The following is a 144179-nucleotide window of genomic DNA, read 5'->3' on the forward strand; positions in this document are numbered from 1 at the left end:
TTGCCCACAATATTTCGACTAATAACTGAGATCGTATTGACGTGCGATTACATGTTTTTAAGCTCCCAATTACTATTTTAGGCTAAAAATCATATTAGTATTACAGTTACCATTTCCTTGATGTGATAAAAAAAAATACCATTTGAAGATATTGAGAGAGCATTTTTTCTCATTTTATCATAGACTGGAGAAATGATATGTAATAGTTTAATAAGGTCATATTCCTTTTGGCAACAGGCTTGTTATTTTATTAACATGCACATTTGTATTAATATTAGAATTGATATTTTGGAATTCTTATAGAAAGTTTTTTTCTTCTTTTACAATACGTAAAACAACATAAACAATAGTTTCATACTGATATGGTTTATTTTATTGATAGAATAGTATGACTTTGAATCCAAATGGAAATTACAACATTTTGGTTATGAAAACGTAAAATTTGGAGAGTTAATATATCGTATTAGTATAATACGTTACTAGTCCGAAAAATAGGTGTTTACCGGACGAGTATGGTAATCTCATTTTGGACTACGGACGTACGATATTTTTGGCCGTACTACTCTAAACTAACCTAACAATACAAATACCTCCACCGCAGCAAACCTGCAGACTAAGCGAATTTACATTTGCCAGATTGGATTTACACTAAAATGTCTCCTTAAAAATATCACATTTATTCCCTATTTAAATAGAATTAGTTTAAGGAGTACTTAGGTTTGCTGCAACAGCAAGGGTAAAAAAGTGTTTTTATGTTAATAGTTAGAAAGTTAAATAAAGTTAGTTTAAGTAAGAAATAAATTCACTTTCCAAATTTGATCAAAATATCTTCATAAACAAGCAAAATACAACAGTTTACTTATTCTCCATAAGAATAACATGGGACTTTTAAATTTACAGTATTTTTGAATTTTTTTCATAACCATTAAGCGCATAGTAGCTACTAAATATTTATATATAATAAATTATTTGTTTTTTTAAGCTATACAATATTGTTTGGAAAGAATTTGCTAAATTTATTATTTTTAGGGTAAAAAATGGGAAAACCCTATTTTTACCATGTAAAACCCCCCATAAACACCAGTTCCCATAGTCCAATCATGCTGGTTCGCGAACTCGAAGGAATAAATGAAGGTTTACACGTTTGTACCAAAATTCATCAAAATCGGATCATTTTTGCTCGAGTTATCGCGCTAACGGAGACATATAAATATATATGAATTTTGAACGAATGGTGTTTTTGGCCTATAGGGACCTCAAAACGAAAAAGTAAATCCGTCCCGGGTCCATGACTTACCATGAGTACTACGGTAATAGCTTATCCCATGTATGGGATATTCGCTAAAACTGTAAAAAACCGTTATATATTCACACTGATTAAAGGACTTAACAATTTCTTCTCATATCTTCCAAGAGAGGTTAGCTTTAGTTTTTAACCATTCATCGGCAATTTATAATCTGGTGTCTAGTAAAAATGTATTACAGTACAGTACATAACGAAATCCCATTTGATTAAGCAGGTTGCAAACAGCTGTTTTCCTGACTAAATCCTCGCTTGAAAGTTCCATTAAAACAGTGTAGTGTGGTGAAAACAGTTTCCACTTTTGAGATATAGGCCACAGGGTTGGACAAAAGTATGGACACCAACTATTAACTTTTTAACTGGTAACACAAGGAAAGCCAAACTCTGCACGCCTCTATACGAACTGCTTCTATGCCTTGATTATGTGTTAAAAGCTGCATTTATCAAGACTGATCAAGATTGATAAGCCCCTCTTATAAGGATGATCTATAAATTTCTTAACAATAAATTCACAAAATTCCTTGTGCTTGCTTGTTTGATTTATACAATTGCTACTCCCGAATTTAAAATTTAAAATGAATTCATTCATGTAAAACCTTTGCTCTAATTATCCCAATCAAGACTAGAATTTCTTAAGAACTAAGGATTAATTACTACTTAATATTTTTAAGTAAAATACTGTCCCTCGTATGTAGGGGTCAACCAATTCTGTTTATTTACTTCATCGTGACTTCACGCATAGTTTTATAAGTGAAACTACTGGCCGAGTTTAAACAGCTAATTAACACATAAATTTTCTTGTCTTTCCAATCGTGTTCAATTGGTAATAGTGTGTAGGGTCAAGTGGAAATATAGTTTCCACGACCCTAAATAGATGAACCTGGAACAAATTGAAGCTACTGATCAGACAAAATCTGAACTAGCACCTACTTGCAAACTATTGAATCTTATAACATCATCTAATTTTCTATGATGTTGCAAGAACCTTTGGTTGTTTCGTTACTCAAGGCAAAGAGAACCAACCTCGAGCAGATCACAAATTAAACATAAAGAGATCATAATTATAGTATCCGTCGTGGTATGACGTAAGAAGAGTTTGTTACTGACTCTTCCTAAATAAAATTTTCAATGATAATTGGTCACTTAGCCTTAAATATCTTACATTCGTTTTATAGACAACATATTTTGTTGAGGTTGGCTTCCTCTTTTTACCCGGACTTGTAAGAATAATATTATAAAATACTTTATGTATGTGTGATTATATTCTAAATTAGATGTGCTATTTTCAACTGGGTAGCATTTAATTTTAGTTTACTCAGATCATTATCTTTTGTGACAACTTGTAAAGTAGACTGATGATCTGATGATTTCGTGCCAACCATCTTGATGGATTAGCGAATTTCATATATAGTGAATAAGCTATTACAGTAGGTCTTAAAGTAAGACCTGGGCCCGGGACTAATTTACTTTTTTTCTTTTTAATACCCCCAAAAGGAGAAAACACCATCCGTTCAAATTCATATACAGGGTGAATTTTAAATGAGTCCCCCCCTACTTTTTTCTACATTTCTTAAGATATCATCTCCGGACCACATCAGATCATTGTTGAGTAGTAAGTACTTCATTTTGACTGGGTATACATTTTTGGCCGCCATCTTGGATCGGCCATATTGGATACAAAGTTTTTTTTTTCAAATGTAAAGGCATGAACTCAATGCCGAAATCCGTTTTTCATTTGCATCTTTGGTTTTTGAAATATTGAAATTTTAAATAAGACTATTTTAATATTTCATCAAGACAGCTTGATAACCAAAAACGGATTGCAGCATTGAGTCCAGTATAAAAAAGTAGTTCAAAATGATGGGTCACAACACCACCTTCATATTTAAATTAATTGATCACATTTCAAAATGGCGGATCCAAGATGGCGGCTGAAAAAACTACATCCGTCATAACCAAGTGAAAATATGTCGGCAATGAATGGTGGTGTATACTTATCTTTATCTAGCACTATTTTGAGATTATGGTCTTAGTTTGTAAATGCACAATGTTAAAATGCGCTAAAAATACAGTTATAAAAAGTCCTCATGACTTTAGAACGGATCAAGATTTTTAAAAACTAATTGCGGCATTGTAATCAGCGTAAAATTCTAGTTTGAAATAATGGGTCACAACCCTACCTTTACATTTGAAAAAAAACTTTGTATCCAATATGGTGGATCCAAGATGGCGGCCAAAAATGTATACCCAGTCAAAATGAAGTACTTACTACTCAACAATGATCTGACGTGGTCCGGAGATTATATCTTAAGAAATGCAGAAAAAAGTAGGGGGGGAACTCATTTAAAATTCACCCTGTATGTGTGTCCGATAAAACGATAACTCGAGCAAAAATCACCCGATTTTGATGAAATTTGGTACAAACGTGTAAATCTGCGTTTATCCGAACGAATTAGCATGGTTGAACTTGCTTCATCTATGGTTAAACCATGGAAACAGGGCTTAATGGGGTTTTCTCATTTTTTGAACCTTAAAACAAAAATGTACCAATTCCTCTCCAAACTATTTTGAACAGCTTAAAAACATTATTTATTTATTTCGTATGTTGAAGTACTTATGTTTGATTATTGGTTATGAAGAAAATTTAAAAATTGTAAATTTAAAATTCCCATATTATTCTTATGGATGATAAATAAACTGATGTAGTCTGCTTGTTAATGGATATATGTTGATCAAACTTGACAAATTCATTTATTTTATACTAAACTATTATTATATTACAAAAAAAACATCGTATTGCCCTCTCTGTAGCAGCAAGCCTAGGTAATCGTTAAACCATGTTTTTTATAATAGATTTAAGGGAAAATTAAATCGGGAAAATAGAAATTCACTTAGTTTGCAGGTCTGCTGTGGCGAGGGTATTTTACTTCATTCATTCCAACGGAAACTATTTAAAACGCAAACAATTAAAAAATGACTAAACTAATTGATTATTAGTTATGATTTACCAAGGGTATTGGCACACATATAATTTAACTATTAATGCTAGTATTCCTACTACTTCGTTAAAATAGTTGTCTACAGTATGACGTTTAGCGTTTTAGTCAATATTCGTTACGAGCCTACAAAAACTGTTTAATATGAAAAAAGTGTACAAAACGTAGTTTTTTATTGACAGAGTACTTTGTTTAGTAAAATGGAATCATTCCCACGTACAGTATTTATAACGGCATTGTTGTCGGTCTTATCTTACCTGTCTGGGAGATAAACGGTTCTTTCTTGGCATAAAACCAATTATTTACTTTATCGTATACGTCAAACTCTGAGTTTGAGAAAACACGAAGTTGACTCGTATTTACAATTTATTCCCAACAATACTAAACCTCTTAAATGACCTTGCAACAATGCAAATCAGCTGGTCGGCAATAAGGTGATGAAAACAGTGATACCAACGTAATCTTGTTTTCACGTTAAATAGTGTCTCGTTTTCCTATATTTCACTCCAGTTTCATAGCTGCAACTGAAACGTTTAACCAAAACTTCAAACACGATTTGATAAAATACAACAATCTCGATAGGAATTTTAAATCCGACGTATTTATAGTTTAATATATACCCTTGTAGCCAGACTTTGTTAACGTTGTTTTCCTCAAATTTCTCACGGTCGGGACCAATTTCACGTGTCGGGTTGACTAAACATCGTTTATGGCCGAGTTCCGATGGGACAACAAGGAGAAAAAACACGCACTCAGCATTCAGAGGACATCTTGGCCCTTTACATCCCCTGTGATATATGAGGGATAAAGTCCCCGGAATTACGGAGGTTTACCACCGCCATAACTCTCGTACAAAGCCGGTAACGAGTCAAAATGGCCGCCTCGGGTGTATTTACATCCCCAGAACAAATGGGACTTCCAGCCATATATAATCTTGATTGAAATTCCCTCAAGGGGATGACAGTTTATCAGTTTTGTACCAAATAAATTGAATTTTGCAATCAATAGAATGGAAGCAGAAATTTTTCATCGTCTGTAATGATTCAGATTGTGGTTCAAAGAAATCCTGTATTTTTAAAAAGGTCTTGTTTATTACTTTATTAATTTCAGCTAGCGTGGGAAATCTCGCTTCAAAAACCGTTATCTACTAAATATTTCATCATTATTTTATTTTACAGTTTATCTTGTTTCTATGTAACTTATACAAACAATTTATTCGATTGATTTTCCTCTTTACCGAAGTTGTTCGAATTTAATTTACAAAGCATATAACAAGTGTTTTTCACCGTTTAATACCATTTAATATGAAATTAAAAGCAAACCTAAAATCAGGATGTTTCTCAAAGTGATTATATGTGGACAGTAAATTATCACCCCTATTTTATTTGTCAGAACACAACTTTATTTATATGTATATAAACAAGTAAAAACAGTTTCTTTCATTATCCTGCTAAACGAACCTTTATGAATTATGATGACGTTGTATTTTGTTAGAGGCGTTACGCCAATTGAGGGGGAATTATCCATGACAACTTATTGTAGTCGTTAACTCTGCAGAAAATGTACGATGTACGGCCAAGATAGGTTAACTTGAATATTAGAGGTGGTTATGAACTACGAAATGCATTGCCCAAGTATTCACAAGGTTATTCCATCCAGTATATTAGTAAGCCAATCATCGATCAACCAAAATAAAGTAAAAATACCCCCCCTGCAGCAAACCTGCAGACTACGTAAATTTACATTTGCCTGGTTTATCATCACTAATATCTCCTTAAAATTGTGTGATTAATTTCCCATTTAAGTAACATCAAGTTTAAGTTAGTAAAGAAGGCAAGAAAGGCACAAGAAAGGCAACAAAGGGTTATTTTATTGAAATGTTAAAAGCTTAGCTTAAAATAAACATATTTGCTAGACTTGATCAAAATATAGCCATAAACACTCAAACTACAGGAGTGTATTTATTCCCCATTAAAAACTCGTCGGAATTTAAGTTTTACGGTTTTATTATCTCTGTATAACCATTAGGACGTGCGAAAATGCTTCAATATAATAAATGATTTGTTACTAACTCAAGAAAAATGGTTTAGAAATTAGCGCAAAAATAGTCCGTACTTAACAATCATGTGAATAGATTTTATTTTTTGGCATAATCTATGTAGGGCATACAATTTAAATACTCCCGCTGCACCTTGTTGCAGCAATCCTAGGTGCAGTAGAACCTCTTTAATCCCCTGTAATCCGAACGTCCACTAATCCGAACGCCTCCTTGGTGTACTCTATACACAGTACAGTAGTTCTTTATTATACAGTATACAGTATTTATTGATATACGCACCGTAATTATTTCAATTGTAATGTACGGTACTGTTTGTTCCCTATAATTACTACTGTATTAAATAAACACTGTATATTACTTTATAAAGCATTTTTTTACTTTCCCCTAGCTATTGTTATATAAAAACAACAATATGTTCTGTAATTCAAACTATTTAATAGTCCGAACTACCCCCGGTCGCAATTAGTTTGAATTAAAGAGGTTTTACTGTACTGGTAAACCTTATGTTATTGTGGGCCATAACAAACCTGTAGACTAATTGCTAAAATGATACTTTTACTAATGTAAGATTTGTGAGGCCAATCACACAGCCGTCTGAAGCATGTATGCTACGGATTGAATTATTTGGAAGAAAATTGGCAGGACAGGTTGTAGTTATCAAATCAATTACTTGTAGCCTACTTGTAATTAAATCATTAACAATGCTTGTGAAGCACTTCACTTCACTCATATGTGCGTCTAAATTGTATTGGAAAACTATTGTTACCTAAATAGATACATTTTACCTACAGTACATATAATAAATGAAACTACACGTATACTGACCCGTCACACACTACTGTGTACTAGCACGGCGCTTATCTGCCCCTGGTCACGGCAACAGTTACAGTACGACTAACTTACTATACAACATTATAAGCCGACAACAACTTACATTGCGATTATAAGCCAATCGTCGTACCTAGGTTAAGGCAACAACTTTCGGCTTTTCAAACAATAATATTTTCCTTTTTATTACAATGGGAGGACTGCCGCAGAATGGTTACTCTAAGTCAAGTCAACCCAGGTGATGTAGAAGCTACACTAGAAACACTGCGAGACTCTAGCATGAACAGAGCGTATTTAGGAACTTGTCCAGACTTAAATCACAAACATATCAATTTAAATTTCTAACTTAGAGGTTTTAGCTTAAGTTAGTCACTATACTAAAGGTAGTTTAACCTTAAATACTTAAATAATACATAATTAAACTACCTTGTTAAGTCGACTAAGAAAAGTCGAGGCTAGCGAGTCCTACCGGAATATGAGTGAACTGTTGAAAGCCTAGCGGTGACTGGCTGAACTAGCTCAGCTAGACGCTATACTCAGACTGTTTTATGGCATCAAAGAAGTAGGATTACAATCGTGATAAACGGATAAACCTATTTTAAAAGGGTGTCACCTCGTAGTAATAATGAATAATTTTCAATTACTATAATAAACAAATAAATTAAATTATAACTAAAAAAATATCTATTTGGTTAAATTATGTTATTACATTCACTGTTTACTGGACATAATGTAAGCAAACTACAATGTTCCCAAAATCCGTAGTTGTTCAGCAATATTGACATTATTTATTGGAATACCGTGTAGTTGAGCTACTTCATAAGAAATTACTGCAATATGGGTTACTGTATAATATTGCGTTTGAGTTATGGCTGGACTTTGGACTGCAACAAGAATTTTGATTTATGTACTATGTCTATACTCCTTTTATCTATGATAATTGCTGACTAAGCGAATTTCCATGTGCCTGACTGGATTTTTACTACCTACATAAAATATTCCCTGAAAACTGTCAGATTTATTTCCTATTTAGATAACATTTATTTTAATGAGTACCTAGGATTGCAGCTACAGGGAAAGAATTGAGATTGTTTTTATTGAAATTTTGATAGGTTAGTTAGTTATTTCACCCATTTACTATTTACTTCTATTAAATACAAAGTCACAACAATGAGTTACAATGCATTGGTATAGTAAACACTGAGTATTAAAAAATATAGATTAAAAACGGGTAAATATAATTAATTTCTATTTTCGCCAAAATGTTTGTCTATCAAATACCTTTAAAATGATGTATAACATGATATATGTTTACATTTGAAAATTCCGAGATCTGAACTAGTGACCCTCAGTTTTTGGCACACCCTGTATTGGGAAAAAGTTAAAAAAAATTTACGTTATTCCTTTGGTGTCGACTTAGCGGGAAATAATTTTATTTCATCCTCGTACGTTAAGCCATTTTTCCATAATCAATTTGGGACACCTCTCGAGAGACACCCTGTATAAAACAATTTGAACATATAGTGTGTTTGGCCTCTGGATACATCAAAACGAAAATGTAAATCTGTCCCAGACTTTGGGACAGATAATAATTATCTACTATAATTTCTACTATAATTTCGTTTGTCTACATGCGATTGAAGATAAGAACTGAGCGCATTTGAATGGATATATCAATAACCACTTCGTTAATCATCCCATCGTCGTTCACATTTAATTAGGATTAATTAAATAAATTTCCTTCTGTGTCAACATAATAAGCCTGTCAACTTGATGTGTTTTCCGCAGTACGGGCAAGTTCAGCAGGTGGTGTAAGGTAATTTGAAGGCACAACGTATGAAATCAGCCACCCCTCATGACAGGTTGCAGAAGCTTGGTAGCTGCGCACTCGTTGTATTGGGTCAATGAATTGATGTTTAACAGTGATTGCTATAAAATTAAATATATAAATCTACTAAAACTATTTAAATAGTTATACATTTGTAAAAAACATTCAAAATATTGTAATTTTAAGTGATTTTAAACGCATTCTCCTAAAACACAAATTAAGTCACGACGTTATCCACTACAGACTACGATGTCTATCAGTCTTTGAGCTAAAAATAATTTAAATGTGATCCTATTTTGTGAGTGTGTGCGATTCAATTAGTTTTTGTGTTATGGTATCAGTGCACGTAATTTCCTCACTAAATATATTTACATTGACAGAATACACTATTTCTTCTAGTCCAATGTACAGAGCAATTACCAACGGCGTGCAAATTAAAGGGTTAGTGGATTGAATTTTTTAGGTAATGTGTGCCTGGTATTGAACATATTTCATATTTTGGTTAATATATGGTGGACTGTTCACTGTGTTCCCAGTTGATGCGCACGGCATTTTTCTGCGCCGTTTTCCGATAGCCGGTCCCATTATTCCGTCACAGTGTCTCTGATGTCTTCCACCTTCATTACTTCATTGACTCTGTGTTTATATTGAAGCAAAGACTGAGTTTCCGGTTTCTGTCCTTTCTATCCGTTTTCGTTGGTTTTTTTTTGTCAACATAAAAACATTAATGAAAGTGTTACTTATTTTTGATTCGAGATTTTTAGAAGCCCTCTTAACCCGATTAAAGAATCTTCAAATAAAATAAGTTCCATAAGTCACTTCGCTGACACCTAATTGCTAGTGGATATATATGAATAAAGTGTATGATAACTTAGATAATTGTTTTTGTAAATAATGTTAACATCTTTAGTGATCTAGAAGTTTCTTTGTTAACCATAAAGCTCATAAAGCTTATGACGGACCTTTAGAGGATAGAATTAGAGAATTTCAAAGGACAATCATGTCCTAATCTTCAACACCACAAAATACAAATCTTACAAATCTTCTCTGGATCCCCTCCAGTCTTAAAATGTGATGAAAGGCTTATAGTAAGGCTTTTCTAATAACCCAAAGACTGGTTTTAAGAAAAGTATCATTTTTTATCTTTTGTTTCAAAATTGCAGCCATTTATGAGTAAACTTAAAGAACATAAAGCTAAACATCGGTAAACAAAACTAGGTCAGCAATGTTTTATTTAGATAAGGTAATTATTACAATTCTAACGTTACTAAATAGAAAAGAATTGTTCATGTTAGATAAACCCCCCATTTTTAGATACTATACATCAAACAATATTGGGTAATTAGGTAACATCACTGCTAGCTAGCTAAAACAATCAGCTGTTTTAATTGTTAGATACCAATGAGCTCTAATAATGGGTAAAGTATCTTTAAAATAAGTTGTCTCCTTTATTTATGAACCAATTTTCTTAAATTTAATATCGTTAGGCTTACAATAAAATGTCCTTAATAGAAACACAACAACAGTAATAATTGTATTTAGCTCTATAGTTTTAATTTTATTTAAGTTTATAAAGTTTTAATAGCTCAATTTTGACGGCAATATAAATTTGAATATTTAATTTTTAATTTGTATCTTTTGCTTACTCATGAACGCATTTTTTAATTATAAATTATTTTTTGCTTTGCACATAATTCTAAAGTATTTATTTGTATAATGTATCAAGTCGTCTTGATTCTTATCTATTTAAAACCAGTATATTGGCCTTCTCAAATTTCTTATTTTTATTAACAACAGACAATGAGTGTTATACCCTGTAAGGTAATTTAGTTTCCTACGAAAATAATAATAAATCCATTAATACGCCGCAGCAAACCTGCAGACTTTTAGACTAAGCGAATTTCTATTTTCCTTATTAAATTGCCACTAAAATGTCTCCTTAAGAATATCACATTTAAGAAGTAAATAAACTTTTAATAATTATCATTGGATTGCTATAACTCATCTCCCGTGATTAATCATTTTATGTATATTGTACGTTTATAAGCCAATCATCGACCTCTTACTTACACAGAGCAGAGGCACGACTCTCGGCTTTTCAAATAATGTTTGTTATTATTTTTACCTGTGAATATGAGAGAATGGAGAAGTAACGATCCTTATATCCGCGAGCTACACAAAGATCACTGCGAGTGTTAACACTTAAAACGGTTTATTTATGGCACTACTGCAGTATTATACCAGAATAGAGTGAATTGGTGTAAAATAAATAACTTTTATATTTGTTTGGTTAAGTTCAAATTTGTTTTTTGTAATTAATACAATTTAAATTACCGATTATATTACACGACATTAAAAGCTATGTTTTGGCGCTACCTAGCGGTGATTAGACGAACTGTGGCGAACGGCGATGTTGGCGCTGTCTAGTGGTGACTGGATGAACTGTTCCTAGGGATGTAAGCGCTAAGTATTTGTGGATATTTATAGGCAATGTGTTTGCTGCGATACTCCCTGGTGTGGATTAACGTCCGTACTAGTTAGTACCATAGATGAAGTAATATAATTATCTATGTTAGTACTACGACTATCCACAGTACTATCCTGATCCCATTATCCCACCCTGTGTCACTGATGTCGTCCATCTCATTACTTCATCGACTCTGAGTTTATATTGAAGCACAGACTGAGTTTCCTGTTTCATGATCATTTTTATCAGGTTTCATTGGGTTTTTGGCGCTGTTAATGATCATTTGAATTTTGTTAATACAGTTTTACAGATCAAATTTTATTTTTATTCATCTATCAATCAAAGTTTTAGTACAATTCGTGGTTTCTCCTGATTGGCCTGATTTTGCTGCATTATTTGTTGGAATTTAGGCCTTCGCGTTCTGTCTATAAACAACAAGAAATGTGTTTTATAGCATAAAATGCAAATGTAAGAATTAAGAAATAGTGTGAGCCTTAGGGAATAAAGAGTGCATGTAGCTTGTAGAACAGAAAATTGATGTACACAGAGACTAATTTTATTTAATTTGATTTTTATTATCTTCGATCAATGTAATACTTTTGCATTGTAAAATTAAATGTAATAATTTGATTAAACACGCACGTTTAATAAAATTGAAATAGATAGACCACTTACTGTACCATAATTTTATCAACTTTCTATAAATGTAATAACATGTACAATGCTGATCAAGAAGTACTGTACATTTGACGATGTATAACTTTCATAAATTGGATGAACCGTTGCTCTAAGTTAGTCGAACTGATAGATGAAGTAATATAATGAGATAGGCAGCCATCCCATATGGAGTTTAGCATAGGCGTTATTAGCCTAGTAGTGTGCTGCTCCTAGCGGCAATATCGCAGCCCTAAAAATCTGCATTACCAACGGAAGCGCAAACAATGGCATTGTTTCCCATTGTACATGCCCAACCACAGACAATAAACATTTTTTTTTTGTCTATGGCCCAACGCAACTTCGAGAGCCCGCTTGCCGGATCATGGATCATGGATCAACTTTTAAAAGTTACATTTAACTTTACAATTAAAAATATTACATTAATCGAAGATTATAAAATTGAAATTAAATATTATAAAATCACGGGTATAACTATTTTATGTATACCGGGTGATTCAAAAAGAATAGCCTGGTTTTAATGCTTTATAACTTTTATACTATTAAACTTGCTGCTATAAAACACACATCAAATGAAAAAGCAACTCAAAGAGTTTATGGATTCCAAAGAAACATTATTACAAAAAAATCGATCAAGTAGAACTGTAGATTTAATTGTTCGAAGTTAAAAAGTAATCTCCAACTTTTTTACCACTACAAATTTTAAGTTGCTTGACGTTTTTGTAAGTGGAAGGAAATATTCCGAAAGAGAATAAAGTTTCTTACAATTTTCTATTATGCATTTCTTTAAAATACTCAGTAAAGGCAGCCAAAAATTGCCAGAATGAACATGCCACTATAGACAGTAGATAGTGATTCATTTTGCGTTTCTGATTAACTTAACAGTCTTCAATGTAATACATTAAAATGTAATGATTTATTTTTTTGTATTACAGACAATTTTAGTTATATTTTCTTGTAGCATTTCAGTAAACTACTTACATTTGCGAGTGGCTTAGAGCAATCCTTCAATCGATGGAATAGTTTTCTGAGACGGATTTACTGTAGACATTTTGGAAGCATTTTTGATATTTTTATTTCATTGTGTTTCACCCACTATTTCAATTGTGCAAAAACAGTCTGGAGGTGACGTAAATTAATGAGTCGGTTCATTATAACCTAGGCGTTTTTTAGCTGTTTTTCTTGTTGAACCTAAATCATGTGTTGAACCCTCATGGTTATTTGGATTTGAAACGTTTTAAGGCGCCATTTTGTTATTAGTCGACCGATTTTGGTTTTCCTAATGTCAATTTTGATGTTTCGTCAAGACCTGTAAAATGATACCAAACTCGACTATACTTGTCATTTGAAAATTTTGAGCTACCCCCTACCACCACTACCCCTAAGGGCAAAATTTTCAAAATTGACCATAATTATTGTAGCCCCTCATATCTAAGAAGGTTGCCTTAAACAGATTTCAAATATCTCAAATGGTTGAAAAGTTAAGGGGGGGGGGGGTGCAAGTTACTTTTCAGCCACCCTGTAGATATCCTTATCAGGCTGCATAACTGACCACAGACATAGCAACTAGCAAGGGAAACCCAAAGTCACTGAACGTTTACTGTACTACTGCTGGATAGAATTATCCAGCTGGAAGGACCAATGTTTGGACCAATGCACAAAAAATAAACTTGACATGACATGAGTGGACTGTATTGGGAATTCAATGACTTGAGGGTTTGACATAAAAATCAATATGTGGTCAATACCTACATTACATTTATTTTACTCTACATTTTAACATTTTGGTACATTTATATAATTATTCTTGCCTTAATAAGCTATTTTTAATTATGGTACATAATATCTGGCCAGATTGGTATAATGATTTTACCAATTAATTTTATGTTTGAGTCTTTGGGAAAGGAAAGAGATGGGAATGGCCACTGCTTAAGTAACATCAAGTTTAAGTTAGTAGGTTTACTGCAACAAGAAAGGCAACAAAGGGTTATTTTATTGAAATGTTAAAAACTTAGCTTAAAATAAACATATTTGCTAAATTTGGTCAAAATATACCCATAAACACGCAAACTACAGAAGTGTATTTATTCCCCAGAAACAAAATCGTGGGAATTTTAGTTTTACGGTTTTTATTCTCTGTATAACCATTAAGACGTGCAGCAATGCTTCAATATAATAAATGATTTGTTACTAACTCAAGAAAAATGGTTTGAAAAGACATTGGAATTTTTTCTGTTTTGGGGCTTGAAAATGGGAAAACCCCTTTTCCATCCCATAAAATAACCCGTATAAACCCATTCTGATAATCTGATCATGCTGATTCGCTGAACATTAGAAACATAGTTTTACAGGGTTGTATCATTTTTTTAAACGGGTGATTTTATACATAATATTGATGATTGACAATATTGTGCACCTTTGAAAATATTGTATCTGGACCTATATTATATAGAAATGTGCTTAATTGTAAGAGGATTTGCTTATATTTTTGGTTTGTTGTTTTTAATAGATTGCAGTATGTTAATTCGATTCTTTAATTTTAAGGTTTAGCCTGTCCAGTCCCGTTTCATCCCAAATGAATTTGTTCGTTTAACCCGTGTGTTATATTTGACTTATCAAGTTTAAATAGTTGTATAAACATTGCATTATATATTTTTATATAGTATTTTGGTGGTTAGGTTTTCTCTAAAATTAAGTATTAAGAGACCTCTTTACCTGCAGTTCAGTAAGTAAATTTCACAGTAAGGTAAAAGTAACCAGTAAAAAAAGTAAAACAACCAACAACAAACTACAAGATTAAGTTTTAACTCGTTGCAAATAAACATACAAACAGCTGGTATTAAAAAAAAAGTTAATTGGCACAACTTAGTTTTAAAAAGTGACCTCTTACTTACTACCTACCTTACCCCTTGGGGCTACTACCTCACAATGTGCCTCCAATAATGTTACTCTCTTTTGCTTTTTCTAAAAAGCAAAATATGACCTCTAGTTTCATCTATGCAGCTGCGTAGCACAACACAGCCACTAAATGGATCCCAATGTAGCATATAAATAATAATGACAAGCGCATGTTAGTTACAGTAAGAGCAAATATTTTGCCAAAATAAAAGCACGCATGAAACACAGGTCGTAAAAGGCACCATATTTAACAATAGGGTGCAAATTATACTTGTGCTTGCAGCATCTAAAAACAAAAGATAAATTTCAAAGCACGTGACGTTCACAAGCATCTTTGTTTGCAACAGTAGTTCGACAAGTCGCCGCTAGGTACACTCACGTTCGCAACAGTTCGCCTATTCACCGCTAGATGTCTAGTTCTTAAAATCTACCGTTGTTTAGATATTATCAGTAATTAAAATTGTATTAAAGCTTAACAACAAACTTGAATCGAAGTAAAAACAAAAAAACAGACTATTTATTTAAAATATTGCACTCTTTTTAGATTTTAAGTTGTGTTAGTTAACTTAGAATCCCTCTGTATCCGTTGACTCTCGCTGTGATTTTTTGGTTGCTCCTAGACTAGGGTACCTGGCTCAACCTAGTACCTACAACCATTTAAATTAACTTGAGAAACTGAAAACTTTACTATTTGGAAAGCCGAGAGTCGCTTCTCTTACTTGAGTTCGATGATTGGCTTATAAATCGAAAAATATGTGTATTGGATTGGATAGATAATAAAATAAATAATTTGTGGACTAAAAAGGAGGAAAACTAACTATAAATTGGACACATGAAGTATTTAGAAACGGAGATGAAGCAAACAAATTTATTGAATTGTATAAAACTTGACTAAAATAAACAATCTTATCAAATTAGATTTCCACTCTGACGTTCTTACTGTATACAATATCTCGTCAAACTCAACTGCTTTTTACTATGCATGTTGGATGAAAATGTAAATTAATGAGTTAGTTGTATTGCATTTTTGCGTCTAAAGATATTCCCATTGAATAGGAAAGAAATTTAGCTCGTTTAAAACACATTTCTGTAAAGTTCAATTAAGATTAATATGTCGCAATCTTAATTTACATTACTTAATGCTACTAATGATCAATTGTATCAAGTTGAGATCTACAATTCGCGCTCGGATACGCACACGAGTGGCCGACAAGACCCTAGTTTATTGGTGGGTTCAAACCTATAAGCTAATTTTCGCTCTCACGAAGAGAGACGATTCACGGCTTTTCAAATAATCAGATAGTTAAAATTCATTGTGTAGCCCTGAGCTGTTAATTAGACTATTATATAATGTACATACCTTTACCCACAGTTCAATATAGAGTGGTCAAACCCACAACATGTTTCGCCTATGCATAGGCATTTAAGTGGTCCTTCAAGAACGTTTCGTCTATTGTAGACTCGTACAACAATAGACAGGAACAGTTTGACCTTTGCAGTACAACTGATAACGGAGAAGGAGTCGGGTTTACATAATTCTAGCCAGTCTGCCTCCGTGCCTCCTACTAAATGTTTTATCGTACAATGTGTCGTCTTTTATGTGTATTTGTTTGAATGTTTTTGACGAGTCTACAAAGGAACAGTGGAAGGATACTGTATTGTGTAAGAAGTCAATTGAATCAAAAATTGATCTGATGTCTTACGTAAAATGTATAGGTCACAAGGCGATTAAAAATACATGCTTCTTTTCCTTTGAATCTTGCATTTTCCTTAATAATTACAACTTATGTCAATCAATCCAGTAATATTTATGGAGGACGCACGTTTTGACCTTTAGGTCATCTTCTGCTCCACTGTTGAACTAGGTTATTCCATAATTAGTTGCATTGTTGGTGTAGCAACCGCGTCAAATAATTTACATTGAAAAGCATAGTCTGACCACGTAAACATAGAAAAACACAAAAACACAAAAAGACGAAAACATTTAAATAAAACTATTACCGTGCGCACGGCTGTGTTTTTATGTTTACGTGGTTTGACTATGTTTCTCAATGTAAATTATTTGACGCGGTTGCTACACCAACAATGCAACTAAGTATGCAATAACCTAGTGCTACAGCGGAGCAGAAGATGACCTAAAGGTCGAAACGTGCGTCCTCCTTAAATATTACTGGATTGATTGACGTAAGTTGCAATTATTAATTTAAACATCAATCCGTTTGCTACAAATCAATCATGATTGCATTTTCCTGTCCACATAGACAAATTGCCTGTGCGTGAAACGTATCCAGCAAACAAATGGGGTGAGTCGGTACAGTAGAAAATTGAACTGCACTGATAAAATGTTTGCAGAAGTAATCCGGACCTGAACCCACGACATCGCTGCCTTGGGCCCGAAGTCCGCGACGTTTGCCCGTTAGATTTATAAAATGGCAAGAGGTCAAATCAATCAAAGTATTGGTGAAGACATTATTGCCACTTCCCACTCATAAAATCGATTCGTTCTTCTGTTTTTGAATATAGATTGATACAATTATCGCAACGCTTTCGCATTCTGGAAAGTCAGTTCTAAAGTACAACTCTGGCAATTTAAAGTGACATATTCACATGACAGTACTAAATGTTTCTAGAGGGGCTTTCCAATTATGTGTTCTTTGAAATCAATAATTATCAATGAGAAGGAATCTTAACTGGCATGAGAAATAAAACAAGACGAAGTACCAAAGAACAAAAAATAAATAACGAGTGGTATTTTGTTTTAGGTGTAAACTAGCAAGGTTCTGCGGATGGGGATCGTGTACCTAGTCGTTGAAAATGTATTTTATTCAGAACACCTGTAGGTTTATATTGCAATTTATTTTTCTATTGAAGACCTCAGACGAAAACATTACGCAACTTGTATTTTAGTAATACAAAATGAATGGTTTAGTGCAAAGCAAATGCTTTCTAAACAAATGTCACTAACGTTCGTTATCTCATCATTACAGATACGTTGGTCATGTTTAAACAGACATTTTCGCCGATTTAGTGAATGGTAGAATACGAGTTCAATCATGATCAGAGACCCTGGACTGGAGCACGCCGCGTAAATTGACTACTTCAGCGTCCCAGGCACAATGCTGGCAAACAGACAAAAATCAGATAACACTCTTTAGACGAACGGACTATTTAGACTAACGACTTTAAAGGCTAACCCAGACACTAAAATTGTAATCTCAACATATAGTTTATTATGGATTATATCATTCTGGAGTAAATTTGGTCCGATTTTGATGGAATGTGGCATTAACGTGTAGGGTTTAACCTTGGATGAGTTCCCGAACCAGGAAGATCGGGTCATTGGAACAGGGTGTTTAGGGGTTTTGAAGTTTTCATAAGTTGGGGTTTTCATATTTTTACCTTTAAAACATTACAATTCCTAATTCACATTATAACCATCGTGTAGTGCTAAAAATATTTTGTATAGCCTTGAAGCATTGTTGTACAATTGAAGGTTACAGCGGAAATTCCAAAAATTGTAGGCATACGTATAAAATCCCCATGTCAATATTGTTTATTCTTAAGGGGAAATACTATTGTAATTAGATTAAAAAATATATTTTCCTCAAATTTTATTTAATTTTTTCATCTTATACAACGACCATTTAGTAAAAAATCATTTTTCCTTCGCCATAGCAGCAAACATAAGGTACTCATAAATCTAATGTATTTAAATAGGGAGTAAATCTGACATGTTTAAAGAAATATTTTAGTATGGCAACATAATTTAGGCAAATGGAAATATGCTTAGCCTGCAGGTTTGCTGCGACGGTGGTATTGTAATAATATAACTTTTCAATCAATGGTTATTTACTGTACCTGTAACATTTCCATTGTATATACGTTACATTATCCGTGTGCATATAATATGTTTGATATCCTATGCTTTATTGTTTTGTGCCTCTATGTTGAAATTTAACATTTGTAAATAGTTTTTATCGTTATCCTGTCATATTTTGATTATTGTTTCAATGTTTATTTTATAGCCAATTAAAATTTTGTGCCTATTTTCCCAAGCAATTTTTGTTTGATATTTTATTAGAATACTTCGGGTAGAATCACCCACATGCATGAGTTACTGTAGCAGGTGTGACTCAATGTCTTAAAATTTAATCAAAACAAACAAAATATAAGGTATCTTTCAAATGTATTATCAGTAAAGGATAGTAAATAAAAAGTTTTACAAACATATTATTTTTTCGTGACGATTGATTGATTTTGGTGGTAAAATATTGTTAGAGTCCTTACTTATAACATGTCTTCTATTTCGCTAGAACTATCTGACATTTTTAAAATATCAGTTAACATTCCTGCAACTGTTGGTTAGCAAGTCGTTCAGTTACATCTTTAGTCAAGACATCAAGGAAGGAATGTGTGAGTTTCAAGCGGACGTCGGCAGATCAACAATTTTATTGGTCGTTACCAATTAACTGACATGTTTGCGTACGAAGCATTAATTAGAAATTACAGTTATAATTCATACGCTTTTATTTTAATCATACTTGTATTTGGAGGTCCAACCAAAGATGAGTCTTATTAATCGTCCTGGTCCATGTTTAAGTTTTATTGGACGTAAACACCCTTATAATCCTACCTAATCGCCTTGACCTTCTGACCATGAATTAATCATGATCATGGCCCATGATCATGCAGTACAAATCATGATCATGATCATGCAGGCTAGATTTGTGTCGTAGATTTCCAACACACACACACAGCCGAGTTCGCCGGATTGTTCGATGTAGTACTATGTGCACGTTAATGACCCTCGGTCATACTCTTATTGTTTACTATATTTATATTATTAAATTTAGCCTTAAGAATTATGCACGTCACTACTACTCGAAGTAGCCATCAATTCTACAAGACACATATTACAAGACAATCACATTATTATTAAAATCAGTCTCGAACCAGGCAGTTGAAAACATAAGACCATCTTGTGTTAGAAGCCCAAAGAAATCCCTACTGTGTAGTTTTTGTAGTATTTGTGTAGTTTCAGAATTTTTACTCTACCCAAAAAGTTTTTGTTGTAACTTTTGTAAATTAACTTTTCCTCAAAAACGGCAAACGCTAGAAACAAATTTAAAAGCTTGTTTTGGAGGTGATTGGTTTTGTATTAGAAATATTGATACTGCCCAACCAAATTGGTACGCATATTATTTTAATAAGTTAACATTTAATTTGGATAGTGCAGAGGCCGAATACGGCACTTCCAGACCGCCACCGGCTCTGACTGGGCGCATACTCCGTACAGTGTTGCCAAATTGAACACCTGGACACTGAGCAGCGATGGGCTGCGAACTGTTGGGTCAAAACTGAACAGCAGTTATTAATTATTAACCATTTCCCACCACCTTTTCTAATGAGGGCTTTGGACCTCCATCGTCACTCCCACACTTCTAAAAAAAAAACATATAGCACTGACAATCATTGCATATTCCGAATCTTACAATTTAGATTTAGCACCTATATTTGGGGTGGTAATACTTTCGACCCTTTGGAAGAATGTAAAACATGATATTTCATGTGAGTCACTCAGTGACACACACTGCGTGAATCACCTTACGCTCGGTCAAGGTCCATCGTGGCAACACTGCACTGGATTCCTGAGCGGGCGATGGCGTCTGTACCCCTTGCAGGCGCGAGATCATCCAGTTTTTTGTTAATTTATATAAATAAGATGCGTAACAGTTTGGTTGAGCAGTATCGATATTTCAAATACAAGACCAATCACCTCCAAAACAAGCTTTTAATTTTTTTCTAGCGTTTGCCGTTTTTGAGAAAAAGTTGATTTACAAAAGTTACAACAAAAACTTTTTGGGTAGAGTAAAAATTCTGAAACTACACAAACTTATTCATTATATATGTGTCCATATTGTATTAAAGTTTGATAAAGTTCTGCCGTTTAGTTTACATTGTGCGAATTTTCAAAGTCATAAGATGGTTTTTGGTACTCTAAAAACAGGCAGTTTTTACCTTCCGACTGTCATAACAAATTTCCTAAAAGAGCTAAAAAATTTTTGTTTCCACAGAAATACGTAGAATAAAACAACGAAAATTTATATATACTACGTGTTTTTCTAAGTTAGTTGGTTACTTTTCTGTAGAGCTCCAAACTCGAGTGTCTAAACGTTTTTCCCCGACAGTAACTCGCCACAGTCTTGAATTAGGAATTCCTGTAAGTACAGTTCACAAAGTTTTACATAAAAGACTCCATCTTCGTGCCTACGAAATTTAACTTCTTTAAAAGATCAACCCACCAGATTTGATTTAAAAGTGTAGGATTCGCTACATTTTTGTTAAACCACATTGGGGGAATCGAATCGTTTTTGAACGATGTTATTTTTTCAGACGAAGCCACTTTTCACACCAATGGTTGTGTTAATAGGCACAACGTTAGAATATGGGGATCGCAGTATCCTCATGAACTATTTGAAAAGGAAAGAAATTCGCCAAAAATGAACGTTTGATGTGGCCTGTCCAAAGAAGGAGGATAATTTTTTAGCAGAAAAAAACATCAATTTAAATGTTTATCTGGACATGCTGGAGAACTATTGTTTTCCTCAACTTGATGGAATGGAAAATGCTAAGAGCCTTCATTTTCAGCAGGATGGAGCCCATCCATATTTTAAAACCATTGTTCGAGATGCCCTTAATCTTTAAAGTTCCCAAACAGGTGGATTGGCAGATTTGGCCCTAGAGCATTGCCTCCAAAGAAGACCGGGCATGACTCCCTTGTGATTTCTTTCTTTGGGAATATGTAAAAAACATTGTCTATTCTGAAAAGATTCGAAATTTTGCCCAACTAAGAGAAAGAATCAGAGATGCAGCCTCTACTGTAACAAGACAAATGCTTGTTGCACAACGAATGGGCTGAAATCGAACATTGTCTTTCCGTCTGTAGGACAAGACATAGTAGCCATGTTGAAATTTATATACTGTATAAAATCCTTTTTATGTCAGGAATTCAGCAAAATATATCGTTTTTTGTATCTTTTCTCGTTTTCCATTTATTTTATGACTAAACCCCACCATTTTATTTAAACCCCGTATTTATATGAAGGTATATATTATAAGAAATAAAAAATAGCAATTGTATTGTAGGTATACTAGTTGGCGACTCTTCAAGGAAACGTCTTCGAGCCCCGAGGGGAGATAAGGACCGACCCGGGTAGCTGATAGGCCTGTGTGTCAACTTTACTGTATACAAACTGTGTAGTATACAGGGCTAGACCTTCCGCAGACGGCCAGCGGTGACAATTCAAGTCCTGTCGTAAACTGCTGCGTTCACTAAATGAGGTATTCGGAATGTGATCAAGGAAGAATGGAAAACTCGTGAACTACCCTAAACACAAATTTAAAATGTAATCAAAAATATTTTGGGGATCCTTGTTAAAAAAAATAAAAGAATTTTGATTAATCGTTGATTGTTTAGTTTCAAGATGTTTGCCCTAGTTTAGTGATATGCTCCTCACGTCACAGACCATTATATAAAAATCTCAAACAGTATTTCTGAGACAGCTATGATGCATACCAGCCTATGAGTCACAGTCATGGCATTATTCAATGAGTTGCAGTCATTGAAAAGGGGTAGTACAAGTGATTTGATCAAGTGACGATCAACGTATGTAACAGAACAGAGTGGGGGTTTCCTAGCAATTTTAATTACATCTGAAACCTGAAAACCGGGGTTTTAGATATATTTAATCAAATAGTGACACAGCTTAAACGTTTTAAGAAGGGATGCTCGCAAGCCCGACCACTATTGTTCGACAAAGTACAGTTTAGAATAACCATTGTTAAGCCTCCTAAATAAAATCATATACAACACAAACCCACCCCAGATGTGGGCCCTGGGCCTTCAGTTGAAACCTAAATTTGAGTATGATATTTTTGTTTGGTGTGCACATTCATGATTCATTCAAACTCTGTGTTTAGCACCAGAGTTGGCTTTATCATTATAACCTTTAATAAATTACAGGTATGGCGTTAATGCCCGCTCCTCATCTTTAGTTTAGTTGTATATATGTATTACTCTAAAAGATTTTTTACACACATCTATATTCTTTGGTAGCTAAAATAAATGCAAAATACCAACTAGGAAAGCAAAAAACAAAATACATTCTAAAATGTATTATTAATACTTACTTGATACTTACTTCATACTTGATACTTGTGTCCTTAATCCTTCACCGACAATGTCGGATAGACTGCGTCAGAGGCATATTACCATACTATTTACAAATTATTTAAAAACTAATATTTACAAACTTCTTGCAGAAATACACTTAAAAAAATAATTTTTGTTATTTGGCTGTGGCAATTTTATTCCTAACCTACTGGAGTGCTGTTTTCAGCTAACTTTTAGTGGCACCTCCTTTAATTCCTCTAATGAGTAGAGGGGTCTATTAACCAGATGGCCGTGCAGTACTGTCCTGAACTTTGCACTGTCCAACTCTCTCACTTTTTTTGGCAGCGTATTAAAGATCTTGATAGCTGAGCGAGGGTAACTTTTGATGGGGTGGCTAAGCCTACACCGTGGCTGATCGAGGTCTTGGGCCTTACGAGTGTTATGGCTATGCTGGATGGTTTTCCCTCATTTCAAAACGGTGAAGGTATAATCTTTCAGGAGTAGTGCTTAGGACATATTGGCTGTGCACTGTTAGTATCCCTAACTCCGTGAAGAGAGGCCGGCAGTGTTCGTCAATGTCTGAGGATGTTATAATTCTTACTGCCTTCTTCTGTAAGAGGAGAATGTCCTGAGTTAGTGGTGCGTGTCCCCACATCGCTATGCCATAGGTGACATGGCTATGGAAAAGTGCATAGTACACAATTAGTAGATAGGTCGTTGAAATGACGTAACGAAGGTTTCTTAAAAGACATAGTACTCTCGAAAGTTTAGTACATACCTTATCTATGTGTGTATTCCAACTTAGCCTGGGGTCCAGCCAAAACACAAGAAGTTTCACGGCCTCGTCTTTATGCAGATCAAGCTTCAGGGTGCATAGCAGCGCAGCGATTGAGTTTTGTCTTCATTCAGTTTGAATCGGTTCATGTTGAACCAGTCTTTGGCCCGTTCCATTAGGTGGTCAGCCTCCGTCCGAACCTGTCCAATATCATCCTTCCCTTGTGATATGAGGGTGGTGTCATCTACAAATAACATGGTGGATCCATCAAGCCACAGGTTGTTTATCATCAAGGTAAAGAGGAAAGGTAATAGGGCGTCTACATTTTATATAGTACGTTTCATCCTTACTTTCTGATGTTCTAGTGGGTTTGGAATTCATAAACGCCTTTGCATCTTGAAAAAAGGAGAACAAGAACTGTCAATTTGAAGTATGCAGCAGCTAGCAGACAGAAGTAAGAAGTAACTATGCAGCCATCTTCTGATTATGAGGCAGTTTCTAGCATTGATTGATTTGAGTTAAAGTTAACGTTAATCAAGCTTAAATGATTTTTTACTATTGTGTTTCGGTGTGCGATGAATGTTAGTTACGATATTTTTTTCGACAACACCTAGTGTGCTTTTAATTCAAAGTTAAGTTGAATAAACGATGAGTGCTTTGAAATTAAGTTGAACGTCCCATGGCCTAATTTGTGACTATGTGAATATTAATGTACAAATGACTAATGAGATGTTTAAAGTTTTAAAATGCTCGCCTATAAACTATATAAGAAATTATGCTAGGGTCCTAATTTTTTAGGACCTAGAGAAATTGCCAGGTAAGTCTATAAGATTAAGTTACTTTACTACTCGAGGGCAGAAGTGTGGTTATTGAGTGTATGATACAGATTATGGTTACAATGTTCACTCCCTTTTATTATTACCAATGATAGTAACTAGTTTATAACGAGCGTCCCTTATTACCAAATTAAGTTTTTACTAGCCTAAATAGTTGAAGTTTGTACGCTCTCATTGACTGGAGAAGTATTCAATCAGGTAAAGTAACTAAGTTAAATAGGCCTAGGTTAGGAACACCAAACCTAATAGGCCTGGAAGCTATATTGATGTTTAAACTTAGTGTAAGCTTAAACATATTTATGCGTCATGAATGAATCATAGTTTTGTCCAATAAAAGCCTACCGTACTTTTTATCTGATAATCCAATGTTTACCTTTATTGGCTAGCCTTTTGGCCAGGCTATATTTTTGCTTTGACTATTTAAAGGCTTCAACTAGACATTAAAACCCCATGTTAATGTCTTTGCCAGTTTTTAAATCAAATTCATAAAGTTACCTATTCTTGATGCAAGCCACCCCTAGGTACGTGATGTTAACTTAGGTAAATTAGACTAACTTAAGTAGGCCTAACTTACTAACTTGTCCTAATTCCTGTCCAATTCAAAAACTTTTAGCTACCAAGTCAAAGTGATAAGTTAGAATGACTTATTGTAAGCTACCTACTTATTGTAAGGTATAGGGCCTACTATAGGCCTAATATAATACTTTTAACTGAAATGACGACCATTTGTACAAAGGTCGGCATTTTAAGCCAGGTAACTTGTGAACAGAAACTGTTATGACCCATCAACTATGTTATTGGTAAGTTAGCAACAAACAAGGTAGAAAATATAATTAGCCTTGGTCACATACGTCATAAGAGTCTTAACCATGTTGGTTCATAAGTTATAAGTTAACTTCTTGCGTTATAAGTTAAGCCTGTAAAGTTATAGCCTAATGGTTATTTAATACTATTTGTTTAGCAACTTCTTTAATTGACAGTTTGGACAATAAATGCAAAGCCGCCTGGGCTCTTATTAAACAAATTCTCAATCCAACTGTAAAACAAACAATGACCCTACTGACCTAGATATCCTCAATAGTTATTTTATTAATTCTAATTTCTCACATGTTAGTTGTGTTGAAGTTGCTTAAATTATATCCAAAATGAAGAACACCAAAACCCAAGACTATTAAGTTATGGGTTTTCTAACTGACTGGGGTTGTGATTAGGCTACCTACCATCTAATTAATCAGGTCGGGCAGTGCACTAATATAGTTTTTGACATTGGATGGTTAATTTCATGTGTCACATGAATGCACAGTCATCTTTCCTCTGAAGTGAGCAAAATGGGTAAGTTAACCTTGTCAGCTGTAATCTAACTTATCAAACAAAATTGTCGCAAATGTGATTGTAATGGTTAGATCTCACATCCGTTCTTTGTTTTTTTTTTTCAACTTCATGTAGGCCTATCCATGTTTTATATTTTTCCTAACATATCCACCCCACTTGAAAAAAAGCTATGTCGACACTTGGTTTTAAAAATCCCACAAAGTATAGATACCAAAATAGTGTAGGCTACTACCTATTATCTTTGAATACCAGGCAATATGAACTATTTTTGGTCCACTTTTTACTGATCCGAAAGTACAGATACCAAAGAAGTGTAGGCCAAACTTACAGTGATCAATACTCCACTCAATACTAAAGTTTGGATAATAGGTAAAAAAATCTTTTGTTATTTACCTATTACCTTTGAACACCAGGCAATATGAACTATTTTTGGTCCACTTTTTACTGATCCGGAGGTTAAATAGCCTTAATCATAAAACTTAGGGCCTACTTAACTTAAATTTAATTCATAACAACTGTTTCATTTTTTGACGGGAGCCATGATAAACTTTTAAAATTCATGTTTGTATCGCCTGAGCTGTTTGACATAGTGTAAGGCTAAATTACTTACCGTACTTACCGTACGTAATCCCGTCACAGTTCAACAAATTTTTTCACAATAGGATCAGTTTAAAAACACCATCGTCAGCTTCAGGTGTAGATTTGATCATTTGTAAACATCGTCAAAAGCTACATACAGTATGGTACAAAAAAAATTACAAAAAAGTAATTAAGGTAAAAAATATCGAAATTTGGTTTTTATCGATTGTTATACCTCATTTAACATAGAACAGGGCAGTATCAGTAAAAATATTGAATCAAAAATGTAAAAGGTTGAAATAAATTATTTTGTTAGCCTCTGCACGGTCTAAAAAAAGGTACCTCTTGTCGCTTAATGTTATTTCACCATAACGACAAGAGGTCCCATTTCTAATATTCACTTTATAAACAGTCTTTAGTCCAAATAATGAATTATCCTGCATTCTAGTTGAAATTTAGAGAACTAGGCCTATAACAAAGTTTAGTTTACGGAGAACAAAATATCTCACAAATTTTGCGGACTCGAAAAAAGGTACTTTTTTTATGTTATGGAGAAATAACATCGGGCCGACAAGCCTTTTCTGAAATGTGAATTTCACAACATATTCAAGGTAAACAATTATTTAAATGAAAACTACCGTGAGTTAAGAAAAAAAATTTGTATTGCCTACAAAGAACACAGTATAAGCTTTCTTTTGATACTAAAATCGTTTCATAAATAAAAAAAATAAAAAAACAGTTTTTATGCGCATTTGAAATTTTTAAATAGTTTTTTTCTCAAAATAACCCTTTTCCATAGCACAATTTCAAAGTACTATATATAGCCTTAACAAAAAAATCGTAGATTCATGGGACTTGCACCAAGTGATTTGCAATTTAATAAGGAATTCTAATATATATACTGTAGTATATAGGTATCTCAAAATCAAAAATTCCTGACAAGAGGTCCCTTTTCGCTTTCCACATCACAAATTATTGCCTACAAAAGTGTGTGAAAAACATGTGTCATTAAACCTAACTAGTTCTTTAAATAAATTTAATCTTTTTTTAGAGGTGTATCAAATTTAATTGTTATGCAGGTAGTGATGTGGGCCGGGTTTTGGGAAAATACCCAGTAGGTTGAGTGGGTGTTTACCCGGGTATCATAACCCTAGGCCAAAAGTATAAACACTAGCAATGTTTTGCGTGGTTCATTGGATTTTCCATTTCAAAATGAGAAAAAAATGGTCATTATTTGGTTAGAGGTTAGGATAATTTGTGACATTAAAAATTAAATACAAAACACCACAAAAAACTGCCATAGCAAAACTGCAGACTAAGCGAATTTCAATTTGTCTGATTGTTTTTTTTTTACTCAGATATTTCCATAAACAAGACATATTTATTCCCATTTGAAAATAACATTAGATTTAACGAGTACTTCCGTTTGCTGCTGTGGGGAGGTTTAAAACTGTTATTTTGACCAAATAGTAGCAGTAGGTTAGTAGCATGATGAAATAAATAAATTAATGCCAAATTTGATAGTCCATAAAAAAACAAACTTTAACATTCCCCCCCCCCCCATAAGAATAACATGGGAATTTTAAATACAGTTTTTTTCTCCATAACCTTTAATTGTACAACTACACTTTGATATATTCGCTAAAAACATGTAAAGATGACCCATAAAAAAGGGTCCTTAGGTTTTAAATGTGGGTAGCATATTTATGATTTTTAATACTTAACCATTGGTTTTATAGATTTTATGGGGGGCTATAATAAAAAAAAATTGTAAAAACTATAAAAATTATGCTTAAATTGTTTTAAATGATCGCAAAAGAGTAGACCTACATATAGGCCTCTCTGTACCAACCTTAATACAAAATATGAATTCAAATATTTTACAAACCTTAGGCCTTCTATATGTGATAGGTTTTTGTATTTTAAGCCAATTTAGGCCTACTTAGACTTTATTATGAAGATAAATAGTCAAGTCCAAGAAAAAATCTTTTTCAGCACTTAGTATGTTTAATTCAAAAATATTTCTTTTATATCTAGATCTTGTTCCGAACCAAATTACAATAGAAAATGTCACTAAAATGTTTTTGTACCCAATATTCAAATTATTACATAGAGTGTGACCATTACTTTCAATTAGGCCTAAACATTTGCATCAACCCAATAATCAAACTTGTGCTAGACTCTCAGGAAAATGTTTAAAGATTGTGTTTAACAATGGAGAAACTTTCCATTCAATGTACGTAAACTGAACATTAAAAATCCAGGAATCACCCTTCCTTATAACCTGAAATAGTTTTAAAGCTCAAACTATTCTAGTTAAATTTCTAAATAATTTCTTTGGTAAATTATTTATCAAATAACTTGTCAACTTCGTTTGGCTTTTACTGTTAGAAACTTACTTATTCAGCAATTTAGGTAGTTTCTTCAACATCCTAGTTTTTAAAAAATGTTTCTTCCATTGGCATTGAACTGTTTTTCTCATTTTATGACAGTACAACTAAATTAATTATTTCCATACCATGCTTACATTAGGTATGCCTTTGGTTTGCACTAAAGCTTCAATAAAAATAAGTTTTCTTTTATCAAATTAATTTCACATTAAATGTCATTACTTTACAATCATCCGCCTAACTTTCTGTTATTCCTTTACTAAAAATTTAATGTGTATTCCTTGCATACAAATTTCCTGAGAGCAAGGTGTGCATTATCGTAAACAGTAGAATTTACTAGTTTTTGCTTTCATTAATTGTCAATATAAAACATCACATTTTTTTAATGTCTTCTACAAACTGTTTCTTACTGTATTGAAGAAAAAACATCCTTACCTTACGTCCTCAATATTTTTTGTACAAAATTTTAATGTCAAAACTAATAACTTTCATTAAAAATGTTTCAATCCTAGCATTTACAAGTTTAGCCTAATTAGAGCGCAATACAAGTTTTAACTAATCTCATGAGCTTTGTGAAAATCATTACTTAACTAATAGAAAGTTCTGAAAGTCTCATAAAGTCTCATGGGATAAACCTTTAGCGATGATGCACTTACCCTGGTGTAAGATAGACAATACAAAAGATTAAGGTCAACAAATCAATTTTAACCAATTGGTTTAATCAGCTGTTTAGTCACTCTTTAATAAAAATCGCCAAAACTATTTTTTGGGTCCAGGGGGGCCTCAAACGTTAATTTCCACCCAAAACTCGAACTCAAACATTTTGACAAAAATAATACCTTCTCCATATATTAAGTATAGGGGGAGAAAGTAAAAATGAAGATTTGTAGAGTATTCATTCATGTAGTTAGAACCTCTCCTACAAAACTTATTACAGAAAGATCAGGAAAAATGTTTTAAAGATAAAGTAGTGAATGGGAGCGAAGCAGTATAGTGTGGTAAGCAATGCGGTTCAAATTGTCCGAGGAAAAATGTCCTAAGAAGAAAGTGTATTTGGTCAGAAAGAATAGGGTGAGTAGGGGTAGGGTTGGGGCTGGTGATGAAGTGAGGAGAGGGTTGCTTGTTGGCAAACTGCCGTTGACCACCACAGGCTGAGTATTCTACTCATTCTTATAATGCTACTGACAAAATATTTTAGTTCAGAGAATTACTTTTGTAGTAGCAATTTTGTTTTGTTTTGTATCATTATTTTTTTTTCGTTATTTTAAAGTTTTTGAAAATAAATAACAGTTTTATTTAATCTTTTGCAGTTTTAACATTTAAATAAAACTCAACTGGAGTAACAAAGTACTTGACTTGATTTTAAAACATTAACACTCAGTTGTAACTGAGCAATTTTTGGCAATGAATGTTTTGATTACTTCTGCAATAACAGGAGAATAACTTAGAATAATTTTAGTTTACCTATCCCAGGTTCAAGTAGGTCCTACTTTAATTATATTACTTTTAAAAACCTCGCAATAATTACTTGGACTATTCTGGAATTAGAACTGAAACTTATGGATTGTTTGTCTCAGTCTTCCTCTCTCTCTCTCCATTACTTTTATAGTCAGTCACCAGCTGTAGTTTGTTGATTATGTGTTCTAAGTTTCTCCTTACCTAATACATTTTATGACATTTTTATTCATATAACATTTTATAAGACCAATGCTACAGCAAAGCAGAGTTTCTAGTTGACTTTTTATTGCTTTTTTCCTACTTTCAAGCATGAAAAATGAGCAAGCAGGTAATTCTTCGATTTTGTCAATGAGAAACACTAAAAGGAGTTTTTATCTGAATTTTCTATTAATTATTTATAGTTATTACCTCCATATTTTGATATTCTTTAGACACAGTCCATAATGAAACACGTTAGGGGCAAAGATTTTGTGATGGACTCTCTCCATGGTTGTAACATTTTTACCTTGTATTTTACAAAATAAAAAAAAAAATGGTTGTAATAATGTCTCTTTAAAACTGTTCAAGCACATTTTTGGTTTGGTTCTTATTTTTTCACCCAAGTATCTATTATTTGTACCTATATAATCAATTATCTGACAGAACTCTGGTCCTGTATCTGCCAGATTGCTGGGAATCTAGTGCCACAAGTTTAAAAAGTACCCTAAACAAATTAACTAAAACCATAAAGTTATATATGAAGTGAACGAGTAAAAAAACCTCATGGTTCATAAAATTCTCTTCAAATGTCAGATGTCTGATTTTCAAAGTCATTATTGTTGATGAAAGTTACTTGACTACGTAGCAGTTTTTAACAAGACAATCATTTTACTTTGATTATCACGAATACTGATGATTCATTTGTACAAACAGTGTTTTGGGTCACTGACCTTGGCATGATAAAATCCACTTAGGCCTTACTAATATTATCAGTGTTGATAATATATTTTCGGTTGTTGACTTTTTATGCCTCGATTGACCCAATTCCGGCCCAGTAATATTGGTTTACATCTCTGATAACATGAATGAGAAGGGTAGTTTAATGAGTATTTTCAAGAATTAGAGACGTTCAAGAAGATAAAATAAAGATTTCCTCTGGTATAATTTGTGATGAATGTATGAGTGAGTCTTTGAAGCCAAGGGCTCTTCTGCAGAGTATCTATTGATCTCGTGGTGGCAGCGTTTTTCACTACAAATAATGACAACCTATGCTCTGCTCATTATTTTTTTTTATGTGTTGGTCCTGAATTTGTCTTGGATTTTTTTAGTTCAAAAGGTATAGTTATACAAATTTTGGCTGTGTTTTACCACTAAATGAATAAAAACCCTTTGTATAAAAACTACAAGTAATAATAAAACGGATGGAGTTGGGTAAAAGAATGTGTATTTATGTATTTTACATGGATTTTATAATAAGAAATTAAATTAAATTCGTTTTGTAATAATACCAAACAGTTAGGCACACAGGGATTTTCAATAAATAACAAACGTGTAGGTAGAAATTGTAATTTTATATTGAATCTTTTTTTTCAAAATAAATCATGTGTCATCTCCAACCTAGATGTAATCTTAAACCGTCTAAACTGTTACCCAGCCAGTATCTGATAGGCTAATTGTTATATTTATTTGTCTCTTGACTTTATATAAAATAATTAATACGTTTGTAGTATTCTACTCATTTATTGTACTACTGATTTATTGTTCACTGTATCATTTACTGTTCACTCAAATTTCTAAATTTGGTTAAAAACACAAACCAATGGTAAAATATTTTAAATTCAAATGTTTTAAAATGTTTAAACTTAGAAGACCAAAATATGGTTAAAATAAGGACAGTAGTGGGTCACAGTCAAGGGCAGAAGGGGGGGGGGGGGTAAGGTGCTCAAAGAAGGACAAAAGATTTGAGAACTTCACAGCCCCTTTAAGTCTTCAACTGCTCATGTTAGTGCCACCTCATGGACTATAACTGTAAACCTCATGATTTACCTTCTAATCTGGTGAATAAGAATGTTGGAAGGTTTGGCTCTTTATTATCAATAGCAGTTGAATTGTTAATCAATTGTAATGAATTCTTGTCTGGTGTTTTACTTCATTTAGATAGATTTTAGTTAATCTGAAATTTTTTCAATTCCATGCATACAAAGGTTTTTGTGCCTGTTGAATTGGAATCACATAAAAACAAAATCCTTTTTTAACGTTGTTTATCTTTGATAAAGTCTTGTAAACAAATAATGTGAACCTATATTAAAATAAACGAGTTGGGTTATAACTCAATCATAGGAATGCCTTCAACAACAAAAACATCTGGATGAATGCAATCCAATAAACTTATCCATCCTAAATCCTAAAAATATATCCTTTAAAATATTTTGGTGTTTAATAATAAGGAAAATAAATAATTTAGCATTTAAATTTTATATTACAAGCCAAATTAAAAACATTCATAAATAAGGGTCAATGAATTATAGTTGGTTAGGATTGGGACTGGATTCTGAGAGATGAGGACTTCCGGTGCCCAGTCTCATCTCAAGGAACGACAATTTCCTGTTTATTAGCAAGGTGTTGCCGTCCCAATCTAACATTGCAACATTACAGCCGACTACTATCAATGTTACAAGTTTGGCCTATCCATAATATAAATTTCAATAAACCTGGTAGGTCTTACGATTCCTCAATCCAGTGGAATCAGTTCCCATACTCAAAGACATAATTATAAATTTTGCTTTACTAGAATGTCAGTACATACAGAAACAGCAACTGCAAAGTTAAAGATATTTTGATAATTTTGCTTCAAAAAATTGTTTCTTATACAAATATTTGTTTAGCTTTGGTAATTTACAATATTAGCTTCTTGTTCTGTTGTTAATTACAATGCACTCTGCTGAAAAGAAGATTAAAACAGCATTTTAAACATCAGCAAATACAGAAGTCCAATTTATGTAAATGTTATTATTAACTATTGATTACTTTATAGCCCTCTTTAAAGTGAACCAATTTATAACATACCATTAATTTATATAGTGTAGTCATTTTATACTTAGCGTATTGTTTTAATAATCACAATTTTTTTTCATTATACTGTTTTTGTTACCAACAACAATTTTTAAAACCAATGTTGACTTTTTTCTCTTTAACATACAATAGGTCTACATGTATATTTTTTACAAGAGATTTGTTTCTTAGGTCTTGCTACAAAAATTGCAGCTTTTTTAGCTTACAACATCGGTAGCAACAATAACTGAACAATTTGTTTTTCATCTGTTTATATCTGTTTTTGCCAAGTTTATGTTGGTTTGGAATGTTCAGTACTTTTTCATACATGATGTTGTAATCTTACCAATATTTTAAAATTTCTGCATGTTTAATGAATACTTTAAAAAAATACAAATTTAATTTCTTAAATATGTCTAATAAATGGATTACATAGTACCAACAGCTATAAACTAAGACTCTTCAATATCCCATTTATCGGTTCTTTAGTTTTTGACTTCAGGCCACCTCCTTTCACATCATATAATATAGACTAAAATGAACTCATTTTTTAAATTGCATAGTCAAAAATCATTTTCACTACAAATTTTTGTTGTGATACAAATTAAATAAAATCTCTAGTGTTATTTACAGCTTCGATTTATCCGATAATCCATTTCTAGTTTATCTCGTCATAATCCACTCAACACCCTCTCAAATATTAGTAACTTTACATTATTTTTAGTTTTTAGTCACCAATAAGTTGATAAAAATGGATTACATTTTATAATTGAAAATTATTTTCTCTGTTTTAGCAACTATAACACTATAACCTTTTCTCTACTTTTCTTTTGAATTATTAAACATTAGCAGTCTTTTACACCAAGTGGGCAAAACAAGGTTTCTCAGTATGCAAAAACCACAAGTAATTTGAGTTGAGTGCTGTGGACTCCATCCACTGTATAATTAGCCTTTTGAACCTTAACTAAACACTACCACGATGATCCTTTCATTATTTATTACTAAAGTAGGTCCATTCTCCTGTCTCCCTCAACTAAAGAGAACTGGTCTTCATTAATGAATTGAACTCTGGAATGTTAGTAGCAAACGTACAAACTTTCAATGTTGTTTACCGAATGCTTGAATATGGGTATTTCATATTTTCCATGTATTGAGGAAGTAATTTACCAATTTAATCGTATTTTTTTAACCTGTGGTTAAATTTACATCTTTACTGCTCAGCAAAGTTTCGACCTCATTGATTTACATCTTTTCAAAACAATTTTCAACTACTAACATTTCAAACTAATAACCTTAGAAAATTTTTTGTAGCCCCTGGTCTATTTTTATGACTAAATAAGCTTCTTTCATTCTGCCATCGATGTGTAATGGAATTCTGCATGTAGTCAGAATTTGTATAGACAAAATGGTGCTGTCTTTCTTTTCGGGTGGTAGGCTTCCACTGTTAAAGTAGATTGTCAAATTGTCTTAGGTAGATTACTATGATATTGAGTTAGCTGTACTGTAGTTGAATGGAAGATTATACCAGAGAGGGATTGCTATAATGCATTCAAAATGTTGTCCACTATCTTGGTCAATTCAACAACACAAAGGCCCAAAAAAAAAAAAAAAAAGAACAAAAACGTAGGGAAATAATGAACAAAAACGTGATCTTAAGTGTTGAATATCAATCATAGCATCTGTTCTGTGTTTTTCACACCAGTAGAGAATTATGGGTCTGATTTTTTAATAGAACTCTGGAAATATGTTTATATAAACATTTCATCATATAGGTTTGTTATAACTTTAGGATCAGTAATGACAGGCATTATGTGTAAAAAAATCATGAATTTTGTATTTAATGTACATCCCTAATTCTACACTAAAAAAATTAAATAGTATGAGTATTAAATTGTTCTGTTGCCTCAGTGTCTATAAAAAAAAGGTATTCACCTCCAATACTGGAATAATTGATTGATGAATTGCTAGGCAGAAACCAGTAGTTTATTGAAATTAATCTGTGTGAACATTTATTTTCTGGGGATGTTGTTTGAATAAAAGTGGGAAATAAATAACAAAGTTTTACCTTACTCAAAGAGAGAAGGGGGAGAATTTTATGATTCATTGGGAGGGGAGTAAATCGGAAGAAACTGAATACAGTACTTTTGTGTTGAAGCAAAGAAAAGTGTTATGAATACAAATTTAATATTAAACAATGTAAAAACCTTGCCCGTAATGAAGCTGATGTTATTCACTTTTGTGTTTAAAGAAAGAAAAGTGTAAAGAATACAAATATTGAACAATGTAGGAATGAAGCTGCTGTTAAGTATCGGGTTATGGTGCATGAAATGAAACAAATCATTTATAAAAAGGATGGTTTAAGCTGTTATGGGTGCTGTTTGGTTCATTTATTTCCTCTTACTCTTACATTGCCAAAGAACATACTAAAGCCTGCCAAAATGTTTGACCAAGTTTTCAACTGGTAGAACAAGAATGTTGCCATGATACTTTACTGCATAACTTATTGTTAATCACTTGGTTTTTTATTTATAACTTTTCAATACATACGGTTTTCTTAATGAAACAATGCATGATCCTAATGAACAATTGTTTTAAATAAAACAATAACATAAATAATAAAATTGTAATAGTTATAATAATAATGACAACAAAAATATTAATTTAAAAATACTATCAAAAAGAAAACGTTAACTTTCCAAAAATACTTCCAAAGAATAAAAAGCCTTCTCCAATAGCCGCAACGTTTTAAAAGAAGTTTAGACTTTGGTTCAAGATCCAATTTGTTTTATGTTTTGGGGGTGTTAATTTTAAATGTTAGGTCCCATGTATTGTGGTGACAAATTAAACAAGTTTAGCAGTTTCAAACAAGCTTCCTTCAAAGTAGTTTTGTAAGTTTCAGACTATTTTTAAATTGTGTATCATAATTAATTGTGGTCAGGTTGGTTTTCCTTAATCATGAAGGCAATTTGATAAACATAAAGCTGTAGAAGAATTTTGAATTGCATGAATAATGGTTTACAGTTAGTTAGTCCTTCTAGGAACTTCAGGTATAAACCTAATAGCTCTATTTGGAGGGACAAAGTTTTTCAGCACATAGATTATGTACAATTTTTTGATGATTGAGGAAAATTTATAACATTGAATAATTGAAGTTCAAACCATATTAAACTCAAAAAATAATGTAATATGAAAATCAATATTGCCACTCTAGGCTTTGATAAGCATTATGATGCGGAATTCAAGCAATTTTGAATGAACATACATAATAAAAAAGAGTAACTAGTAAAATTTAATTTCTTACCAAACACATAAACAAAAGAATAGGTAAAGCAAAAGCTAAAAACTCAAAGTAAAATGTATTTTTATTTTTTATGTTCTTTGTATTCCCATTTTATATTTTTGTATAACGATTCAGTGTAAAAATCACCACAACATGGCTTAATAATTTGCCTGCCTGAATAAAAAACATTAAAATAATTTCCTAATTAATCATTTTAGTGAAAATCATACTTGGAAGAAAAATATGAATGCTGTCTCTTTACTTTAGTCTTTGTTCGATCAATCTGATGTCAGACAAACTTATTTACTTCATACTTATTTTGATATCGGAACATAGTTGTAAAGAAAAGAACAGGAGCGTCAAAAAAGATTTGTCAATAATGTTTGTCAGCAGTTGGCCTTTTCTTTCTTTTGGGCTAAACTGTATCGTGTTTGCTGCCACAATGGTTTTGACACTATGCCAAACTAAGGGTCTTTTACTGTAGCTACTTGCCTGATAGCAAACTCCCCTTTTTTTATCGGAGATTCACTTACTTATCAAACAAATTCCATACGATTTTGACAAATAGTTTATATATTTAGTAAATTTATGATTTGTTTGATCTCTACTTTATAAATGGCCAAGACACTTTCTTACTAACACTAACAAACAATGCATTTATTTATTTATAAGCTACATTGTGGATAAGCAATTTTTTTTTTTCAAAATACTAAGTATGAAAGGATGGCGAAGATGCTTTAAATGTATACAGTGTGATTGAAAAGTCCCGGAACGGTTAAATATTTTAAAAAATAATGCAGATAGAGCTGAAATACTTAGTACAAAGTTACAGGGCATAAAACTATATTTTAACACATATTCAGTGATCCAATAATTCTTCAGGGGGACGGCCCACAAGGAGTCGGAAGAAAATCTTAAATGGAAGCATAGGTCAATATGCGCATCAAATTAAAGGTCTTTTTTAGTAGAATACAATGCCGCAAACCGCACTTCAAAAGGTTGATCCTGCACAAAATGGCAGATGTTCAAAGATTTCTTGAATCCGCCATTTTTAATCTTTGAACGACTGCCATTTTTTACTCAGGCATTATTTTGAGCTTGAATTTACGGCATCGTAATCTAAAAGTGAAGACCTTTAATTTGATGTGCATATCGACCTATTCTTACGTTAACAATTTTCTTCCGATTCCTAGGGCTTTGCCCCCCGAGGAGAAAGCGTATAAAGCAATGTAAATTAAATGAATCTTTGAACAACTGTCATTTTGCGCAGGATCAACCTTTTGAAGTGTGGTTTGTGGTATTGTATTCTACAAAAAAAGACCTTTAATTTGATGTGCATATTGACCTATGCTTCCATTTAAGATTTTCTTCTGACTCCTTGTGGGACGTCCCCCTGAAGATTTATTGAGTCACTGAATATGTGTTAAAATAGAGTTTTATGCCCTGTAACTTTGTACCAAGTATTTTAGCTCTATCTGCATTATTTTTTAAAAATATTAAACCGTTCCGGGACTTTTCAATCACACTGTATGAGAGATTGGTGAAGAAACTTTGAATGTATATGATGGGATGGTGGGATAGGTTCAATGTATATGGTAGGGTGTTGAAGGTGCTTTTAATGTATATGATCAGTTGGCGAAGGGGCTTTGAGTTGTTGAACTCATGACCAAACTCACTACAGTAGCTTTGGTAGAAGGCTTATATTTTGAATCAGAACTGATGAGTTTTATAGCTAAGAGAACCTACATAAGTCATAGGGCTTCGTTTCTTAAATGAGAATACTGCTGAAATAGAAAAAAATCCTCTGTATCGAAACCAAATCAAACAGAGTAATCGCAACAAAATGTCATAAAGTTCTCTCAAGTTCTCATTAGCTCTTAATTACTCTCAAGCTTAGCCATTAGTAAATAAACTCTACTCACAAAACTAAATGTAAATACAGTTTTGAATGACAACGCGTACAAACGCTTAGATGTTATTACAAATCAAGCTATTATTAAGGAAACAAACTCATTCCTACTCAATCATGAAATATTATATGGATGAAGCCATAAAAAATTTAAGTAAAATATTGCGGTTTTAAAGTGAAATTATTTTGAATGGGATGATTTTATAATTTTTATTAAAATGTAAATAACAAAAATAAATATTTCAGCAGTTTTGATGCAGCAAAGAATTTGTTTACCCTTACAGTCCTCTGATAGTGCAGAAATGTATCTTCTTTTAACTCATACTACACAAATCTTGTGACCTTTTCAGTCTCTATTGGAGTGTGGCCAACTTCTTCACTTTTGATTTCTTTTTAAGTTCAGAAACTGTTATTTTGCAGTCTTGTAGAATTATTTGCTTACATGAGCATAAATTCATACCATTATTTAAAACTCATCAGTTTTTGTATTGATAGATAATTTTATAAAAAAAAAAAACAAAAAAAAAAAACTGTGAGTCTAAAATTAAAGAAACTTTGGTATAATATGTTCTTTTATATAGTATTAAATACAAGTACTTAACATGTTTTATTGGTCTTGATCAATGAATGATCGATGAATTGAGTCTTGTCATATTCAATATATGTTTAAAAATCTGTTAGGTATATTAATAACCCTGTGTCATATTTTACTACCTCTGTAACCAATCAATGATGGGCGATGAAATATAATACAATTTCATTCATAAGCCGAATAAAAAATAAAAATATAATAAAACTACTTTTGAATTGATTCATCTATATTACAGACTTTTATAATATAAACCTCTTTATTCAGAGGGATCTGATTTCTTCAAAACGAATTCCTCTTACTGTATTTACTAATTTCCTCTATTTACAAGCTGTTTTGTTCAGGTGTCAGAGAGATTGAAATTGAGGTTTCTTTGATATTCTTTTGAAAAGAATTAAGCATTTACCAAGCTCAGGTTTTAATAACAAAAAAATTCTGCATTTTATATTTTATAATGTTCACTATTTAGGGCTGCTAAAGTAATGTTAATTTATGAGAAATTATTTGCTTATTTCTTTGATATTGATTTATATCAAACGAATAATGGTGCAATGTGAAATTTGACTTAACTTTTATAGGCCTAATTTAAATTTATTTACTTATTTTACTTTTAATTTTTTAGTTTTTCATGGCATTAAGACATTTTATATTCAAAGCATTTACAAGCATATTTTCTTTAAATACAAAATCTTTTTACATCCTAAACATAATTCACATTCAACATCTATTTCCATTTTCACATTTAAAATTTAAAATTTTCCCTTACTATTACACATTTTTAATCGTATTATATTAAAAATATTTTTTTACCGGTTGGGTTTTAGTAAGTAGTTTAGAAAATATATTGAACAATTTCCCAAATACAAATCTGTCAAAGGATGTTTGTTGCTGTCTCACTACTGTGATAGAATTTCATTGGAATGTCAGACTTAGCAGTCTGTACATCTGTGTTCCAAGATCTTGGCAAATGTCCATGGTCAAAGAGTGGAGTTTTGAGGTGGAACATGTCAAGTTTCAACTAGAGATGTTGTGTACAGAAACAAAACTAGCCAGCAACTAACTCCAATATAATTCTTAAATTTATTTTCCTTTAAAGATTTTTCCATTTAATGTAATTTAGCAGCATTAAATCACCATAATTTTGTTATTTTATGAAAATATGTTAATTTAAAATTTTAGGATGTCTGGAGTGATTTAGTATATTCCTTGGCAAGTGGTGAGAGGACATGTAATCAGTAGAGTTGTAATTAGTTGCTTTAAAGAAGGTTGATTATATTACATAGTAATTAATAAAGCGCCTCTTTGAGTCTCCTCTATATTACGATAAAACATCTTACAAACACTTGATTATTTTTAAATCAATTAATGTTTTCTATAGCATAGAAGTTTTTAGTTCTGAAATTGTATATTCATTAATATGTGTTAAGGACTATGCAATTTAATTTAGTATACATTTTTCCATAGTTACTGTTCCTAGGTTATAAAAAACAATCCCTGGTACAATTATTATTCCCAAATGAAAATGAATCTTTATTTTTGTCAATTTTATCACAAATTTAAAATGATGTTTAATTAAATAATTTTATAACTTGAATTAATTTAATACCATTAAATTAAATAATTAAAAAGTTAACTATAAAAAAATTTACAATATTAAATTTAGAATATAAGAAAATAATACAGAGCACAAGAACTAGTCTTGAAGCTGAATTTAATAATGCCCCAATAATTTGACTGAAATATTAATTTGTGTTAAAAATCTTGTTTTAAAATATCCTACTTTCACCTTGAAGGCCAAATAATGAAAACTTAATATCGTTTGGTTTTTTTTTTTGTCAATGGATAATATTTTTGTCGTCTTGGATATTACTAATAAAGAAATTTATGTATCTGATGTATACTGAACCGTATGATTTTTGCAAGTAAGTACGTTAATGTTTGAGTTTGTAAGGCACTCTTCAACCACAATCTGTCTTAATTAAGAAACCTGACAGACAAAGATATCTCCTTCTCTCTTAGCCTGAGATTTATTCAGTTACTTTTAATTACATTCCTCAATACCGTTTTAATTGATTCTCCTCTTTACTGAGGTCTTAATATTTCTTTAAGGTTATAACATTTGACAAGGAAAGTAAATTGGTTGTGAATTGTATATTATAGCTTTAAAACTCTAGGGTATAAAGTCAACAATATGATTTTACGTTTTCGCGAATTTCCCATTTAGAAAAATAAGCTATTGCCGTAGGTCTCATAGTAAGACCTAGAGATGGGACCGATTTACTTTTTCGTTTTGAGGTTCACAGAGGCCATAAACTCCATCTGTTCAAATTCATATAAATGTGTGTCTGTTAGCACGAATACTAGAGAAAAAGTATCAGATTTTGATCAAATTTAGTTCTAAAATGTAAACCCTAGCGTGTAACCTTAGCACAAGTTCGCGAACCAGCATGATCGGGTAAAAATTGGGTTTTCTCATTTTTAACCTCAAAACATAACATGTCAAAATTTTCCTCTAAAACATTTTGAAGAGCTTAAAAGAAATAATTTAGTATATTAAATTGTCAAATAATTGTAAATTTAAAATACCCATGTTATTCTCGTGGAGAATAAGTAAACTGTTGTACCTAGTTTGCTTTTTTTATGAATATATTTTGATCAAACTTGAAAAATCTCTTTGTGTTTATTTGTATTTATTTAAATTATATACATATACTCATGTATATATAAAATATATATTTTGTTGATAATACTTTCTTCTAACACTAATCATCACGAGTTATCAAATTCAAACACCCACTGTACATAAAGTTACTTGCCATGCCATTATCTTGCTATTTAAAAGCGTAATTCATAAAGTTTTACAATTCAATAAGCACTTATTTCATTTTATTGTTTTCTTAAGTAATCTAAGTTGGTAATATAATTAGAACAAAACTTGGATTACTTGAATGAAAATTGTACTTAGGAAAGCTGAACTAAAATGATCCCTGAAACTTAATTTGGCTTTTGTTTCAATTATCTCCTTTCATATAAAATTCAAAAATGCATTCAAATATTGCTACTGTATTTTATTTTAAGAAAGTTTCAACAATGAAGTAGTCACTATAATCGTTATGATTTTAAGATTTATGTTCGGGACTACTGTATTTTTTGTAGTCCCCAAAGACCGATATCCAAAGGCATCATTTCAAACCTTTCCAATTTTTATGAAATTTTGAGAAAAAACAAATTTTTTTTAAAAAATGTATAAATTACAATTAACAAACTGTGTCCAAAATGTCTTTTTGTGCTTGGTTTTATTGATTATAAACATCAATTACATATCACAAGTAAAATTTGGTTTAATTTATTAATCTAAAATCGAAAATACTTTTCATAATAATGATAAACATGTATATATTTTTTGCATATGGTGAAATAACGACAACTGTTTTCAAAATAGTAATTTGTTACCCATCTTAAGACATTTTTGCCTTAATGTATAAACAAAAATACAATTTGGAGTGTTGCTATTGGAGTCAACCAAGTACCTCCTTCTGATATTATTTTAAAATATGATAAAATTGACTATTATTAGGAAACACAATCAATTTCAGAAAGTGTTGTGTCTGTACTGAATTGAAAGGTTGTAGATCCACAGGGTCAAATCCCTTGTGTGATATTATTAACTTGAAATCATTTGTTAAACCAAGAAAGCGATGTTGTGGTGTCCCAATGCTACTACTTAAAAATTTATCTATACATTTTATTTTTGAATGGGCAAATAACCTCTTTTTAAAACAGAACAAAATTTTGTATCTCCTTTGAACCAAAACAAAGTTACACAATGTGAAGTAATAACTCTAAGTAATAACACATTTTGCTGTTATACTATTTACCATAAGGTATACCTAAGTTGGCATTGAAGAAGCGTAAAGTTAAGGACCAGTGTAGTTAGTAGAATGTTTAGAGCAAGCACATAAGTAACGATTTGGCTCTGCCAACAGCATCCAACGTTACATTTATCACAGTAAAATTACTCAAATGCTGGTGTCACTTGGAAATTCAGAATTCATTGTACCTAAAATAGATTTTACTTTGTGTGTGTTGGCTTACAGTGTATTTGTTTAAATATTGATTGTAAACTTTATCACCATAAATCTGTTTTTAACCCTTAAACTAACTGCCTAACGTTATAATAATTGAATACAACAACTTGATTCAATTCACATATCGGGTAAAGCATAAATGAGATGTACAACTATATTAAGTTAAAAAATATTTACATTTGTAATGCTGTCAAAACCTGGCCACCCCTACACTGTGAGGATGGTATATTAGGTCTATGTTTTTTTTTTTTTTTTTTTTTTTCGCAGGATAACTTCCACGGAAACCAAACTCCTTACTGATATTAGTTGACTGTTTAAGGATTTTTCTTCAACTTCAATTTGCTGATTAAAGGCTTAAAACATAGTTCCTTAATATTCAATTGATCTTTGTGATTTTCTCGAATTAAAACAGCAATGAGGCATAATTTAAGATTACATTTAGAAAAATATCTAATAGATGAATTTGAAACAGTTGAATGAAATGAAGTTTATGTATAATTATTATTTTTCAAATTTTTTATGTTATGATATTATTTATATTATGTACAACCTATATAACATAACCTCATAATATTTTCTTGCATTAACCAATATATAAAGAGTGTAAATTTGATTGCATGTTCAGGGGTAATGCGGTACACTAATGTTTGCATTATAAATCAAAGAGGAAATCTAGTTGTTGAAGTTTGAATTTTCCACGACCAAAAATAAATGCATTAGATTGTGACCCAGTTGTGTCAAAGAGAATTAATGGATGCAAGGCAGAATTGTTTCCTCCGACAGTTCGACCACCCTTATTGTGTACAGACAGTCGTAAGATTTGTTCCCTTAAGAATCTAATGGTTGTACTCGTAATTAAAACTGTGCTACTTCTACTCTTGACTGTCTTTCTTTTTACATTAAATTTTAATTTATTGTTTGGATACAATAACATTTTTATATATAATTTGTTTACTATTCAAGTCAGTATGCACAATAAATTGCCACCATAACTTCATTTTATACTTTGTTCTAAGAAATATATTCCCATTTAGTATTTGACCTGCAACCTCAATAAACCAAACCTAAAATTATTTCGGAGATACTGGAACTGTTTGATTTTCAGGTTCGATCTAGGACGGGGTAAATGTATCTTTTTTTAGTTAAACATGTTTATAGAGGAAGCAATATTTAGCAGTATACATAGAGTAAGCTATTTTATTAATATGAACTGTATGATTATGAGGGATTCTATTGACTGGAGTAAATAGATATTGTTTAATGTAAATTGTGATACTAGTCGTCATCTTCAGTGACTTTAACCCTTAGATTCCTAAAGGCCAATATATCGACCATTAAGAATAAATAACACAACCAAACCTCCAATAACATTTATGAGTATGACCATTGAGTATACCTGTATAAGAGGGGATAGATAATTCTATCTCTTGAGTCACGGTAGTCGGTCAGTAGTGCAGTGCACCTTTGAGCAACTTAAAATAATTTAGTATTAAAAATGCATTATATAACAACGAAACTACGACCAAACAAACAAATTTCATCGACAAAAACGTCATTTTACAACCATCACCAAACGCAGTATTAAAAACAACTAAACTGCATTACTGACATGCCCGAGGTAGTGTAGATCGGGCCACTGACGCTACTTCAACAGTGCTGTTCAGATAACGCTAGCCCCCATTGAGTGTCTACTCTGATACATGTATACTCTATGGTATGACTCAAGAAAAACAGGAAAAGCTACATCTAACTTTTGCTGCAACCTGGGAAGCAAAAGTAGAACTACTCAGTGGCGGATCTAAAACAGTCACAAGGGGGGGGGCAAACCGGAGGGTCTGGGGGATTCGGGGGTACCCCCCCTAAAAATTAGTGTAAACTAAGTCTCCAAAATGGCAGTTTTATACAATTTCTTTGTCCAAAGTTAGTGTGACAAATTATTTTACGCAATATGTATGCACTACTGTATTACATGCAGAAAAAAAATATATATACATATGCCCGAGGGGGGGGGGGGGCGGTCGCCCCATTCGCTACCCCTCTGGATCCGCGACTGGAACTACTACACTTGGGCTTTTGGGTGATCAATGTCGCTAATCTGGTAGACTTTAAGGTTTGGTCAAGGGTCGAGCAGTTCAAGGCGTTGTTTACGCAGAAAGTTTTGAATCCCATCTGAGTTAACATAGATGGCTCAGGTAGATTGACAGGATTGGCAATTTTTTTATGTGATGCGTCTCCAATCAGGAATTTTCCAAATTTTTTACTCGTTGTGTTTGTAAGATTAGGGCAACATATGATAAAAATATACATAGTTAAATTTATTAGTTATCCCTAGGGCTCAAAGGGTATTAAATGTTAAATTGAGTTTACCTAAGCAAAGCTACTATAATTAGATAAAATAAATAGAAGTATTTGTAATATTGGACATTTTCCGTTAATTCACTACCACTATATAATTTGTCAAAAACAACACACAATGTACAAAGTTATGGTTATGTTTTGGTTCCAACCTAACCTAAGCTAACCAAACCCAACCTTAAATTACAGGATTTGTAGATAGTTAAATTTCAACCTGCAGAAACATAGAGGTAGTGAATTAACGGATAATATCCTAAATATTCTATGAAAATTGTAAGGCTGAATAAAAACAGAGGAAAAGTTAGAAAGGCTAGTGACAACTATATCCTGACATATGACATTGCTGGATACTATGATACTGTCTGACAGACAATCAGTTTAGGCTTCTCTCCAGTGTAGTGATCAGTCTGCTGACAGATTACAGCCACAACGTCTCCTTAATAATATTGCGGCTCCACTGCTTTCACACCACACGCTACGTTTAACGTTGTACCACACACTGACTACTATAATCAATGTAAGCTTAAACTGACTCCCTACATTGATTTTTATTAAAATATAAATAACAAAAATAAATATTTCAGCAGTTTTCATCCAGCAAAGTATTTGTTTACCTATACAGTCCTCTGAAAGTGCAGAAATGTATTTCTGGAGGGTTTTCCGTAGAATTAGTTATTTACTCACCGAAAATACTTCCCGTGTAGCCAATAGCTAAAATTATAATATAATGTGATCTAAAATGTCCCAAATGAGAATATATGGTCAGCTTAATCATCAGATATTTTTTCCTAGAATTATTACAGTAAATGTGCAAAACAATTATTTGCATTAACCACAATTTTTTCATTATACAAAACAACATATCACTTTCTCTCAGGACCCTCAAATGCCTATTTTCCCTGTTTAATTTAACAAGACATTCACTTCTGTTATGTACCTTGTCGGACAAACATTTATTATAGATCTTCTGTAAAGCACAGAAACACTTTTCAACTAATCTAAATGCAACCATGTTTGTCATCAATGGTATTATAAGAAACAAATAGCATGTAACCAGTCGGGTGCACGGCGTTCATTTAGAACCCTTTGGTATGTTGGTACTGCAAGTATCCCTTCGGGCCATTTAATAAAGGACTCGAATACTCAATCAGACTCATGTTGTCGCAAACACGTGAAATTCACTTCTGACAGATAATCAGTCGTAGTTGCTCATGTGTAATCTGGTAGATGATCACCATAGGACTTAGCAACACTGACGTTTATGATCTTTGCAATCCCAGCCCAAAGGGCTGCTGTCTTCATCTTGATACATGAAAACTGATAACACTTCTGACTTCTAACAAATGTTCATCTTTCAGAAAATTGTACGATGATAGAGTACAGTTTACTTTAATTCACCACATCCCATAATTTGTGGGAATGCTTTTACATGGTTGTTTACTACAGTATATTGTAGCCCAAATGAGAATCTTACACTGGACTTGATTTAATGTTTGGCTTTGCAGCCAAAATTATCTGTATGGTAGGCCTATGTTCATTTTCGAAAGCACACCCACATTTTTATTTATATATATATATATATTAGCGAATTTCCCTATAGGGAAGTAGCTATTACCGTAGGTCTCATGGTAAGACTTAGGCCCGGGACCGATTTACATTTTCATTTTGATGTCCCCAGAGGCCAAAAACACCACTCGTTCAAATTTTTATATATGTATATATATATATATATATATATATATATATATATATATATATGTGTCCGTGAACACAATAACTTGAGTAATTTTTATCCGATTTTGATGAAATTTGGTTTGAAGGTGTAAGGCGGGATAAACTTGAATGAGTTCGCGATTCAGAATGATCGGACCATGGGAACAGGGTTTTATGGGGGGTTTTATGGGGTTAAAATTGGTTTTTCTCACTCTTGACCCTCAAAACACAAAATTTCCCAATTTTTCTCTAAACCTTCTTAAAGAGTTTAAAAAAACAAACAATTCAGTATATCAAAGTGTTTTTGTACGGTTATTGGTTACGGAGAAAACTAAAAAAATGGTAAATTCAAAATTCCCATGTTATTCTTATGGAGAATATTGTAAAATGTTGTAGTTTGCTTGTTTATGGATATCTTTTGATCAAACTTGGCAAATATATTCATTTTATACTAAGCAATAATTATTTTACTTAAAACACACACTTTATTAGTTTCCTTGTAGCAGCAAACCTAGGTACTCGTTAAACCTAATGTTATTTAAATAGATCAATTGAAAATCAATTCAGCCAAATGGAAATTTGCTTAGGCGTCAGGTTTGCTGCGGCGGGGGTATTTTACATATATATTGAGAATATGATCCTCAACCCAGCATAATATGATATAGCTTATTAGGTACTGAAATTTAACTTGGAATTCTTCTGATACACACAATAGTTTTTTTGTCGTGACACAATTTTAAATTTTTATATAAACATAACCAGATAATTTATAAACCTACAGTAGTTTATAGTAGCATTACACAAATTGTTAATACCCAAGCTTTAATTTATTAAACCTGAATTTAAGCTGCATATACATATTACAGTACTACAATGTGACATTTTCCCCTTAAACACCCCTTTCTTTAATGCCTGTTAAATATGAAAAAATGTTTATAGTCTCTTAAATCAACCTTTTATGTCGAATTTATCAACTAAAACATTTATTCATTTTAAGTTGAGTTTATTAAGGAAAGTGTGAAGACGTAATTTTATACAAAGTCTCTTTAGAAATTCCACTCAGATTCAGGAATTTCAACAATAATGTTGGTTGTTAAGATGGAAGCAAAAGGCGCGGAGATGTCTGGTGAAAAACTTGTCGCCAAGTTCATGACGATGTCAACGAAAGCCTCATTAAGAAGTTGTGGTGGGAAATCAACTTAACTCTTTAGTAATGATTCAATCAAAGCACCAGTGATTTTTGTATGTAATCAACAATTAGCCAGGTCTAAGTTAAATGCTTTGTTATATAAATTAATTTGATTTAACTTTAGATTATGGTTTAAACTTCTAATGAATGTGTTAACTTTGAAATAGATGCATTTAGAGGATTTATATATTTGATTTTGAATGTACTGAGTTTAGTTTTTGGGCATGATTAACCTACAGTTTTAAGAACTGATGAACAATTAATGTGGGTAATTTTTAAGTTTGAATATCATAGTGTGCGAAGGTGTAATTTATTTTTTTGACATAAAAAAGATTGTATATTCATATGAGTTTCAAAAACAGTAGTAACTTTTTGAACCTTGTTTGGGGAAAATCTGCCAAGAATTGGTATTTTAATATTGTGCTTTTAATTGGGTTTGATTCAATAACCATGTGTTAACAATTCTTAGTTACAAACTTTCATTAGAGCAATTAACTATTTAATATAATCTAGGTAATAAGAACTGGAAGTACATAAAAATACCTTTTCATTCAATTTTGTCTCATGTCCTGACTAAGTCTAAATCTTTATACTTTCTATATTGTAATATTCCATTTACTATATTTCTTATGTTATTTTGGTTTATGAGGAAATATAACAACCATAAATAACATTTGTGTATAAATCTCAGTCTTTTTACTCAGGTGATAAATTCATTAAGATATCAAATTAAGCTTTTACATAATTTTTATTGCGCTTGACTCAATTTCTTTTCAGATAATGTGTTAAAATTTAAATCAATATACTATTAGCTCCATCTTGTAACCATTCCTCAGATGACTAAATAAATGTCATAAGCAATAATAATTTTTGTGTTAAAAAAACCATATTTAGTCATCTAATGAATGGATAAAGGTGGAGCTTATATTATGTTGATTTAAAATTGTAACAAATTTTTTGAAAATGAATAAAGTTCAGCTGGCTTACCCGAGAAAATCAGAGTACAGAAGCTAATAGATGCACAACCTCATTGGTCCCTTACCCGTGTTGTTACAAGTAAAACTAAGCTGTTATGAAAGTAAACAATGCTGTTATGAGAAACTTTTCAATTTTAAGAACTGAACTGAAACGGCTTCTTTAAAAAATGGTTGTAGGTAAAATATATAACAGTGGTTCAACATCCTCAATGCAGTTTGATTTTTAGACATTGTTTTGACTATACAATAATTATACTTTAAACTGTCTGTATTATTTTTAAAGCTATATGTACTGATTGTATATTTCTCAATTTACATGAGTTCCATATTTTCCATAACATGGGAACGATTAATGCTACATTCAGCAAATAAATAATCTTCTTTTGTCAAACACAAACCTAGGTATGCTACACAGCATAAACTTACCAAGCTTCCACTAATCCTCCTGGCTGTTAAGCCTTATACAAATGCTCTTCCCTCAACTGGTAATCTCTCAGACTGGATCTTAAACTTGTCTTGCCATGTTTGAATGGGGTTTATAAATATTGTGGATCATGGATTGTATTATTTTACTCACACCTGAGAAAGTATATCACTATGGATATATAGCTTATTACTAATTCAGTAGCAAGAACAATATTAAACTCCAAGTTATATTTGAAATGTGTCCAAAATTGAAAAAATTAAAAACTCCGCCTTTTACATTTACTTCCTAAAGTTTTAACGACTACCGTTGAATTAGAGGAAATGGAATGATTTAGTATAAATCTTGTTTATACACATATTTTGATTTGTTTTAGTTTTTATATCATCTGTAGACCAGTTTCTTACTAAGAAAAATATTCTAGTATCATTAATATTTTATCTCAAGTATAGGCTTCAATCAGTGATAGAAACTAAATCTACAAGTCATGACTCATCATCTGCTGGATTCGCTATCAGTAAATCATTATTTTTGTTCATAATTGTATCTAATTGTTTTCCTGTACTGTTTCTCTAAAAAGTGCCAAATCAATGTAGACTCTTCACTTAGCAGTGATAAATAGGAATTTTCACTAGCTTGGTGTTCTGCTTGAAAATAAACTTAACTTATAAAAATAAATAAAGTTTCGACACTAGTGATATACTGTCGTGAAAAAAAAAACAAAAAACAGGATCATTTGACAGTGCTACAGGCAATTTTAACACTATCTTTTTTTAAACCTGATTCAGAGGCTACAAATATTTGAATTCATTAGTCCATAGCAATAATTTATTTTCACAATGTTTACGGACCGAACAAAGATGAGAAACAGGACTTGCAATGTGTGTTTCAGTTGGGTGTGATGGACTTGCAATGTATGTTTCAGTTGTATTTGATGGACTTGCAATGTGTGTTTAAGTTGGGTGTGATGGACTTGCAATGTGTGTTTCAGTTGGGTGTGATGGACTTGTTGAGTCTAGAGCAAGAGGTGGGTGCTTGGGACTCAGTACTGCTAGACCCCCTCACTGAGGACTCCTTCATAGCCAATCTGCACCAGAGGTTCAAGAGAGACCATATCTATGTGAGTACTGTAGCTACAATGGTCTACAATGGTAGCTGTTCTGGTAGCACCTACAGTAGAATATCTCATAGTCAATGTACGATGCTTTATATGCGCTTGTATTTTTTCACTACATTGGTATTTTCTTTATAAGAGATCGGTCCAAACCCTTGTCTTCTTACTATCAAACATCGACCTTTTCTTAGGCAGCGTCATTAATCAATAGCCCAATAAATGCTGGGAATCGAACCAGCGACTTTCAGTTTTAAAGTCGAGCACTATATAATCATCCGCACCCCAGAAAATTCCAGGAAGCTTCCCGAAATAAAAAATTATAATGCGTTTATGACTTATATAACAGCAGACAAAAAAAAATCACTTCAATTATCATGGTCCATCTGTTTCAAGTGTAGAATAGGCTTGTGGATATCATAAACTGTTCAAACTGGAATCGACAATTTAATTAGCAATTTAAAGTAATTTTCCTCGTAATAAAACTGATTATTTAATGTTAAACATGTTTTTATTGTGGTTCCTATTTGAGGGAAACAACATGAGAGCGGGTAAGGCCCCTGGGACCAGATAAGCTGGCTGTAAATTATTATAAAGCTATCCTCATTCACACCCACTGCAAGTAAACTCATCAGATCTTGTGGGTTTGTGCTAAAATAATAATGATATATAAATTGATAAATTTCAACAAAATCAAATTATTCTAATTGGATCCACATGATCTTAAACAGATACGTTCTAAGTAAAATTATGTAATTTAAATAGGTCCTTCAAAATTGTGGTTAACTTTCCCACACTGACTATATCTTTTATATAAAATATAGGTTTTGAAATACATAATGTTTATGATCAACTGTTAATAGGTTATAGTGAGGTCAGGATGGGACGTGTTGCTAGCTCCTCCATGATTGTTTGAGTGTTGATTTTTGTGCAAAGATGCATTTTATTTTATCCCAGTCTAGTTGTTGATATGTTAATATCAAACTAGTATCCAGGCTAACATTAATTTTTACGCAAAAATTGTGTTGTTGGATAAATTAGATTGTATCACTCACACATACTGTTGAATAATGGCATGTTATCATTCAACCATAGTGTTGGATAAATTTGATTGTACCTCTTATATTGTCGGATCAATCGGATCAATTTACTCACAGTTTTTATGATGGTGCTGAGCAAGATAAAAAGTTGCATTAACTGTTAACATTAGCTCAATGCAAATTTGATCTCATCACACCTCAAATTTGACTTCATTGAATGGCCTTGAGTCTGTTTGAACAGTCTAAGTAAGAAAAGTTTTAATATGTTCATAAGTTGGTAAATAGTTCCTAAATAGCTAAAAATTACCAGCTTACTAAAGCAGACATGTTATATGTTTTGAAAACACTGCTGTTCATTGATTACTGACACAATTCCTGTACTCCAAGTTTCAATCAGACCAACAAGTCATCAACAAAGTTAAAGTTGGGGAGAACCAGAAACCGTGGAACTTGTCTCCTCTGCTTGCTGTAATGTTTAATGAGATTTCCTCTCTCATTCCTTGTGCACATTTATGGATTGTTATGAATGCAAATCACCAATCAGTTCTTATTTAAATCAAAACTTTTAATTTTTATTTTAAATTAAAATAAACTATAAGTAGGCCTAATATAAAGATGTTCCTATATTTGAAAATCACTGTTCAATACAAACTGAGGTACAAATTTGTTGTGGAGGTCTTATGAGAAATTTTGATAAATAATTGTAAGAATAGTTTGATTATGTTTGTTAGGTCTATAGCTATAATTTCTCTTGCAATACTATGAATTTCTCTTAACAGTTTGTACCACAGCCTCCATATATAGCTCAGTAGCAACACATTTATTTGTTAAACTTAAGACCTTAATTAAAAAAATTAGGGAGAAAAATATATTTTGGTAATATTGTATAAACATAAAGCTAGTAGCTGAGTGCTGACCTAGTAATCAAAAGGTCGCCGGTTTGATCCTGATAAAAGTTAGTAGCTCTTTGATTATTTGAAACTGGACCCAGCTGTTCTTGATCATTAGGCTTTTAATAAATTGTCCTGGCTAATGAATCAGCTGGTGGTGTAAGTAACAATGCTACACAAGACATCTAACAATATAATATAAATACAAATAAATAAAAAATACAAATAATATAGACAATATACTAATACAACTATTTTCCAAATTGTGTGCAACATATCAATCAATCAACCAAAATATCCTTTATTCATGTAAGTACAAGGTACAGGAATAGAGTCATATCTTACAAAATAAAATGTTTTACATTGAACTAAAAATAAGACAGAATATTTATTTTATTTGTTCTACCAAAACTCTTCAAGAGAATAAGGGGCAATTTTAATCAAATACTGTTTCATATATTCATATATTCATGTATTCATATATACATATATTCATTTATGAACAGTACCTATAAAAGAAACTGGACAAGAATGTATAAAGTACATTATTAAAAATTTAAATGTGACCAAAATCTTAAATTGTGTTGATGACTAGTAAGATAAACTTTATTAGTAAATTGTTATTTGGGAACACAAATCTTGGATCTCATGAGACTCATACCTTGACACAAACTAAAGATCTCACTTGCTCTTAGTACACCTCGGAGCCCTCATGCCGATCTAATTATTATAACAAGGTAAAATCTAAGAGAACGTTGGGAAACCTGTGGATGTTAGTGAAATTTTTAATAAAGCAGGAAGAAGCATCGTTGTGGTGTGAGATGGAAATATTCAGCCCTGTATGAATTAGAGATGAAGCCCCCAACAAAGGGTATTTCCATTTATATGAGTCCAAAACATAATTGAACGGCTGAGCTTAACCGTGTGAACAGGTAGGATCTTTTTAAACACATCACCTCATCTGAAACACAATAATGGCCTACATCAAAAATTGTTTTTGCTGAATTATTTAACTCTTGTTTTAAAAACCTGCCCCAAAACACTGTACGATGTGAGAAAATGATTTTAGAACTGTATGCTACTCAATATGTAAAACACACTCTTAAATAAAAAAAAACCTGATATAACTTTTTGATTTTTAACTTTTTTAACTTCTGGAAAATCATTATTTTTCAAGCTCTAATGCTTAGAATGGAATAAATTTGCTTAAACCTTGTGACAACTATGATTATTGTATTTTGTGTTGCTTCAACAATGGATTGTATTGTAAAAAAAATGTTCCAACTCATATCATTTTATTTAATTATCATACAATCATGACGCCATCGTAATTTCTTGACGAAACTACAAATAAAGATTTTTATTTGATCAAACATTTTACAGACACCCCCAAAGAGCCAAATATTAAAAATGAGATGTATCTTTGGTATGTTAAAGACATTTAAACATTGATATAACCAGGATTTATTGATGAGGACTGGCAATGTTTCATGAACATTTATCACCAAAACAGTTTCTGGTAAAACTAAACTAAATATGTTTTAACTCAGGTATGAACATTTTCCTTTCATTTTTTAGGTTTTACATTATTTTAAATTGTAAAATAGTTTTTTTTATAATAACAGAATATGATTTTTAAATAGGATCAGACTTCCCTACTTTTAGTTTTACTTATTAACCATGTTGCAATTACAATTGCTTATAATTTTTAAACTTGAAGAGGTTTCGCTGGCTAACATTAATCAATGTGATGAAAGCATTTACGACGAGAAGACAAAGCAGCTGATCTAAGGATGGTGGCAGGATTACACACTCTTAGTGGCCTCTAGGGCTACTTACGGCTATTGTTCCGTAAGCCTTCTGATGCCCTATATCAGCTGCTTATGCTTGCCAGTTTCTACTTAAACACCTGCCCGCAATAGCAAACTGTCTGTTTAATTTCAAAGATATTAAAGGTTCGATAAAAATAAGATTTAATTATTGTGGTTTAGTTATTGTTTTTTAGTTATAATTGTATTGAATTCTTTCTAAAAATGCAGATTGTATTTGACACAATATGTCTATATACTGTAACCAGGTGAAGGAGTGCTGTTTTGTATTGTACTTTACCCTCCTGAAGAAGCTCCTTGCAGAGGCGAAATATCAAGTTTATTGTGTTAGTTTTCTATCCATATCAAATCAAATCAAATCAAATGATCCTTTATTCATTTAGTATACAATATACATAAATAGCGTCAATACAATAATCGTGATAAAACAAATATCTTAAAACTAATGTACAAGAGTCAGTGGAAAAAATCTTTTACCTTATAACAGCATTTACTACATAAAAACTTAAACAACTGTTTCTTAAACGACTTAAGGGAAGCTGCAGATTTAATCGAATCAGGCAGGTTATTGTAAAACTTAACACCAGAGTAGTGGGGAGAAGATTCTAAAGTTGAGGATTTATGTTTAGGGTATAAAAGGCAGCTTTTGTGTCGGGTATTATAATTATGATTGTCCGAATTAACAGAAAATTTAGAAATATTTTGTTTCATAAAAATTAATAAATTGTAGATATACAGACTGGGAAAAGTAAGGATATTATTGTTTTTAAATGTATTTTTACAAGAACCCCTAGCTTTAATAGAATGAATTGTTCTAATTATTCTTTTTTGCAATTTAAAAACTTTTTTATTTTTGTCGGAATTTCCCCAAAAAATAATTCCGTAATTGAGAATAGGATAAACATAGCCATAGTATACCATCATAAGAGTAGAAATATCAACTGATCTAGAAAGAATGAGAGTTACAAAATATGCTTTATTTAACTTTTTGATGACGTCTGTTATGTGAGTTTTCCAGGTTAATTTATGATCTACTGTTATTCCTAAAAATTTGGTGGAGTTGGCAAGGTTGCAAGATAGAGTGGTGTTTTCGTGAGAAAAATTGTTATTAAAATAATTTTTTTTAAAGTTCATTAAAAGAGACTTGGATTGATTTAGTAAAAGTCCATTAGCTTGAAACCAACTTTCCAGCTTTTGGAATTCTTGTTTGATAAGCTGTGGAAACATTAATTTATCTGGATGGGTGAAGATAGCAGAAGTATCGTCAGCAAACATAACCAATTTAGAATTTAAGGTCATGGGCAAGTCATTGACATAAACCAGGAAGAGTAAGGGTCCAAGAATGGACCCTTGAGGTACACCATCTGTGATTAATCTATAATCAGATTTAATTCCCAGTGACTGCAAATTTATACACTGTTTTCTGTTGGATAGAAATGAAACCAACCATTTACTGGTCCTGCCCGATATACCATAAAACTGCAACTTCCGAATCAGTATATTATGGTTTACACAGTCGAACGCTCTTGACAGGTCACAGAAGAGACCAGATACATTCTGCGACTTGTCAAGAGCATCCGCAACCTCAGATACAAAACTAAATATGGCATCTACAGTGCTTTTACCCCTTCTAAACCCATACTGATTCATGTTGAAGAGTTGACATTTATCAAGGTAATCATACAACCTATTAAAAACTATCTTTTCAAAAATTTTTGAGAATGTCGGCAGTAATGAAATGGGCCTATAATTAGTTAGTTCTTTTGGATTGCCTTTTTTTATAACTGGTATCACGTTTGAGAGCTTTAATACATCCGGAAACACACCTGTATAGAGTGAAGTGTTGATTAAATGAGCAAGTGGGATTGAAATAAAAGATGAACATTGTTTTATGATGAAGGGTGATATTTCATCCCAGCCACACGATTTGGAAGGTTTTAATTCGTTAATTATTTGCTGAATTTCTTGAGGATCTGTAGTTTTGAAAGATATTAACATGGAATTAGGTCGGACCCCTTGTTGTAAAAAATTTATTGAGCTTTCATGATCAGAATTAACATTTAGAAGTTTGCAAGTTTCTGTAAAGAATTTGTTAACATAATTTAACTGATTTTTGATGTTAACGGATTCGGATAAAAATGGAAATTTGTCTATTTTACTCGCGGAAGTATTTGTTTCTGTTTTTACAATTTGCCAAGCAGTTTTAGTCTTGTTGAACGATTTTTATTATGTAATATTTTAGCAGTTCTTATACATTTACTGAGCACTTTGCTGTACTTTTTAACATAGTTTTTAAAATGCAGATTTGTGGATTGTTTGCTGAGCTCAAAAAGTTCCCGTTTATGTTTACTAGATCTTTTTATCCCACTTGTAAGCCAACCTTTATCTTTATTCCGGTTAAGACTATTTTTAGCCTTAACTAATGGAAAAGACGCATTAAAATGTAGTTTAAAAATATGTAAAAAACACTTATAAATAGTATTTGCATCAGATGTTACATTTAATTTCTGAAAGAAGTAAGACCAATCCTCCGATTTTAAAGAATTTACAAAATTGGAGATATTAACCTTAGAAAAATGTCTTACGTATATTGTTTTTTTATTAACCACAGTTTCTGTATGTTTCTTAGTAAAATATTCACAATTCACTTGAAGATATTGAGTTAAGTGATCAGATAAACCATTTTGTACCACAGAAGGCAAACATAAATTAGGTTTAAAATTTGTTATAATATTATCAATACATGTACTAGAAACATTTGAAACCCGAGTGGGTACCTTTATAGTTGTAAAAAGATTGAATGAATTTAATATTGAAAGAAACTCTTCAGATTGAGAACTATTTTTCAAAATATCAATGTTAAAATCTCCTGTAAGTATAAAAAAGGATTTAGGATTCTTAAGAATAGAATATTGTAAAAGTGAACGCAAGCTAGAAAAAAAAAAATCATATGCAATTTTGGTGTACACGGTAGGTCTGTAGACACAAAGCACAATTAAATCAAGAGGGTGCGTGATCTGAGCACCACAACACTCAAAATAAGAGTCAACCGTAAAGTTTCCAAGATCCGCTCTTAATTTAATACTGTAATTATTATTCACCAATACACAAACCCCACCTTCCTTTCCCATTCCTTCTTCCTTAATGTAATTCTAAGGCGACTGTTTTTTTCCTAAAAAAACTTTCCTCCAAATCTGAAGAGCATAGTATTATTTTTTATGAATATAGGGAATGCCATTCAATGTGTATTTACGTATATTATTCGAATAACGTTCATCTTTTACCTTAACATAAATAATTCTTACTTTTCAAGGATAGCAGTTATGGTAGTGGATAACGCAAAACCCACACAATACTAGGTTTGTTTGTGTGGCGCTTGACTGCTCGTTGTTGGTTGTTGTTGTTAGGGCTAACACTCGCCTGGCTCATCTCTGACCTGTAAAATAACATCACCTGTTAAACACTGAAATGAATTTCATTCCATTACATAATGTAAATACTTTATTTCTACCAAAAATATCTTTTAATGACTGTTTTATTAACAGTGTTTGAGAAAAAGGTGTTTGTTTCATCCACTTTCAAATAAAATTTATTTCAAACTGTATTATAGCTTTTGTTATAGCTTAATGTTTACCTTACTTTGCTTCTCTATGAGATAAACCTCTAAAAACTGCAAATATTATGTTTACCACGATTAAAATATTAATCCATTCCACAAATATTGTGATTTCGTCATTTCATGATTTTTGTTTCAGACATACATAGGTAACGTGCTGGTTTCCATCAATCCGTACAAGAAGTTAGCCATCTACTCCAACAGTTTGGCTCAAGAGTACAGAACTAGGGGTCCATTTCAACTACCACCCCACATGTAAGTAAAGTACATTTTGTTATGTATTGTAGTTTCTACTATATATATTCTATAAATAAAAAATATTGTTTTCAACAAGTAATGAAATGATTATCAGAAATGAATTTGTACTATATTTCCTTCCTCTCAGCCATAAACCTCTTAAAGGCTGAGGACTAGGTTTCCATGATCTCAAGCGTCAAACAGTGCACATCTCCGCTTATGCGTCGGCCTACACTAAGACATCCCGAATCCAACTTTTTAGGCTTAGAGGGTATCAAAACAAAAATGTGGACTAAAAAAACTCTACCTTTAACATAAAAAAAAGTTATACTTTCCCATGTATATTTGGGTAAAATGAAGAAAAAACTGAATAAGGTCGATAAAGTAATTTTGATTCTTTTAAGGTCAATAATCCCTATTACTTATTCGAGTGGTTTGTGGTAAAATCATCAATATATACATTACATATTCTAATGTGGGCTCTCCTTCAGATTTTTTTACTGGAATATAGTTTGTAGTAAGTTTTTTTTAGCTAGGACTGTGAAGGTCGTCCAATAATTAAAAATGTAGCACTAACATATTTAAAAATTTATCTTTTATAGTAAGGCCTAACTCTTAAGAAAAAATGTTTTTTTATATTTCATCATAATTATAAATTAGTTTCCATTACTAGATTCATGAAATAGATAGTGATTTCAGGGTATTGAGATAACATATTTTGAACAGGCATTTGTTCCTAATTTCACTTAGGCTTTAATACTTATAGTTGTATATATTTTACTATCAAACTAATATAATACTTAAGTTAGTTTCTTTGTATTTTTATATTTAATAATAATACATATCTCAATATTCAAAATAAATAATCGCATTCATTTTTATTAAAACTGTTTAAACTATCTTTTTTTAAATGCATGATTTGATCAAAACTCCAATACCTATACACACAAACACATTTTGCACCTTTTACATTTTCAAAACTGATTTATTTAAAGTATTTAATAATTGCAGCTCTAAAAATACTGATATCAGGTAATATCATGGCATAACAGAGGTAAAAACATACTATTAAGTGATACAATTGGAAGTAACCCCAACAAATCATCTGTTATTGGACAAGATATTCCCAGAGATTATGAGCTCTTCTCAGCCAAGCTGAGACCTAATCCCCCCCATGGAGATTATAGTGCTTATCTCCACTCACTCCCTTCTAATATTGATAATGACACTATTTTATCTCTTGAGTATCATCAATTGCTTCAGGTTAATGTTATCAAATGTTTTAACATATTTTGTGTCATATTTAACATTGTGTCAATTTTATCCTTGAACAGTGTTTATTTTCTTTTATAATTTGTATGTTTAATCTGATTAAAAGAGCTTTAATAAATAAATCGGATGAACCTCCATACCTTCCCCTAATACTGAACTATATAAATTTATCTTTTGTGTTTCATGAATTTATTCAGATTGATGTAATAAAACGTGATAGGACATTATGTTTCAGATTTTTGTAAATTTGTTAACTCTTCTAAATAAACTTGTGGACCCAATTACACAATTATACCATTTAAAGTCCTCAAATGCAAACAGAATACACTGATAAAACCTAATGATAAAAGATGTTTGAATACCTTTTTAACTACATGCTCTAAAATTGTAATGTTTTTAAAACTACGGAGTAAATAAATTATTAATGAAAAAATTAGAATCAAGTTTTCACCATGAAACTATTTGATTAAACATTAAATTATTGTTAGGAATTAATATTATGTTTTCTCAAATCAATGTTATAGGATTCTATTTTATATTCATTATTTAAGGCTTTCATGTACTGGGCTGTTTAATGATTACTAAAAAATAAAAATTTCAACTGAATGAATAAGACCAACCATAACTACAATACATCCCAAAAATTCATTTTAGAAATAAAAATTAACAGACCATAAAAAAATTGTCTCTGCCGGACAAAAGTTCTTGAGATTCTCCCTTCAAAACTGAACATGGAAGGAAATTTATGATATTTTTAATGCATGAGTGAAGAAATACTCAGTAGATTTGTCCTTATACTCCTTAGATGAATTAAAAATTGTTATATCTTAACTCAAGCTTTATTTTTACTTACTTATATACTTAATAATAAATAATAATAATTCTTGACTATAACTATGACTATAGTAACCTAAAATTAACCAAACAAGCTCGCTGTATGGAAAAGTCACCCCTCGAGACTGCTAGATATTAATAATCCGACTGAATCAGTCGTGACTCATGATTGGTTTGGTATTACGACTGCGGTTAGTTGGCTCTTCACGCTTCACCTACGGTCATACATTGGTTATTACTTTTCACCTCCCAATATTACATTTTTCAGTAAATTTACAAAGTGAAAAATCTAATTTCTGAATTTTTGTTATATCAAAATTATATGATAACACAAACTTATTGTTACTGATCAAAAATGTAGGAATAACCAATACATTTTTAACATAATACAAACAGCTCTGTGCAAAGATTGAAAATATAAAGAAAATATGCAAAGATTGGAAAGTTCTTCTGATAGGCCTATCAAGTGAACTGATTCAAATGATATGCAATAATATACTGCAGTGATCTTTGTGCATTGCAAACAATTATATTAAACTTGGACGTTTATAAAATACACTAGCACATTGGTGTCCAAGATAATCCACATAGAGTAGTTACAACTAAAATTAAGTACAATAGCACTTTTTTCTTCAGATTCAAGCAAATGTTCTTTGACAACACTAATCACATTTAAAGAAGTTCTTAACTATTCTTAACTTGGACGTTTATAAAATACACTAGCACATTGGTGTCCAAGATAATCCACATAGAGTAGTTACAACTAAAATTAAGTACAATAGCACTTTTTTCTTCAGATTCAAGCAAATGTTCTTTGACAACACTAATCACATTTAAAGAAGTTCTTAACTATTGTCTTGCTTTTTTTCTAATGCCCACAAAACCTTATTTTTTAATTATTTATGACTTTCTGGAACATAAAATTACTTGATAGGGATATAAATAAATAATACATCAAAACTAAATAGTAATTAAAATGTATAAAGAGCTTTTCATGTAGGTAAATCTAACCTCTGACATATTTCAGGTGAAACTCGTCTCTTTAAAAATTAAAGCCGCAAAACGAAGTGAGCCATTTAACACAAGCAGTAATAATAAATGAGAGGCAGAAAAGCTTGGTAGCGACATACAGTCTCACAACATGAATAGTCAATGATTGATTCCCACAATTCATCTCCCATCCCATCACAACTGACCATGTGGCTTTTAACTTGCTTTTTATTGGTTTGTACATTTAACTGAAGTGTGGTCTATTCTTCAAAGCATTAATGTTCAATGTTAGATTGAAATACTGTATTTTCATTTCTTTGGAAGATAAGAATTTAAAATAAAAATTAGTCCCAAAGATGAGATATTTGATTTTTGATAATATTTTAGTGACTTTTTATATTAAATAAGCTGTTTTCCAACATCATAAAGTCCAGTAGAGAGGACTTTTTGACAACAGTTACTCCAAAAGATTATTGAATTGGAAAATTAAAATAAAGAGGGATATTTTTAGGTTTATTGAAAGAGATCCGAGTCTTCTGAACCCTGTTGTATCAAGGGAAATAAATAGAACCAACATTCTATTTTTTTTTCACATTTAAAAATCCTTAACATGATTTAGACAATTTTCCCCCAATGGAAACCCCCATGAGACATAAATCTTTAACATTTCATATGTTGTTAGATATCTCTCCAGTTATAGTTGGTATATGAATGGAAATTGTGTCAAAATAATTCTCTTCATGATCCTTTTAAGCCTAAACAAACAAATGAGGTTATAGTTTTGTGACCAACATGGCTAACAATATTTTGCCAAGTGTTCACAGTCAAGAAGGTTTTGCCTAATTTGTAAGTAGAAAATCTTTTACTACTAATGCGTGAATTCATTTTAATATAAAGTTATGAATGACCCTTCAGGGGGTGATAAAATGAAGTTATATGAACGCCCATGAGCATAAGTCTTACTAAGCCCTTGGTCCTGTTAATGTAATAAATAGTTCTCGTTTTCATGAATTATACCTGTAAATTAGAATCTTTTTACAATTCTACGAAATTGTGTTCTAAAGATTTTATATTTGGTATATTCAAGGAACATGAGTGAATTATTTTTATGTAACAAATTTATTTACCCAACAAATTTTCAAATATATCACGCACATGGTTAGATTGATGGCAATGATCCAGCCACCCCCATGTATTTACCAGTTTTTACAGCTCTATTGTGCATGAATGCATGCACAGGTTAGTTTAATATTTAAACCTCAAACTTATCAAATTTTTTTAATTTCTAAAAGCTTGTTTAAAGTAATTATTTTAAGATATAACATTTGTTGACATTACATATTTTTTATGTTTTACCTAAATTAGTATAAACTAAAATCACATTGATAGGGTCTGCAAGTAGCAAGCACTCAAATGTTTAACCTTAAACAAGCTTACTGGTAACTAATTGTACTCAATAATATTAGATAATATTAATTGTCCTGAGTCGAATGTTTGGTAAGTTACTAACTAATATAATGGCCATTGTGTCATAATATAAAGTTATGTTTACACTTCAAATAGTGTTCATATCTGATTTATATTTTGAAATAAAATTATTATTATATACTTTTCAAGATAAATATACTTATTTTGATTGATAGTGATCTTTTTTTTGAACTTCTTTTAATGAACACACATTCTTACATTCTTTCTTAAATGTAGTTAAAACACTTTCTTTAAATTACTTATAAGTAAGACTCATATTAAGTTTGATAAGAATAAATGTAATTTAGAAAGCCTTGCATAAACATATTCAAGAGTGACTGCATTAAAAAATAGCACAATTCTTGCAACTAGTCACTACTCCAACCCCTACCCATACTCATAGATCGCATCCCGTGAGTAACTAAACTAGCATATTCACCCACCCTATGGTTTCAACTTGGCTGTAGTTCAACAAGTACATTTTTACATCTAACCTCAAGATTAGTATTTATCAAATTACTATCTTTTCTTAAATGCTCTAGGATAAATGTTTAATTTTCTGCTTTCTGCTTACAATTTAATATTCAAAAATTCCATTCCTGAATGGTTTTTTTTAATGTCAGACATTGTCATACTTATAATATTTTATTTTATTGCAGTGCTCTTATGTTCAACTACCTAATTGAGTGTTGAAATTGTTGAGATTTTTTTTAGAGGTTGGCTTTTACTTGCAATGCCAAATGGGCTACAGAGTCATGCGCGTCAAAGTATACAGCAAAGCAAGGGGTGAGCTGGTACAGTACCAGATCAAAAGTAGTGGCAGGTACCAGGATTTGAACCCACAGCATCGGTGCCTTGTGCCTGAAGCACAATCGTCCACAATCACTAGCATAATCGTCCTGTAGAGTGATAAAAAAATGTCCTGTTCTTATGAAGAATTATTACAGCAGCTTCCTTCTGTAGTAATAATGGTTACTTTCATTTTGATTAACTATTATTATGGTTACTGGTTAGATTCTGTTTGGTTCGGACATCAGATTGTTCTAACTGCCACATTAACAATCGAGTCACACAACCTTTTTATCCAACAGTATTCATTAATTACTGTTCAATATTCTCGTATTCCTTTATTTTTATCTAGTCTATAATTATGTAGTTTATTACTTTGCACACCTAATGTGCCAATTCGAAAAGTATACATTCGTTTAACTTTTTCCCATCCTTTATAGTTCAGAAAATGGTTTGGTTTTTTGGGTGTCCGAATGAAAGGGAGTCTACTATTTAGTATTTTTAAAGCCTGTTCGTTTGTGCCTGCAATTAGTATCAGTGCATGGTCATTTCAGTATACCATGCTTGTAATGTTACAGATTTGCTGTAGCAGGATCAGCCTACCGTTGGCTGAGAGATTGTAAACATGATCAGTATGTGGTCATTTCAGTATACCATGCTTGTAATGTTACAGATTTGCTGTAGCAGGATCAGCCTACCGTTGGCTGAGAGATTGTAAACATGATCAGTATGTGGTCATTTCAGTATACCATGCTTGTAATGTTACAGATTTGCTGTAGCAGGATCAGCCTACCGTTGGCTGAGAGATTGTAAACATGATCAGTATGTGGTCATTTCAGTATACCATGCTTGTAATGTTACAGATTTGCTGTAGCAGGATCAGCCTACCGTTGGCTGAGAGATTGTAAACATGATCAGTATGTGGTCATTTCAGTATACCATGCTTGTAATGTTACAGATTTGCTGTAGCAGGATCAGCCTACCGTTGGCTGAGAGATTGTAAACATGATCAGTATGTGGTCATGTCAGTATACCATGCTTGTAATGTTACAGATTTGCTGTAGCAGGATCAGCCTACCGTTGGCTGAGAGATTGTAATCAGGATCAGTGTGTGGTTGTGTCAGTATACCATGCTTGTAATGTTACAGATTTGCTGTAGCAGGATCAGCCTACCGTTGGCTGAGAGATTGTAATCAGGATCAGTGTGTGGTTGTGTCAGGGGAGAGTGGATCAGGAAAAACAGAAGCTGCCAAAATGGTGCTACATTTCATCGCGGTCACGTCATCTGCAGACGATGTAGTTCGAGAAAGACTTATACAGTCTGCCCCATTACTGGAAGGTAAGCATGTTTACACAAGTACCATAATAATAAGTGATCAAGATCCTGTGAATTTTTATCCATGTTTGCAATGAAAGTTTGATAGATTTTGAGTGTCAAGTATTTTTGGTATATCGACCAATTTACGGAATCGGTTTTAACATGTTTGAGTTGTATAATACTGTCATGGCATTTAGGGTGAAATGATCAAACCTTGTAATTGTTAATCAGTGGTTTTTGTCCTATTTGGCTAGAAATTGGTAGGATGAAGATGTTAAGAGTTCTTCAGTCCCAAGACAACACAAAGGAGTGTTTATATCCGGTTGTAAAAAGTTTCAACGCCAAGATGTGAGGACTACCTTTAACAAAATATATGTTATTCTCTAGATAGTCGTTGTATTATCACAGTTTTAATAGAAAGCTGAGTAAGAAGGTGTACTTTTTTATATATGATGCACAAAATGTCATGATATAAAAAAAAACTTAGTTATTTCAATTCCAAATTAATCTCATTGTTCTTGAATTATTGTGGACGGACTCATCAATTTTGATGTTTATTTGTTTTCACGTCCAGTGCCTTTGGATGACTGAAATTAATGTTTAAAATCGTTAGTTATCTTAATTATTCCCTATAAAATGACTGTTTAAATTCGAGCATTCTTTTTCAGAGACTCTGTCTTTAAAATTGTGGTATATTGTTTGGAAGTTGTATGTGAATATTCTCTGTCCAGTTTACTAATAGTTTCAATTGTTTCAGCCTTTGGGAATGCAAAAACTTATAGAAATGACAACTCCTCCAGATTTGTAAGTTAATTCTAATATGATTTAGTATATAAATAATCCAAACATTGTTATTTTATTTTAAGTGTTTCATCTATAGATTAACCTCTAATGACAATTTGTAATATTTCGTTGAAACTAAAAATCCAACAAAATAATTCTGTTCCACCCATCCTAAGGTATTTATCCATTCTTTTATTAGCTTTTAAAAAAAAATGTTTTATAATAGGTTGTCATTTTTTTATGATGTGAGTTTATAATTCAACAAGTGTCACCATAACCCTTACATTTGACAATAAAACATTTGTTCATATAGTAATAAGGATGCATCATATGTATTTATGTCCTTGTCATTTATAAAGTTTATTTTGTACAGGGGAAATACATTGATATCGAGTTTGATTACAAAGGAGACCCTTTAGGTGGAACTATTACAAACTGTAAGTATAATTAACAATAAGATTTTTATTAATAATTATTTTTCACATAGAGACATTGTCATGTCCCTTAATGTACAGAACAGATATGCATCAGCTAATATCTGCAGAAGTATTCATGACTGAGAGGTGCGTGGAAAAGTCAAGACCTCTGCCACATTATACTGTTATGGTATCTGGACATAGTTGTGATAAAACTGTTATTTAAGGGTGATTTGTACTCAGTGTGACAAATTTTTTTTTATGTAAGTACAAAGTAAATGAAGTGTGATGATGCATATCAAATGTTCCAAGTCTCAAATTTAGCGTCCCAAAAAAATATTTTATGTTTTTGAAAAATAACCATGCTTATGCTTTTAAACTTAATACAGCGATTTCTCAATTACCTGTATATGGATTTGAGTAGATAATGTCATTTTCGTGTTCTACATTAAATTTTGAACAAGAATAATGGAAAATGACGGAGGATCAGTTGTAAAAACTCCATTGTAAATAGATTCAAAGATAAAAATTAAGATATTTGATAAAAATTTAAAAACAATGGTCTATTGCATTTTTCACACCCTGTATACAAGAAAGTGTCGGAATATGTTAAAAACTGCGCCATTTTATAAGCTTTCCAACCATATGCTAATGGAGTTTTTACAACTGATCCTCCGTCATTTTCTATTATTCTTGTTCAAAATTTAATGTAGAACACGAAAATGACATTATCTACTCAAATCCATATACAGGTAATTGAGAAATCGCTGTATTTGGTTTAAAAGCATGGTTATTTTTTAAAAACATAAAATAATTTTTTGGGAAGCTAATTTTTAGACTTGGAACATTTAATATGCATCATCACACTTCATTTACTTTGTACTTACACCAAAAAAATTTTGTCACACTGAGTACAAATCACCCTGTAGAAATAACGTTTTGTGAATGAATAAAAAATAAGAATCTCAAGATACCAGTTAAAATACCAACACTCTTTGTAAAAAATACATTGAGGAATATATCAATGTTATAGTAACTAACTATTGGGGTTACTAATGAGCTAATACAGCTTCTCTATGTCATAGGAGTTTTTTTTTCAAGAGAACGGTGTAAACCCTGGTCTTGTTAAAATCTTAAGTCAACCTTTTGTGAAATAACATCATTAATTAGTAGCCCAATGACAAATGACATCTGGTTACTTAAATTTATATTGATTGGAATCCAACCAGCGAGATTTAAATTTGATGGTAAGCACTATTATAAGCAATTGGCTACCAAGACATTACGCTTTTCCTCAATGTCAGTTGTGTACGCAAAGTGTGATTCCCCCCATCTCATTGTCTGCAGAGTCTGGACGCAAAATGGTTTCCCTCGGAATATGTGGCCCAGTTTGTTTTAGTACTCAATAATTTGTTGAAGTATAATAAAACAAATAAATTACGTTCAGTACTATACAAAAAATTCTGCTTCGTTCTGGGTCTGTTTTTTTACAAAAAACCTCTGTGGAACCTCTATAACAAGACTCTTGTTAACAAGTGCTATTCTCAAATCCCTTTGAATTCATTTTACTCCAAATCATATGTTACTTCAAACTTAGATAAGAAGTCAAACTTGATAACAAGTCTTATTTTATAATCCCCATGAGAGTCTTTTTATCAACGTTAATTGTACATAGAAATTGTGTTAGTTTAAACCTTAAAATATGGTAACATTAAATATTCATCTTTCAATTTTGATCAAGGTTGAATCCAATGATCAACATGGTACAATTTTTCTTAAAAGATCCTATTCATAACCATAGCATGTCAATTTTTTAATTTGGTATTGGAGAATATATGTTTTATACACACAAAAAATTGATAGTAAGCCTCTTAAATAGCCTCTCCATAGCTCTCTCTCAAATCTTTTATAGAGTCCAATCCAATAAAAATGCTAGAAACCTAGAAAAATTAATTTTGCAATATACGACTACAAAAAAAGTTTAAGAAATTACATGCATTAGCCTATATTATTTCCCTCACACTTGTAAAATATACTATTGCATTTTTTTACTGTCAAACGTCAGGGTATGCATTTGTGTATTTTTAGCTGTTTTATTGTTTTATGTTTCCAAAACTCTTTAAACAAATATTGTTCTATTTTTTACTGCCTCAGATTTATTGGAAAAAGTAAGTAAAAACGCCACTTATTAGCTAGTTAAGTAACTCTTAATATTCATATAATTTAACGTAAAAAAGTGTGAGTGGACACCATAGCTTTGTGTGCTTTGTCTATTTAAAAATAACACATTATAATCACAAGGTTATGCAACTTCTTAACAACAAATTAAAATTGATACTTCACCACAACAGTTAAATAGTAACAACTTATCTTTATCTAAAACTTATCTAATACAAGAATTAAAGTTAAAATCTTTGTCATGGATTTTACTTATCTTTGTCTGTGTCTGTGATGTGTTTTTGGCCATTTTTATATTAAATAGCGATGTGTCAAATCCGAATCTCGAATCCGTTGAATCCTAAGAAAAGATTGGGATCCGAAGTTCGATTAACAAATTTAGAGAATAAAAAAAAAATTAGAATAGAATTATAAGGTATATACTGAGACATTGCATCCATAAAGGTTATTGATGTTGTAATATACACTATACAGTGACATTGCATTGAGGTTATCGACGTCATAATATGACATTTACTAACAATAGAGGTTATTGACGTCGACATTGTAATATACAGTATTGTGACATTGCCATTTTATGAACAGAGTATACTGTCGATCAACGAATTTAAAATTAACAAGTGTACCTACAACAACCATAAATAACCAATGATGAATATTTGCCGTTCAAATAAAGTATTCTGACCGACCATTCGATTTAGGTAAATAGGTTAAAAGATGTAACCGATTATTCGTCTATTATTTTTGCTGGGTGTCAGAAGTAATTACGTAACTTTTCATTGCAAAGAGTAGTCATTTATGGTTAGTGTGATATTTTTTTAAATGGTTCTTATTCCATTCTTGCTTTTACAATCACCCAATAATCGCCAATAATTTTTAATCGCCCATTTGTAATTATTTTTGGGACTCGAGACTCGATTATTTTAGGATTCGGATTTGAGATTCAAAATTCCTGGATTCGACCATCACTAATATTTAATGTTGTTTTTTTTGTTATGGCCTGCACAACCCATAGCAGAAAACTTACTCAACCTAAATTTCTTTCTACAATTAAGGAAATAAAACAAAACCATCTGAAATGTGTTTGCTGTTCTTTTGTGATGAGGAATTATTTCCGTGTTTTAGTCTTAATAATTAATAGATGGTATGGTATAACTATTGTTTTGTTTTGTGCAGGACAGCTTTTGATAATATTGTAACTATCTTAATTTGTAGGCTGAAGTGTCCGGTGTCATCACTACATTTCCGGGCTCCCGGTGAAAGCCGCGTCAAATCAGTATTTACACTTCCAAAACCACCAGACGTTTCGCCTGTTCTAAAATGTGGCATCCTCAGTGGCAAAGCTGAGATGTGTGGTTTTGTAAATAGTGCAAATACCGATTTGACACGGCTCTCACCGGAAGACCGAGAATGTAATATTGTTACTACTATCTATTAATTTTCCTACCAATTTTCTTGATTATCAACACAAGATGTATGTTGTCATATTCAATAAATATATGTTTTCACATTTTCAGTCTCGTGTAACATGCCAAGCTCAAGGAGAAAGAAACTTTCATATTTTTTACCAGTTGCTCACTGGAGCTGATATTCAGCTTCTTAGTAAGTAAAACTTGCAATATGTTACATTTAGTTTTAGGATAGTTTTATATATTATACATATCCAACAAAAAAATATGAATGAATACTTTTATATATTTTACATATCTTACATAAAAACATAAATTAACGTTATGTTTATGCAACGTAATAAATTAATTTTATGCACAATTAAATTATAGGACATTATAGTGACATTATAGGATCAATGTATAGTATTTAGATTCCTGTTGCCACCACTGAAAATTGTTTGTTACTTACCAGGCCCAAGGTGTGTTCCTTTTGGAGGGGAAAAGCTTACATCTTTTTTTCGGAGGAAATGAGATTAGATCTTTCTCTTTAAAATTGTATACATTAAGGAAAGTGAAGTGAATTCATACAAATCTTAATGGTACTATTATATATAAAACTGTTGCCATTATCATAACAATTATTATAAGATGATCATGAAATATAATCATTTTTTGAAGTGTGGTGTAATTTTCACACAATCAGTAATTAACCTACGATAACATTAACCCATTATTTATTCTTGTAATCCTAATTTTGAATATTGAATTTTGTGATTCTCATTATTTATTAGGACAGCTTATCAGATCTAGTATTTATGGGTGGCTTTTACTGTTCTGTTAGTCCAAAAAATGTTTCATTTTCATTGTGTATCAATTACTTACCAAACCATTATCCAAAATGTTGGTTTTAGAAAAAAATGCATTAAAAACTATGAATTGTAAATACTATTAGTAAAAGACTAAGTACAATAATAAACATTTTTCTTAGAACACACTCACTTAAGATGTGTTTGAACACACATTAAAAGTTGTACCACTGTATATTCTAATTTTTCAGAATGCCTCAAGTTGCAGAGAAACCTTGAAAACTATGTGCTACTGAGGAGCAGTAGATCTCTTCAACTGGAGACGGTTGATGACAAGAGAGACTTCTTAACAACACGGGTAGGCCTATATACACTCCTTATATGATAACCACACTTTTAAAATTATTTTGCACCACGGAAAGTAAACAAAAATATGTATAATAACACTTGAAACATAATAACACTTATAGGTACTGTTTTAACCAGACAGTAAATATTATATGAAAGATGTTAGGGGTGATCAATTTCAATTGGACACTCCAATCATCATAAGAGACAATAGGCAAATGCCATTCATTGATTTTTTAGCATCAGTCTAGATTTTTCTTTTTAATTCTGGATAAGCAAACTGGACAAGATCGGGGTTGTGGAGCATTTTGCAGAGATTGGGTAGGTTCAGGGGAGTTTTCGATCAATTGGTCGAGTTTGTAAAATGGTCAGATACCTGTTAATAGCCCTCTTTAGAGAGTTAATTTGACCCTCTACTTTATTGTTTTCGTTGCCATTCAGAAAAGTGGCTTTTATATGCACACTCAGTAATCTTACACTGCCATCATTTCCCATTCCCAAATATGCCAGATTGTAGAATGTCTATTGTATATTTAGTATTTAGTTCTTTCACAGAGAAGTATGGTACAGAGGAAACAAGCTTAAGGGACGACCGTGTGCTTTCAGATCTAGTATGTTGTGCCGGAAATATCCTTGTGGCGAGCAAGGTAGAGCCCGATCGACGACCACTGTCCGAAAATTTCTATCGGACAGTGCCTTCATCCACTGTGAGTGTTGTAGTAGATGAGGGCAAGGGGGCGGTATTGAAATTTTCCCTAGACACCAGCACTAGTGCTAGACACTAATTAAATGTAGCCACCCATTAAATTTTTCCTCTGTACCTTACTTCTCTGTGGGTCTTTACTGGGGTTGATTAAGAGGGTTGGTAAGTATATGCTTTCAGGTAATTTAAATCTATGCGTAGTATAAACGTTATGTGTAAAATGTTTCCAGAAATCATTTGAGACCCTCGGTCTTTCTCTTGAGGAGACGGTCAGTGTCCTGAAGGTGGTTGCCAGTGTTCTCAAGTTGGGTAACCTCACATTCTTGCCCACCAGCAACATCGATGGCACCGAGGGATGTACAATCAGCAACGACTACGGTAAATTTCTCTATCATTTTGGGGTTTTACATAGAGTAAACTCGCTGTATTAAATTGGTATGATAATACATATTTTGGTTACAGGTAAAAACAGCTAATTCAAAGATAAATAATAACATGAACATGGGAAATTTAACAGTGCTACTATTTATGTTATTTATTATACTTTATCCCTTTGAGATAATTTTGCCAAAACTTTACAGACATTGATAAAACATTTATTTGAAACTTTTTCTTTTTTCTGTAGTCTATAATAGCAAATGTATGGCAAAATTGTGGGCAGCAAGATTGACTGATCTCTGATCTACAATGTTTTTATCCGTAATTGATAACCAAGCCATTTTATGGTTTTAACCTACAAGCTCACTAGATTTAGGTCAATTTTTCATTGATGATATGTAATGTTTGGAGTTATGTTTGATCTAATATAGATTTACAATGCCTGTCAGGATTTTGAATCATAAAAATGAAGGTTTTACATGTATTGGTAGGATGAAATTGTCAAACACACCAGTCCATGATACTTGTACTTAAACTGCTTGAGGAGCCTCGATGATTAAAATGCACAACACCTACTCAGCACACAACATAAACGTCATAGAAATAGATACTTACGATGCGATAGGCCTGCTGACCCAGATATGTTCCCTTGTTGTGTTTTAAATAAGTAAACTTGAGTCAGCAATTTATGACAAAGGTTTTAGAATCTTGATTTTTATTTATTATTAAATTTCAAACTCCTCTAAGACATTCATTTTACGCCCTTAAAACTGTAATTTTGTACTTATAAAAACATCCACTTCCATTGATACATTTAATGAATTAATGAATGAATGAAAATCCTTTATTTCAACAGGCAAAGTTAGGGCCACATGGCCCTTTCTTACACTTAACCTGTACTTTTATATCGTTATACTTAAAACAAATGTTTTATGATATTACCTTATGTTACTGTAAACATCTGTAACAAACCCTCAGGGAAGCGAGCTGGTCTAATTATAGAGTGCGGGGCTTCAATCTCTAAGGTCCCAAGTTCAAATCCTGCCAGTCACTAATGGCTTTAGTGATAATGCTGCGATCCTCTAGGACTAGCCTGAAGTAAAGTGTAAAATCACTTTGGGCCAGAGCCTAGCATCCTAGGACATTAAGGAGGAATATAAAAAACATGTGCAACATTGTGTTGGATGCACAGTTTATTTTTAACATATGATACAGAGTTGTATGACATCTGCCATCTGTTGGAGACGGAGATGGTCTCCCTACGCAGAGGTCTGACTCAGCGCTCTGTCACTATACTGCCTGCTCACTGCCCCTCCCCCAGCCGGCGATCCCCTTCTCTGGGCCGAGGTATTCCACACCCTCTCCCCCACCCTTGTATAGTGCAATCTCGATGAAACAAATCCTTAACAAACCGATCATTTGTTTGATAAAGTATTTCGTTAGATTGGGGTTAGATGTCCTAAAAATTTGTTACATCAAGGTTCACAGATCATCTTAGTTACGTTTGGAACTTATTATATATTGTGAAATCGTATATTTTATCTATAATAATTTAATTCTCTACACAAAGTAAAGAAAATTAAAAGAAGAAATCCCTACAGCTGTGAATAAACAGTAAAATATTAGTGCACAGAAAGTAAAATAAATACAGTATTATACAAACTGAAATACAAAAGGGGAAATTAAATGTGTCAAACGCACTAATCTGCATTAGGGATGGGCGAGATTGGATTTTTAGTTTGAGACAAGACGAGATGGGATTTATTATTTCTCATAAAATTTCGAGACAAGATCGAGATGGGATTTCCCTTCTCATACATAACGGGAAATGCACGTTCCATATCTTAACCTGATTTTTAAACATTTTTAAATACTTACTGTTTTATCATAGAAATAATAATAATGGACAAAAATATTTAAAATATTTTATTAAAAAACATTAATAAAAACACTATAAAAAAAATAGTAATAAGGTCTAACTTATTAAAATTAACTCTTCGGTATATTGTATATAGTTCAACTTTAAAAAATATCAAATTTATAAGTCTAAAACAACAGTATTTACTAGTAAAGTATCAAGTAAAAATGTTTAAGTCTTGTGTCATTTTTAGTCATTTTAGCCATTTAGTCAATTTTCATTTCATCAATTTTATCAATTTCATCAATTTTAGTCATTTTAGTCTTGTGTCATTTTGGAGTGACTTATTTTGGCTATGTTTACAGTAGTAAAACATGTCTCACACTGCTTACACTAACTCATTTTTTGCTATGTAAAAAAAAAATAAAACAATTGAAGCAATATTTCCATGTAAAGAATTAATAATTAAATTAAAACTCCTTCGCAAAGGAAACACAACATCAACACGCTCCTGTATTGCGGGTATTGCATTGACTTTCTGCAGGCGTTTTATTTTTAATTTTAAATTTTAAAATTAAATAATTTTTTTTTTATCTCGTCTGCAAAAGTCTTGACCACAATAGCATCTCGTCTCGTAGATTGAGATTTAAAATTTCCCGAAAATTGCCCGTAATTTCGAGACATCCCTAATCTGCATCTTTTATTTCGGTGATCTCATTAGTATGGAATGACCGTCCTGTTTGTTAGAGAAAAAGCTGATGGTATCAGTTTGCTTTATCATCAATAGTTTGATGATATCATAGCTCACCGATTCCTTTAGTTTTTGACGTCCATTGCAACTAAAAAATAACATATGCTCACACACCGAGCAATATAGGCTTTCTGCAGAAACTGATGAAATGCTCTACCAACAATGATAGAGTGCAACCAACTAAAAGTTAAAGTCGAGACACAATGTTTTTGTTTGTTACATTCATTAGTGAAGTACATAGTCATAGGAGTTTTGTTATATATAGAGGTTCAAACTACCAGTAATTTGCTAAAATGAAAATAAATTATTTATTTGCCGAGATTATAACAAATATGTTATATTGCGGTTGTGTGTACAGTTTATTTGCTATGAATAATTGAAATTAAATGTAATTCTTATGTAGAGCTCTAGGGGATTTAAAAAACATACTATATCAAGGAATTAGTTGTACCAAGGATTTTTATATTGAGGTTGCACTAAATACTAGAATACTCTTTTACCTCCTGTTTGTTAAAATTCCCTCCATGAACCCCCCCCCCCCCTGTGTAGCTCTGGATAGGTATTATTTGACTCCAGTGTGTTTTAGGTCTCGTCCCCTTGTTTCTTTTTACTCAGTGGTACTGTTGATAGTAATTATAACTTTAGTTGGGTGGAGGATTATTTTCTCTTTGTCCCCCTCTCGCGGTCGAGTCATTCCACAGTTATACCCCAAGACAGCGCCTTGTATACTAGGACAGCATTTTCCCCTCATGATTGTCTAAACACCTCATTCACTCCCCTGTTTGTCTTTGGATAGATTTTGAACTCCAGTGTATTTAGGCAGTTTTTTTCCCTGATCTTAGTCTTTTTACCTGCATTGTGTTTTTAGTACATCTTCTCACATTAGTTTCTTCACTTAACACTGTGTAAGACATTTTCTCTATCCACAATACATCTTCATTCTTATAACTCACTTGTTGTGACAGTAGCAAATTACAAAGTTGAAAGTGTGGTTTAGTAATAATTTTTTTCTATGTAATACAGAGAGGTGCAAAAGGATATACAGTAACCAAATAGTTGATTAAAATACACTTTTTACTTAACAAACAATAAGACTTTAGAGTGGCAAATAGCAACAACAAAAACAGCTGATGGTAGTAAAAGCAAGTTTTACACAGTCATATACAAATTAACGTGCAAAGGTAATTTTTACCTACCAATTACAACTATATATTTACTTGCACATCTCCTATTTTTTTATTAAATACTTTCAAAATATTACCAATTCATTGATTGGGGTTTCTTTATTTTTCACATAAACTCCTTGCCTATTTACTGTTGAACTTAATTCTGTGTTTTATGCTACATGATACTGGTTGTGTTTTATTACTCCAAAAAGTAATTTTTGCCCATAGTTAAATAAATAAACCTCATAGGTAAGTGGACATACTTTAATTGTAATGGATACTGTCTAGATATATTAAATGTAGGCCTGTGCCATATGTCAAGTAATGGACCTCCGGTTCCGCCTCCTCATGTATGATACTACAGAAGGCCCGCGGACGATGAGTGTCACTTCTGGTGCTGCCCAAGGTTCCATACTCGGCCCGGACCTCTGGAACGTTGCCTACGACAGCCTCCTTAGGTCTGAAATGCCTGAAGAAACCGTTTTAGTTGGGTACGCAGATGACATTGCAGCTTTAATAGCTGCTCGTAGTGTTGAGCTGGCCCAGCTAAAATTAAACCGAGTCATGCGAACTATAAACGCATGGATGGCAGATCACGGTCTCTCACTCGCGCTGAACAAAACTGAGATCGTGATTCTGACCAAAAAGCGGATTGACACCATTGTGCCGTTGAGGGTGGGGGACGTCGAAGTCCAGTCCGTTCGTGCCGCCAAGTATCTTGGTGTCATGGTGGACTCTAAGCTTAGCTGGCGGGACCAGATATTCCGAACGGCGGACAAGGCCGCTAAGGTGATCTCTTCTCTTAGCCGGTTAATGGCCAATGTCGGAGGTCCTCGTTCCAGTCGCAGAAGGCTGTTGATGTCTACAGTTCAGTCTGTGCTCCTGTATGGTGCGGAGGTGTGGGCAGACGCGCTCAATAAGGAGGTGTATAGGATGCGGCTTGCCAGAGTGCAGCGTCAGGCAGCACTCAGGGTAGCATCCGCCTACCGAACAGTGTCTGAACCTGTCATCTTGGTGGTCGCTGGAGTAATCCCCGTCAAACTTTTGGCGGCGGAGAGGAAAGCGATTTATCAGCGGCGTGGAGAGGACCATGCAAAAATGGAGGAGCGCAACCGCACCTACCAGCTCTGGCAGGAGAGCTGGGAACAGGAGTCGCGGGGACGCTGGACCAGGAGACTGATTCAGCAAGTCCAACCATGGGTTGACCGACGGTATGGTGAGGTGGACTATTACCTTACCCAGTTTCTGACAGGTCACGGGTTTTTTCGGTCGTACCTGTTCAGGATGGGCAAAGCCGTGTCACCCGATTGCATCTACTGCCCAGGCACTCCCGACGACGCGGAGCACACCTTCTTCCGCTGCCAGCGTTGGGAAGGTTCCCGCCTGGAGGCTGAACAACATGTAGGGCAGTTGTTGGTGGACACGGTCATTCCGATGATGACGGAAGGTGAGGACAATTGGACCTGTATGTTACATTTCGTCCAGGATATTCTCCGCACAAAGAAGCTAGAGCTTGACTGAGATGCGGTCTAGGTCATAAAGAAATTGAATGCCAGAAACGGCGCGAGCCCTGAGGGCTTAGGTCACACGTTGACCTGACCTGAAGTAATGTGACAAACAATCCCAGGTCTGTGTCCAACAGAGTAGAGGGGGTTTTTTAGTGAGTAGTCTGACAAGCTCAGGAGTCTCACACTACAGGCTGGCTACCTGTGTGCGTAAAAGCATTTTTACCTCCTCTCCCTTATAAAAAAAAAAAAAAAATATGTCAAGTAATCAGTTTTACTAATGGTTATTTAATAGTAAAATAATTCAATTAGACACAATTTTCTACAATTATATTTCTTGTCAGAGGAGTTAGTGAGCTTTAACAAGATTTTTATAAATGGTTTACAGGTAAAATCAACAACCTGTATTGTAAAGAGGTTTTGCCAAATGAACAAAATTTCAAAGGCGGAAATAGTGAGATAAATCACATGAGATAACTAGTTTAATTTTTTTGTATATACACAAATTGATATTCAAAAATTCACAATACATCTCAAATGTACAATCACAACAACCAATAAATTACAAACCACAGTTATGTACATTATACATGACACACTAATAATAAAACAGGTGTTTCAATAAACAACGATGCCTTTAAACCCGATTTATTTCTTAGATTTCTTTCCATTACCCGAAAACAATGTGTAATAGTTGTGTGGATAATTGAATCGAGTTATAAATAATTATGTTTAAAAAATGAAATAAAGTCAATATTAAAATAAATATTAAAATTCTCATACCATGTTCATATCCTACATGTTCAACAGCTATCATTCCAATATTGAATGTTGAATGTGCTACTCGTTCTACAATATTGATAATAAATGGCATTATTGGACGGAAAACTTTTCTATACAGTAGCAAACAAACAACTTTCAAATATTTGTAAAACAATAGATTAACAAGTGAGGAAATATTTGTCAAAGTCAAATACAAAACGTCCACTAAGAGATCAGGGTGCCAGAAAAAAAAGAATATTATTGCTAAGTTGATAACATTGTATACTAAAGACACAAATGGAGATATTGCAATAGTCATGAATATAAAGAATGTGGGGCATTTCGTCCTTGCCACATGGACACTTGATTCTAGAATGGCATGTCCTAGGCTTGATTGTTTGTTGATTACATTGATCATTACTGCTTCTAGCACTACTGGTACCTGAAACAAATTAACGTCCAATCAATATAAACATTATAACTCAGGGTTTCTACAGCTACTCGATATCCCAGATCTGAAAAGTCCCCAATATTTCAGTTACGTTCCAGATGTCGCTGTAAAACACACAACCTTTTATTCAGTAATTTATTCCACACAGGAACAGCAAGGCTGGGATACAACTAAAATAGGCAATACAAATTTAAATACACTATATTGTATACTCAATTGATCCATCTAACTTATAGTAAATGTTTTCATTTTTTTTCAAGGACATTTAACAAACTACTAGACCCGAGATATTATTATTTTTTATGCTAGGTTAAGTCTTTTTTTGGGTTTTAAGCAACATAAGTGAGGCTGGATGTGGTTGGAGGTTATGCTTTTACTGTGATTTGTAATGTGTAGAGTCAACGAACCAATGTTTTTGGTCAGCTATGAATTGTTTGTTTGGTTGTAATATTTGTATATTATTTTAAAATTTACTTTGCCATTGGTTAACATCTTACAATTTTCTTTAACATAAGTGTTTCATGATTTACTTATATTTTGCGCATAACAATTTCTGAAAATTGCTTGGTAAGGGCCCCCTCCCAATATTTAGTTTGGCAGCTGCTGTAGACACTTTACAAAGTTATAAACATGGGTTCTCTCTATTCCTATAACACTCCTACATCATTCTATGGTTGTTGCAGAGTTGTACGAGGTTTGTGACCTGCTAGAGACGGAACCGTCTTGTCTACAGACTGCTGTGACGTCACGTAACCTGCAGGTCACAGAGACGTGTGACCCTCCTCTAGTCACAGAACTGTCAGCTACTGAAGCCACACATGCCAGAGATTCCTTGTGTAAGGCCCTCTACAGTAGACTCTTCACTTGGCTTGTCAACCGAATAAACGAAGCTCTTAAGGTGAGTTAAATAAAAGTCATTGTCATTATAACTCATATAATGTATTGTTATGTTAGTGTTGTGATAATTTATCTTTAGTGTTTGTATTGTGTGGGAGTGATGGTCGAAATTAGGAATTTTAAATCTCTAAATTGAAACCAAAACTAAAAGTAATCAAATTTTTAATCTTAAATCTCGAAACCTAAATGTGAAAATACGTAACTTGCCTGGTTGAAGTTAAAATAACCCTGCCACAGCAAACCTGCAGACTAAGGGAATTTCCATTTGCCTCATTGGATTTTCACTCAAATATTTTCTTAAACACATCAGATAAGTATTTCCTGTATACGACATTAGGTTTGACGAGTACTTAGGTTTGCTGCTACACAGAAGGGAAAAAGTTTTTTTTTATCATGTTAATAGTACCTATGGTAGGAAATAAATAGATTTGTCAAATTTGATCCAAATATGATTGATTTATAAACAAGCTCTGCAATTTGAAATATATTCTGATTTCAGAGATTTAAAATATAAAACTTTTCAATTCAGGATAAAAACCCAACATTTAGTTACAACGCCAATGTTTATAATGAAAGAATAAAAAATAAAATATAAATACTCTTACTTAGATTTGCTGTTAATCAGTCTTACCTTAAAATGAAACCACAGCCTATAATCCTGCTACTGATTTCAATAAAATTAAATTTGTGCTTTCCTAGTTAGTAATGCTCTTAAAGCTAGGAGTTTAATTTTTTAAAATCCCCCCTCAAAGATATTAATACAATTCTTGTTGTTATTTATACATATATGTTTTACAAGTGTTTAATAGGTCTGTAGTATAAGTAGTTGAACACTCCTCACTCAAGATCACACACACACTGTACATTGGACACTGAATGAATCTGAAACTGTGCCAGTCAGCTGATCAAATTCTGCTTGCTTGTTTGTTTACAAACATCAAACATACATATTGTGATTTGATTTGACTAGTCCCTATTTCTGGCTTTCTTATTTGCTTATTTCATTTGTACCCTGAAATAACAACTCGAGTTTGGCTTATACAAAATTTCAATTTTATGAATGTGTATCGGTTTTTTTTTTTTTTTTTTTTTTAACACCAGTGTTATTTTGGAAGTTTTTTGTTGTTTTAGGTTCATTTACCTAAGTAAGTACTATAGCAAAGATGTGTGATTTGATTTTTAGGACAGAAATTACAAAACAAAATTACATAGTGATCTGAGTAGCCGAGTGGTAATAGTGCTGGGCTTAAAATCTTAAGGACGCTGGTTCTATTCCAAGCAAGATTGTGGACTCAAATGCCATTTGTATTGATCTATCAATCAATTATGCTAACAAAAATTCAGTGTTAGTTTCCTTAAAGAATATATAAACAATGTCGCTGGTGTGGATAAACATAAAATAACGAAATGAAAACAGGTTTGCTTTTGGGTTTTAGGTGAGAAGGTATGGCAAGAGGAGAGTACTAGGCATTCTAGATGTATACGGGTTTGAAATGCTAGAGAAGAATGGGTTTGAACAGTTTGTTATCAACTTCTGCAACGAGAAGCTTCATCAGGTCATCATTGAAGCCACTCTGAAACAGGAGCAGGAAGAGTACCTTAGGGAGGATATTACCTGGACACCGGTAGATTTCTTCAACAACTCCAATGTCTGTCACATCATAGAAAAGGTAACTCTTTTATATAAAAACAGCAAAGCTTTTCGCCACACAACACTGTTTTAATGGACTTTCCGCACATTAAATTAGTCTGGGAAACAGCTGTTTGCCGCCTGCTTAATGGGATATGATTGTGTATTACTGTACGGTGATGAATTTTACCAGGTACTAGCTGATTATAATTAGCATATTTTTGGTCAATGAACATTTCAGGTATTTCATAAACATAACCAGGGTGATTATCGGCATGGAAAAATGTACTAGTTAAAACAAATTAACTTTATTTTTGCAAATAAACGTCTGTATAATTGTGTTAAGATTCTTAACCCAAAAAAGCAAAGTTTATTCTGTAAATAAAAGGGTGCACTTTTTTACATTAACGTTATTGATCAAATAATATCCAAACCATTCTCCATAATCATTAAAATCTATCCTACTAAACTTAATTATAAAGATAAAATCACAAAAGTTTGATAATAAGTAGTCTAACATTGACAAGTGAGTGGTTAGAAATGAAAGAATAACATCTTAGAGAAGTTATGAATAGGCCTTCCGGTAGTGATTGTTAAGTCCTTATATCAAGTCTGTTGGAGCATTACAGATTTTGACAATTTATTTATTGTTAGATATGTTTAAGGAAAGGAAGTAAAGGTGAAAAATATTGTATGACACTTGTCTAAAATATGTTTACCGTACTCTTATGGTAAACGCCTATTTCCGGACTAGAAACGTAATACAGTAGACTCCCTCTTATCCGGACCCCTTTTAACCGGACATTGGTTTGACCGGACTACACGCGGTAGAAGTGACATCTCTTTATCCAGATAATTTTTATCAGCACAATCGGTTTAACCGGACTAGATTGGTAGGAAGTGGGCGGTACTGAAACAACATTTTTTCCAATTTAATTTAATTTATTGTTATGGTCAGTTAACCCAGGATTCGGTTTAACAGGTGGAGTTAAAAGGGGTTTACTATAATTATTACTTTCTGCTATTAATCTAATACATAATTTGGAGGATCTTTTTTAGTTACTTATATTTTTTCCTACGTTTGTCTACAACATTGACCCTCTTTTAATCCATGGAGTAGTTCAAATTTTCAATGTTTCCTCTTCCTGTGACTTGAGTTTTCAGTCAAATGCAGGTTTACAACTGGGATGAACTGAATGCATATCAAAAAGAACCCTTAGACCTTGAAAGTCCTCGCAAAGGGTAAATTTTTAGGGAGATGTATACTAGCTTTTTTAGAACAATAAACATATTCTTAAGTTTTTTAACACAAGTTTTGAGGTTACTATCTGGTTTGGGATCTTTCCAAGACGTAGCTTAGTAGTTGATACAATGTATACCCTTGTTTTTATTTATTATGTTCTACTGTTTAATAAAGAATGACGATGCATTCCTCAAAGTTAATCTTATGTTTTAAAACTGAGCTCCTCATTGAGAGTGATGTGAGTTATATCCACTACTGCCATATATGCAACTGATAATGTTGGGGACAAAGTGAGAAAAATATACATTATTATTTGGTAAAAAGGGAGAGTTATGTAAAAACATTGTAGGCCTACCAGGCCATGAGTATTATTCATAAATGTTACCAAAATAGCCTAGACGGTTTTTAATGAAATCACTTGTTTTGAAGGTATTTAAGATATAAAATTTATTTTATAATTATGGCCATCAAGTACTGGCCATTAGTACAAATTACAAACTTGCTAAAGTATCGACTAAGTAACTAAAGAATCGCTAAAGTAGTTCAAATTTCAAATGTTATGGATTAATTTATGAACATCTTAAACAAACAAACAGGTAGGAAACCAGTTAGGCTATTTTGGTTTGTTCTGATTGCGGTAATGTTATATGGTGTTTTTTATTGCCTCAACCTAAGGAAAGGAACAAATACACAAAATCGTTCCAGGGAATTTGTATACATCTTCATCTTGTACAGAAAACAATTTAACAGTAAAAAATCCTATTTCATTTTAAAAACCAAGTAACTTGATTACTAACTAAAAATTAAAATAACTCACCACAACATAAGTCCAACTTGAGCGTAATTTTTTACTGGTAATCCAGATGAAATTATTGTAAACTCACATGTCAATAGACTTCCCTCCCTATGCATCTTCTTGTCTTGGTTATTTGACTCCAAAGATAAAAACCTTGTTGTGATTCACTAACAGTTTTGTTAAGTAACACTCCACCCCCATTATAATTTGGTTTTGTTAATGCAATAATGCAAAATTGTTTTAGCAGTAAAAGTGTTTAAGATCCATTGGAAAACAAAGTGAAAACTCTTTGAGCTATTTCAACCTGTCATATAGATCACAGTAAGATGGTTGCTACATCAAAACATCTCTTGTCTAATCTACTGATTCTACTTATCTGCTGATAAGTAGGTTAGAGTTTTTATTTAATGGACATTTAGTCACCATGTTTGGTTTTAATGTTGACACAATTTTCAAATGTAATGAGTAGATTCAGCGTTTTAATAGACAACTTGTGTAATTTAACAAATAGTCACATTTAGCAGCTTGTATTTTTTTACAATTTACCAACTTCAGATTGTTTGTTCCGAAAGACAATGTGATGTTGGGCAGTTATTGAACCAAAGTAGTAAGCTAGAAACTAAAAAATATAAAGATTTCTTTAAACTCAAAACATTCATTGATCATTTTACATAAATTCAAGATTATATCAATAATTAAATAAAAATCGACCTTCCATACTAATTAAAATTTCTACTTGTTAGTCTTAGTATCATGAGGTCTACTATACAAGTGTGCAATCTTGTTTTTTGATGTTGAATATTATTTACTCAGCTGTCAACTACCTAGATTTGTTTGCAGTTTGCAGTCAACTTAAATTTTCAGTTTGAAATATGAAATATGGTTAGTTAAGTGGTTGCTTCAAACTATTAAATCAACCAAAAGTATACAGATCATATGTTTTAATTTTAAATCCAAGAAAGTAACATGGAATTAACTTAGGCTACTTAAAGGTTCCTGAGACAGATAAATATTTTTATTTCTACAAACCATTCTAAAAACTAAAAACAATTAAATAAATTATTGGACTCACAATATTTCATTTAAAATAGCTGCAACTTTACCAGCACAGCTCAATACTCCCAGCAATACAAAATCTTTTCTTTTTTATTGCCTTTCAGATTACTTAAGCCGCCATTTTCCAACATGGTGGCCATCTTTGAAATTTCTTATGGAACACCCTAAGAATATTTCTTCATGTTTTCAAATAGAATATGCAATTTAAAAACTTTTTTATTCCTGAAATTTTTTCTATAAGCCCATTTGTTTAGGAGTTACAGCCTATGAAAAATTACTTTCTGTGTACATTTTACATCATGTAGCTCCCAAACGAGTAGGTTTATAGCGAAAATGTGATGAGTAATTAAGTCTTAAAATTGCATCCACATAAAATACGTAAGAAATGTTAATTCTATTATTTCAAAAATGGCGGACATTTTCCAAAAACTCTTTGCATTTTTGCTCTAAACTTACTCGTTTAGGAGCTACATGATGTAAAATGTACACCGGAAGTAATTTTTTCATAGGCTGTAACTCCTAAACGAGTGGATTTATAGAAAAAATGTCAAGAATAAAAAGTTTTTATAAAATGTTCCAAATATAGGGTGTTCCATAAGAAATTTTAAAGTTGGTCACCATATTGGAAAATGGCTGCTGAATTTCAAAAAACTAAACTAACAATTTTGACTGCCACAAAAAATAATGGGATGTCCCCCATTTAAAGTTTTCTCTAATTCTTACCGTTTCCAATATCCCAATAATGGCCTCCTTGAGTTGATCACCCTGTATATGGTACAATATTTGGCCAGCCGCACTCTGAGCAAACCGGGTATAATCATCCATGGCATAGTGGCAGCTTAGAAGTAGCAGATTTTTCAGGTTTAAAACAAAAACTGGTGAACTATTCATTAGTAGTTATTGATATTAATTCCTGGCCTTATTGAATCTTGTTTGTTGACACCCAGAACAACCATGGAATCCTGTCAATCTTGGATGAAGAGAGTAGTAAAGCAAATGTGTCGGATGAAGTGTTCTTATCACGGGTTCAAGCACTTTGTGGTCACAGCCACACGACGCCAGAGAGAAGAAACCGCCACACGTCAACATCGGATAACAGCCTACCTCCCAATTGTTTCAGGTAGGTCTATGACTTAAATTAAAGAAAAAATGTAATTTCTTGAGTTTAGTATCCAGATTGCATTTGAATTCTAAATAATTGGTATACATACCTGTATTTACACGTTCCATAATCATGCCTCAGCCTCTTGTTTACTGTTTATCATTGAAGATGACAAGTTTATGATGTTTAATGAACTATTGCAGACATTTTTAATGGAGGCTGAATAAAATATAAGTATTACGACATTTCAGGAATGATCCTGACCTCAATTTTCAGATAGGAAGGTACCTTGAATATGCAAAAATTAGTACAAAAATCAAGCAGAGCTGGGAAACAAAAGCTAAAAACATTTTTGGAGTAGGTATTTCAATCTGAATAATATTTGTAGCTCAAGACCAAGGAATGTGACGTTATAAAACTCAACATAATATTTATAATATTATAGGGTGTTGTGTTTTAGATTTTCCATATTTCATTTTTGTTAGCCTGTTTTATTTGACTACTCCAAATTTTTGTTTTCAGCTATAGTGTTTCCCAATGATAACTGGTTTTGTACACAAATCTTTTTTTCTTCTAGGTTCTTTCCCATCAGAAAATGAGTTAAGATAAGTCAGATGAGTCGGGGCCCTGAAACGATGCCCGGGGAAACTATCTAGCTAATCAGTGATAGACTATGTCTGCAACATTGACTGTACTATAAAATTATGATTGTATTTTTCATTGAGATCTGATTCATATAAAGTAAACCCCAATGAATGATAATGCTTCTAGGTTGAGACACTTTGCTGGCACTGTGACTTACAATGTGACAGGCTTCATAGAGAAAAACAATGACTTCCTACCTCGGGACATTTCAATGGCCATGCACCGATGTCAACACCCGCTGCTCAAAACACTCTTTCCTGAAGGTAGGAAATGTCAGTAATTGATAGCTAGCTCTTGTTAACTACAATTCTATACCTACTCGAGAACATTTAATGAATGATAGCCTAGAAGTTGTTTAAAATTGTTATGTATATGAATATATGTTTCAAGTTTAAAAATTAATTTTTAGACACATGTTTTACCAATCATGATTGAAATATTTCAGGCACGAATGGCCCATTTCTAATGGATGAAGCAGACTATCATACTGTTTTAAGTTGTTATAAATGATTTATATATGTCATTCAGGTAACCCGAAGAGGGCTTGTGTTAAGAGACCAGTTACAACCGGGACACAGTTCAAGATAGCCATTCAGGGACTAGTACGCAATCTAACCACAAAGCAACCGCACTATGTTAGGTGCATCAAGCCTAATGAGCTCAAACAACCCCGGATTTTTGAAATGGCCTTAGTTCAACATCAAGTTAGATATTTAGGGTAAGTATCCCCTACCTAAGTAGTTCAAGTACCTTTTAAGTTTCTAACTCCTAAATATTAAATCTTCCATCTAATGGAGGAAAGACCATCTAATTTATAACTTACAGATTTTTTTCTTTTCACCTTTTCGGCTATTAGAGATTGACATAATGGTAGGTAATGATGAAACAGTAGGAGCATCTAATTTTGTATTAAACAGTAAATTTATATTTAAATTTACATTGCAAATTCATTTTTTAACACTTTCCAAAACAACAACAATATGGAAAGTGGCACTTAAAACAGGGACCTAGTTTGTATCCTTTTATAACTACATTCCGCTCACAAGGTTCAGGCGAATTTGGGGAAGAAATCCATCTCCTCCACTTGATCTTCCTTTAAAACCATAGCTCAACAACTGAGATTTGCCACTACATCAGTCAGCTACAACATACATTAATCAAAAAAGTAGTAGGGGAACTTCCACTCTCAAACCGCCTAAATACATATTTTATTTTACTTAACATAAAGTTAAAGATCACCAAAGATTGGAAAATGAAATGTCTTCATTCAAAGTAAACATTCTACTCATCAGAAACAAGTTTTTCTTCTTCCTGCTTTCTGAAAGACAGTTGCACAAGATGTTTTGATTATGCCATTTGGCTGAATAGGATTCAGTTTAATGAGTATAGTAGTTGATAAACATGGGAAAAAAGTTGTGTCTGTGGCTTTGTGATTGTGAAGCAATTTTTTTAGTGTCCTCATTTTTCATAGTACAGTCCCTGCCAAATTCGGCAGCTGGGAAAATGACTGTAACTAACCCACTTGTGTGATAAGTTGGTGCCATAAAAACACAGTAGTATTCAGCAGCAAAATTTGGGAGCTAGGCAAACATTTCTTTACAAAATGTAAACAAAAATCACTTTCTTGTAGTATTTCAAAGTCTGATTTGTTGTTTGTGGCAGACTTCTGGAGACAGTTCGGTTGAGAAGATGTGGGTTCTGCTTCCGCCTGACCTACACCCAGTTCCTGACCAGGTATAAGATGCTCTCCTTGCAGACATGGCCCTGCTGGGTAGGCACTCCAGTTGAAGGGGTGTCCTACCTTCTGAGAGACCTCCCCATCCCTCCTGCCGAGTTTGCCTTTGGACGCAGCAAGATATTTGTCCGTAGTCCTAGATCTGTAAGTGTCTGTTTTAGATTTATATTTGATCAATTTTAAACATTAAGATCCAATTAAAACTGTAACACCTAAATGAACTTTATTTCCTTTGCTGATACGGTACCTATTATTGTGTAGTCACCATTACAAGACCTATGTGACGATAATTTTCAATTTGAATTTTTATGTCCCTAGACACCATAAGCCCCTTTTGATGGTATTTATATATGCCTGACTCAAGTAAAAGCTATCCAATTAAGAATATTTTTTCGACCAACATCTGTTTTATTACAAAAAATGTAAATATTGATCACTATTTAATTTCAGAAAGAGAAAACATATTTTGTTTATTACATTATTGTCTATTTATTATTGATGTATCAAACAATTCATAATTTAGTTTGTTATTTATTTCCTTTTTTATCATGTAATTACTTGTTTATAGACATATTTTTATGAATCTTCATTTTAGTTTATTAATAAATAAAATTGATTATTTTGGGATTGATTATACTGGGACTGTTATAGGACTGTTATAGAATCAGGTCCTCTTCAGCCTTGATGTACCTTTGCCCCTTTATCTTGCAAGCGACAAATTGAGTCAATGTTATTTTTATTAGACAAGGATCTAAGTGATATTTTTTTTATAGGAAGCCACTAGATATTCCCTTATTTGTAGGTATATACTGTTGGTGGTATTTGCATCAAAAGGGGGATAGCAAATTATAAGTTAAGTTGCAAGTTTAAACAACACTCCGAGTTAAAGTTGTATATTCCACTATCCTTGTACAACTTTAATGTGGTGAATAGAGAATGTTTTGTAGTTGCATTAGTCTTAATTGAAAATTCTATTGAACCAGGTTTTTTATTACATTTGAACATAAATAAAGCAGATTACAATTTATAGGTATTTGAACTAGAAGAATTCAGAAGAGAAAGATTAGAAGACCTAGCAACACTTATTCAAAAGATCTGGAGAGGGTATAGAGAAAGAAAGCATTTTTTAAGAAAAAAGAGAAGTCAAATCATCATTGCAGCTGCTTGGAGAAGTTGGAGGGTAAATTCACTAAATTGTATAGTTTATAACACCTTGTTCTTCTAATTTATAGTTTAGTAGAAAACGTTTATAAAAGTAGTCATTGTGTTCTGTCAAATTGGATTTTTTCAGTTAATTATTATAATTTGTATTAACACCACCATATGTGGCAATGTTTTCTAGGGTGAATCCATTATAATTATTTATTTTATTTGAGTACCCAATTCCTAATAAAATGGTTTGTTTACTCTATCATTGGCCAACTTTGCCAATATTCACAAGTACGCCAAATGGACTTTTGAAAAATGGAACAGATGTTAAAAATGCATGTTTTCCTTTCTTTTTGCATAAAATTCTTGTTTTCATTTTGTGTTGATTTGATTTTTATAAATTTGAGGTAACCATGATCTTGCAGGGTGTACAATTATTATTTTTTGACAATTATTATTAACTGATGAAATTAGAATCAGTAACTAATAAGTTTATAGAAATCTGTTTTGAAATTAGAAATTTTGTTGGATTATTCATATTATGTTTTAAGTGGAAATAATTCCCTAAGTGGCGAAACTTTGCACATGTGTAGTACCCAGTAACAACATATCAAAAATCAACATTCATGTATGCTGTGCTACAAAATGCCATCTTGGAAAATGGGATCCGATTTTCACTTTTTTGCCCATATTTCACTTAACCATTGGAAATATAGAAATATTGTTCTAACAGAAGTTAAAAACCACAAAAATACATCTTTTACTCATTTACATATTTGCCCTACCTCTAAAGGTTATTGAGATAAATTAAAATTAATATTATTAAAAAAAAACAATAAATTTGTTTGATATATATAGAGGGATATGTCCGTGAACACGATAACTCAAGTAATTTTTGTCCTATTTTGATGAAATTGGGCTTGAAGCTGTACGGCGGGATAACCTTGAATGTGTTCACGAACCACCATGATCGGATCATGGCAACAGGATTTTATGGAGGCTTTTATGGGGTAAAAGTTGGTTTATTTTTATTTTTAACCCTCAAAACACAAAATTTCCCAATTTCTAGACCATTTTGAAGCGCTTAAGAAAACAAATGATTTGGTATTAAAGTTGTTTGTACGCTTATTGGTTACGGAGAAAATTCAAGCAGTTGTAAATTTAAAATCCCTATGTTATTCTTAAGGTCCAATTCCTATCCTGTGACTGTTACGACTCTAATCGCGCGGCTGAAAAAATTGACTGCTTCAATGCAAAGTAAATGCAACACATTCTTATCGAGCGTCTACAGCCATTTTATACATACGGAGTTTGAGGTGTGTACCTTCATAGATGATTTAAAGTTGATGGAACTGGTTCGTCACCACCCATACATTTTCAACCCTAAGCACCCTCAATACTTGAAGAAGATGTCTCTGAATGAGAATACTCTGAAACCCCTCTTTTCACCGTACTATGAAAAATGGATTAGGTTGTTCATTGATTTTTTACCATTCACATTAATATTTCCTTTTCCTCCTCTTTTCCAAGTAATATATTCGCTGCCAACTGTGCTTATTCCATACGGTCAAGAGTGCAATTGCACTTGTCACTAGTCGTGGGAGTCGCAGCATAGGAATTGGACCTTTGTGGAGAATATTGTAAACTGTTGCAGTTTGCTTTTTTATGAACAAATATTGATCAAACTTGGTAAATTTATTTAATTTATATTAAGCCATTAATATTCTATTAAAAATAAACTTTATTGCCCTTTCTGTGGCAGCAAACCTAGGTATTCGTTAAACCTAATGTAATTTAAAAAGATTTAATTGAAAATCAAAACAGGCAAATGGAAATTTGCTTAGGCTGCAGGTTTACTGCGGTGGGGTATTTTACAATAGCTATGTATATTTTTAATGTATACATTTCAACATTTCATATATAAACCTTGCTGTTAAGGGGATTTTCTTGTAGCAGGGCCGCTGCAATAGAATATTTGTTTGAAAAAAAATTTAACCGTCAGAAATCAAACAAAATTAATGTTTTTTAAAATATTAATTTCAATTAATCTCAATAACCAGTAGAGATAGGACAAATATGTAAATAATTAAAAGATGTATTTTGGTGTGTTCTTTAAATTTTATTTGAAGAAGATTTCTGTATTTCCAACGGTTAGTGAAAAAAGTGAAAAAGTGAAAATTACTAGTAGCACAGCATGCACGAATGTTGATTTTTGATATACTAGTACTACACATGTGCTAAGTTTCACCACTTAGAAAATTATTTCCAGGTAGAGGGGTATTTTTACCTAAAATGACTGGACTAATACTAAAGAAACTCATTTTACTCACTTTTCAATTAATAATGTACATACAGCCTTATCGCAAAAAATAATAATTTTATAACGCATCTACATGAAAATAGCAACCGTTGGCTAAGTATATTTTTTACTTATTCAATGCATTAACAATAATACTACAGGTGTATCTCCTTTGCCTTAAACTATTTTACATTTTTATTTTGATGTTTTGGATAGTGGTTATTGAGGATTTTAAACTTCAAACAACTTAATATTTCCTGGATGCTAGTTTTAGAACATTAGATAGACAAATTTATAGAATTTGTTCTTTAAATTATTAATAAAGGAAGCGTCAAAATGATCTGACGGTTTCTTTGCCACCCTGCCGAGCAAGTGAGTGGCAGAGGGTGGTGGGAATAGGGGTGTTCCAAAGCCTACTTGCAGACATTTTAGTATCCATAGAGCTGTGGACAGCTGAGCACTATGCATTTGTAGTGGAAGTGTTTTTTTTGCATTTCCTGTGTAGCTGTTCAGTGGCAGTTCTGTAGACGTTTTAATATGAGTCCAAGGGGAAAAGTCCCAACTCGAAACACCATTTTGCTGTGGGTGGGTAACTTCAGAGCTACTAGTTTAGCATCGAATAAAAGTCAACAGGCCGTCCAAGGTCAGCCTGGACGCCAGAGAACTCGAGGGAATGAAAGCAGCTGTGGAAGATAGTCTGCAGCGGCCTGCACGTAAATAAGCTGCAGCTCTGCACATGGGTGGCTGCTCGGTAGAGGAGAATTACGATATGACCTGCACTTTCATTCATACAAAATGGCAATCGCGCAACAGTTAAAGTGCAAAGCTAATCTCATTTTCAGAACAAGTGATTGGTTTGCTTACCCGTGAAAAAATTGTCATTATTAACGACGAATCACACTTTCAACCACACCATACAGTCTTCCTCACACTCTTGACGTTCTCTGGTGTCCGGGCTGACCTTGGATGGCCTGTTGATTTTAGTTTCAATGCTGAACTAGTAGCTATAAAGCTACGCACCCACAGCGAAATCGAGTTGGGAATTTTTGTCTTTGACCCACATTGAAACGTCGACATAGGAATTGCGACTTTTAAAAACCCTTCCACTACAAATACATGGTGCTCAGCCGTCCACAGCTCCAAGGCTACTAAAAATGTCCACACGTTGGCTTTGTAACGCCCTTATTCCCACCATCCTCCGCCACTCACTTGCTCGACAGGGCAGCAAAGAAAACCATAAGGTCATTTTGCCGCTCCCTGTATATTACCTAAAATAAAATGCTATGATGATGTTATTGTAGTTATCTTTAGTATCAATGAATGTTTTATATTTATTTATATGTTCCATTGATAGTTTGACGACTTCAGTTATATGTTTATGTTTCTGCATGGTTTGTTTGTTGCATGAAGGAATGTCGGTTTGGTGTACCTTTTCAAGGAAGACGGCACTTGTGGTGTCTTTACCGTGTGGTAAGTATCTTACATCCAAGGGCATCTTTTGTGTTTTTAAAAATTTCAATTTCAATTTAAATGATTTACGCTTATTTGCAGTTACCAATCAGATCCATAAAATACTAACTCAATCCATCAATTAATGATCTTAACTTAAACAATGTGCTTTATTACATTGATACATTTCATAAGTATGCTAGCATCCTTGTATTATCGGACCTTTGACAAATTTGTATCCATCCTGTCATAGCCTCAAAATGAAAAAATAGAATCATATTTAAAAACTAAAATCCCCCACTACAGCACACCTGCAGACAAAGCGAATATCCATTAGCCTGATTGGGTTTCATTCAAACACTTCCTGAAATATGTAAGACTCATTTCTTATTCAATTAATATTAGGTTAAACAAATACATTTGTTTGATGCCACTGGGAAATTGTCAAAAGTGTGATTTTAAGACGTTAATAACTTAAGATGAAATATATAAACTTGCCTAATTTTATCACACTATAAATAAACAAACTACAACAGTTATTCTCCATAAGAATAACATGGGAATTTTATATTTACAGTTTTATGGAATTTTCTTCGTAAACATCAAACATACAACAACGCTTCAATATACTAAATTATTTGTTTCTTTTAAGATCTACAAAAGAATTTGGAACACAATTGTAAAATGTTATGTTTTTTGTATGAAAAGTGGGAATACTATATACCCCATTAAGCCCCGTTACCATAGTATGAATATATTTTTGGCCACTGGGGACATAAAAACAAAAAAGTAAATCGGTCCCAGGTCCAGGTCTTAGCACAAGACCTACGGTAAAAGCTTATTTCCTATATGGGAAATTTCTCTTAAGTCAGCAAAAGTTTAGCATTAAAGCTTTTGAAATTGTTTGCTAGCTTCGAGGATATAGAAGAATAAACATAAACATATTTACCAATCTCCTTTTAACCCTCCGAGTGTCCCTAGTTTTGGCCTTAATGTTTGCCTATTTTTTGCGCATTTGCAAGGTGTTATTAAAACGGATCTGAGAAGCTTAAAAACAATGTTAATTATACTGTTCTATATACCATTTTGTTAGGAAAATCATGGGCTTCAATATTATACATAAAACATAAGGAACATTTGTTTAAAAAAAAATTTTTAGGTAAAAAAAAAATATTTTGGAAAATTTTCTAAAAAAAATAAGTTCGCGCTCAATGAAATTGTATAAATTATAGGCCTATAAATATTTGAAAATAGCCACTTTGTTCTAAATTTTATGAGGATTACAAATATATAATAATTAAGGAAGTAGATTTGCAAATAAATAAGTTATGGGCAAAAAACAGATTTCAGTACATAGCGTTTAGCTAAGAATGCATAGCCTAACCATAGCTAGGAATCTGGCTGATAATTTACATCAATATCACTACCTATTTCTTCAGGATCATCAACCAGCCCTTCAAAATCACTTAAATCTTCTTAAAATGCACCACGTATATCACTACTTTTGATTTTTAACACTAAAACAATGATAAACGTAATAAAACACATCAGTCACCGATGTGAAATAACCAAGATGTCGGACGTCATCTGTCTGCTACAATTATGATCGGCAAGCGCTTAGAGACAGACCAAGCGCTTAGAGACAGACCGAGGGAGAAAGCTTAGAATGTACGGAATAAAACGATACCTAACTCGATCCAGTTCAATCCGATTTTGTCAGTCATAGAGCTTTCGCCGTAAACAGTGTTTGTGTGTCGAAAAATCGACACAAAACACTACACAAAGTGTGTTATGTGTCGATTTTTCGACAAATAACACTCGGAGGGTTAATACTCTGTTACCAATTTTGTTTTCTTTACAATAATTTTGATTTCACATCACATAACATTTCTAGGTAGGTGATTTGTCATGAAGTATAATATACCTATCTATCTCTCTATAAATTTAATAGACCATTATAAATTTTGTGATAATTGTTTTGAAGCTGATAGTAACCAATCGCCATGTTCAAGGTGACGTTAATTAGGTCGTGGCACGTAGATTTGCCACCAGATAAAAAAATTTTATTACTATCAGGGCCCTTCCCCAGTGGCCTTCCAAGTTCCCATGTTATACTTATGGAGAAAAGGTTTGTTTACATTTGAACACATGAATACTTTGAAATGTACACTGTTGTTTGGATAGTATTTAAATTTGATTGTATGGAAAGTTGGAAACATGTTAAAACAAAAACATACTATCAATCAATCAATCAATCAATTATTTAAGATGGGGACGCCACTATGTGCGTATTTTAACTCAAATATGAGTGAAGGATGAGTGGCGCGATCTTGTAGTCTTGTTAGTGACTAAGGCCGACATGTTCCTTAGACACAGCTGTTAATTAACCCATTGGGGAAGGAATTAATGCGCTACCTGCAGCACCCTCTGGTGGCAAATAATTTTACCGAATTTGTAAACTTTTACTCTAACTGCTATAGAAAGAAAACCTTAGGTAATAAATTAATAATTCTTTCACCATTTTGTTCACAGTAAAATTGTCTACAGAAAAGTGGTAATTGGATAGTCAAAGTTCTAAACTAAAAAAATATATATATATAAAGATTATAAAAATAAAAATGTTAAAAACAATATTTTGAAAGTAAACTTGATATACAAATTCCAAGATTAATCCAGACACCAAATAACACTACTATTATAAAGTTCAATCGATTCCCTACGTAGAAAAATTAAAAGTTGTGAACTTTTATAAGTAATAACATTTTTTTTTATTGTTTGTTTACCGTACCGCAGCTGATTTTTGGTGATTGTGGTTTCCATGGCAACACAAAATTGTTTGTTATTCGCTAAAATAAATGAGTAAATACACAAATCAAGAAGCAATATATTTATAAACATTATAATAGTAAGAAGAAACAAAAAGGGCGAAAAATAATAATAACTAAATAAAAAATGGCGCTGCCTAGCGGTGACACGAGCGGCTCTCGTAAGTCGGCCGCCGGGCCTGCAGCGGCCGTACGAGTAACGCTCGTAAGTCGGCGCCAATGGGTTAATAGCCCATACAGCTTATGGCAACTAAGGGACCTACAGTTTATTGTGGAATCCGAACTACATTTTTTCCTCATAATTAACGAATTGGTCTAATTATTAGGATAGTACTGCGGATAGTCGTAGGACTCACTAGTGTGGACGTTAATCCACACCAGGGAGCATCGCATCCACAGTGCATCCCTATAAATATCCACAATTCGTGACCTCCTAGTAGCTGGATTACAGGACGACGCCACCCGTCCCAGTCTCTAAATTTGCTATAAAGCTTTATTAAATTAGTTATAATACATACTATAGTAATAGTATAGTAAATAGTAGTACAGTCCAACCTCAGTATAACGAATCTGAAGGGACCGAACTGAATATTCGTTATATCAAGGATTTCGTTAAAATGAGGTTCGTTATATAGAGGTTATGTTTGCAGGAATTTCGCTAAGTCGAGGTTCAGAACCAGCGTCGGTCAATATAGGCCGGGATTTGACCTCATTAAAACACAATTAAAGTAGCATAGGCTACAATACTTAACAGTACAGTGTTCATTGTACAGTAGAACCTTCTGTATCCGATAGTCAATGGTAGAACCTAAATTATCCGGCATAATAAAGGTGAGGGATCTTGAATATTGCGCAATCATGACAATGGCATTGACCTTGGTACAGGTTAAAAACTGTAAGTTTAAAATTACAGCTTGTTCTAACCCTCCTCCTAGCCAAACACTACATTGCGTGGTCATAAACCATGTAAAAAACAAAACAAAACAGTAAAAAGTTTTGTAAGCTACTGACTGCTCCGTGATAGGCCGGTAGGCTACTTACAGTACAGTACTGATTTATCACAACAGAGGAATGTCAATAATAATCATTAACTATAGCATTGGTGTTTGCTAGTTGAAACAAATCGTATTGAAAACAATAAATTATTAGATAAGTCATTATAAAAGTGCATATTCATAGCCAACTTAAGAAAAATAAAAACACTCTTAAATTAAGGAATGTTAAAATAACGATGTTGCTATTCTTTCTCTTTGCTTTTGTTTTTATATTATTTCTTAGATTTCTCTTTATCCAAAAATTGTACAATTCACCATATTTACTTATCACCCAATCACAGCTTACTACAGATTACGTCGTCATCAGTGAATGAAATCAGTTCTCAGTTGCAACATTGCGTGCTCAGCGACAGCAGACAGAGAGATGTGTAAAACGGAGCAGACGAATGTTAGCGCAAGCGATGACGTCACCTTTCCATTTAATGTGATAAAGAAACAGATTTTCCAAAAACAATACTGGGGTGGGAGATTTGTTATATCAAGACGTAGACAATTCGTTATGCAGAGGTTAAATTCGTAATGTAGAGGCTCTGACAATGATAAATTCGTTATATTGAGGTGTCTTATTTTAGCCGAAATCACAAAAAATTTGTTAAATCAAGGTCGTTGTTATGGTTTGTTTGTTATTAAGAGGTAAAATATACATAGTCTCTTATGGAGAGTTCTAGGGGATTAAAAAAAAATTGTTATATCAAGGAATTCGTTATATTGAGGTTCGTTACATCAAGGTTAGACTGTAGTAAAAGATTTACTCTATTTATTGTGTTTTTAAGTCCTGTGATTTACTACAACACTATTACAGGATACTTTTTTTAATAGCCTATGTGGAGGATATCAATGTCTAACGAACAATTATTTTTTATCAAGTTTCATCATATTGAATAACTAATTTACTTTATTTAAGCTTGTTGCAATTAACATACTAATTGTTTTGCAGGCAAGAGAAGAGTATCGAATCCTCAAAAGAAGAAAACAGATAGAATGGGCTGTTGGAGTTATCCAAAGGCATTTCATCATGTGGAAAGTGAGTTATCTAATTTAGGTTACCAACCCGTTGACGTCGAGTCACGTGTTCAGATTTTGCAGCGAATTACTTGAATTGCTAACCCGCTGGCCTTAGGCGGTGCGGGGCCCTGTGCAAACATTCAGAGCGGGGGCCTCTTACTACTGAAAAGCACTCCCCCCCATTCCCCATACTTTTGCTCAGGCTCATAGGATGATTTTTTTGTGATATATTTACATACTAATCTTGGTATGGTATGTTTTATATTTATATGCCTCAGGCTGTATATTATAAGACATAGCATGAGTAGCTTTGGGTTAATGGGTAAAAACGTTATAACGTTAGTGCTTAACCTTGAATTTAATATTTTAGAACGTACTAGTATAACAATCAGAATCTGTTCGCTCCGTTATTTACTTAAATCAGTTATTTTAAATCCGGATTAAATTTACAATTGAGTTTTTCAGCATAGTTTTTCATAACAACACGGGTAACGGACCAGTTAGGTTCAAGGATTGAGATAGAATAAGTAAAACTAGTGCACCTGTTGCTTGAATTCGAGCAATTGCAAAGTATTACGAGCATTATTTCAAAACGAATAACAGTCATAATTTCCAATTACCGTACTTAAAAGAGTCAACTCAAAGATAATGTAATCAATCACTCCACTCAGTTATCAAAACTGAAAATGCTCTTGGGTGTATCATATGTTTACTATTAACGGCTGTAATTAATACAAATTATTCGTCCGTTTAAGTAAACAAAATCTTTTATCCATAAGAAATACATTGGGATTTTGATGGCCTGTGGGGCAAAGCCCGAGGACTTTTATTGCTGGAGTTGGTGAAAGGGGGCATCTACACAAACAATACTTCATTTTGACACATCGTTTGTAAAAATCCGTCCATTATTAACGGAGGTGTAGTGTTTCCTAGAAATCGCATTCACGCATTATATATAAGGATTCAAAAATTGTTATGATTCAAACTTCAACTAATTCGAAGCTCTTCAGGCTAATTTAGTTGTTGAGTGGTGCAATTAGCGTTCGAAGCTCTTCAGGCTAATTTAATTGTTGAGTGGTGCAATTAGCGTTTGTTACAATGTTACGTTGCATCACTGTAAGTGGCAATGAGAGGTTATAAACAAATACATAACCTCTCTTAAAAGTCATGAGTAGTGATTTTTAGTAGTTAAAACACTGTCGTAGGTAAAGTAGTGTATGCAACTCGCGTAGATAGTGTTTACGCAATCGTTGCGTAAACTACTATAAATTGTGAATTTCAAATTTTAATTCTTTAACTTGAAACTTTTACTTGTCTGATTAAGTTTACAAGAGATACAGGTAATAATAACATGTTAATTATGCAATCAAAACTGAAATACATTTGACTCCTGACCTTACTTAATAACATGATATGTGACTAATATATTTAAACGTAAACGTAAACATATATTTTTTTTATAAACATGAAATACTCAAATAAATGAAACTCCTGACACTGACATCAAAAACATGAATGAGATTAATACTTACCCTAAAACATATTATAACATAACTTTTTTTTTTTAATCAATAAAATATATGATTTATATATTTAACAATAAACACTAAAATAAATTAAACTCCTGACACTGATATCGAAAACATGAATGAGATTAATACTTACTCTAAACATATCATAACATCACTTCTATTTTTTTTTCAAATCAATAAAATAAGAAGAATTTTGGATCTAGGAACACGTCAATCAAATCTCAAAACTGAAGCTTTTCTTAAGTATTGGTGGTTTTGAGCTTTGTATTGTTAAATAAGGCTCTTTAGAACGCATGCAAACTCAATGGCTCAGTCAGGTACATAGATATACGAGTAGGTCAATAAATTTGAATTTATGTGTTTATTGTAATGTTAATGTTATCGTCACAGAGAAGGCAGATGTTGATACGACTGAGCCAACAGTTAACCCTGGAGACTGAGTCGCCTGTGTGTAGAGATTGGCCTCCCTGTCACCCTCGGCTGTCAGACACCAACATGCTGTTGTGCCGCTTGCATCACAAGTGGAGGGTAAGGGCACTAATGCTAGCAACGTGATAAGCAGCAGTAAATTAGCACAACGTAAAATCTATTGTGGAGGCTATACAAGCGGGAGTGTCATCGACTGAGCGCTGCTAGTGCGACATGACGTGCTAACACCGCGACAGAGACAACGCAGACCAGTTTACACAGCATTGTTCAAAGCACCTATTGCACAGATGTAGTCTGAGGTTTAACTCTCATAAACATTATAGATTAAGAGCTACAATTACAATTATCATTTTCGACTAAGATAGCCAAGCAACTAGTGCTGGACCACTAGGTTTAGTAAAAATATACATTTTATAAAACACTCAGAAGTAGAGACGGGCGAGATTGGATTTTTATTTTGAGACAAGACGTGGTTTTTTATTTCTCATAAAATGTTGAGACAAGACGGGATTTCCTTTTTCATACATACAGGAAATGCAAGTTCAACATTTTAACCTGAATTCGTAACATTGTTAAATACTTACTGATTTATGACAGATGACTGGTTAAATACAATAATAATAATAATAGCATTGAGTATACACGTATAAGAGTAGTATAAGAGAGAGTTGTTAGTGAGTCGGTGGCTCAGTCGGTAGCGTCGCGGACTTCGGGCCCAAGGCAGCGATGTCGTGGGTTCGGATCCTGGTCACTGCCGATAACATTTTATCAGTACAGTTCACCTTTGTACTGTACCGGCTCACTCCTTGCTTTGCTGTTAACGATCCACGCACGGGCGCTTAGTCTATGTGGACGGGCAAATGCAAGGTTAAAAGAGGCCGCCAACCTCTTTTTTTAAAAAAAAAAAAAAAAAAAAAAAAAAAAAAGAAAGAGTTGTCACATAATGCTATTAGTTGTTACCGATTTTGGCTACTTAGTTCATGCCGCTGACGCTTGGGTCTCGGTAATCTGTCGGTAGTGCAATGGGCCTCTAAGGATCTTTTAACCATTTAGAATTAAAAATGTATTATGAAACAACAAAACTAGAAACAAACAATGAATTTCATCAACAAAAATGACATTTTACAACCTACAATGATAGCAATAATAAAAACAACAAAACTGCCTTACCGACAATCCCTAGATGGAGTAGTTCGGGCTGCTGACGCTACTCTGGAACAGCGCTGTTCAGGTAACGATAACCTCCATTGAGTGGCTACTCTAGTAGGTGTATACTCAATGATAAAAGGCAAGAACGTTTAAAATCTGTTATTAAAAATCATCAATAAAAACATCAGTATAAAAAAATACAAATATTAATTAGGCATACCTTTTTTAAAATAACTCTTACGAATAGGATACATGGTGATAAGAGTTAGGATATAATAGTTTAACTTTGAAAAACACCAAATTTATCTGTCTGAAACATCAGTCTTGCTAGTTAAGTATCAAGTAACCATTTTTCTTGTGTTATTTTTAGAATGATTTTGCAGTGACTTGTTTTGGCTATTTTTAAAGTAGTAAAACATGTCTCACACAGCTTACATTTAACAAAACTTCTCATCATTTGCGATGTCAAAACAAAATATTATAAAACAATAAAAAAAAGCAATATTTACATGTAAAGAATTAATTAAATAAGAATGCCTTCGCAAAGGAAACGCAACAACAACGCGCTCCTGTATTGCGGGTATTGCAATGACTTTCTGCAGGTTTTTCAAGTTTTTTTTTTTATAATCGTCTAAAAAAAATCTCGATTAAAATCTCGTCTCGTAGAACGGGCGTTTCCAAAATTTATAATAATCCTTAACAACCCAACTGAATGGACTCCACTGTCAATCTTAAAAATAAGAAATTGTTGACTTTTAAAATACGAGGGTTGTTTTTTTTTTCAACCTCCGATAGGCTATGAACAAAAGACAAGTTCATATAAAACATTAAATTTATTACCAAAAGTTTGGTCCATTTATGGTTTCTTTTTGACATAATCACCAAAGAGATTGAGACATTTGCTATATCTGTGCACCAGCTTTTTAATACCCTCTTCAAGAAAAGTGGCCGCCAGTACATTCCAAAAAACAAAAAAATTCAAAAAAACAAAAAATGTCAAAAAAAAAATCAAGAAAAAATAAAAAAAGGACTTTAAAATTTCTAGAAATTCAGTAAACAAAGCAATAATGGTGAATCTGTGGTTTATTTAACCATCCTGTCAAACTGTTGAACCAAGTCATCTGAAACGACAGTAATGAGCTGGTTCAACAAGTTGGCAGATTGGTTAAATAAACCACAGATTCACCATTATTGATTTGTTTACTGAATTTCTAGACATTTTAAAGTCCTTTTTTTATTTTTTATTGATTTTTTTTTTGACATTTTTTTGTTTTTTGGAATGTACTGGCGGCCACTTTTCTTGAAGAGGGTATTAAAAAGCTGGTGCACAGATATAGCAAATGTCTCAATCTCTTTGGTAATTATGTCAAAAAGTAACCATAAATGGACCAAACTTTTGGTAATAAATTTAATGTTTTATATGAACTTGTCTTTTGTTCATAGCCTATCGGAGGTTGAAAAAAAAAACAACCCTCGTATTAATGTTATCTTCCTCTTTTTTGCTAAGAGATTTTAAGTTGCTTAAAAATTAATGTTTCTTTTTTTTCAGTGCCACAAGTACAGATTGAGATTCGACCAGACGGCAAGAAATAGAATGAGAGAAAAAGTAACAGCTAGCATAATTTTCAAAGAAAGAAAAGCCTCATACCCAAGAAGGTAATTGTAACTAACAACAATTCGTGTACTGGTGAAATTACCTGCTGTCAAGTGATCCTTTTGACCTTGAAAGGCGACCGGTTTCGATCCTCACGGGATCATCTTCAGGCGGACGTCGTCATCGTCTTTTCGTTCTTGCAAACACGTCGTTTTTTAAAAAACATTGAGTAAACAGTTTTTAACATTTAAAACACAAAAACACAAAACACGAAAAATGGCCGATAACTATTATGGTACCGATCGGTGGAGCGGCGGGCGACACGGAAGTTGAGTCTAGACTGACCGCTGCAAGCCGGTGTCATTGTTTACTTGTCCCCTCCCCTAATCTTTCTTATCAGGTGCACGCTTTTGTTTGTATCCATTTTCAACTATTTTTATTGCTGTGTTGAATATAATGTTAGATGCGAAAGAGAGCTTGTCGTTCAAAACATTTTGTGGGTCCTGTTTTACGGCTTTGTATATTTCGAACTCCTCAATTGTTGTCATAAATGGCCCTTTATTACATTTATGGAGTATTTCTAAATTATGTTCGATGTTACTGTAGCTGTGGTTGTAATCAATCAGATGGTTGGCATATGCTGAGGTGGATTTTTGTCTTGATTGTTTTGGCAGATGTTCCTTAAATCTGGTATTAAATGACCTTGCTGTCTGGCCTATGTAAAAACTAGGACAGTCGTTACATTTCAGTTTATATATTCTGGTTTGTTTGTTATTTTGAGGCTTATCTTTGAGAATGCTGGCTAGTTTGTTGGGTGTTTTGAAGGAGAGTGTGATGTTATTTTTGGACATTTCATTTTTAATTACAATATTTAGTGAGACTCCGTATTCCATAGAAGCATATTTTTTCCGTTCATTGGCTGGTTTTGTAGCCTTGTTTTTTGCGTGATGTCTGTGGATCATTTTGTCGATCATTTCGCTTTTATATCCGTTGGATACAGCTATAAACTTTATGACATTTATTTCATTTTGGTAATCTTCTGGGCTTAGGGGGATTGATATTAGTCTATGCACAAAGCTATGGTATGCCGCCATTTTTTGACTTATTGGGTGGTGTGACGAATTGTGAATGGTTTGGCTTGTCGTTGTTGGTTTCCTAAAGATTTTAAATTTGAGTTTGTCTTGAGATTTAGTGATGGTTAAATCAAGAAAATTAATTGAACTGTTGACTTCTTCTTCTAATGTGAACTGTATATTCCTGTGCAATGTATTGATATGCTTGCTTAAAGAGTTTAATTGCCTTTTATTACCATTGAATATAACTAATGTGTCATCAACGTAGCGTGAATATGATACAATTTTCTGCACATAGGAGTTTTGGCTAGACCATAAGTATTTGTTTTCGATGTGATGTAAAAATATTTCTGAAAGTATGCCAGAAAGGGGGGAACCCATAGCCAATCCTTTGTTCTGTACAAAGAATTCATTTTGGTAACTGAAATAGTTTTGTTTAAGTACTTCCTTTGTTAGGTTTACTAGTTCGTCAATTGATTCCCTTGTTAGTGACGAGTTCCTTACCAAATTTTCTTCTAGTACAGTTAAAGTTTCGTCGATTGGTACATTAGTATACAGGTTCACGGTGTCAAATGAAGCTAATATGTGGCTGTTCTTGAGTTGTAGGTTGGATATTTTCTCAACAAGGTCTATGGTGTTTTTTATATTGTGACTGTTTTCTAAGACCACATTATTTCTTATTAGTCTGTCTAGTTTTTTAGCTATTTTGTAGGCAGGTGAAAGGATAAAATTTACTAGAGGGCGGATAGGTGTTTCAGGTATGTGGATTTTAGGTAATCCTCTGAAAATGGGAGCTTGTGGGTTTGTTACTTTCATTGATTTAATTTCCGTTTTAGAAAGTAAGTGTGTGCTTGAATTGATGGTTTTATTAATTTGTTTAGCAAACCTTTGAGTAGGGTCGTTGTCAATATTATGGATATCATTTTCCTCAAAGAATTTGCGAACCTTATTTGAATATTCGTTGAGCGTGAGGATGACGATGGCGTTTCCCTTATCTGCTTTAGTGATTACGGCCTCGTTATCAGTTAGCTTTTTCCTTATGTGTGTCGCTACTTGTTTTAGCGTGTGGTACTTGGTCTTTTGTTTGGGCTTATTGAATTGGTTCTTCAAGGTTTTGTTAGCTTTGTTGACTACCATAACCCGTGCAATGTCTCTCGATTGTTCATTTGGGATATATTTAATTATTTAATTGTAGACTCAGTCTGTAAGAGTTCTGAGATTAGGTTACATTTTTTCGTGTTTAGAAAATTGAAATTAATTCCTTTGTTTAGAAGATCTAGTTCGTCGTCTGTGAATATTATGTCAGTTTTATTAACTACACGTGCATGGAACTTATGGTTGCATTTTATGATTTCATTGTGTAGCTGACGCTTAGCAAGATTCTCGAGTTTTTTGTGTTGTTTTGTGTTGTGCTATACTCAAACAAAATGAAGTAACAACAATTATTGATATAAGTTTGTACTGTTTACTTGTACATATTAGTAAGGACTAGAACACTGGATGTATTTTGTTGTTAATATTCCTCCAGGGACATGAATTTAATTGAAATCAGAGTGACCACTTTATTTGATTTAACATGATACCAAGCTTTGAACCTAACATAGTCTGCTTTTTTACAAAATCTATACTCTATACATATATGTATTGCTACCTGATAGATGTTTACCCATTCCCGCCTAAATACGGCGTCCGTCTTAGCGCATCAGGTTACGAATAACTAAAGACGTGCAGTGCTCGTCCTCACGCATAATGCATTATTATTATTTTGCATTATTATTAACTTACATAATTTTTCCCATTATAATAGTTAGGCCTAGTTGAAAAATTAATATAATCATGCTTAGAATAGAATTGCCCATTTATTTCACACACCATAACTTAGTACACATTTGAAAATTTGCTATATAATATTTTACGTTTTAAAATTAGTGACAAGACAGCACTATTGGCCTACACCATTTACACGGCACCACTTGTCATGACAACTAGGTTTTTCAAGGGTGAGGGGCCTCACTGGGCCTAGCTCATTGTCCTCAGTTTACTCCCAAAGACAACTGAATTTCGGGGCAATTGTGTGGGCAGTTGTTGTTGTAAACTTTTATTTTATGGCTTGATTGTTTTACTGGTGGTACGTTCTTATAAGGTAATTGTATGTTAAAATTGAGAAAACAGAATTATACAGACGATGTCTACTACTATTCTATTACTTAATGAAAAATAAAGATCTTGAATATTTCTACCCTCCATTGGAATATTGAGGTTCTTCTAACATTTGAATACTTTTTCTTACTACAGTGGACTTAGTTTAAAGCTATTCACACAAACCTCAAAGTTATAATTGAAAATGATTTGTTATTATGGAAAGGCACTCCCATCAACAAGGACTATTTTAATTTGATTTGAGCTGTTAAAAAAAAAAACAGTTTGTAACCGAGAAATGTATTATTACCGCCTGTGAAAAGGACAATTGTGCTTAAGATATAGTTAATCCTAAGCTTGGGGGATATCACAACAAATTGAGAAACTTGTATGTTATTGTCTAGTGTGGGACACCCTTTCCTTGGTGATTATGTAAGGCTGAGGCAAAATGTCCAATGGAAGAAGATATGTGTAGAGAACAATGATCAGTATGTGGTATTTGCCGACATCATCAATAAGATCACTCGATCTAGTGGGAAGGTAAGTTTTTAGTACAAAAACCTACAATACAACAATCCATAAAACCTCGTGGGAAAGCATTACAGTTTACTAGTGTTTAATTAAACTCACTAGTAATGTGACAATGCCAAGTCCTAACTCTAAAATTAAAATAATTCAACAATCATATTTTAATTTTTTTATTTCATTGCCAATAGCTGGCTGTCGCTCATTTCAAAAAAAGAGATTGGTAGGGTACCCCATGTAAAAAATTGGAAAATTTTATATTCTGGTTTTAGAAATTCAAAGCATAGATTGAAAATTCTTGACCATCACTAAAATTTACCACCATTATTTGACGACGACTATTTCATGCCTGGTTATATTTTTCAACAGCAGATTGCCAAACCTGTTCCTATGTTATGTTTGGTAGCATTGTACAGTTAACTTATTCGCCTACTTTGACAAGGTTTTCTCCTTTCCCAGGATTCTTATTGGTAACCATTAGCCATGCCATCTAAAATTCATAACCAACATGTCACTTTTCAACTATATTAAAAACCCAATATATTCCACGTTTTAGTTTGGCTGCCTTTTGTTAGAGCAACTGGAAGAGTCTGGTATTTTTGACCTGGACGCCAATTCATTTCAATTACCAATGGCAATTTGCTCTGTAAATGCTTGACTTGATTTCCTTAAGCAAGGGTTGTCAACAATCCTTGACGTGATTGTTTGTGGACCTAAATAAAGCTGTAGTTCGCCTATAAAGTATAAACAGATTTCATAAGCAAGGTACTTGATGGGGGTGAAATTAATTGTCAAATCACATTATCCCTCTGTCTATTATCTATTGTGTTCAACGTAAATTTAATAAGAGTACGTTGAAATACAATCTGAAAGTAATTAAGTGATATTTTAACTTAAATCTAACTCTTATGATCAAATTCATCATCCGCAACCGCAACTCATCGTATCATGTTTGTTTAACAGTTTGTGCCAATCCTGTTTGTGCTATCAACCAGTGCCATGTTGATTCTGGATCAGAGGACTCTGCAGGTTAAGTACCGTGTACCTGCCACCGAGATCTACAGGCTGTCCCTATCTCCCTACCTAGACGATGTTGCTGTCTTCCATGTCAAAGCTGTAAGTTTTATCTTGGCTTCAGCTCATTCTAACATATAACGATTGGTTACAAAAACTACTAAAATGACATATGACAGGTTAATAGCAAAAATAAAATATTATTCTATTTGCTTTCAGCAAGTGTTGAGAAAAATTTATCAAAACTTGTATTGACATCCTTGACAAAATTAATGTTGACATCATGAACATACATTAGAGAAAAAAAACCCATACTGTTTCATTTTACCTTTAATATCATCTTTGAGAACTCGGTGTTTCATTTCATTGCAGCAAAGAATCAAGACGTCTGTGGGGGCTTGTTATTTTTTACTATGGTGCCCTTTAAAATTCTATGCCATGCTTTGATTTATCCTTTAAGTGGATGAAATTGATGAGTGTTCTTTGAAAAAGATATATTTTGAGTATACATTTTTGTTTTGTGACTTAATGCAGAAATAGTTAAGTTGTAAATCTAAAATTAATTAATTTATCATATTATTACTGCAACTGTCATATATTTTTATGATTAAATACTGCAAGGTTAAAAAACCCTAGCTTTACAGTATTGAACTTAAAACTGTTTAAAGGTTGTTCTATTTATGTAGTGAATTATAGCATTGAGTTTTGCTAGTTAATTCCCCTGGTTTGTGTAGTTTTGTTGAGTATTTTGTATCAATGTAATATTTATATTTTCAAATTGTGTGATGAAATTACCAAAGAGTAAGGCTAGTATTTGATTATTTTAAAGCAGAATCACGCTTACATATGAATTGTTGCCAACTAATAAGGTGCTTATATTCCACACCAATAGAATGTAGGCCCCAATCAAGTTTGAAAGTTGATAATTATTCAACTGACAATAAAACTTTTTCCAAAACCTTTAAATGATGTGGTAAAAGAAAACATTTTTAGCTAGATGGTAGTGTTTTCATCCGAATAAGATGGTTGTTGAAGTGTCGTCACCCTGACGTACCTTCGTTGACACGGTGCTATCCTTATACACTATTACCAAGTCACTATGTCACCCTGACGTCTTACACTACGGGAATCGGGAAGTCAATAAGCACTACGATTAACACTGTAAAACTGCTAACGACCGAACGGGCCGGAGTTACTCAGGATGGAAGCTGGCTATTACTGAGGTGTGGAAATGTCGGTTAACTTGGACTCATGGGTTGGGGAAGTGGCGTGACCCGATCGTCCAATAGTATTCGTTTATTCAAATGTTATTAACTGGTAGTGGGAAATACAAACGGTTACAGTTCAACGTAGACATTTAGATATTGCCAACATAGCCTTGTAAATTATTAAATAGTAAAACCTATTATATTACTTATATAAATATATTACAGTTGTGAGACTAATTGTTTAAAGGATTTTTTGCATTAGGCCATTTACAAGTGGTTTTATTGTAGAATCCTATCCCAGCACCGCCAGTAGTGAGCACTGTTTGTGTGTTGTTGTTTTGGTAGCCTAGTCCGCTGTCTGACTGCTCGAGTGATCTGGGACCCCCTCCCCCCACCCCTGGCTGTCTGTTCCAGAGCGAACTCGCACGAAAGAAGGGCGACTTTGTGTTTCAAACCGGTCATGTCATTGAGATTGTCACCAAACTGTTCCTTGTCGTTCAAAACGCTGTTGGGAAACCTCCTCAAGTCAACATCAGTACAGAGTAAGTTGCTTACCACCACTCAAACTTGTTTGCATATGTTTAATAAAATCATGTGACAGTAGAGTCCCACTAATCCTAAAACTTGCCTAATTTTAACAGGAACTAAAAAAATGTTTTTGGACTTTGTGTGATGGAGGTAAAATACCTTGAAATCTTTCTGGAGTAATTTCAATTTGCTCACAAATTATTTGAGAATTTTACGGTTTTACAATAGTTGGGCTTTATTCTTTGGCTTTAGTTTTTGTCTTCTTAGCATTGGGGGTCTATTTTTTTACTTTAGGTGGGGTCAGGTCCAAAAAGGTTGACCATTTGGTCTCGGGACAAAATTGGGTGGATACAAAACAGGTTGCTTTAGAAAGTATTGATTTTTGAAAATATTTGTTATACTACAATTTTGCCAATTTTAGTTTATGAAATGAAATCCTTGACGTCTCCCACAGAGAAACAGTGCACTTCTCATGTGGTTGCAATGAAATCGTGAACATCTACGATTGTTGCAAAATTGTAAACATATTCCTTGGTCGGGGAAACATAATTGTGATTTGCCACATTTTCAATTTGAATGTGTAACTTATTTTTTCAATATAATAGTCGTTTTTATCATTATTTTTTAGTGTGCCACAATATTTGTTCAGGAAGTGGTATTCATTATATTAATTACACAACCTATCAGAACCAGAATCATTTTATTGCCCTTCAACATTTACTACAAATGCAATAGACAAAGGTCAACAAAAATGTGGCGATTACATAATCAGACTGTTTTATGCAAAACAAAAAAAACCTATCCAAAAGTACTTTATTTTCTATTTGTTCTATAGTGACAATCAAAGTTTTAAAGCTACCTATTATAGTTTATGATTTATTCATAGCTGAAATACGTAAATTTAGTGTCAATCAGAAAGACAATTTGTTAACCATTTTTTCCAGAGATCTAATTTGAACCATTGATTCTAAAAATATCAGTTAATTTGTTACATCAAGCCTATTTTTCATCCCAGTTTTTTTTACTTTTATTTTTATTTAAATAGTATTTTTATGAATATTGTTTACATGTGATTTCATTGTAGTATCCTTTTAATAAATCTAAACCAAATAAATCATTACAATTACCGACTGGGTGTTTTTGGGTCAAGGTTTGTGTAAGAATGTGTGGTTACAGGTTCGAGGCCAACTTTGGACAGCAGACAGTCGCTGTGGTGTTCAAGTGTACTGGTCTGCCAGAAGTGCAGCCTGGCCAAATCAGGGTGATGCGACGAGCCAATAAGATGGAAATACTCGTATGATCTCAGCCTCAACTGTGATACCACCAATGCCTTCAGCACTTGCTACCTTTCAGGTAACTCAAACTAACAAATAACTATTCTTTGACATTCCATTTGAAATAATAATTTGAACTCTGTTGTTATTGGAATGCTAAACTTCCAAATGTTCAAAAGATGTTTTTATTCTTATTCCTCACCCCCATAATATTTAGTGCTTGTTTTTCTCTCTCTTGTCATTTACTTAAATCCAGATTTGGCAAATCCTCTCTTTTAAATATGAGATTTAAGATTGAGTTCTCAAATATATTTGATTTAAATCAGAATCTTTTCTTTGATTCATAGATTTTAGAGTAACACAATAATAAAATTATTTTTATATTTAGGAGCAAGACTAGTATTTGTCTCATACAGGGCTGGGCAAAAGTGTGGACACCCCCAATTGACTTTTTAATGGGTTACACCGGGAAAACCAAATCCTCTAATATGTGCATAAAAGTACACTTTTTTGTTGGTATCTAAATATTACTTGTTGGTCTTTATAATTAAACATTTTGAGCTGCCTCCAAAATATCCCATTTTGAGGTTCCGGACAAAATTGGGATACAAACAATAAAGTGTACTTTTAGTTTTATGCCATGTAGAGTTGTGCAGAGTTTGGTTTTCCTGGTGTAACCCACTAAAAATTTAATGGAGGGTGTCCATATTTTTGCCCAACCCTGTATGTAAAACAGGAAGTGACTTTCTTTTACTAGGCTCTGACTCTATATTTTATTTTTCATTACTTCAGGCTATGCCTATAGGTTGTGGCATTATTACAGTAGATCCTCTCATATTCGACCATGACAAGACTGGGGTACCCCAAGGCCACACTAAAAAAACAGGCAGTAATGCTCGTCAAGCATGACGTCATGATAGAAGACGGCAATGACGTATTTTTGCCGTTTGTGATAAGCTGCTTGTTTTAATCTTTTTGGAAAATAAATAAATAAATACCCTCTGTCACAAAAATATCAAACATTACGTCATTGCCGTCTTCTATCGTGACGTCATGCTTGACGAGCATTACGGCCTGTTTTTTTAGTGTGGCCTTGGGTACCCGCAATCACAGCAAAACCCGTGTGAATGTCTTGCAGTCTTGGTGACACTGGTATTTGTCTGCTGTGACTATGGAAACACCCGTGATTGGCCTTTCAATTTAACCAAACATTTTCGGTGATATCGCCTATTAGGTAACAAGTAAAGGTCGGATATGAGGGCTTCTACTGTACTTCCATTGGTGATTGGTGGGATCTGAACCGGGTCTTGAGAACCTAATTCCACCGCCCTACCAATAGACCAGCTGGCTTCCAAGACAGATCATTAAACACATTTGTACAAATATTTATGGTTAATTCAAGTAATGTGATGCAAGAAATTTGTATCAAAAATATAATATTGTGAAAAACACTGGTAAAAAGAACAGAAATCATGAGTTATGATTGATGAATAAAATGTGAAACTCTAGTCAGACAATCCACTAATGCAGTGAAGCAGTTATAGCCAACCGAAATATGATTCTTGTGAAGAGAATATGAATATACAGAACTAAATACTGTATAGGTTTAGCCATTTCAAGTATAGGCCTATGAAATACTAATATTCCCATTGTCAATTTGTATTTCCAATGCTTATTTATTGTAATCCAATGTTAAGTCACTCTCCACAAACTGTGCTTGGTGTGTTTAACGCAAAGATTTATTAGTAAGTAAACTACTGAACTGTTATCGCAAAACATTATTTAAAAACTCTAACTTCAAAGGCCACTTGTTTAATACCAGATATAAAAAATGCACCATTCCAATGCAACTAAATTAACTTTTTAGAAAAAAACCGAACTTATGTATAACATAACTGAAATTCTTAAAAAGTTTGCCTGATTACATAAAATTCCCTTAAAGAAAATATCCTTAAATATAAAATAAATGCACCCCCCCCCCCCCCCCCAAATAGACTTAAACTATTTATTTCAATTTATATTATTTGTTTATTTACATACTTTAAAAGCAGTGATCAATTTTCAGCGTAACAGCATTCCGGTACCTCTCTTTTGGAAAGATATATTAGTATAAAATACCCCCGCCGCAGCAAACCTGCAGACTAAGCGAATTTCCATTTCCCTGAATGGATTTACACTAAAATGTCTCCTTAAAAATATCACATTTATTCCCTATTTAAATAGAATCAGTTTAAAACATACTTAGGTTTGCTGCAACATGGAGGGTAAAAGTGTTTTTTATGTAAAATGTTAATAGTTTGTAAGAAATAAAAACATTTTCCAAATTTGGGCAAAATATGTTAATAAACAAGCAAACTACAACAGTTTACTTATTCTCCATAAGAATAACATGGGAATTTTAAATTTACAATTTTTTGGAATTTTCTCCGTAACCATTAGGCGCATTATAACGCTTCAATATACTAAATTATTTGTTTTTTAAGCTCTACAAAATAGTTTAGAAAGAAATTGCAAAATTTTATGTTTTTTGGGTCAAAAATGGGAAAAACCCATTTTACCCCATAAAAGCCCCCATAAACCCCCGTTCCCATAGTCCGATCATGCTGGTTCGCAAACTCGTTCGAATAAACGAAGGTTTACACGTTTGCACCAAATTTCATCAAAATCGGATCATTCTTGCTCGAGTTATCGCGCTAACGGACACATATATATATATATATATATATATGAATTTGAACGGATGGTGTTTTTGGCCTCTAGGGACCTCAAAACAAAAAAAGGAACTAGTTCATGTTTTATTTGACACTATTCAATTTGCCTTATAAATAATGATTATTTTGCTTTTACTTTGAAAGTGTGTAATTTGTTTGCAGGTCAGCCATGACGACATCGCGATCCCTCTCTTCAAGCACAAATGTTTGTTGGATCGTGGGTTCCTACTGTCGGCCTAGTCTGTACCTTTAGTCTCGACTCTAGACACTAGAGCTCCATTTAAGTTACCCTCGTCCTCTTCAATCTGGCCTTTATTGTATTGTCAAATAACATTTTGGTTTTTCTCATACCTAAAAAAAGGTGCATTCAGTGTTTCCATGTGCATAATGTGGGAAAATGGAATTTTTTGCTCCAAAGCCTGATTTTCTTTTTATACTGCTTTCTAGATAAAAACTAACCCCAATTTACAAAATTATTTTAGTTATTTAATTTCGCTATTTAATAGCTTTTTAAACATTATACATAAAAATATCACTTGGTATGGTACAGAATAGTGGTATAAAATTGGGATTTTTCATTACATTTAAGTGGGATGAAACGGGGTTTTCTCGACCCAATTAGCGGGATTTTTGTTTTGGTTACAGGGAAACAAGATGACCTAAAAATTAAGTAGTTAACTTAGCATTCAAGGACATATGCTCAAGTAATAACTAATACTCATTTTTTTAAATATAAAAATACTGTTTGTTTTGTGTTTAAATTGCTGAGAAAAAAGTCATTCAAAACTTTTATTATGTATTGAATATTGATATGTATTGAGTCAGAATAATTCACTTCAAGGCCAGATTCAAGAGGTGGATAGTTTTAATATAGCTGAATATAATATATATTTTCAGAGACTATAAACAATTAGTGTTCAATATATTTGGCAGATATGTGCTTTATACATAAGTTTATAAATTAGGATTGGTGTTAAATCACTTTGTATACAATTTGTTTAAAACATCTTGGTCCAAATTGTGATATTATGAAAATTAAGCGTGTTCTGCTCTTACTTTGGTCATACTTTAGGCATTGTATGTGAAATAACTATGTAGTCTCATAATCTTAAAACAGTTTATCTTGGTTAAATATTTCAAATAATGGTGTAGGTTGTTTGTGTTATGCCTTAGGTATTAATTGTTTGTATTTTTTTTATTCCACTGTTAAAACCTCAAAAAACTATTATTGTCAGTAAATTTCTCCAAAAAGTACACAGTATACTTTACCAAGAGCCGCACATTGAACGTTAGACCTAGAATTGTCATAGATGGTGTCAATGTTTTTTGTTAAGTGTCATAAACGTTTCGTATGGTTTTCAAATGTCACACATATTTTGATACTTCATCACCAATTCAGACAAGTCTGTTTGCCTCAACCATAGTTGTCATTGTTGTTTATTACATGGGTTAAATTATGATTTTTAAGATGGAAAACAGATACCAACATATTAATAGTAGTTTACACAACGATCGTGTAAAAGCTATTTAGCAATTGAAAAGGATAGTTTAAAAAACGGTCGTAGGTCAAATAATTTTTAAAAACTTACCTATTATTAAAGAAGCAATATTTTTAACCAAAATGCACCTGCTTATATCGGTCACATGTCTTAAGTAGGGATGGACGAGATTGGATTTTTAGTTCGAGACGAGACGAGACGAGATATTTTATTTCTCATAAAATTTCGAGACGAGATCGAGACGGGATTTCCCTTCTCATACACAACGGGAAATGCACGTTCGGAATTTTTACCTGATTTTGTAACATTGTTAGATGACTGTTTAAATACAAAAATAATGATAATAGGCAAGAATATTTACAATCTTTTATTAAAAAACATCAGCATAGCATTTTTTTATTAATCACGCCTAACTTATTAAAAATGCCTACGATTAGGAAACATAGTGATATCAGTTAGGATAGAGTTCAACTTATCCTAAAATAAAATAAATCATAAAATAAAATATTAATTTTTATAGAATAGTTACTTGTTTTGACTTTTTTTATAGTAATAAAAAATTCCTCACACTGCTAACACTTACCAATACTTCTCAAATGTTATTAAAATAATATTTACATTTGAAGAATTAATTCAATAAGAACGCCTTCGCAAAGGAAACGCAACTACAACACGCTCCTGTATTGCGGGTATTGCATTGACTTTCTGCAGGCGTTTATAATTTTTTTTTTTTTTTTTTTTTTTTTTAATTCTCGTCTCGATAAAAATCTCGGCCAAAAAGAAATCTCGTCTCGTGTAACGAGATTTAAAATTTCCCGAAAATTTCCCAAAATTTCGAGACTTGACCATCCCTAGTCTTAAGTGAGTTTAATAGGTAAACATTAATTACTTTTTCCTTTTATTCTCTCATTGTAGAGTTTTATTCACTTTAAGGCCCTTATTAGACGAGGCAGCCAAGTTGCGCAGCCAGTCGGCCAGCTAGTCACTGGGCATTGGTTCTTATGGAGCTTATTACACGAGGGCAGCCAGTTGCGCAGCCACTGTTTGGCTGCCGGCTGGTTGCCGAGCCCGGCGACCGCACAGGCAACCACTGGCTGCTCGGTCTGGTCGCGCTCCTGTGTAGCTTACGGATCTTATTACACTGGGCAGCCAGTCGCCCGCTGCCACACATCAGTAGTAGTGGAAACACACCAGTTCACTCGTGGAAGTGTGTTCATCTCATTATCATCTGCGCAAAGTTCGTCAAAAAGGGTGTAATATAATCCTTTTTCTGTTCTTGATGAAAGAATAGGATGTATATGCATTCTCCTCTTCCTCCGTCTTCTCTTTTTCATGAGTAGCAGAAGAAGCAAATATTCATCTCGCATTCTGACAGCGTCTCTCCCCAACAGAACTGTTCCACCAACACTGTTCCACTGTCAACAAGAGACTGGCCCAGTTGGTAATTTTGTGGCTGCTCTACTGGCTGCTCTACTGGTTGCTACGCTAGGCAGCCAGACAGGCGACTGGCTGCCCGGCTGGTTGCGCAACTTGGCTGCCTCGTCTAATAAGAGCCTAAGTGTATGGACAATGGGGGGATAAGCTGTTTATTTAGAAAACTCCAACCCCCTATTTTAAATGTTATAATAATACACATGTCACGGAATTATTTTCTTTCCTCTTACATTAAATAATGTTCTTCAATACAAATCCAATAACTAAGAGTGGGGGGCGGGATTTGCATGCGCATGTTATGTTTTACCCCTTCCCCATCTTATGTTTGAACCCTTCCTCCAACACTATTGCTTTTTTAATTTTGTTCAGTCATCTAAAAATGTTCTTAGATCGATTAAATACATGTAATCAGTAGAAGAAGAGTGGCAGGGAAGTTTTCTGACTCACGCACTACCCCACTACAGGCCATCCTAATTTAAAAAAACTTTACCTACCTTTAGTTTCCTCAGTTAGTAATACAATTTAATGTGCATTGTGCACAACATCAAATTTGATGTTTTCTCAATTTCCCGTCTAATGCCTAGTTTAATCCGTTATGTATATTGGCTTGGTTGTATTACAAATAACAATCTTTTAAAGTAAATAGTAAAAAACATATAGCCTAATAATCTTGTACCGCTAAAGTCCCAAACATGCCAAATTTAGCAAGCATCTTCTGTAAGTCAGATTAAATCTTTGTTAATTCACTGACAAATGAAATTTTAAGCTTAGAATTTAAGGTAACTTTTAAATGTTTACTTTTATAAATCTTCTCTAAGTCTCACAAAGTATCTATCTCCATAAAAGTATATAGCATAACTTTAGGTAATATACTAATATATGGTTTCATCTGTAAATTATTTATCTTTTGCTAAATTACAGTGCCAAATGCAACGACATGTGCCAAAGTTTCTTGTTGAGATCAGTAAGTTTGAATATATTTCTTTACCCTAAATTAATGTGATAAGCTAAATTATATCTGTTCTTTACTATCCAATAACATTATTTCTTTGAGGTAGTTCACTAGTCTGTGTTTCATGAAAAAAAATCCTTCTAAGAGGGTTTGGATACAAACTTCAGCAATTGATAATTAAATCTTAAAAAACACTTGCTCTTTTGATATTATTTGAATTTTTTACTGTCCTAGATTATTACAGGTCGTAAATTTAAATATCAACTAAAGATTCTACAAAGAGCATGAAATTCTTTTTAATTGGTTCTTATTCAAGCCATGATTGGTACATCTGCTATTATGTAGAGATAATTATTAACAACAGTTATTTTTACCAAGTGTGGTTGCTGAATTACCTTAAAAATAAGCATGCCTCAATAGAGAAACTAAAAATAACTTTACAATTTAATTAAAAACTTGTCTTACAATACTCGATAAAACAATAATTGTTCCTTTGACATTGATATCCTCCCCTAATTAAACAATATCCTTTTATTTAGTTTCAGTAAAACAAAGATCTTGAATACACGACAAATATTATAACTACTGCATCTTAACATTTAAATTCATTTAGCACTTAAATTTAACACGTTCAATGTGGCACCGACGTTGGCTATATCACTCGTACGGCTAAAATATGAAAACTCATAATAACTTCCCAAATGTCATTTTGGATGATGATCTGGCGTTATTTCATCAAAATTGAAAATTTTGATGAGTTATATGACGTCATCATTTGTGACAGGAATACTCGTCGTGCACCACATTGTCGGCTGCCATGTAGAACCGTCGCACGTGACACCAAAAGTAATCCTTGGTTTGTGTTGTAAACGGCTGTTGCCGTATCTCCTAGTTCATCTTCAGTGAGAAAGTCATCAATCCGTGAAGAATTAGCCATAATCATTCACTATTGCACAACACTTACGTCATATAACACACAAAAACATACTCACAATAATAATAAAAACCGTGCGCAACGGCATCGACGCCGCCCTAGGAAACACAAAGGACTACTTCATACAGCGCAATGAAAAACATCTTCCTCCGTCGACGGCTTAGCTCATATCGAGGCAATAATTTTGTAGTGGTGCTTTGACGAGTATACTCAAACGTGCGCCGCTTGGCAGCGCCAACACAAACAACGATGACGTCACCCGCATTGAACGTGTTAACCAAAAGTGTCGTGCAGTGGAAACACAAATTTTTTAACCACAAAAATAGAGTAAACATTTATCTTTTCAACCAATCTAATAAATCCTGATATAACATATGTTTCCATTGGTTTCAATTTTAATATAATCAGCTGTTTCAAATAATATTAGAGTAAATTTCAAACTATTCATTTGTTCAAATGTAAACATTTATTTTCTTCAAGGATAACATGGGATCTTTGAAAGCCTCTGGGACAGAGCCCTGATGGAGTTTCAAAAATGTTTTATTTGATGGCAAATCTACGTGCCACGACCTATCTATCTATACCTTAAACAAGGTGATCAGATGCGTAGCAGCTTCAAAACAATTATCACAAAGTTCATGTTGGCCTATTAAATTTATAGATATATAGATGTGTCTATGTCAAATCAATTTTAAAGGCAAGCCAGCTGTTTTCCTTTGTAAAAACTAACAAACTCTTGTTATTGTCCTTTCTATTAATATTAATAACTTGCTATTTGCTAACCTTTATGAGATTTTTTGTTCACAAAAAATGTGTAAATTAGTGCTAACAGTTTAGTTTAGTTTAATTATCTTTGCTGTGTATCCTCAAAATCTAAAGTGATGTTTTCTGTCAAGGGAGGGTGCAATTGCAATAGATTCCTAGTTAACTCATAATGTACCCCTTTACTGTGAGTATTAAAAAGGGTTTTAGATAGTATTTCACATATACATATATACAAATTAAGTTAGAATTGTTCTTCCTATCCCCTCTAGACTTTTATTAATATGATTAGCATGAAATTTGAATTTTTGAAGATTCTAGTGTTTTATTCTATTAAAAATGTGTATTAAATATTGCATTAAGTCTTATTATAAGAGTAAGTCTAGATTAAAAGTTGCACGAATTGATTAGGTTTCAGGTTTTCACTGAGTGGGTACCTTGATGGGTTTTTTGTTACTATTTAAAGGAGGGCGACGAAAGCTTAAACTAATGGTGTGTTAGAAAGTAATTGAACTATGAGGGAAGTTGAGTTTTGGGCCAAGGTAGTGCCTTAGCTAAATTTTTTTTTATTTGTTGCTAGTTATATTTTTCATTGTGTACTGTATATAAAAATGTAAATGAAATGTATACCATTGTTATTACTTATTTCTTCATAACAATTGTGTTAACTCTTCTCGATATTGTTATTATAGAGATTAGTTGAGTGCTAGGAAGAGATGCCTTTGCGTTTCGTTACATTGTTCTTTATTATGTAAATTCCGCCGATTCGTAATTACTTTTACTTGTAATTCAAGATCAGTTATAGTGTGAATATTACCATTGTTCAATCTTGTTATTTGGAAAAACTTGTTCAACAACCAAACCTTTTTATTTTACCTAGGATTTTAATTTAAAACAAAAATTAATGTGACGATTTTGAGGGTTTTTTTGGGGGGGGGGGAATAGAATATATCTCATTATTGAGACAGTTTTTTTTATAATTTGTCCATACATTATCTGATATTAATTCATTGAAACTAACATTTGTTTATTCTATTCTTAACACGTATTGATATTGATACACAATAAAAGCTGCTCTAACTTGTATAAGATCAAGTTTTTTCCAATAATGTGTTTGTATTAATTTCTGTATAGTTCTTGAGTTTTGTTCAAGAGATCTGTTAAAATGTTTGTCATATTTTCTTGACACATACTAGCATCTCCTGTAGGTATTCTGTATTGTTTTGTTACCTGTTTACATTTCGTGCCAAGCCTCCAGACATTAGGTATCGACCACTGTTATAGTAAAGATGCCTTGAACTCGTCGTATTTGTAAATATGTAAATATGTGTGAAGACAAAGCGTTTCCTGAGGAAATACGTCGAGACATATCGTGTGGCCCCCTGCACATCGTGTACTGCCATCTGACATCTACATCTATAATCTACAATCTACAATCTACCCTCTCAGTCGTGAGGGTGGAGTGGCACCAACCCGGTCAGTTGTATTGACCTTGGAATCCTACTTAAGGATTTATTGTAGCTATACTGGTAAGTGTTTTTAGAATAATAAAAGGGTTTTGTTATCTTTCTGTGTTTTCATCAACCTTTCTTTAACCTTCAATTTGTTATCAAAACTTCTACCATTGTAAATTTTAACTATCACAGAAACAAGGTAGAAAATATAATTATAGGCCCTGGCATAATCTGTGTCTGTCTCACAGAACAATGTTCTTATGAATAAAACATTGGTGACAGCTGGTCCTTATAATAGGGGATGTTTATAAAAAGTCAATGCTTCTATTCAACCAATCTTTATATTCTCAAAATCTGTGAACCTTAATCATAGTTAGTGCTTGATTTGTAAAAAAATAGGTGCCAGAACTGTAACCTGTTTATTGTGATTAGTACCTATTTATGTACCAAGTCATGCCAATATTTTTATATTTCTGGAAGAGATGTACCGCAATGTCATGAATGTTGTAATATTACAATGTTTAAAAGTCCTAGGACAACTCAGTGTTTGGATGTTGATGATATAATTGCTGTTTATACACCACTTATTTGTTGCAAAAATCCCATTTAAATGGTCTTTTTGAGATAAGAACTGTGAAAATAAGAGTGTTTTTTTTTCTCAAACCAATTTAGTTCATTTAATTGAATAAAGATAACTACTACTAAATAACTACTACTCTTAAATTCATGCTGGAAATTCTTTAGGGTTTTCCAGAAACCCTTAACAAACTCAAAATGTTGGCAACCATCCATTTTTTTTCTATTGCCTCTAAATAGGGTATTGAAAATTCTAACTTAACTTAAAAGAAAGTACATCCTCATCAAGTGAAACTTAATTTATAATGGCTTAAAAAGGTGTTAAGTTAAAATATTTTGTAAACTATAAGCCTCTCTTAATCCATTAACGTCATGGATTATTCAATGATTTTATTATGCCTATTTTAAACATGATATTCTCTTGTTTTATGAACACAAAACTACAAATATTTTTAAATGCCTATTCTATGGTCACTAACATTCAAAGCAGTTAAACAATGTTAGGGGCAAAACGAACTTAAGTTGTCCTACGCTACGTAAAGTGAGCCTCTGCAACGGATAGGTAAACTCCAAACTTAAGATGAGATTTGAACCTTCAATCCATGTAGCTGTCTCCTGGCCCCATAAAGTGTAAGAAAGGGTAAAACCCTGAACCAGAGTACATTTTGTCCATACCTGTTCACATTACATTTTGTCATGTCAAGCTAAGGACAACAGAGTTCAGCAGAAACATAAGCATTAATTTCAAAATTCTTTTCCCAATTGACATGAGCTAGACTGTGACAGATAGGGCTGGCTTCTGATAAAAGGCTGTAATCTATAAGCCACACATCCTATCTATTAGCAACCAGCCAATGAGAAGGGATTATGAAGAAGGAAAGTTGGCGAGACTTGGAAATCCGATGACCTGGCAAAAAGGAAAGAAGACCGGAAGCTGGAAGAAGGTTCGAGAATGTGTGCTTTTAACCCTTTTAAAACAGTTACAGTTTGTAAAAAATAACTGAATCTATTAAGATGTAAAATTATGTCATATATTTTTTTGTAAATTTAACAACCCTTGATTTTTCTACCTTTTTCATTGATTAATTAACCTTTCAAAATGTCAAATATTATTGTTCACTTTCAAAGATGTTATTTTGTGTGGTCATTTTTTGTTTAAACTATTTTTCTAAATTATCTTCAGTATTACATGTTTAGCAGCACCTTAGCAGGCCTATGTCTCTTTCATCCTTTTACCTATCTGAAACAGCCAAGCGAGCGTAACTTTATTTCAATAGAGGAATGAGACTCGCAAAAGACAACATCTTAGACCCCTTGGCCACTGGTCCGACCTAACTTTCCGCAACATTAACAACACTGTTTGACCAGAAACCTAAGTTCAGTTATCCTAAAGCTGCAGAACATATCAAGTGTAACTTTCTGTCATGTTTTTAGCTACACTCACATATTCAGAACTTTAGGTTTTAGGTTACTGAATAAGAAAAGAGATCTTTCTGTTCCGTTTCTGCTTGTTTTCTTTAATAAAGATCTGTACAACCAGGTCTTTACTTTTTTACTTATAAAAAGACATTTATCTTTTTACTGTCAAAAACAAAAGAAAGATGTATAGGATGTTTCTATCACTGAAGATGTGTTGCTTCCATTTTTCCAATTTTTGAATGCCTTTTCAGTCCGTGGAGTCTATCAAAATGGAGACAGTGGTTTTGTTGTGAAGGCCCTACTCTGGGTTTAACTCGACAACTTGAAGCACTCATGTTTAGACAATATGTTTATTTTAACTATAAATAACAGTAAAAAGATAACATAAAACGATTTCACTTGTTAATAACAATAGTATGACACTAAACGTTAACACAACAAATAAAAATAACAAATAAGATTGTTTAAGTTTATACTCTTGATTCACTCTTCAGTTAGTCTTCGATTACTTCTTGGGTGCAATGATTCCTTCCAATTGAGCCTGGAACAAAAAATATTTTGTTTTACTCTTGGAAGTAAAAGTAATCTTTATATAGTGTTTATAAATTTGTTATTCATTTCCAAAGGACTAAAGCTGTGGATTATAAAAAGAACACTGAATTTTAGTGTTGAGGGAAAGACTAACAATACTTAAAACCCAGAACATCAACATTATAGTGACCCCAATGTTTTAGGTAATTTGAAGAGAGGGAATGATCTCTTTAACCCTCTTCTAACAAATACTTTTATTATTATTATTTTTTTTTTATGCTTCTTTTAAAAGGTGAACTATTTGCAAGATAAACATGCAGCATTCCTAAATAAGAGTCTCAATGGAAATTAGAGTAGAAGAATTTGATTTAGCTAGATAACTCGGGAAAATTAGGATTCTTTGGATACACAAAAATAGTACTAATACAGATATTATGATCTTGGATATATTGATGATAAGTTTGAGTTTAAAACTGTTTTAAGCGCTGCCGATTGTAATTTTTATTTAAATTTAGGACTCTTTCACAGTTCCATAGTTTTAGCTTTGTAATTTCTGTAAGTGACAGAAAATTGTTGAGTATTACCTTCAGTTGTTGATTAGTCTTCTTTAAGAAGTCAATTTCTTCTGCGTGTTTCTTCTCTTCAGCTTGTCTTAGCTCAGTAGCTCTTCTCTCAACTTGTTCTGCTTTTGCTCTCAACTCAGCTACTTGTCTCTCCAGATCTGACTTGACGTCTCTCAGTTCTGCTATTGCCTCCTCCATATCTGACTTCCCTTGTTCAGCCTGTAAGACGTTAAGGATTGACAAAGAATTTGAATTTCTTCTGAAGAACAATTTTAAAATGCTGTGCAAGTAGAACCTCTATTACTGTCTCCCTCGGAACCGGAAGTGTGACGGTTAAGTGAATGGATGGAGAACAGAAATCCTGTTATAAATCTTTACAATAAGGTGGTTTAAAAGGTATAAGAAGAAGATAAACCCTGCAAAGTGAATAATACATATTTATGTTTAAATTACTTACATACAAGAGTAATACAGAACTGTTATTTTGTATATTGTACTTGTTTAATGTTGGTACAGTGAAATAAAATCGTATTTAAAAATAATCTTAGTACTGTAGCGTGGTGACGGATAACAGAGACTGACCCCTTCGATAATTGATGGTACATGTTTATCATGTAAAAAGGTGACGGTTAATAGAGGTTCCACTGTATTTAATTTCTAATTCCATTAACATTTTAATCACATCAACTAGTTTTGTACAAATGCCTATTTACAAAAATTAAACTATGTCACATTTCTTAACACGTTCACTGCTAATGACGCACTTGTGCGTCATAAGTATATTAGCAGATATATAATACATGATGTATATAATTACATAATATATTTTAATCCACAATTTATAGTATAAAATTTATTTAATTAAAGATATATTGTCACTCAATTAACATGATCATGTTAATGTTTATGTTTTTTAGCCATTTATAAAAGTATTACATATCATTAGCAGTAATGTGTTAAATTTTATTCTGCATACATAAATACCGTTTGAAATGTGAATAACACCTAGAAACACAAGGTATAATATACAGGGTTAGTAAAAAGTGTGGAGACCCCCTGTTATTTTTTTAACGGCCCATACTACAAAAACTAATCTCGGCACACCTTTATGACATGTTATGAAGTACTTTTTGGGCATAACCGTCACTTGGTGTATATCCCCAAAATGGGAAATTTTGGGGGAAACTCAAAAATTTCAAATACAAAGACCCATCGAGTGACCCCCTCATTTTGAAGGTCCTGGTTAAAGAAAACCAACAACGCAAACTTTATTGAGGTTTTATTTATTTATTTATTTTTATTTATTTGAGGTCTTTATCTCAATCCAGTAAAAAATGGCAGCCAATTGAAATTCTCAGAAGTTAAATTTAACTTACAGCTTTCCAAGTCTGGATACCCGCTGTAAATTTTGTAGCGGCTCACTCTAGGATAACTCAACTCTACACACCTTTTTGGCATGCTATGAAGTACTTTTTAAGCCTAATAGCCACTTGCTTACCAAACCCAAAATGGGGGATTTTGGGGGAAACTCAAAAGTGTTAAACAATAAGCCCCATCGAGTGACCCCTCATTTTGAAGGTCCTGGTAAAAGAAAAGTAACAACGCAAACTAGAGGTTTCTATCTCAATCCAGTAAAAAATGGAAGCTGATTGAAATCTTTAGAAATCGGAAATAACTTGCAATTTTATATTCAATTGGCTGCCATATTTTACTGTGTTAAGATAGAGACCTAAAGTTTGCGTTGTTCGTTTTATTTTATTATGACCTTCAAAATGAGGGGTCACTCGATGGGGCTTATCTTTTATAATTTTTTATTTTCCCCCCAAAACCCCCATTTTGGGTTTGGGAACTTATGAGAATTTCAATTGGCTGCCATTTTGTACTGAACTGAGATAGAGACCTCTAATTTGCGTTGTTGGTTTTCTTTTACCAGGACCTTCAAAATGAGGGGTCACTCGATGGGTCTTTGTATTTGAAATTTTTTTAGTTTTCCCCAAAATCCCCCATTTTGGAGATGAACACCAAGTGGCAGTTATGCCCAAAAAGTACTTCATAACATGCCATAATGGTGTGCCGAGTTAAGTTTTCCTAGTATGGGCCGTTAAAAAAATAACAGGGGGTCTCCACACTTTTTACTAACCCTGTATAAGGTGCAAAACTCGGTTCTGTTTTAGCTAATTCTATGTGGCTGTCAATTGCTATACAACCTGAATATGTAATTTGTAAACTTGATTCCAAGGTTACTCAGAGGGAGTAGTTGACTTATTTGACCAAGGTGAGAACTGACCTGAAGTGCCTTGCGTATACCGAATGCGATGCTGCTCTCGTACAACGTCTGATAAGCAGCCATTGCCATCTTCATTTCATCCCTCACTCGTAGAAGCAACAGACCTCGCTCACAGCAGTTCACTGTTACTTGTCTAATCAGCTCATCTGCAATGTAAAACATACCCTCTCTCTCTGTTTCATAAAAATTATACCCCTTATTTGAATTGCTTGGAAATCAGGACTTGTTTCATGAAGAGGTGGGGTGAGGGTCTCATCTTAAAGTCCTCTTCAGGCTTCTTAAACCATTCCTTATATTTACCTTTAGGTGTTCAAGTGGTACATTTGAACTGTTAAGCTGCAATGTGAGATAATAGCAAAGAAAAGAGTTAATTCTTTTAAAATTACAGAGCAAACTAAATGAAAACTTCAGGTAAGCTACACATCTATAATATCATCTATAAACTTCAAATCATTGAAACAAGCATACCCTTAAACTGATATTATGTTTCGCAGGCCCGGGGTTAGTATCTCTATGGTCCCGGGAGGTAGTTGTGTTCTAACAAACAATAGATTGAAAACAGAAGATTATGGATATCTTAGGCAAACTTCTACGATTGAGACCCCTTCACTAAAAGTCGTACTGTAATTTAATATTTTACAAGGTGGGTATATGGATTGTTAGTGGAAAGATTCATTCTATAATCTATTTTGAAACATTGATATAATTCATAGTTTGAAACATCTTTTAACTTTACCAAAGCACTGATTGAAGAGTCGTCTTCGGACTGGACAGATGCCTGTTTCCCTAGCCTGCTGCTGTTGAAGGCCTGTGTCGAGCTGTTCTCCGAGCTTTTTGACATCTTCACGAGTGGCTGGCTCACTTGATACCTGCTCCAACACAACTGGGTCATATCTCATTAAATTGAACATTTTTACTGAATTATCCATAATGCTAATGATGGTTTATGCTTAACCAATGTTAAATTAAAATTATATTTATTTTTATTAAGTGCAATTAATAGAACAACTTAACCTACAAAAATAAAACGATCAATAATGGCTGTATGTGTTCATAAAAAATGTACAGAGTGGAGTGACTTTGTAGAAAAAATTGTTATATTATTTAATAGCACTTTTCCAACGTGCTTGTGTTTTAAACTACACAATGTTTCTGGAGGTGGATTATAATTATATTTAACATTACTCTTATTGGTTTTTTTCTATAAAACTAGTATTTTATCTCAATTTGTCTGTGAAGTACCAACATACACTGCTATTCTATATGATATATATGATTGGATATGAGAGAAGAATAATTGTTTTAAGGCATGAATTTTCAGAATTTACCTTATGTTATGTACAACTTTCCACTTTATGTACCCCTAAGACATTTATCGGTATGAATAGCTAAAAACTGTGTACAATTTGATTCATTGTGTTGTCAGTAAAAATATCAGGGCTACACTTATTTTTGACCTGTTTGGTGCTAAATGAAAAAAAATTTGTGAATAATATTAATACGTATTGTCTAATAAACATTCTTGGATTTGTGATAGTTGTATGTGAGCTGCTACTTCCACTACTACATTTTACTGTATGTAATTTAGTAATTTAATCTGTATTTATGTATTCCATGATGACATAAAGTGTACTTCATTAATTGACAAAATCAAACCCCTCCATATCAGACTATAAGTTATGATGAAACTTACAGTTTGCCTCCAAAGTTGGCCATTTTCTTCCCATTCCCTTGGGGGAAGGATACAGTTCAGAACCTCTTCTGTTGACTTTGTTTTTTCGGTTGGGGGGATCCCAATATCTGCAGGTTTTTGAGCTGCTGGACTTGGCAAGCCCTAAAAATGTAAGAGTTAACTTTGTACTACAGAGCTGTAGTAGGCCAGTCAATATCTACACGAAATAAGGCAAACATCGCAAACGCGCATGTATCTACGATTTTTTTATATGTTGTTAGGTACCCTAAGAGTAGTTTATACCCAAGTTTGCAACCCTGAAAACCCTGTGCTACTCCAATGATACTCGAAAAACTGTAAAATTGTAAAATACTGGCTCTTTTTTTGTTTTATTGAAAAAATCTAACTGAAGGAAGCGTTTATCAGGTATATGTATCATATACTTTTTAAAGTTAACTAAATTTGCAACAATTGGAACCCAGTTAGAGCCCTTTAACTCCATTTCTTGCGGATATACAGTTAGTAAAAAATAGGACAATTTTTCAAACATTGAAAGATTATCGGTAGGCTCATTTGCCAAGATGCGTACTGGCTGAAGTAATGGTCATAGAAAAGAGGCTTTAGGAAGGATTTTGTAGAGAATTTAATAAGCTTTAATTTAATTCCAAAGTGGTGTGTCTAGGCCTTATAGCTTCCTAAAAATTTAAACTATAAAAATATCATATTTTGCGAAAATGTTGTATTTTGGGTTGTATTTCTTAAAAAGACTTTGACTCTACCTTCAAGACATGCTTGGCCTAAAAAAGCACATGAAGTCAGACGAATATCGCAAGTTCACAGGGGAATCCTTTACAATACGTCGCTCTAATAAGTTTTGGTCTGGTTTGTGGACAGATTCGACCATGGAACACGTACTGATGAGTTCCATGAAAAGCCAGGGTGGGCTGGGCTACCTCATGGTCGGGGAATATCTAGCAGTGTGCTGGCGCGCTGGTCAGTAGGGTTAATTTCCATGCTCAACATTTGCGAGGAGGTGGAACGTTTCACTGAAACTACGACTCTAACATCAGAACAGCACGTTGATATGAGGGCATCCTAAATTGCGAGAGACACTGTAGACAAAAAAAAAAAGAATAAATAAAGATCTGGTTCAACAACCACCCTTCATTCCCAGTCAGTGATCGCCTATTTTCCATCCACAGTGGTATCGTCGGAGGCCCTGATATCAACTGCCACGTAGCTTAAGAACTGGGAGCAGGAGGAATGAAAAAAATGAACTAGACTTTGCATTAATGATGTCGTTAATGTAGGTACTGGCTACTGTCATTATTTATTTCTTTAAAGAGTGTAAGAATGTGAAATTGAAATTTTATAGATGTAACATATGGCTTCTAAAAAACAAACATATAGGTACTAAGAAATAAACTAAAAAATAAAAAAATATACATAATGTTCAAGCACAAAAAGAGTTTAGAATTTCTCCCTTTTGGAAGGGCGAGGTCTCATTCGGTCTGGATCAGTGGTGGGGTGAGGGGGAAGGAGGGATTACCTTTTCTGGAGGTTGAGTTGGGTCGTCAAATGATGTTGGGTGGCCCACATCCTCATCTACGACGATAGGAGTGATGTTGTTGCAATTTTGTCCTTGGCGAAAGAGGCATAGAATAGAACACTTAAGCCCTGCCTTTCTGCAAGTGCACGACCCTGCGCAGCCTTTTTTGAATTTTCAAGCCACCTTTCCAAGCAGGATTGCTCACAGGTGGTGGCCCTTCCCCAGTCACACGGTTCTTTATCAACCCATAACCATTTTTGCACTTGATGGTAGGTCCTACAAGAATGATATCTTGCAGCCTCTGTGGTAGGGAGGGGAGGAGGCAGGCAAGGTTGACTTTTGCAGTTGCTGCCGATTTTACAAATGCTGTATATCTCAGAGTGTTCAGTGTTCCCTTGTACTCTCCATAGAGGTTTGTTAAAATCTTCTCGCCAGCATTTCCTACTTCTTCCTGGTTGGTGTTTGGGTCAAAGAAAATGCTGGCGAGGTCTATCCATTCGGGGTTTTTTTTTGACGTTACACCACTTCATCTTGCTTTGCCAGAAAAGGGCAGATGTGGTGTCACACCTACTAATAGCATGCAGAAACAAAACCATCTCCCATGGAACATGCATTTCTCCACATGTGAAAGAATTTGCTGGATATTGGGCACACTCTGATCCACCTCTCCCACCTTTCTGGAAGTACACGTTCGTCTGTTCAGAGCTTAATCCGCTGAGGAGCACCAAAAGGTCGACATCCTCCCCAATGATAAAAAACCTGATCGAACGATGAACTATTGGAGAGGGCAGTCCACACGGTATCAGCATCGGCGTCCTCTTAAAATTGATGTATTTAAATACCAAGCACCACAGCAACGTTTTTACCAAAGTGGTTAAAAGTAAAACATAGCTGACGTATCCCACTACAATGGATCTGACTGAATCATTTCGATGCCAGATAACCTTGGGTAAGATGTAACCACCATCAATCAAACTATGAACGCTTCGTTTCCTGGGATAACGTTTTCAGTGAGCGGTGTAAATGCTGAAAAGAAGGAAGATTTTGTGCCCTTGCGCATTCCTTCCTCAGTGAATAGGACAGGTTGATACGATGCTAGCTCATACGCAAAATGCTGCTTCAATTGTTCATCTGATTGTTTTGTAACGCTGACCCTCTGGAATATGGCAAGGAGATCAACATCAACTCTCTTGTTGAATAATTTTACAGACAAAAATACAACATTTACGCAATATATGATATTTTTATATTTTAAATTTTTGTGAAACTGTAAGGCCTAGACACACAACTTTGGAATTTAATTAAAGCTTATTAAATTCTCTACAAAATCCTTCCTAAAGACTTTTTTCTATGACCATTGATTCAGCCAGTATGCATCTTGGCAAATGAGCCTACCGATAATCTTCCAATGTTTAAAAAAATTGTCCTATTTTTTACTAACTGTATATCCGCAAGAAATGGACTTAAAGGGCTCAAACTGGGTTCCAATTGTTGCAATTTGAGTTAACTCTAAAAAAGTATAGGACACATACCTGATAAACGCCTCCTTCAATTAGTTTTTTTCAATAAAACAAAAAAAGAGCCAGAATTTTACAGTTTTTCGAGTATCATTGGAGTAGCACAGGGTTTCCAGGGTTGCAAACTTGGGTATAAACTACCCTTAGGGGACCTAACAACATATACAAAAATCGTAGATACATGCGCGTTTGCGATGTTGAATGCTGTTATTGACTGGCCTATAGCCCTAATTTTATAATTTAATATTTTTTATTAGTATGTTGTTGAGAAATGTAGGTTTATTTTTATAATAAAAACCTGTATTTACAAAAAATAATAGTTTAATCTATTTTATGCGCCTGGTACTGTCTGTTTTACAAAAATAATAAATTTTATGTTAGATTTAAGACGAGGAACATGAATTTTAAGTATTATGTATGCATATAAAATAAGCATCAGCCGTTAAACAAACAACAAATGATGTAAAAATGTACTACTCAAACTTTTATGAGTGTATTTAAACTATGATTTTTTTTATTTTATGTATTTTCAAAGATCATTTAATGTTAGATTCTAAAAAAAAATTCTTCTTTATGTATACCTACAGGTATTGTAGCAAAAGAGAAACACCAAATGGAAACCAGATCATTTTTGCTATTGTAAAATAAGATTTAATAAATAATCTTTCCATGGCTTTGGTGTTTATATGTTATTTTCTTAATCAAAATGCAATTTTAAAATGAACTTAGATTTTAATACTCCTGTGCAACCTAAACCGAGAACTTTTCTCTGGAAATAGGCTGCATATTAAATATAAACTGCTTGTGCCAATATGTTCAGGAAATTTCTCAATTAAATAAGTTTCTAAGCTGAACTTACTGGTGTTGGTGTCAGGGGCTTTTCAGGATGTTTAGAAACTATCACAGGATTGCTATACTTGACTAAAGTATCTCTTGAGGCTAAAACACTCTCCGTAGCCATTATAGTAGCTGATCAAAAATAACAATGAATGCAAAACAATGACTGACTTTTAACAATGTAAGATTTGTCAATTGATGTAGTGACATTTGCTAGACTGTTTACCAGTTACTATAGGAATTTCCTGTAGAGCTTGGGCAAAGCTGCACTAAATCAATAGGCCTACCTACAGTTTACAAAAGTAAGCCCAACCTTTCTTTACATGAATACTGTAGCTATATTCAATCTGATCAACAAAAGCATTGTTAGAGCTTTGCTAATTTTCAATTTATGTAAATTTAACATTATATTATTATACAGGGTGATTGATATAAGTGTGCCAGCCGTTTTATTCTAAAACTATAAGAGATATCAAAAAAGGTTAAATGGTAAGTGTCTTGGATTTTTTATTTTAAAAATTTTAATCAAGTCAAAAAAATTATTTTAGCCACCATTTTTCCAATATGGCCGCCAACTTTGATTTTTCTTACAGAACACCCTGTATTTTATGATGTATTCCGGTAGAAAATGTAATTTTAAGACGATTTTATTCTTGGGATTTTTTCATAAACCTAACCGTTTCAAAGATATTTATAATATAGATATTTACAATTTGTTTGCTTTGATTTAAATGCTGCAAATAAACTGTTTCAATACATTCGGTATTGCTACAATAATATGTTACATCACAGACAATAGATAATTTATTACTAGCCTACTCCCACCGCCCAGATGACCTGTCGCTGAACAGTGCTCAACAGAAAATTGATATTTTTTGCCGCACCCTGTATTTATGTAAAATACTTGATGTTATTACAATTTATTTTATATCTGCTCTAAATGAATGTTCATTCCTCATAGGTGTCATCCAGGGGTTTCCAGGTGACAGCTTAAACTGTGAAACCTATTGAACATTTGTAAGTAATACTATGGTTACTAATATTATTGCCACCCTAAATTATTTTCATTTAAATTAATTGGCAAAAATGAAATACTATTTACTCAATATATCAGTTAAAACATGATGTTTTTTAAATATGCAAATACCCCCAACGCATCAAACTGGCAAACTGGGCGAATAATAGTTTTCCTGATTACATTTTAGTTACTACTAAAATATTTCATATTAAACATGTCGGACTTAAATTCCTTATTTTAATAGCATTAGGCTTACCAAGTACTTAGGTTTGCTGCTATAGGGAAGGGGAAAAGTTTGTTAGTGAAACTTTAATATCTTGGTATGAAATAAATCGATTTACTAAAAATAATCAAATTATATACATAAACAAGCTAACTAAAACAGTCAACTTAATACCCATAAGAATAACAGGAGGTGTTAAATTCACGTTATTTTTTGGGAATTTCATCTGTAACCAATTGGCACACAAACGTGCTCCAATTAAGCTTTGACCCCTTTAAAATCCAAACATGCATATGAACGGATGGTGTTTTTGATCTCTGAGACATCAAAACGAATGAGTAAAGCTGTCCCGGGTCCAGGGCTTACTGTGAGACCTGCGGTAATAAATGGTAATAACTAATTTGTATACTAATTAGAATAGCAATAAATATGAGCCAATAATGATTTATGCCTTCATTGGTGTTAACAGTTATTGACAAACTAGTATCGAGGAATGAGGCATTTAACAAATTAATGAGCAATGACAACTTTTGAAATCGCCATTGTGATAGGAAGGGGGAATTAGGGAATTTCTCATTCCCTTCTCTCCCTGATCAGCCCATTGCCCATTGCCAATCCTGATCGCCATTAGTTGACTTAAGCAATCCGGTTTATAACTATTTCTACCCTACTCAAAATTACCCTCGTAATCCTACCAAATTGCCTTGACTTTTTTTACCATGAATTAATAATTATCATAAATCAGGCGAAGATTTCCAGCCTCTGTACAGCCGAGATTGCCGTGTTGTTCGACTTATATGTGCGCGTTAATGAAATGTCCCTGGGCCAAACTTATTTTTTACTCTATCAACAAATGTAGACAAATATGGCATTGAATCATGCACATTACTTCTTAATGACAACAGGCAGTAGGCACTATATAGTTCGAGCTTATAAGCCAATCATCACTCTCCGATAGAGATGCGACTCTCGGCTTTTAAAATAAAATTTACGAGATGTTCAAGAATTGGGATGCGCTCTAATGGCCAGATTGGCAAGTCATGTTTTAGCTACCTAAAACTTATTGCGAGAGTCAACGCATAGAGAGGCGTCTTAAGCTACTAACAAGACTTTAAATAAAAAAAGTGTTCAATATATTGTAAGCATAAGTTGTTTTGTTTTAATTTTCAGCTAAAGAAAATATTTTTTTGTGTGCGTTATTCAATTTAATTAACTTATACATAAATACACTACGGTGACTAACTAAAGTCGACTTCAGTGACATCTAGCGGTTATCAAGTGTACTGTTGCGAACATCTACATCTAGCGGTGAATAGGCGAACTGTTGCAAATATTGATGATATGGTAGCGAAAAACATCGGTATAAATATTATCAGTGGACTTATTTTGTTTAAAATACTGTTAATACATAATAGTAAGATAAGCAACTTAACTATTTGGGTAACTCAGAGAACCATTGCGAATATCAGTGGACTGCTGCTTTAACCAACTTGATAAAGAGGTACCTATCAGTTTAACATATCATTGACTCTCTCTCTCTCTCTCTCTCCCTCTCTCTCTCTCTCTCTCTATATATATATATATATATATATATATTAATAAAATAACATGAGTACCCTTTTTATCAAATTTGCCTATAGGGAAGTAGCTATTACCGTAGGTAAACAAAATTTCCTAATTTCTCTCTAGATTAAGGAGCTTAAAAAAATTATTTCGTATAGTGTTCTTGTACGGTTATTGGTAACGGAGAAAAGTAAATAAACGGTATCAGCATTCTGACACATACTTTCTCCCATAAGTTTGACAACAACCTTTATCATGTGTAAGTAATGAGAGTATTTATACGGAAATGGGATTTGTACAATTTTGTTCAGAATTTAAAGGACTATAACATACTAAATTTTTATCAAAATCGTTCGAGTCAATTTCGGGAAAATCAGATTTTTCCGTTATTTTATGGGAAAATAACATAATTTACAATAACTTTTGAACCGTAATTTATACAGAAATGGGATTAGTACCATTTTGTTCAGAATATAAAGGACTATAACATACTAAATTTTTATAAAAATCGTTCGGGCCATTTTTGGGAAAATCCTATTTTTCCGTTATTTTATGGGGTTTTATGGGAAAATCCCCATTTAAAACAAAAATTTCTAAAAAATGAAAAACTATCTAAATTATAAGAACCATAACATACTATGTTAAATCAAAACCGGATTTTTGTCTAAAATCCTATTTTTTGTTTTTTATGGGGTTTTATGGAAAAATAACATAATTTACCATAACTTTTGAACCGTAATTTTGACAGAAATGGGATTTGTACCATTTTGTTCAGAATTTAAAGGGCTACAACATACTAAATTTTTATCAAAATCGTTCCGGCCATTTTTGAGAAAATCACATTTTTTCGGTTTTTATGGGTTTTTATGGGAAAATCCCCATTAAAAATCAAAATTTAAAAAAAATGAAAAAAAAACCTGGAGATACCATGGATTAGAACCTACATACCAAATTTCATCGAAATCGGACCGCAGGTGTAGTCTCTAGCTCGGTACACATCCAGACACACACACGCACACACACACTCACACATGTGTTGCATGTTCAAAAGAAAGTGACATACCTGTCATGTTATTGTCCACAAGCTGATATGTAAAATATCCCGCCTCAGCAAACCTAGCCAATTTCTATTTGCCTGTTTGAATTTTCACTCAAATATCTCCTTAAAATGTCGTATTTATTCCTTAATAAAAATATTATTTTTTTATTACCCTACTTAGGTTTGATGATTCAGGGAGGGCAACAGTGTGTTTTTTTAGTAAAATATTAATTGCTTAGTATCCCATAAAAACATTTGCCAAGTTTGATCAAAATACTGTATATCCATAAACAAGTAAACTACAACATTTAAGGCCACTTATTCTCCTTAAATTACCATGGGAATTTGAAATTGTCTGTGTTTTTTTAATTTATCCATAACTATTTAGTGCATAAAAACATTTTAATATACAAAATTATTGTTTTTTCTCCAAAAAAAAAATAGTTTGGAAAGAAATTGCAAAATTTTATGTTTTTAGGGTAATAATAGGAAAATCCAATTTTTGCCCCACAAAACCCCGTTGTCATGGTCCGATCATGCTGGTTCACAATCGAATTCAAGTTTACTCCGCCCTACACCTTCAAGCCAAATTTAATCAAAATCAGATAAAAATTACTCAAGTTCAAGGACACACACACACAAATAGATATACATAGATACAAACATAGAACCCGCCAACCTCTTAAAACATATGTATATAAAACAATTTGAACATATAGTGTGTCTGGCCTCTGGATACATCAAAATGAAAATGTAAATCTGTCCCGAACTTAGTTCTTCCCGTGCCACCTATTGGGTACTTCGTGATAAAGAAATTCACTAAAATTAAGAAATTAACACACAAAGTAGTAGGTACCTAACAATCATGTGAATAGATTTTATTTTTTGACATAGTATATGTAGGGCAAAGGGCACACAATTTACCCCCGCTGCACCCTGTGGACGAAGCTAATTTCCTGATGTGGTTTTCAATTAAATCAAATTACTAAAATTATACTTTTTACCATCAATACTTTTTTACGTCTATATAGACTAAAATTATGAGGTCAATAATTATTACTGTTAAAATGTACCATTGTAAGATTTGCCAGGCCAATCACATACCCATCTGAAGCATGTAAGCTACAGATTGAATTATTTGGAAAAATTGGTGGCAGGCCGCAGCTACCAAATCAATTACTTGCACTAGCAAATAAGTCATTATCAATGTTTGTAAAGCACTTCGCTCATATGTGCGTCTAAATTGTGTTGGAAAATTCTTGTTACCTAACTAGAGAAATTTCACCTACGGTACATGTAATAACTGAGTTGCAGCAGATGCATATTTAAATACACTACAGATATACAGCCCCTGTCACCCACTACTAGGCTTGTCTGCCTCAGGCGACAGCAGCAGTTACAGTAGCAATTATAAGCCAATCGTCGTACCTAGGTTAAGGCAACAACTTTCGGCTTTTCAAACAATATGTTTATTACAATGGGAGGTCAGCCGCAGAATGGTTAAGTTAAGCCAAGTCAACCCACGTCATGTAGAAGCTACACTAGAAACACTGCGAAGACTCTAGCATGAACAGAGCATATTTAGGAACCTTTCTAGACTTAAATCACTAACATATTAATTTTAATTTTTAACTTTTGGGTTTTAGCATAGGGTAGTCACAATACTAAATGTGGTTTAGCCTTAAATACTTAAATAATAAATAATTAAACTGCCTTGTTAAGTCGGCTAAGTAAAGTCGAGGCTAGCGAATCCTAGCGTAATCTGAGTGAACTGTTGAAAATCCAGTGGTGACTGGTTGAACTAGCTCAGTCAGACGCTAGACAAAGCACGTTGGTATCAAAGAAGTAGAATGGCAATCGCGATAAACTTATTCTAAAAGGGAGTCATATGGTCATACCTAGTAGTAATAATGTATAATTTTCAATTATTATATACAAATAAATTAAATTATAACTAAAAAATATCCTATTTCGTTAAATTAAGTCATTGCATTCACTGTTTACTAGACATAGTGTAACCAAACGTCAATGTTCCTAAAATCCGTAGTTATTCAGCAATATTGACATTATTTATTGGAATACAGTAGTCGAGCTACTGCATCAGAAATTGCTGCAATATTGGTTACTGTATAATATTGCGTTTGGGTTATGGCTGGACTTTGGACTTCGTAACTACAAAAAGAATTTTGATTTATGTACTATACAGAATTAATGGTATTTTTCCGGTAAATTAAACCTTTTGGACATGAACCTACTTAATTACTTGAAATTTAAATAGTTTACTTAGCTCTGGTCTTGTCCAGTTTGTCTATAAATAATATTATATAAAATAACTGGTCATAAAAAATTTATTATAGATAATAATAGCTTACAAACCCTAAGTTTCCAAACCCAGTAACATCGTTAAAACCTTGTATTTGTGCTTAAACATTGACATTTACTTTTAGTGATGCAAAAATATCTGATATAATTTATCGGATAACTTAAAATGTTGGTAACTGTTTGGACATGTAAAATACTGTGTAGGTAAACCATAATAATCCGAATTTCAATAGTTAAAAATCTATAGAAAAAATCTGTTCATACATATTAAGAATTCTGAGTAGGCCTACTGGTGTGCAGTTTTTTGATACAACATTTAATTAGTGAAAAGTTATAAAAACAATAAAAAAAATTGGTGGTATACTCATTGCCCCTAAATATATTCATAATTAATTCAATTAGGTAAAATTAGTGTAGTCGATTTTTTTATAGCATTCATAAACGTAATACTGTACAAATTGATAATGTGATACTTTTTCTTTTACTTTAAGTTTTTTTCTTTTACTTTAAGCAATATTTAAGGAATTCCTGTTTTGAAAGGTGGCAAGATCACACACACACACACACTCACACACACACACACACAGACATCACTTCAAAAACCATTTTTTTGGGTCCAGGGGGACCCAAAACGAATATATCCACTCAAAACTCAAACTCGAAAATTTTGACGAAAACAATACTTTCTCCATATACCGTACTATGGTATAGGGGGAGAAAGTAAAAAAATTGTAAATTTCAAATTCTAATGTTATTATTATGGAGAATATTGTAAAATGTTGTAGTTTGCCTGTTTAAGGATATATTTTTATCTATCAAATTTTTTTATACCAAGCTATTAATATTTTACTAAAAACCCACACTTTATTAGTTTTCTTGTAGCAGCAAACCTAGGTACTCGTCAAACCTAATGTTATTTTAATAGATTTGATTGATAACCAATTCGGACGAATGGAAATTCGCTTAGTCGGCAGGTTTGCTGTGGTGGGGGTATTTTCTCCTTTTTTATTAAAAATTACACAACATGTTTCGACTATATAATGTCATCTTCAAGTGTTAACCTAATTCAATTAAAAATATTATGTTATGTTTAAATACAGCTGTTAATTTTGTTAGCATGTGTTTGAATGTTTAGTTGTTGGTTTTTGTAACACTAATAATTTTATATAGGATTAGTGGTTTGTGTGTGTAATCTTGTCTCTATCTTATTAGTAGTGTGTATATATGTGGACACTTTATTTTATGTTCATTTTGGTCCCTTTGTTAATAATGTATATTATGTTAATGTTTTTGTTATAATTTTTTATATGTATGGTCTGTAGAAAGTATGTGTTCTACAAATGTAGAGTTTTGTGTTGTTCTGTTGTTTGATTTATTGCTTGAATATGTTCTTTGTACCTGATTTGAAAATTTCGTCCTGTTTGGTCTGTATAGACAAGGAACTGCAGTTTAATATGTATATGCCAGATTTGTCTTTTATGTCTGATGTGTTATTGTTTGACTGTAAAAAATTGCTAATTAAGTCAAATGAATTGTTTCTTGTTCTGTATAATAATTTATCAATTTTTTGTTAAATGTTTTCCTATATGCTTCAAGTTTTAATAACACCGTTTTTAATAACACCTCAAGAATATAACACCTTTTACTGGAATTAGAGGAGAGCCTGCAACTGTTTAGGCCTCTGGGGGTTATAAGTACCATAATAAAACATCATGCACGGTGTTTATGTAACTTATATTTGTATATAACTTTTCAATACAGTTTTGGTGGAACTAACTGTAGCCTACTATTTAAAAATTATGTTTAAACGTTTTACACGTTTCCTAAGTTATACATCTGGAATAGTATTCTAGCAACAAACATGATTTTAAGATATTTTCAAAGTGATCAGTCCGATGATCCTGGTGGTTAATTCTTCCTTAGTTCCCTTCAGTAATCGTCCGTCACACATTAATAACCAATTTTGTTGAATAAATAAGTAGATTTAATACAAATTTGGCCTCTGAGAACATAAAATCGAAAAAGTTAAACTGTTTAGGGTTTAGGTTTTACCGTGCTACCTACGATAATAGCTTATCCCGAGTTATTATTTGCTTGAAATTAATTATTGCATTTGTATGAGTAAACAACTACAGTACACTAACGATAACCAGACAGTAGAATAAAAAAACAGCAGTAGAGTTCAAAGGTCTATTTAACCTTTATAGCACGGTGGATTTAGATCGGACCGACGAATTTGCTTGCGACGCACAAATATGAGGGAGCTTAAATTTCCCGTTCTCCCTGTGAGCTGCCACCCTGACCTGACAGCAGTCGTGGCTTACGGCCCCAGGATTAAAACCTTTTCGACCCTTCACTAATTGTCGTGGCTTTCGTTCCCCAGCTTATAGCCATAAACATTCGTGGCTTTCGAGACGCAGCCCATTTTTTAACTAGGGTAGGACAGGACTAGGCCGACTAGGGGCATCGTAAATAAGTAGGCCTACCGGACTGGGTAATTTTATTTGTATGAGTACAAAAATTCAATGTTATAGCGTATGAGAAGGCCTTCGCCGAAGTCTACATTTTTAGATAACTACAATTACATTTATAGTCCATACGCTTGTGCTTGTGTGGTAGTGCGAGTGTGCTACATGAGTAACTGAGGCCTACCTCATCTGGAAAACATAATTTGTATATGATCACTAAATTACTACTAGGCCTACCTAATTTTGTCTTTAGACAAGTTAATTTACGTGGTTATTACGATACGGCGTTGTTTTCCGTCGCCGCCAGTTCCTAGTCCACCTTTGGCTTTGAGCGTATTTAAGTTGGCCCGTGTTTTTTTTTTTTTGTACGAAAATAAAAATATATATATATACTCAGTATACTAACACTGCTTTAAATAAAAAAACGTTATTTTTTAAAAATCTTTGTCAGGTTTATTTGTTTGGAAAAGGTTCGACGGTGGGTTAAAACTGGAAATTCGAAATTCAACTCTGGAGACAATCACATCAGTTAGACGACCTGTTGCGAACGTCAATGTGTGCGACACCCATCACTGACTGAGCTATAATAATACTGTAACTGAAACTGACACTTGCCAGTGTTGCTTCTTTTAGGTTAGTTACCTTTTTTAGGGTAATTTAGTCTTAGGGTAACGTGTAGAGTAATGGTAGATTTAGGGTAAAACTAAAATTTAGATAGCAAAACAATAGAAATTTTACTAGAAACATGAAAAAACTTCAAAATTTGAGAAAAAATATACATTACATATCATAGCAAACCCGTGATATGCGACTCAACCGGTTTAAATCGATTTGCTATGATTTTCATAATCATTGATCTCATCGTTATCAAAACTGTATTGTGAATTAGATTGTATTGTGTTCGATTCCATAACACGATATAATAAAATAAAATATTCATTACTTCTTTCTTGCTATTTAATTATATGGTTGAGTTGAATTACACACGAGGATTATTTTACCGATTGTGTCTAAAAATTACTGTATGTATTGATTAACGCTGTAATAGTTCCGTGCTGTATCATGAAGTGATTATCGTAAAGAGTAGTAATTGGTTAATACAATAATTAATAATTCTTGGTTCGATATTTTTCATATACATAGAGCTGAATACGAACATTTTGTACTTTTTTCGTGTAGTTTTTGAGAATCGAGTATATTTTTACATATTGATTAATATTGAAACCTTATTATGCTAAGTACTGTACAACCTTTTTGAAGATTTATATTATTTTAACAAGGTTATTTAGCATTTTAACACAACCATTAACATTTATTGAGGGTAATTTTTAGGGTAGCTCAAAGTAGATCTAGGGTAATTTTTGCCCCCTTTAGTGTATAAACGCCTCAACGAGGTGGAATCTCTACTAGAGGGTTGAGACTATTGAGAATTATAAGCCAATCATCGGTCTCAGGTAAGAGACACGACTTTCGGCTTTTTAAAAATTGGTTTTTTAGTGTTTCCACATCACCAATGAAATTCGATCAGGGTTGAAGCAAATCGGTGAGGTCATGTACCAGCCTCTCTAAATTCGCTGCGAGTGTCTGCAAGTAAAAACGCGTTTCCAGCATACTAACACTGGTTTAAATTGAAAAAACGTGATTTTTTTAAATCTATGTTGGGTTTATTTGTTTGGGAAATGTTCAGTTTTTTATTGCCCCTTATAGAATTAATAATATAGATATATAAATTAAACGACGGTATGGTTATAACTGGAAATTCAACTCCCGACACCTAGTGGCAATTAGACGAACTGTTGCGAACGTCAAAGCGAAAGCGCACCTAGTGGCGATGGCAGGCGACTGGGGACTGACTCTGCTGCTGTCTGCTCACTGCTGACTGACTAGTACTATAAATAACTACTATACTATACTATAGTGCTGCTATACTATAGCAGTAGCAGCTAGTCTGGCTCTGGCTAGTTGAACTGTTAACTGTTCAGTGTTCAACTTCAAACTTCAACTGACTGTTCCCTTGGCAATCGCAGTTCGCACTGTACTTCACCTTTCACCTCCACCCTAGCACTAAAAAACACAAACAAACACACCTTAACAACACAGAGCGCACCTAACCTATTGGCGAAGGGTACATGAAAAAGGTTTTCGTTTTCAGTCATAAGTTCCTTTTTCATAGGCCTAGCCTTCTTGTCTTTATTTTACAAACTTGTTGAATTAAGATGAACAAAGCATCAAAAGCATTGAGAAGGTAAGTTATGATTTAATGAATCAAAAAATGATTAAAAATTCTCGTAAGCCTAAATTAATTTGTTTCAATAGACCTAGTTAATTGCTTAGAAAAATAACCTTTAACCTAAGTTAAGTTAACTTAGGCAATCCATCACTTAGTCACACCACAATCCGATTGCAAAGCATTCATAGAGAGAGAGAGAGAGAGATCTTTATTTACAAATCGTTAAGATTGAAAATTGCGTCAAATATATTACAGAAACTTCATAACTTTGGTTATTGCCTTAAACGAGAAGCCTACATAAGTTATTGCAAAACATCGTCATACTGTATAGGTAGGGTAAATTAGCCTATCAAATTCCAATTTTAGCTTAAGGTAAGTTAACTTAGGCCTATTTAAAATTGTGCTGAGTTTAACGCTGAATGTGAATAGGCATAGGCCTATGTAATTATTTTTTCAATGCAATGAATTAAAAAATTAAGTTATTGTTACCGTAGCCTATAAGTTACTCTTCCTTGTACTCATTTTTTATTTCCTCAGGAGCAGTGTACGTCTGAAATCATTAAGTTGTGGCCACAGTGAATTAAACTTGATTGTGTCAGATTTAAAAGAATTCCGATCAGCTGCAAAGCACTTTACTGATGCTCAAGAAACTGTTTGGAAAGATTTATTTAAATGGGCAAGTAGAGAAAGGAATGAGGCGATCAGAGAATCTTTTTCATATCTTTTTGAACTAAATCAACTATGGACTGAAATACAGTGTGATTTTGTGGGTAAGCAAGAATTTCAGTTGTTCTTTACGTTTTAAGAATTAGTAGGTAGGCCTACCTATGGTTTAAGCTATTTTTAAAACTAAGTTATTTGGTTTGTACATGGGTTTTTTGTAAATTAAGGCCTCCAACAAAACTTGTGTTTGACGGAGGGAGTATTTAGTTCAAATCTAAGATCTCCCCATGTCGCAACACAAGTTTGTTGGTGAACCTAGTTTACTGACAACTAACTTACTCGGGGAAAAAGTTTAAACATTCGAGTTTAGAGCTCTACAGAAAAGTACTTAATTAGGCCCTAGTTTGGTTAGAAAAACACGGAGTAACAAGGGCGGTCCCCAAAATATTTTTTTGTATAGATAAAAAACTATTAAGTTATACCAGGGGAACTTAAAAATGTTTATTGCAAATCGTTCTACCAAATTCATTGTAGTCTTTACACTTGTGGCGAACGAAAGGTCTAATTACAAACTCTAACCTAAAACTTGGGATCGTTCGAGTCTGACTATTTTTTGTACTTACGTAATGAAAAGTAGGGAAGATTGGCAGACGACGGACGCTTTCAGCAACATACGGCAACGACAGCGTCCGATGCTGGCGTTCGTCGTTCGGCCGCAATCTTCTTCTTTATTGAATTTTTCGGCATTTAATGTTATCATTCGTTTTAACATTGATGATTGAAAACTTGAATTTAGGTACCGTATTGGGTAAAGAAGAAGTTGTATTAATAGTCAAAGCTTGAAAGGTAGTTGAATATTAATTTAAATCTGAGTTCAGTGTTAGGAATTCGCAATTACAGTACACGGTAATGTAATTCAATGATAACCATTGCAAATTTTAAAACTTTCAATATTAAATAGAATACATATTTAGAGCACCTAATAATATCATATTTAAGAATAACCCATTTGGTGTGTTGCTAGCCACGAAAAACAACAAAATGTTAGTGTCTCAGACTTAGATGCGGAAGGGACGGATTTAATTCCCGGCACAGCCGCAAAAACATTGCACATAACCTTTCTCCTCACGTTGACCCCTTGTGACTGCCACTGGCGTAGAAAAAAAATGAGAACACTGAGAACAATTCTTCAGACGGTAACAGTGACGGGACGGCAACGGGTAACGTTAGTTGGGTAGTGTACTTAGGTAGGTTAACTGTTGCTTACTGGGCAGGTATAATACAGTAGCAGTCATTTTGGGTGCTAGTTCTTAAACGCTTCTTAGATAAAATAAGTTCTCTGGTTCAAAATCTTGGTCTGATTTTGGATATTTTCTGTTTAGCATGCATATCGGCACCAGTTGAAAGGGTATTTTCGTAAATCAATAATGCTTTAATGTGTTGTAGTGCTGTGGTATTCCTTCGTTATTAAAACCACAAGTCTCAATAATGCTAAAACATTACCATTATACAGTACAAGTTTATTTTTAAACATTTCTTTGACCTTTAATAAACTGGGCCTATTA

At 32.9% G+C, this 144179-nt stretch overlaps 3 protein-coding genes across 4 annotated transcripts in view; 2 read left to right on the top strand and 1 right to left on the bottom strand.

Moving 5' to 3' along the window:
• Positions 1–24478: 24478 nt before the first annotated feature.
• Positions 24479–115159, top strand: LOC128998500 (unconventional myosin-Ib-like). The gene is made up of 26 exons (XM_054424660.1): positions 24479–24819; positions 51143–51271; positions 58777–58892; positions 65375–65565; positions 66302–66348; positions 66701–66764; positions 68898–68911; positions 70439–70523; positions 71370–71476; positions 72400–72547; positions 79724–79938; positions 81374–81607; positions 85610–85782; positions 86536–86672; positions 86938–87127; positions 88072–88288; positions 89175–89324; positions 93003–93062; positions 97859–97945; positions 99849–99986; positions 102586–102692; positions 106247–106382; positions 107331–107483; positions 108935–109131; positions 110294–110470; positions 113265–115159. Exons 2-25 carry the CDS (start codon positions 51152–51154, stop codon positions 110415–110417), a joined length of 3210 nt encoding a protein of 1069 aa, XP_054280635.1. The 5' UTR covers positions 24479–24819; positions 51143–51151; the 3' UTR covers positions 110418–110470; positions 113265–115159.
• Positions 115160–122637: 7478 nt separating this feature from the next.
• On the bottom strand, positions 122638–131212 carry LOC128999169 (33 kDa inner dynein arm light chain, axonemal-like). Its single transcript, XM_054425562.1, has 6 exons — positions 131107–131212; positions 127207–127313; positions 126250–126382; positions 125514–125659; positions 123248–123445; positions 122638–122673 (listed from the first exon to the last, which is right to left on the bottom strand). Exons 1-6 carry the CDS (start codon positions 131210–131212, stop codon positions 122638–122640), a joined length of 726 nt encoding a protein of 241 aa, XP_054281537.1.
• A 10442-nt stretch (positions 131213–141654) lies between these two features.
• LOC128997723 (uncharacterized) overlaps positions 141655–144179 on the top strand; it is a 30930-nt gene continuing 28405 nt past the window's right edge. Inside the window, exons 1-2 of one of the 2 annotated variants that reach the window (XM_054423361.1) lie at positions 141655–141966; positions 142489–142721. In XM_054423361.1, coding sequence (XP_054279336.1) covers positions 141938–141966; positions 142489–142721 — 262 coding nt within the window. In that variant the 5' untranslated portion in view covers positions 141655–141937. The remainder of the gene's footprint in view (positions 141967–142488; positions 142722–144179) is intronic. The other variant, XM_054423362.1, reaches the window with a different exon arrangement.

Source organism: Macrosteles quadrilineatus, unplaced genomic scaffold (assembly GCF_028750875.1).
Source record: "Macrosteles quadrilineatus isolate MER2022 unplaced genomic scaffold, UCM_ALF_1.0 Scaffold_7__1_contigs__length_78375512, whole genome shotgun sequence".
Taxonomy (NCBI): Eukaryota; Metazoa; Arthropoda; class Insecta; order Hemiptera; family Cicadellidae; genus Macrosteles; species Macrosteles quadrilineatus.

Excerpts from the sequence above, each read along its gene's own strand:
- LOC128998500 (XM_054424660.1), top strand. The coding sequence starts at position 51,152 with ATGGACTTGTTGAGTCTAGAGCAAGAGGTGGGTGCTTGGGACTCAGTA. Across the intron at positions 65,566-66,301 it reads GTCTGCCCCATTACTGGAAG|CCTTTGGGAATGCAAAAACT; the intron begins GTAAGCATGTTT and ends CAATTGTTTCAG. Across the intron at positions 72,548-79,723 it reads TACAATCAGCAACGACTACG|AGTTGTACGAGGTTTGTGAC; the intron begins GTAAATTTCTCT and ends TGGTTGTTGCAG.
- LOC128999169 (XM_054425562.1), bottom strand. The coding sequence starts at position 131,212 with ATGGCTACGGAGAGTGTTTTAGCCTCAAGAGATACTTTAGTCAAGTAT. Across the intron at positions 127,314-131,106 it reads CCTGACACCAACACCAGTAA|ATATTGGGATCCCCCCAACC; the intron begins GTTCAGCTTAGA and ends AAAAACCTGCAG. Across the intron at positions 125,660-126,249 it reads ACTCTTCAATCAGTGCTTTG|ATGAGCTGATTAGACAAGTA; the intron begins GTAAAGTTAAAA and ends TTTACATTGCAG.